A 144,179-nucleotide genomic window follows, 5' to 3' on the forward strand; every position below is an offset into this window, starting at 1 on the left:
AAGTGGTTTTTTGAATCTAGTGGCATCTCATTGAGAGACGAAAATATTTAAAACTGTATATATAGTCCTTCAACTTAAAGTTTGACCTTGGATTTGGACACATGCATGTTATGCTTCATATAGCAAGCACATCATATGGTAAGTTTCAATACTCGACAAAAATATCATGTATAATTGTCAAATGGATGACAAAGGCCACACATTTTTTTTTCATATGGTGGACACGTAAATCTTAAATATTCAAGCTAGTTTGTAGCAAAGGTGCAACACTGTCAGAATCTTTACAAGGTGATCATAAAGGATAATTCAAGGAATGGGTGGTTTTGTGATTATGTGAGTTGTAGGAAGTTCATAGATATAAATGCTTTGACTTGTAATGAATTGGTGTTGGCACGACCCATCTTAAGGGAAGCATTCCCAAAATTATGTCATATGTCTAGACTCATGCAAATGAGTGATTCTTGCACATTCATTTTGATCTTTATGATATGGTTCACCTTAGGAAAAATAATGTTTATCAAAGCTTAAACATTTCAATGCTTTTGAAGAAAAGAAAACTTGGTTCGATACTTAGAGAGAATATTATCAAAGGTTTTGTTGGGCTTGTATTCTCTCAATTCTTTTGTTGGGCTTTTATTATCCCAATTCTTTTGTTTTATTTTGTTACAAAGAGGGCCTACAACAAGAATTGACCCTTGCGACAAGAATTGTTCAATGCTTTTATGCAAATGTATGTAGGAGGAGGAGGATTGATCTTCACTATGAAATCATCAATTGTGCAAATAAAAAAATACTAGATTAACATCTAACTTCCTTCCTAGCTCTTTGACAAGAACTACAAAAATACAATTTCAAACCACTGGCTTTATATCCAAAATGAAGTTGCAATTCAAAACAAAGTGAAATTTTAGCATAACAAATTCAATACAAGAATAGCCTACTAGTGAAACTTAGGACCTAGTGGTATCCTCTTTAAGGTGTTGTGAAATTTGTGATATTTCTAGAAGGAAAATTCATAAAAAATTCCTTTTATATAGGCAATCAATGTTATTGGAAGCTAATGGGAGATTGTCTCCTAAGTGGAAAGATTGTCTCCATGGGCATTGATTTCAAGTCCAAAGCATAAGATAGTATAGTTTTGCAATTACGATCAAACAATTATTTCTTAAAGTATGTTTAAAAAATGACGCATTTAGAAAAAAATGCAATGAGAATTTGTTTTACATAAGATATCTACGATCTTGGATGCGGATGAAAATTATTTTCTATGTAAGGAAGACTCCTAAGATAATGGATTTCAAGCAACAATCACAAGAAAATTAATAGTTCCACATTTACTTTATGTACATTAGCATTTCACAACTTTGATCTCATCATTAAGAAGAAGTTCAAAGGTGATAAATCGATGCAAAAGCAAACGTGCCAAAAGACCTTAGTATTAATAGTTTGTAAACATTAGTATTACTAGTCTGTAAAGATCAATATTATACTAGTTTGTAAACATTACTAGTATACAATTTGGCACAGGGACATAAAAGTGTCCTGGTCTACTTTAACAAGTTGATTCCAACATGGTCCCAAGGTTATAACTAGTAATACCAATGTTTGCAACTACACCAGTAAGTTGCATACTTGTTTTTTCTACAAACAAATCAAAACTAAAACTACATGATTTTGATACTAAACTATATCCACCTCCAAAACGAGTAACACATATACTAAAACTACTCCACATGCAACTATGATGCAAGCACTATGGAAAAATGATTTTGCAAGCCCAAATATCATCCACATTTGAAAAATCTTTATGATAATTTCAGGTATTGAGACTATTGCAAGTCTCACTTGTTTTTGTGAAATCATTGTTTTTAATATTTTGATGCTGATTGCACAAAAAGTATGTGCTTCTATATAAGTATTATCGTGTTTCTTTATGTAATTTTTCATTTCAAAAGGACAGTGCTAACTGTTGGGGTAAAGGGTAGTGTGCCCACCCACTTGTACAGTGCCCATGTATACTCATATATATATGATAGAGGAATAAGCTGGAGTAGCTTTTACTCCACCACTTTTGGTGTCTCCTATCCCTTTGTGTGTATGCTCTCTCCTCTCCCACAACTGGTATCAGAGCCCATGGCGTTCGATCTACGAGGAGCTCGGTGAGAGGAGAACGCGCACTGCTTCGAGAGATCTACCGGGAGCTTTGGAGAGCTTGATTCTCTCATTCACGGAGAGATTTTGGGTAGACATCATCCAAATCTGTTTGCTCTACAATGCAGCTGCAAGAATCACTTTGGGTTATCTTCCAACGCTCCAGTGCTCTAGCAACCTAGCGTTGGAAGGAGACCGCTGTCCGTTGGTCTTGACGTTGTCTCATGGGAGCTTCATTGCCTCGTTGATGGAGCCATTGCTTCGTAGATACTTGTTGGAGATCGTTGACGGCCGTAGGCTTGGACTTGCTTGTGAAGTGTTTGGAGACTCGGAGATCCGATCGTAGGAGCGTCATTTAGGCTTGCTACTACTGCTACGGCTAGAGCTTTGAGCGATGCGTTGTTGTTAGACGTTGACTGGAGAGGTGTGATGCCCTGCGACTGGCGTTGTAGGAGTTGCTCAATGCAGAGGTTTCTACGTTGGGGTGTGCTGCAGGCTGGAGTTGAGGTTGAGCCTTCATTGGAGAGCGTTGTTTGGAGAGGGCTGTAGGGAAGCTCTTTGTAGCTGCAGCTGCTGCAGATGGCTCGTGAGCCACTGCGAGCTCTTAGATAGAGTAGATAGGAGTCTCTTTCTCTCCATACCCTTATCCCTCCTGTGAGCAAAGGAAGAGCAGCCCAGTGATAGCAACAACATCCACTTTGGAGAAAAAGAGTGAGTTCTTTGTTTTTAGTCTGGAAATCTGACAGTATTTCAGAGAGTAAAAGTGAGCAGAATGCCATTTTCGACAGCAAGTATTTGCAAATCCATAAGGATTTAGGCTCTATGCCCAACAGAGGAGTCGGAGAACTTTGGAAGGGCTACATTTTCTTTGTTGACAGCTCGGTCATCCGAGTTTACAGTACAGAGTTATTTACTATCCAAAATAGGGACAGTTCGTGATCAGTGTGCAGACAGCCATTTTGCAGACTGTATATTGGCAAATGCATACATGTTGATACACTTTGGCAAGTTGATGCATTTTGGCAAAATGATGCAGTAAATGTCACTTGGTATATGCCATTGGTGATGCATTTTGGATGCATAAGTGAGTGGCAAATGCATACAATTTGATGTTCACTTGAATGCCAATATAATGAGGCCATATACTGCAGTAAATGCATTTTGGGGACTCTTGAAAGGCATTTTTTATTCTCTGGTATGCAATTTCCAGAAAGCGGTTTATGCATTGGATGCCACAGTATATGCAAGTATTTTGCTCAGAAATTAGATGTTCAATATCTGGTTATGCTTTGAAGCCCACGAGAAAATGATTGACATTCTTGACTGACAGGTCATTGAATAGTTGCTGCTGTTTTTTTTTTAACGACAGAACAGTCATTTTCAGGACTGAATATCTCTTTCCTGGTGCGAAATCGCACTTTGTGCCGAACTGGAAAGTTGTAGTTCACTGAACATACTACAACTTTGCTTTCGGAAGCAAGTTGATCCGGTATAAGCTGCAGGAGTTACAGCCTTTGCAAAACCACAAAAAGTTGCAGTCTACTGTCTATTTGTGACCAATGTGCAGGAAGCTATTTTTCAGGTGAGAATATCTGAGAATCCACAAGGATTTGGCTCTTGAGGTCAACTGACAAGTTGTAGATCTTTCTACCAGCTACAACTTTGCTGTTTACAGCTTTGGCATCCGGTCTTTCAGTGAAAAGATATCGCTGTTCAAAAATAGGGACAGCGTGTTATTTTGCCCAAAGTGGCTGTGAGGTATTGTTGTAGGAATTTCTCTTGCACAACAGTGAATTGGGAACTCACAGTAAATTACAAAAAGTGATTGGGATCTCACTTCAGTCCAAGGGCATTATTGGCATTTTGGCAAGTCACTTTGGCACATTTGGCAAGTGGTGAATGCTTGATTTTGTTGCCAAAGGGTTGCACACTTGAGGTGATGCATTGGTGATGCAGTAAATGCCATTTCGATGCATTATGGATTTGCATTGGTGGATGCCGCACTGATGTTTATGGATAGTTGAGCTGGGCTCCTATTGCCATTGGTTGAGTAGGCATGGTTGAGTAGGCATTGCTCATTTGGTTCAGTGCATTTCTTACTTGGATTGCCAGGCATTAGCAGGTTACTGGGTTGCATATATTCTTGTTTATGCCTCTTTATGGCTGAGTGCTTATGAGCATTGGATCAGCCAATTTATTTGGAGACCTAATTGGTCTGGACAACACTATATTTTTTGGTCATTTGGGTTGCCTATTGCACTATACTGCTCTTTGATTGTGACCTATTGTGCCACAGATATGGCATCTATAGCTGGTAGTGCCCTCTTTGATATTGAGAGGTTGGATGGATCAAACTTTCAGTATTGGAAAGAGCAGATTTATGATGTGTTAGTGCAGAAGAGGCAGCATAAGCCCATTCAATGCAAAGGTGTCAAGCCTAATAGCATTAAACAGAGTGATTGGGATGACATGGATGAGCAAGCATGCTCTATCATTCAGTCATCACTCTTGAAGTCAGTCTACTTGCAGGTACAGGATGGTGTACAAGGTGTAGACTGCCATGCATATGAGTTCTATACTCATATATGCCGGATGTATGACCATGATAGTGTTATGTTACACATGATGGGCTGAAATGTCCTGATGGGCTGAAATACAGCCTTGATATGCACTCCAAAAGTCGATCAATTGGTAGAAACAGGTCATGTTCAAGGGGGAATTCCAGGAGCAAGTCTAGCTCTTGGACTTGTGTTAGATGTTTCTATTGTGGAAAGTATGGCCACATAAAAAAGTACTGCTGGAAATGGCTAAGAAAATGCAAGAAGAAGAGCAAGGTTAAGAATGACAGGAAGAAGGAGAAGAAGCATGTTGAGCTTCAAGGCGTGGATGCCAGGGTTTCCACTGACAGTAGCAGTGATGAAGGCATTCTTTTGTCTATGTCTGACACCTCCTTCTTGGCCACTGATGTACCCATTCTTGGTGATTGGATGTTAGATCCATGTGCTTCATGTCATATGACCCCTCATAGGTCATGGTTCAGTGCATATCAGGAATGCATTGTGGAGAGTGGTTTGATGGGCATTGATCATTCTATGGATGTCTATGGTTATGGGGATATCCACCTTGTTATGCCTAGTGGCTCTATTCTTGTTCTATAGAGGGTTAGACATATACCAGGACTTGCTACGAGCAAGATTAGTACTGGACAGTTGGTTGAGGCAGGTTATCATGTCTCTTTGGGTGATCATGCATGGAAGATTGCTAAAGGCAATCTGGTTATGGCTAGGGGATCACGGGTTGGATTCTCTTATGCATTGCATGTATCAGGTGTCCAGGATAAGATGCTTATGATTAGTAAGCAGCCATTAGTTAGTTTATGGTATGCCAGACTTGGACATATGTCTACTGCAGGTATGGAAGCCCTTATAAAATTGAGATACATTCCTGTTATGAATGTCTCTCAAATTTTATGTCATGATTATGATGATGGTCAGCAGTCAAGATCCTCCTTTGTGAGGAAGACAGTCAGTGAGAGGTATCTTGAGCCATTGCAGTTGGTTCATAGTGCAGTTTGTGGGCCTATGCCTACCGTTTCACTGGGTGGCGCCTCTTACTTTGTGACATTTATTGATGCTGCTATAAAGTACATATGGGTATATCCGATTCGGCAGAAGCATGATGTATATGAAACATTTCAGCGCTTCTTGGGTAATGCTGAAAATCAATCAGGAAAGAAGCTATTGAGCTTGATGACTGATGGTGATGCAGAGTTTACCTCTTCTAGATTTCAGCATCTATGTGATACACTTGGTATCAGGAGGGTGTTAACCACCCCTCATCTTTATGCTCACGATGCCTTGGCAGAAGGCATAAATCAGATTCTATTGGACAAGATTGGTAGCATGCTATGGTATGTAGGTCTTACCGAATGCTATTGGGCTAAGGCATGTAAGACAGCTGCATACTTGCTTAACAGGTCACCCAGGAAATCTCTGAATGGTAGAGTGCCATTTGACTTCTTGACAGGCAGGGCACCATGTTATGAGCATTTACGTGTGTTTGGCTGCGAGGCTTATGCTCATGGTTCCCGATCGAGGAGGTGTATCTTCCTTGGATACAGTGAGTCCAGTAGGGACTACAGGTTATGGGATTCTTCAACTAGAGAGTTGATACGCAGCCATAATGTCTATTTCAGAGAGGATGCTATGTTTGGACAGCCCAGGACTGTGGATAGCAGGAGAGTGGTGTTCCAAGAGGGTGTAAGTGCACTGATACCTCCGAATTCTATGCAGGGACAACCCATATCCCTTGGAGTGGGAGGTTTTTCCCACGGTGAGTAGGTTATAAAGTTGGGACAGCCACGATTACTTCCTGATTTTGGTCAGAGACGATCAGATGTCTCGAGTATTCCACAGGTTTATACTCCTATGGAGATTGTTGATGCATCTTCTATGGACAGTTACAGTTTACTCCCAGGATGCGGAGTGCCTCTTGCAGATGAGGACGAGGCTATGCATGGTGAGGAGGATACCTTGGCTAATGATGCCCGGTATGATCCATTGGCTGGTTATGCCCGGACAGATGTGGTTTCTGCAGTTATTGACTCGGGTCATATTGCACATGGGCAGGAATCATTGATATGTTTGCTTCGTAAGTGCCTCTATGGCCAGAAGCAATCCCCTCGAGCTTGGCTTCATAGGTTTGATACCGTTATGAGAGCTCAGGATTTGATGCGCAGTGAGACAGGTTATGGTCTCAGTATTCAGGAAGTCGCTATCCTTCTGAGGTTACTTGCCATATGGTTCCTTATGGACAGGGATGCTTTGCAGTGACAGCTACATGGTCTTGATGATGTTTCTCAGATACTTGGTTGTTTCAGTATGGAGAGAGGGAAGTTACTGAGTACTCCATTGCCTGTATTGGCTCCATACTTGAAACACAGTAGGTTTGACGATCACAGATCAGTTGAGCAGCAAGTTATGGTTGATATGGCAGCCATAGTACTTCATGCATCCATGACTGTGTTGAGACTTGGTTCTCACATGTTTGCCATTGGGGCTACACTTCCGGTTCTTGCTTCCGTTGCAGTGGGAGTTGGTAGCATGATTATGGCAGATTTTGGCAGTAGGGAAGCGGTTGTGGACATCAGGTCCTTATGCTTCCAGGAGCAGCATGCAGGTAATGCAGGTTGGGTAGACCAGCAGAGGTCTATTGTAGGTTATGTGCTTATGGTCACAGGTGGTACAGAGACATTTTCTCTGCACAGTGACAGTTCGAGTGCTATGGACTTAGCACAGGAGCACGTGGTGGTGAGAGTTCACTCTCCCAGTGAGATCTGGCATGAGATCTTGGTTGACAGGCATCTACAGCTTGTCATTTTCTATCCTGCAAGCCTGATGTCTGCTAGCAGCTTATCCTCTATGCACTTTGCACATTGTAAAGTGCTGATGGGCATAGGATGACGGTCTGGTCATCTTGTTTTTCAGCCTATGGCTGATTGTATTATATGTGTACTATACTCCCTTAAAGGCACACTGCCTTTAAGTGGGAGGTTGTTGGGGTAAAGGGTAGTGTGCCCACCCACTTGTACAGTGCCCATGTATACTCATATATATATGATAGAGGAATAAGCTGAAGTAGCTTTTGCTCCACCACTTTTGGTGTCTCCTATCCCTTTGTGTGTGTGCTCTCTCCTCTCCCACACCAACTTATATTAGAGGGGAGGTCATCCCTAAAAAAGACCCATATACAAAGTTTGACTATTTCTACTGGGCACACTGCCCATAGCCTACGTTGCTATAGTAGTAGATCACATCCTAGAAGAACTTATTTCCAACAAGTCAATCAACAAAGATTTCAAAAGACCCACTGTGATATTGAAACCTCTTATGGCTCTCTTAAGGGGAAGGGGAAATATTACTTTGCATAAGATTGTGGGATATTGATTTACTTCATAGATTTGCAAAAAAAACTAAAATGAACGATATTGCTTAAGAAAAGATGAACACATGAGTAAGGGGCCAAGACAGCACCACCCCCTCCCTTGTCCAAGCTCTTTATTACAATGAGATACAAGACCAAGGTGTTGAAGCAAATCTTGTCAACACCTTCCAAACTTGAAAAAGGACTAGACTATGCTGAAGCTATGTACAAAACATGAAAATGAAGTTCAAGGCTCAGTAGTAGATATGTGTTTGAGTAGTACAAGCTATCCATAAATTGTAGGTTGGGCATTTTGGAATTTGCGAGGAATTACACAACAGTGTCCCAATAGATAGCTTACCAAGAAATGAACCGTTATATTGTAGGCATTCATTGTCGAGACCTCCTGGGAGTATCTAATTAAGTTCATTGCTAATTATATGGATAATTTTTGTGTTTACCCTACAATTTTTGCACATGTCGCTTGCCTTGAGAAAGTATTTGCCAGGTGCAGGCAAGCAAGAATCTCCTTGAATCTGGCCATTTGTGTCTTTTGTGTTAGGATTGGTATATTACTCAATCGTGTCATTTCCAAGGAAGGTATTAGAACTGAGCCAAGTAAGATCCAAGCAATTGTGGCAAATGCCAGAGCTCAAAATTTCATAGAAATTAGATCATTTGCTAGATGTATCAGCTTTAATAGGAGGTTTGTGAAAGATTTTGCTAAGATTGCATTGATCTCTATGAGCTCACCAAGAAGGACACCAGATTCCAATGGAATGAGGAGTTGTTAGTAGCCTTCATGATCTAAAGCAATGAACAACCAAGACACAAATCTTTCATTAACATAGGTGGGATGTAATCTTTCATGTTATGAAGGTTTGCCATTGGCATTATATTGGTGCAACTTGGTGGTCAACTAGATTACTTAGTTTACTATGGCAACCATCTTATGATACCACCCTAGTGCAACTATAGCACTACCGAGCAAGAAGGTATTTGAATGGTTTAGAGTGTGCAAAAATTTAGATATTAATTGCTTGGGAATCCTTTTATTTTCTACATTGATCACCCTTGTTATTGTATCTGATTAACAAAATGAGGAAAAACAGTCATTTGATTTACCCCCAAAAAAACACACTAGTCATCCAAGAATGATTTGTGTGTTGGTTGTTGTACAAGAATTCAATTTCAAGTTCAATGAGCTAGGAAAGACATTGACAAGTGTAGACTATCTTTCACATCTACCTGCCGCCTTGGATCAAACTCAAGGAGCTACAATTGAGCTTCTTCCAAATGATCAATTATTTCTACGGATCTATCTTAAACTGAGTATGAGGAGATTCTCTAGAACACATTGTAGGCCATGTTCCCTAAGCACATGTATCGACACAAGAGCAAGCAATTAGCTTTGAAATTTTGAAAGCATAGCTTAATTAGCGATCAACTTTATTGCCAAGGAGTGGTTGGGGTGTTGCCTTGTTGCGTCATTCCTCTTGAGTGAGCAACGATATTGGATCATTGGGTCCTTTCTCGTGAACAAGCAACAATGCTAAATGAGGCACACACTGGCTCACAAAAGTCCCTTCAATAGAGAGCTCATAGATTTGAAAGTACTACAAGTAGGGTTGTCATGGAGCGCCCTATTTCAAAATGCTCATGTTCATTTCCTGGAATGTGATGTATGCAAATGAACGGGTCATTTTCAGCCATAGCATCATATGCCTCTCCAACCAACTCAACCTTGGGAAGCATTTCAAGATTGGGCTTGGACTATATTGGTCCATTCAAGAATGTGGCTCAATATACACAATACAAGTATGTTGTTTTTGTCACAGATTATGCTACTAAGTGGGAAGAAGATAAGGCACGAAGAGACAACTCAACTTAGAGTACATGCAAGTTCATCTATGAGCATGTCATTAGTAAGTATGGTTGCCCAAGCTCAAGTTGCGTACATGAAAGTTCTAAGAAAGCAACCAAATACTCATGGACAAAAAAGATGGCCAAGAGCACACACAATACATGAACAAGTATGGTTGCCCAATTGAGCTTGTTAGCACGACCAAGGAATGCATTTTTATTAATGAAGCCTTCACTTATTTGACAACCAAGTTCATGGTCATATACCAAGTGGGAACCACTTATTATCCTCAATGCAATGGAAAAGCCGAGTTGATCAACAAGGTACTCAAATCCATTCTCACAAAAACGGTTAGTACACATTGCCAAGATTGGGCTATCAAGTTGCATGCTATGTTATGGGCATATTACACACCTACAAGGTGACTACAAAATGGCTCCTCTACAATTCCTTGTTCCCATTCTCTAAGTAGCCATCGAGCATCAGATCAGAGCTCTAGGACTCACAGAGTTGGATCAACTACACATTCTAGTAGCTTGCTCACAACAAGTCACTCAATAAGTAGCCAACGAGCATCAGATCAGAGCTCCAATACTCACAAAATTGGATCAACTACACATCCTAGTAGCTTGCTCACAACAAGTCATTCAATGATGTTGAAACGCCTAGAATAACAGGCACATTTCTGAAAGAAATTGAAAAAGGGGATGCTTGTTCTATTGTATAAGACCAAGTAGGGTTCTCTCAAACTTGAATGAATGAACCTTACTAGCTCATTGAAGTATTGAACAATGGGATGGTTTAAATGGTTGATTTACATGGTTGAGTTATACCTGATCTTTTCAATGGAAGCCATACCTGCAATCACCTACCTTGTCTCAATATGCAGACTTGCTATGCATGAAATCTTCCCACCTTAATTGGACATGTCAAATCAGGAGATGACTAAGATATCATGATGATGACAACCAATTGCTTATTCCAAATCGTCACATGCACCATTAATTGCGAAAATGGATCATAACTAAGGAGCCATTTCACCATGAAACATGAAGAAGGAGTTCCATCTCTATTGCACCTTACTTTTTAGGGGTGTCTCAGCTCTCTTATAGCCTTGCAGTCCTTATTCCTACTCATGGACTTTCATCGTTGCTCCCATTTTTCTCTCAATCATTGGTTTTGTCTGCATCACAATGTATTCCGTCACTTCTAGCTTTAATCGACCCCCTATACATTGTAAAAAGGTTGCTTTCCCACATTGCAACCCCCACCCTATCGAGATGACCAGAGAAGCATAATCCATGCTTAAACAAAATAAGCTCCAATAGTTTGTGGAGCTACAATGGCAGGAATCTCGAGACTCCGAAGTGTGAAGATCTCTTGGCATCATATATGGTACTTGCCCCCAATGTTTTCTTTGAGGGATGGTATGTTCCTATAAGTAAACAACTATTGCAACACATCTTTTTGCTTTCTTTTAGCCCAACGTCCCTCTACTACTAACTAGTAATGAGCAATGTGATACGTATGCCTAAGAAGTCATCTATCCAAGTTCTCAAAGTTAGTCAACCAATAAGATCATGGATGAAGGAATCCAAACCTTTTTCTAGTTTTTGTCTGAGTATGCAGGCTTAAAGAAAAGTGCAGGTAATGTACCCTGAACTTTGGTGGCTAAGGCAATAGTGGGCTTCAAGAAAATCAAGCAGTCCACTAGTGACTCACAACTATAGGCGGTACACAAGTGCCAAGCACACTACAAGCTTAGGCCCACTTGTGTATGCTTAAGTACTAGTTAGTAGCCTAGCATGTTCCACCAAGAGCATGGATTTGTTAATCCGGTCCCCAAGGTGCCCTCATGCCTCATCCCACAGCACCTCGTCCAACACTCACTCCTTCCTCTCTCGATGCTAGTTCAGATAAGCATAATGATAATCAAGTGGGAACTGGACTAGATGTTACAAAGACTATAGGCACATTGCCACCCTCAAAAACCCACCATGATGAACATAGAGAGATGAGGAGAAGGGACATGAAAACAAAGATGCATCTAAGAAACATGGTGATGAGGAGAAGGATGCCTTTGAAGTGTGAGGAGGATTACCAAAGAGCGAGCAAGGAAAAGCGAGCGAGCCCAATTAAGCGAGCGTGATTAAACAACATGCAAGCGAGCAGCCCCTGAACCACTATATGATTAATCAAATTTCATTGGAGAGAGGAGTCATGCCCCAAAATGATATTGCTTCCCTCCTTCCTTCTCATGCTATCACATTAGACTCATTATGAAGAGAGATTCAATAGTATATAAAATATATGATTCACAAAAACAAAGACTACTTAGAGGGCACATTGTTCGAATTACACATCTCCTTCCTTCTCATATATTTACATTACAATAAATTTGGCAAACAAACACATAGTGGTACTGAATACGAGATTTGAAAAAGAACTAACATTGCACACAAGTTTTACATTACATATCATGCCTGCCATGCTTATATGATTACATATTCCATACATGCATCATGAAGACAAATATCAGGCTACACATATCCTTCCTCCCCATACTTGGTATCTTCCTCCATACACCCATCCAAAGAAAAGGAGTAGCCTACACATCATATTAAATACCTTTCTCTCCTTACTTTCACACTGAAATCCTTATGGAGAGACAACAACATAGGAGCAGGTAGAATATAGCCAAAACCTACTCATACTCTACATGTACATATCATGCCTTCCATGTTTGCAGAAGTACATCTTCCAAACATCTGATCCATAGAAGGCATGCAGAGCAAAAAAGCACATTACATCTATTGCATCTTCTACTATTCACATTAAAGGCTGACATATCTTGCCTCTAATGCTTGCAGAAGTATATCCTTACTTCAATTACAAAAACATAGAAGGATCCCTACCTCTATAATCCGCATGTTCGCAAAGAACAACATAATGTCTTTCACATCATCTAGTCTATGGAAGATGGATTTCTTTTTCCAACCAGTGCTTGAAACAACTCAATCTTAGTCAACGCTGCTTGATGCATAAACTGATTTACTGTATCACTCAATCCCAGCACTACAATGAACACAAAGTATATGTGCTTGCAAGGCATATAAGGAGTTTTACTTATCTCCCTTTGAGTGAAATCAAGACATGTACAACGTGGGAATTTTAAAATTGAGACACAGTATGTTAGCCCCTTGGAAATTGAACCTGATGTACGAATGTGGAAAAGATGCACCTCATTTGGAATAATAGTGCTCTCTCTTACAACCTCCCCATTCTCTACAACTGCCTTGCTTATCCTTTCTTTGAATTCTTTATTCAACCTAGTTCTCCATGACACAAGCTTTCCATCACGACGAGATGGGCGCACATGGCTTGGCGTACTGATTTTTTGCATACGAGATGGGAAGCTCATGACACCAATAGTATCATCAGTCTCAAATACAAATCCTGCCCTTACCAAGGTCTCCCTCTCATCCACAGTAATTGATGTCCCACATGCAACCTTCCACACACCTGAAGAGTTTCCAGGAACACCTTGAATGGAATTATCCACCTTCCATGTATGGGTCACAGTACTATTGCAAAACCAAACAAATTGTTCTATCAATCCATTGGAATGTTGCCTTCTTCCCTTAAAGCAAGGCGCTGGCACACCATTGCTTGCACTTCTACCAAGCGCATTGATCATTGCCCCACACCGTCTCCGACTTTCTGTCAAGTAACCAAAGCATGTGACAACACTATGTGCTTCAGTTCTCCTAATTGCCCAATTGGCATCATGAATGTTTGCCTCTCTACAAACTACCTGGTTTGTAGGATTTAAAAAATCAAGTTGTTGTCTTTTTCCAATCACTCTCTTTGTAGTGACAGTGATGTATTCAGGGCGATGACTATCAAGTGCATGGACCACAGTTGAACATGTAGAACTCCTCTTTCTTCTCATACTTATCGCTTCTGTCATCGGTCTATCCATCTCTGGAGAGTGTAACCTAGCCTCTTCAATCACAATGTGTGACAAATCAACAAGCCTATTTCTATCTCCTTTACTAGATCCACCACCATCAAGTATTCTTTGTCGTAGAACATCCAAATTCGGACCTGTACCCAAGCGTTTTCCATTCAAAAAGGCATTATAGTGAGCACTCTGAAGGACACTCATTGCAAGATCTGCAGCACAAGCTTCATACAATGTTATGTGTCTTCCATACCCATGTGTTGCTCTCATGCTAGAGTGTTTTGTCTCTAAAAGATTTACTGTAGGAACAAACCCAGAATTTTTCTCTTGCTACAAAAACATTCCCCCCCATTGGTTGACTCTAACATCCCACCAAGCCAACCATGTGTGGAGTGCTGGCAACTCACCCTCTTTCACATGTAATGGAGACCAATACAAGGTCAATGTTCTCTTGCATTGATCTACAGAAGCAGCTGTTGTTGCCTCCCTCCATTTCCTACATAGAACCTTATGCTCCTCCTGAAATTGTGGCTTAATGCATCTTTTGGTATGCTCAACCATGCTCATCTCCCAGTGAAAACCACAAGTCCTTTCTTTACCCTCCATTACATTTTCAGGCCCACCATTGTAAACTGTGCGGATGGCAAGCCAATTTGCTCCTGCTCCATCTGCCATGAACATGAAATGCTAGTCATGTAAGAATGATGTAGGTGAATTGCTCTGACGCTCTGAAGTGTTGAATTTGTTGTAAGAGATATGATTGTCTTCTGAAAGCTTAGTTGGATCAATGAGAAAGGAACTGAACGAGAGAATATGTTTAAGAATAGAATCAATATGAACCGTTACCTTCTATCACTATGAACAGAATCAAGTATAGCCAAGATTTAGTGAAGATTTAGTAATAAATCCTTCCTTGACTCAATAGCTAAATATGGAAGCGAGGCGACTGAAGGTTGGGCGCAGAAGGCGAAACAAGTCGTGGACATCAACGGAGAGTAAAATGACATCACTGCTTCTCTTCTCATGGAGCTTCTCTTCTCCCTCCTCACCTTCTCTTCTCTTCCCTCGACTTCGCCATCACCCTCGACTTCTCCCTCGACTTTGCCCTCGACTTCTCCCTCGACTTCGCCATCACCCTCGACTTCTCGTTTCCTCCCTCCCTCCTTGGCTTTCTCGTTTCCTCCCTCCTTGGTTTTCTGATCGTTTCCTCCCTCCTTGGCTTTCTCGTTTCCTCCCTCCTTGGCTCGCCTTCGTACGTTGAAGGTTGCAGAGATTTTCGTGCTCACATCAGTGGTCCCAAGGCAAGATAGCCTTCAGCTCCAGTTCGTGAGGCGGGTCGTGAACCTGAGGCAGCCTTTGCCATCGCTCTTAGCCATCACTTTCGCCATCGCCTTCTGTATTTTACGCTCTTAGCCATCGCCTTATTTTACGCTCTCCTTTATTTTACGCTCTTAGCCATCGCCTTCTGTATTTTACTCGCCTTCGCCATCGCCATCTGTATGCAGCTCGCCTTCGCCTTCTCTCATGCAGCTCGCCTTCGCTCTATATGCAGCTCACCTTCGCCTTCTCTCATGCAGCTCTCCTCTCCTCTCATGCAGCTCACCTCTCATGCAGCTCGCCTCTCATGCAGCTCTCCTCTCATGCAGCTCGCCTTCGCCTTCGGCATCGCTCTTAGCCTTCGCTCTGTATTTTACTCACCTTCGCCATCGTTCTTAGCTCTAAGCTCTAAGCCATCGCCATCGCTCTTCGCTCTTTGCTCTAAGCCATCGCTCTAAGCTCTAAGCCATCGCCTTCGCCATCGCTCTAAGCCTTCTCTCTTAGCCTTCGCCATCGCTCTAAGCCTTCGCTCTTCACTCTTAGCCTTCTGCCATCGCTCTAAGCCTTCGCTATAAGCCATCGCTCTTAGCCTTCGCTCTTCATTCTTAGCCTTCTGCCTTCGCTCTTCACCTTCGCCTTCTGCCTTCGCCATAGCTCCTTCTGCCTTCTGTCTTCTGCCTTTGCCTTCGCCATCTGCCTCCTCGCCACCACCCTCGCCTTCGCCACCACCCTTGCCTTCACCATCTGCCACCCTCGCCTTCGCCATTTGCCTCCTCGCCACCACCCTCGCCTTCACCTTCTCCCTCAGAGTCAAAAGCTTCTCCTCCCCTGACCCTTGCTTCTGCCACCGCTGCTCGAAGTTGTGTCATAGCAGAGATCGATGCCTCCCACAAAGCTCACAATGCCTCTCTGCTACGAGCCCGAATCATCCCGTCCACAATTACCATCTTCTGGTGATGCGTGAACATAGTACCAATCACGATTTCTCACAAACTCACCCTGTGAGTTTGTGAGTCTCCCTCCTCGCCATCGCTCCTTTTCTTCTCCCTCCTTGCCTTCGCCATCGCCATCGCTTACTCCTCTCTTCTCCTTCCATGCTCCACCTTCTCCTTCCACACTCCACCTTTCTCCCAACGTTGTAGTTAGAGTAGCTGCCTTCTGCTTCCATGCTCCACCTTCCTCCCAACGTCACCTCCACCTTCCACGCTCCACTCACCTCCCTCACGAAAGGTCTCGTGCACTCCCATCTTCTCCATCTCGTCCGCCAAGGTACACACTCCCTCGCCCATGCTTTTGTTTTTGGGAATTAGCCAAGCTACACACATCCTTTTTTTGATCTACTTTCCACGAGCAAGGACGCGCTGCCCTTTCTCATGGAAAGTAGATCAAAATCATTGGGTCCATTTTGATGTACTTTCCATGAGAAAGGACGCGCTGCCCTTTCTCATTGAAAGTAGATCAAAATCATGTCAGGGGAGTATACTAAAAAGCATTGGGGGTATACTAAAAACTTAAAAAACTTTCATCAATTTTTGTCTATGCACCTCAAATTGATTTCGAAATTGTGAATCTTTCTTCTCCTCACATCCTCATCCTCGAATTTTTCAATCTTCCAAGACTTCTCTAGTGAGTCCTTAAGCATTTGGAAGAGCCATGGCGTTAAGCATTTGTAGGAGCATTTTGGATACCCTTTCCATTGAAATGGACAGCGCGTCAACGCGCTGTCCATTTCAATGGAAAAAGGCATCTAAAGTCCTCTTGACGTGCTGTCCATTTCAATGGAAAAAGACATCTAAAATCCTCCATTGTATCTTTCATGTACCACCTTCATATTTGAGTAAAAAAGGAAATTTTGATGCTTGTGACACCAAAATGGACAGTGTGTCAATGCGCTGTCCATTTCAGTATCCCAAGCATCAAAATTGGCCTCTTTTAGGCTTCATAATAGAATTTCAGTGTGGTGGCATTTAGATGTCTTTTGCTTCAAAATGGACAGCGCGTCAACGCGCTGTCCATTTTGGTAAGAAGAGCTTCACAGTTTAGGACATTGACATGCTCCCACACTTGCAACAGTCTTACTACAATAAGATTGGTTGTTGGGATCAAGAATGCTACCACACTTGACCTGCATGGTGACTTGAAAATAAAGTTAGCTTCCAGATCCCAGAGTTACTGTGTCAAGTCTTGCTCAATAGTGGCCTTCTATTGGGGTAGCATTTTATATGCCCTTTTCACCGAAATGGACAGCGTGTTGACGCGCTGTCCATTTTGGTAGAAATAGCACTAAAATGCACACTACTAATGTGTGCTTTCACAGTTGCATTCAACCTATACATTTTAAGATTTTTATTAAATATGAATGCTCTTTGGATATAAGATCTCAAAGAGGAAGAGTGAAGTAGATATAAGGTCGACATAAATGTCATCTATGTAGCTTTCAATTCTGCAAGTTATTTTGACCACAAGGATGATTTTGCCAACACATTGTATGCTTTTGCTTTTTATCTACATTCTTGAATCATGCCTCAAGTTAAAGGAGGAACTCCTTGATTGAGGAAAGTCCTCTATGGAAGGGGGTGAGAGTTTGTGGAATATTGGGAGAAATCCCCCAAAAGATCGCCACATGTACATGTATTACACAATACATGTATATAAATAGACATGCTTAAGTATTCATAGACATGTATGTGTGTTATACATTTATTGTACATTTATTTGTGTCCATATGTCATGTATGAAAATGTCAAGATGTATATATGGAAGTCTGTTGTAAATGTAAACATATGCATGGAAGATGCAGTCTCTTCCATTAGCAAATGAGTGCTATATGGGGTTGAGAGTTTGAGAGGTTATGTATGTATATGCAGATATAAATTCATACATAGATAAGTTTATACATGCATACGTAAAACTATTTACATGTGTTTTTTTATTTGTACATAGAAAAGGATATGCATACATATGCATAAATATGTGAAAACAAATGTGTTTAAAGATAAATAAAGACATGTGTATAAAGATAAATAAATATGTTTAGATATTCCTTTATACACATCTATGTATAGGAGTTTGAATGTTAGCTCTATGTATCAATAATAGTATATTAGTTTGACTATTAGCTCTATGTATCTATAATAGTATAGGAGTTTGACTGTTGGCTCTAAGATAAACTAGACCCTAAATGCATGTGTTCAAAATGATAGTGTAAACATGTCTCTGGTTAGTGTTTAAAAAATTTAACAGTTGTGCTCACATTGAACTCTTGATCTTCATAGAATGTTTTGGAGAAGAATAGCATGTGCCGTGAACAATAGATTTTTTCTATAGTTTGCTATGCTATATTTGCTCTTGGATTAGATTTTCATTGTCTTGCAATCTCATTTCATATGTGATCAGTGTATGAAAAGGTGTTATTTTTGTATTTCATTTCAGGATGACTAGAAGGAAAGGTAAAAAGCCTCAAGAGGCTCTGCCTCCAAAGTCAACAAGAGGAAAGAAAATAGATCCCCCTGCCCAATCATCAGTAGGTGGGACAGAAGAACCAAGGAGTGCAATAGGTTCTGAGCCTGATACATCCTCTGCTCCAAGAGATGAAGGACCAAGATTGGAGGAGGTTGAATTGGATGACACTGAAGTGCAAGTGGAAGGAGGAGGTGATGTGATTGGAAAATGCAGGATGCTTGATTCACATCATTGTCCTCGCATTCCATTATGTAGGTTGATCCCCTATGCACGAGCACGAGGACTGCATGATGATGTGTCTTCACTAAAAAGCGCATTTCAAGTGGAGGGCTACCTTCCAGAGAAAGGATCTTTCATAGTATCCGTTTGCAAAAGTGATGGAGAGGAGGTAGTAGTGACAGATGATATGATGGAGAGGTGGTCTCCCACTTGGAGAGATGTTGATGAAGAGTTTGAGAATGACTTGCTATCAAGTCATGAATTTAAATTTATGTCAAGAAGGATGTTTTTTGTTTGGGAGGGAAATCATAGGACTACTGCTTGGATGAGTGTTATAAAGGATATCTTTCCTACAAACAAAAAACAACACATAAGAGTGGTTTGCACAATAATTGATCCTAGAAAAAGAAGTGAGATTGCTCTATTGGCTGGCCTACAGTGCATGAATTCGTAAGTACTTTGATACCTTTTTTTCTTTCATTATTTTGTGTTGTATAATTCTTTACCTTCATTATTTTTATTTTGTACAAACAAACTAATCTTTTGATGTATCTTGTAGTATGAATGAGCATGCCATCGTCAAACCTAGCCTCCGAGACACACTTATAAATGCACACAACATTTGTGAGTGTGATCCTATGATATTTATGAAATCATTGTCTCCTAATGAAGTGAAATCCATAGAGAACTGGAGGGCTCATGAGAGTAAAGGAAAAAGGCCCTAGTTTCCATTGACAAGAGGCTATCTTGCAAGATTGGTCTTTCAGGTTTAATGCTACACTTCTCTTGGTGCTTATTCTCTTTCATTCCTTTTCTTTCTATAAAAGGAAATCTTTTGTGTAGGTTGAGTACAATACAGAGCTTAAAAAAGCAATTGATAAGATATCCACAAAGATGCCTATAGACCAAAGAACAGAAGCTGAAGGAAAGCAACGCATCCTGATTCAAAAGAGAATTGCTGACAGGATGGGAAAGGTGGGTTTAATTCTTCTTGTTGTTACATTTTTTAATCATTTTATGCATCTAACATGCAATGCTTGGATAGGTTTTGAATTGCATAGATCCAGGCTTGGGTGAGGCCTGGTTGGAAAAGTTATTTGCCTTGCGATTTGATGGTCTGGACTCTTGTGTAACTTTGGAGAAGCTGCAACTCATAGCAAAGTCTGATTTGAGATTGGAGAAAAAAATCATTTTTCTTTCCTTGTTGGAGGCTACTAAACCAATGAGGGATATGTATTTCATGCCTGTGGGGGATGTGGAGTATAGAGGGTGAGTTGTTCCTTTCATAAATAAACTTATTTTGCAGTGTTTGTATGTATTATAGAAGTGCCATAAGTCTTAGTTGTGTGAATACTTTGTTTTTCACTTGTGTAGATGGATTAATAGAGAGATATTTCTTGAGAAAGTAGAGACCCATGCTTTGAAAGTTCTTGATAACTTGAGGATTGTAACAACCTTGGGCGTTCCTTTAGAGACACCAAAAGATTACACAATGCAACAGTACATGGAGGACATAAAATTAGAAGGAAGAAAGCATTTGTTCTTAGCTCTACGATCAAAGGATTCAAAGATTGAGAGTAAGGGAGGAAAGAAAGTAGACGGTCTCTCTGAGTTGGACATGGCTGCTCACAGGGTCCCTTTTAGTTTTAATGATGGTGCTTTTCTATTTGTTTTGTGAAGCTTATAACAACATTGAACTTGACAATCATTTTTATTTGTCTCAATTTTTTTGTGAACCTTTCTTTATATAGGAGGTCCAAATAATTAGTGATTGTTGATTTGTAGGTATCTTGCTCATTTGGCAAGAGAGAGAAAGATCTTAGAGATTCCAAATTTGTGCAAGAGTTGGGTGGAAATTGGTCATGCTACTTGTATGTATCCTCCTGGCATGCACAATCACTCTCAATGGGAACTTGCAAATTGTCCTTGGTGGATAGACTTCCCCAAGGGACAAGTCTTGGTGCGTGAGAGAGATTTTCACAAGAAATATGCCTCATCTAAGGACATTGAAGAAAGTAAGGATAAAATGGGGGGAAGCTCTAGAAAAACAAAAACACAAGAACAAAAACAAGAACAAGCTCAAAAGAAAGGTAAGAAATATACATACATGTTGAGTTTCTAATGTTGTTTATGATGAGGGTTTGGAATAGTATACTAATGTTATTCTTTCCTATCCATTTAGATGAGGAGCCATCTAGTCCACCAAGGCAAGATAAGGATCAAATGGAGCATGCAAGTAAGGTTCTAGTTTATTTTTGTTCTTGCTATCGGTGTTTCAAAATTTCCTTTGGTTGTGTTTGATAAAAATTTTCCATGTAGGTTCACAATCAATCACAAAGTTAGTACAACATTATGTATTTTATAAGGCACAGTCACCAAATAGTCTATCGACTCATGGTATGACTCCATTATATGCTTGTATGGTGGGTGATTACATAACCATGGGCATGGACTTTTCATAGTCCAAGAAAAATGAAAAGTATACTATTTTGCATGAGTTTTTCATGAATGTAGTTAGCCCTGATCGAGACTACATGCGGTTGGGTAAGAAGATTAAGTGGGCTACGGATTTTATATTGGTTGACTTTCCCACTGGATTGATGAGAGAGAACCCATCCCAGTTTGGAACCTCTTATTGGAGGACCATGTGCGTTATGGGCTTACCGTTGCAGCAGCTTCATTATCAGATAGTGGTTGGCTGGCAATTATATGTCCTATGGCAGGCAAGGTTCAATATCTAGCACTATTGTTGTTATATGTCCTCTATTCCCATTTTTCTTGTATGAGATAGTGTCATTTGATTGTAGGACACTGTATTTCGTGGATGGAGCGCTTTGCATTTGTTCAAGGCTTGGAAGTTGTCAGACGTTTAGTCATTCATGACAAGCTTCCACATGGATACTGTAAATACCATCGTATAACTCTTAAGATATGCTACAATTCCATGCATGGTGTGTTGTAATGCTACATTCATGAACTTTTTAATGTGTTTCTTTATGTGGGATTGATAGATGCCATGTTACATGTAGTATGCATGCTAGGTTTTGATGGTAAAATCATATATTTCATTTGTGTTCCATGTGTGTGGTCACATGTAGTCTTTCATGCTATGATACTTGTTGGCTAAGGTCATTCTTTGGTATGTGGTTCTCTATGCATGATTCACCGATGCAGTCATCTATGTTGGCTCTAGTATGTAGAGCTAAGAAGACTCCATCAATTTATTTAGAAGAGAGTGTTCCACTATTTCAAAACCTTTCCATTGATCCGCTATCTGATTTATGGACTCACTATGTGCCTCTCAGTGAGAGGACAATAGTGCCTATGTCTTCTCAGATGGCTCGAGGTGGACTTGAGCGATGTTGCTACTTTGTTGGGTGCCTTTTGTCTCTCTTATGTGTTCCAGGAGGATTGGTTTTAGAGATGGGTTGTGGCACAGCTCCTCTCATGCGTGCTTGTCAGGCTACTGGTAAGAGAAAGCAAATCAATAAAAGCTTTTGACATGCGTATATAGTGAGACTCATAGGCATGAATATACAACTTGCAGCCATATGAGGGACTATGAAATATCAATAAATTGTGCAAGTCATCGTCAATAGACTCACTAAAGGATATGAGAATTGAGTTGTTGGAAAGTGTTAGTTGCTTTAGTCTCTCCTATGCTACCAAGTCCAAGTTACATTATCAAGATAATTATAATATATTATCAACTTGCTTTACTCTCCCAAATATGGAAAGTAGGTTAAGTTTCATTTTGGAGATTCTTCCCAAATAGTGGATTTCACAGAGCTATGTTGGCTACCTCTATAAGGGATTGTAGAAAAGATCGCTCGCTTTTTCTCGCTCGCTCTATCGACTACCCCAAGTGTGAGAAGTGGGATGATCAAGAGAAGAGCATTTCTAAGAAGCAAGGTACCAAGGCACTTTTCAATGGCAAGATAACGAAGAGAAGAGGAAATCTGAGCAAGAACAAGACCAGGAGAACCCCAAGCCACAAAGAAGGTAACAATGGTCCTCTCATTCTAAAGGCAACCAGACAAACTTCAGCCATGGCCTAATCCTTCTACTAAGCAAGAGACATAGTATCCACCCCCGGATATTCAATATCCATGAGGGGATAAATGAATTATTCTTTTTTTATGAGAAAGGATGCTACTAGACTAGTTTGTAAGAATTGGAACATTCTCAAGGATGAACGTGGCATGGCCTTCTAAACATTACATCACATTGTCAAACATTGGGCGCCTCTGCAAATTCTACATTACAATCATAGAAAGACCCAAGATTGTGAGCAATAGATGATTGTGCACTACTCGACTTGTGACACTTCCAACTAGGCACATATCCATAGAATGCAAGGGGAGATTGATATGCTTATGGTGGCTTTCACGGCTCTCGCCGAGTCTCATGAGAGGCTATAGTTTGAATACACACTCACCCTATAGTTCCAGAAGAATCAGACTACTCTAGAGACTATAGAGATGGAGCTTATGGAGATGTGAAAGCGCAACAAATTGCAACAAAATGTGATATTCAATCTCAACTTGACACAATTAACGACATCTTCAAAACTCTTAGCCAATGAGCACACCAAATTGTGGGAAGAAAATGCTTCTCTCTAGGCAAAGGTTAGCACAATAGAGGAAATTCAATCTTTGATGTGAGCATTACTTGTGGTGGACAAGTCCCCAACCAAGCTTCTAGGACATTGCTTGTGACGGACAAGTGCCCAACCAAGCTTCTAGGCTGATGTGGCTCAAACAATCAAGATATCAAGTTGGACAAGGTAGCCCTCAATCTAGATCATAAACCCCTCAAAGTCCCATGCACGAACTACATCTACCAAGAGGACAGCCTCAAAAGGAACCAAGTAGGAAAGCACCCAAACCATGGTGTCTGAAATACTTAACTTTGATGAAAGGTCTAAAGGTTGAGCAATTTTACTGCTGAAGTTTGAGCCTTGCCACTCTAATTTTTCCTAGCCCTCCCTTATTTCCTCGGGCTCTTCCTCTTCAGGTGTGTTGTTTGATACGAACACATAGAGTTCTCTCCTACCTCACCATCCTATAGCCAAGCCACTGGCTCTTATTACAGAGATTTTTCCTTCAGCTCTCCATGTACAACTGGATATTTGAGAGCTATTCCTAGCAAGGAAGATTTCTATAGTCACATATCATACCATGGATTTGCCTCATGATGTGGCTTGTGGAGAAGCTTCCACCTCACACCCCTCATGTACTAGCCTTGCACAAGTCATTACCTTGGAGTACCTCCAAGAAAAAATCTCCCTTAATGACCATGCCAATCACCTAGAAATGAAGGGAGAAGCCAATAGACAATGGATGACATACAAGGCCGAGTAGTAAGCCATTATGATCAAAGTGGATGAGCTTCCCAAGTCCACCATTAGACCTTGCCCACCTATTATGCCTAGCTCCTCCACCTCATTGTAACTCCAAGCAATTTCTATCACTAAGGACACCTCCATGTGGCACAACTTGCTTGAGGTTTGCAAGAGCCCAATCATGAAGTGGACCGAGCCATAAGTGCAATATAAAAGGTACGAGTATAAATTTGTGCACCTGGGCACATGGATCTCGAAGTAATGCAAGTGATCAAGAAGTGGAACAAAGAATGCTACCTACACCTAAACAAAGCTCTTGTGGGAATTAAATCGCTTTATCCTCCTTTGCAATGGGAGGAGGTTTCAAGATGTTGCTTTGTCGATAGTTGCTTATTGTGGTCTTCACCTTTAACTAGTTTTTCAAACTCTTGTAAGGTAGTGCCCATCTTCCATCTTTATTAATAAAACACTTTTTCTAACAAGGAGAAAATTAAAGTTATATTTTCTACCTCAGAGCAAATATAGCCAATTGCATTTTCAATGGACACTTGGTAATTATTGACTTGCACTTAAATATAGCTATTAACTTGACCCACACCTCCTATAGCCAATTGCATTTTCAATGGACACTTGGTAATCATTGACTTGCACTTAAATATAGCTATTAACTTGACCCACACCTCCTTGTCCCTTTCCATCTGCATCATCAGATCTTTGGTAAGCTTCTAAATAGCTTATATGCCTTCTAGGCTGACAAAGTCAAGCACACACTAGTCCCCCAAGTTTCCTATTATAACATCTCGGAGATCATCTCCTTCAAGTGCATGCACAAGTACCATTCCACATTTGGAAGTTCACTTTTGTTTAAGGGCTTTACAAACTTATTCTCCATGATGGGCACAAAAGCAACAATGCAGACCAACGTTGGCACGAAATTATATGGGAGTTAAAACAATAGTATCAACTGGCACAACAATGCGGTTGGACTCTCGAAGACGCACGAACTCTTAGATCAACACTCTCTTTCCCATGTAGGAATTCCCATGTAGGAAGGAGAAATTACAATGGATGCTCTATCATAGTAAGGGAAAGACAATGCAATTGCTGAAATTGGGCCAAAAGCCTACACATTTAAGAGAACTTTGATTAGGGTCGTCCACTGTGGACACTATCCCTAAGCTCCAGCTGCATTTGACTGAGAGGGAGCACACAATGATCCGGGACAACAGCGTGAAGCTGCTAGACTTCTGCAATGCTCTGAAAGGTGTAACTGGTGACATGGACCATTACCTTAAGGAAGTTCAGCTTGCCGCCACAATAGGTGGGCAATTGAAGCACATGTTTACACATCAGCATTTCTTAGGATGACAATTGTAACTTCCGACGAAGTTGATCCTTGTGGATTTCAATCACTGCATGCTCTTCTTTTTGTTTGTTGTAGAGCATATATACGTTTCAATTACAAACCTGAACGGTTCATTGCAGATCTAGCTCTGAAACGGTATCTTCAGTCTTTAAACATAAAGATCTCGATATTGCTCTAAGATTTCAGTCCTTGCATCTCCATGTCCTTACACTAATACACTGTCCCATAGATACACGTATCTACTTTTACCTTCAGTGCATTTTCTGTGAGCAGCTCCAAGAATGTGCACAAACATCAAGCCCACACCTTTTTGAGAGGGAATCTTCTACAATGATGTGTCAGCAAGACAAGCTGCAAATAGCCAAGGTCACATTTCACAAAAGTAAATGGTGCTTAATGCCCCTACAAGCATCGCTCAGCCGCACACACTTTGAAGCAAGCCCAAGGCTTGACATGGTTTAAAAAGTTCTCAGGCAGCTAAAAAGTTTAACTACACTGCTGGAGCTTTTGGAAACTTTCACTTGGCTCTTGCCTGACCACGACAGCAGAAGTACAGCACTCACAAGAAGGTAACATATACATATATGTATATATGGCTCTTAGAAAGCTGATGACAAGACAAAAAACAGTAGAGAACCACCCTTCAAGAAGACAGAGCTCGCAAGTTGGAATAATACAAGTGTACAGACCTTAAATCAGTTACCATTGCAGACACACAAATTAATGCAAAAAAATCACTTGATTAAATACCTGCACATGACAGTACCCAATACACTGGATGCTACTCTCAGAAGGGCCATAGAAAAGTTTTAAAGAACTTCCCAAAACTTCCCAAGCTTGCACTATTGACCCATCTAAAAGCTCGCAATTGCTCATGCCATCAAAGTTGAATGGGACATAAAAGCAGTTTCAATTCCTAAGCCAAATTGTCTTAGAATGCTGGAGCAGAAGAGGTAGAATAATAAATTATATAGGTAATTTCCTCAATTAGATTGAATCCAGCTAGGAGGAAACAGGAATTACCGCAGTGGAGTTTGAAGTAACCTTAGACAAGACAATGCTATTGGACACTGTTGTTTGCAATAAAGTACCCAAACAAGCTAGAACCTTATCCACAGCTTCAAGCCACCAGTGCCAAGAAAGTCAATATGCACAAAACATGACTTTGAAGCCTTGCAATGCGTACAGCAGCGATTCATATATGTGTGCAATACATGTAGAGAAATGGCTAGCCTGCATATCATGCTTTCTTGTATTCTTTTGACCTGCATTGCATTTCAATTGTAAGGCAGCAAGAAAACTAAAGCTTCCAGGAGTGGTGCAGAGTTTGAGCCCACAAAGCAGAAACTTTTCAAATAAACCACACAAGGGTGTACCAAGTCGAGCTCTCCTAGATTAGCCTACTTATAAAACTCTGTTTGGCATTTCGACCAAGGCAAGGTCAAGACACTCATTGAGATTCAGGTGAACTACATGACCAGCTAGGAAAATGGCAGTGAATTTTTGCTCAGAAGAACAAGGATCAAGCTTGCAGCAACTCACATCCACCCCAATGTGTTACCAGGCCCCACGTACAGCTGAATGTTTTTAAATAACAGCCACAAAAGAGAGCGTACATTGTCAAGCTCCCTTTTAAACAAAAAAGCATCGCTGCTCAAAACGTCTGCCCAAATGTGATATTGACTAGCTACACCCAAGCAGAATCTTTCCAAAGAACACGGGTGACAGGGCAGTCCTCCATACTTAAGTTGTAAGATTGAACATTGATATTAATATTTTCATAACTCAGCCGTCCACTTTTGGAGTTTAAGAAGCAGAATAAAAGCCTGCTCCAGGAGGAGGAGAAAAACGAATCTGGAGTGTGCATGGCAAATCAAAGGCATTCAAATTTACCGCCGACAACCAAGAAGAGAGCGTCATAATTCCTTTTTATAAAAATACAGGTTGCAAATGACCAGCTGCGATCCCTGACCAGTCAAGGCTAATATCTGTGTAAAAGCCTGGCATCAGCAGCACATGGCCTCCAAATCAACTCAAACTTCAATCTTCTCCCTCCTCAATATCTTCATCTTCAGGCACACCCCGCAAGTAAAGAACATTGTTACATCTGCAAGAAGCAAGTATATTACTACAACAATCATCAAGGAGAGCTAAAGGCTTATACAAGAATGCAGGTATGAAGGTTTCAAATCAAACCTTATTAACACCTCTCCAAGATTCCCAGTAAATTGTCCCTCGATATATTCTTCCGTACTCGCAAGCTGTGTAGGAACAAGGAACCACGTTAGTCCCTTATAATTTTTTTACAAAGAAGACATTTTGTTTAGAAAAGGATACAAATCTATGAACAAAGCTGAACAATACCTGTAGATTCATGTATGAGAACGAGGAACCACGTTAGTCCCTTATAATTTTTTTACAAAGGAGACATTTTGTTTAGAAAAGGATACAAATTTATAAACAAAGCTGAACAATACCTGTAGATTCATGTATGAGTCAACGGAAACAAGATAGCCTGCCATCAACACAAAACAGCCTCAATATTTAAACTAGTTGGAGAGGAAAAAGAAATCTCTCTCTCTCACACACACACACACACATACACACACATCTCCTTGTCACATTTATTTTGAACGTGTAAACTGTTACCATGCTTTTGTCGCAATATTTGCATTCGATAGCATACGAGAGAGAGAGAGAGAGAGAGAGAGAGAGAGAGAGAGAACAGAGATATACCCTTGTACTCCATTCCCCATTTCAACTTGACGATCACAGGCTTGCCGGTTAAGTTATTGAGGAAAGGCTTCGGATTCACTGGTATAGTCTACAAAAAAAAAGGGAAGCGGGAAAATAATTCAGCAAGCAAATTACCAAAATCTTTAGAAGAAACGAGGAGGATATAAAAAACAGAAGCAGGAAGGCAGGCGGATGAACTTACGGCCATCTTGACGTTGAATCACCGAAGCTCTAAGACCCTTAGAGCTTTTATGTCTATTAGGGTTGTCCACTTTCTTTGGGGAAAAAAAATACTAACCCATAACTTAATCAAGGTGGTCGCACCACAATTGGATGATTTTTTGCCTGCCCCCTTCTTGGTAGCCTTACCAAAGGTTCTACTTTTGCAAAGCTAAAAATCCGGATTATTGGAAATTTGGAAATTCTTTTTTTTTGCAATTGGTCCATTAGTTATTGCAAGTGTTTTGTTGTTGCAGGTTTATTTATTGTTGCAAGCTTCATTGTTAAAGTGCTTTAATTTTTTACAACTCTTTCAAGTCTTTCTTCCCTTCCAGCTACCCTCACGTATTGTTTTCAAAAAATTTGACCTTAGTTGTGGATTTTATATGGTTTGGGTTGCCTTTGATTAAATGCATGCCACTTGTAAAAACTAGATTGCGATAGGCAGCGTTTCAGTCATGGCTCTAACTCCAAATTGGACTTGAATCCTCACTATTATCTAATTGGGGTTTCAATAGCAAGGTAGTGAGCTTTGTCCAACAATTACTCAATCAAGTGATGGCAAGAAAGAAAACATGAAATTATCTCCCTCCTTATATAATAGATTTGCAGAAAGAATGAATAAAAAAGTATGCTTTTGGGTCAAATTTGGAAGGAGTGTTTTAGTCCCTTAGATCAATCTAAAATCAAGGGCTTAAAATTGTACACGTGGCTTAAGGAGAGCTCACAAAAGTTTGCTTTTCTAGAAAGCACGTTTCAAACCCTTGGATCTTCATAAAGATCAACACCTATAATCATGACACATGGCTTAACGAGGGCTTAGAAAAGGAAAACTTCCTTCTAGACTGCCTACCGTAACAAGATTGCTCCAAGATTGTTTCCTCTAGAAATCCTCCATATTTGTAGCGTCTCTCTCTCTCTCTCTCTCTCTCTCTCATCACTTTCAATTCATCATCGCCGCCCTCTTTCGCTATTTGATCTCGGGCAGGCCTTATGAATGATTTATTATCATTCACCTTGTTTTTGTTTCAATGATTTTGAGGTTGAACTATTAAGATGTAATTGTGGGTTGCCGATTTTTTATTTAAAGATGTAGTTTTTGGCATTGTAGTAGTTGTTGTCATTATAATTTGGCAAATAGTATGTGGTTCCATTTAGGTTTGTTTCTTTGGGTGGTATTGGTTGGAGAGGGATTTTGTTGTACAATGTTTGGTTCTAACGAATGGTTTATAGTATGTTGTTAACATCATCCAAAGCCTGTGTTGGCTTTTTTTTTTTTTTGAATGTTGCTATCTTCTTTTTTTTTTTAATGTTGCTATCTTCTTTTTTTTTAATAAGATTTAGTAAAGGTGGTGACAATGGAATGTTTGTTGGTATGACTTATCAGGTAGGGATTGGGATTTCTTAATTTTCCATGTTTTTCAATTTTTGAATAATGCAAAAATTTTTATAAAATGCATGAATTTGTTATGCGCGTATGTATGTTAAAGAATGATCTATCTAATATGTGTATGTTGTTCAGTAGGAAGTGATCATCTTTGGTATGTTGCTCTGAATGTGATCTAATTGTGTTCCATATATTGTCATGATTTGATTCCATTGTAGAGTGTTATTGAAGGCAGACATAATTTCTTTTAATGGATTTAATTGTTTTGTTTTTCGTAACATGTCAATGTTGAAATCTCCTAGTAGTATGACATTGTGTGTTTCAGTAATGGATGCCAATGTATCATGTATCATTTACATGGTTTGGATGGTGATCTATATATATTTACAATCGTGTATCGAGCGTACAATTTTTTTGGTGTGCTCAATGGTAATGTGATTTCGGAGTAGGGTGCAAGTGGAGTGGTTGTTTATGCATTGGAAATTGCAAGGAAGATGTGTTTCACATTTTTTAGTTTCGGTCTTTTGCAAGCAAATAATGTCTGTATGCATAAGTGTTTCAGTGATTAGAATGTCTTCCTTATATTTTTGTAAGGATCTTAATTTTAGTTCAACAATTTATGAGGCCCTAATGTCATATGTGTAGGCAACCAAGGAAAACTCTTCATAGGGCCTCTTAGCAATAATCATCATCCGGCTTTTGATGGTGGTCCAAAGTTCTTGTGTGGTCTCCAACAGTTGGAACTTCATATCATTCAACTCAGTTGTTGACATAAACACACCATCAATCTCAGCATTGTCATTAGTCGCATCATTGCTTTCAACTGTTGTTTGATAGCTTCAAAGGCCTTGACCCTTTCCTTCAGCATTGTATTTTCCACTTGTATGTGCATGTAAGCATCTGTGAGTCTCTCAAATTGAAGGAAATTTTTTATTTCATTTCTATAAGACATTCTATGGCTATTGGCAAGCAATGTTTCTAAACTACCACTTGATTCTTGAGTTGTTGCAATTGGGTATGCTGGGCTTCCATTTCCTCTTCATGTGCTTTTTCTGTATAGCTATCTATTCTTGTATCTTGGCCAATTGAGTACCTCGCTTCTCCAATTCTGGAATGCACTCCTTCCTGTCAGCAGTCTATAGCTACGTGAGGAATCTATCTTGCATATTGTTCTGTTGTGTATGGAATGTGTGAACAACTCCCATTACATAGTCAAACCCCTATCCAGACAAGGTGCCTAGTAGGCCAATAGTGACATTAGGCGTCGAGGTTGAAGGCCTAGCTAGGGTTGTTGGGTTTGAAACAGGCGTCTGGGCTTGGGAGAATTTTGCTTTTAGGCTAGTTGTTGTGGATTTCTTCACGTTGACTTTATTCCATTTATCCTTCTTGGTAGTTGGTGTCTTTGTCAATAGTTCTCTACTTCCAAGGGGTAGGGTAGCTCCCATAGTGAGTCTACCAAGGGTCCATTAAAGACCATCTAATGTGCTTATTCAGTGCTATACATGGCAACCTTGAGATCTTTGTCTATAGTTCTCTACCTCCAAGGGGTAGGTCTCACAGTAGTGAGTTTGCCAAGGGTCTATTAAAGACCATCTGATGTGCTTATTTGGTGCTATACGTGGTGGTAGCCTTTAGATCTTTCACTATCTCCCATTTCTTAGCGCCTCTAGATCTGCATCTTGTTTGCCTTTGGTGCGCACCTCCTTGTTTGGAATTTCCTTGATTATGACCAAGGACTGTCGATTGAAGTCAAACACAAATGCAATGAATGGACCTATCTTGGAGTGTTAAATGCTACGACACTAGAGAATAACACAATGGCAACTATTTTATGCTTGAAGCTTCAAGCATGTCTTGGTTCATCAAAAAGAACCTACAGTTCCTATTTCTAGATATGAAGCCGAGTACAGGGTAGCTTTTACAACATGTATCTGAATATGAACACGAACTTGTTGATCTTGATGTTGGTTAGACATCTTCCACCACTATCTAGTGTGACCATAAAAGTGCTTTAGCCATTGCATGAAATTTAGTGTTTCATGTGTGTACTAAGCACATTGACATTCATTATCACTATGCTAAAGAGAGACTATCAACAAGGGATATCCACTTGTCTTATGTTACACACAAGATAATGTGGCAAATATATTCACCAAGGTGCTTCCATGACCCACGTTTAAAGCTTTTTGGCATGTCATGTGATTCTATAGGTTCCTATATCATTTTGGATGAACATGTAAAATCATGGCATTAGTTCGAAGAACCTTTGAGATGTTTCCAAAGCACTTCACCTATATCATGGAAGGTCTAAGCTCCTAATATGGTTTTGTAGGCTAGTTAGTGTGCTAGTTGTGCTATTAGTTCATTTGGATAAAGTCAACCCATGTCTTAATTTCTCCCCATGCATTGACCAAGCTAGGGTTTTGGGATAACAACACCTAGAAGGTGAAAGAGTAGTGAAAGAGCAAGCATTTGCAATAGCACAAGAGTGCAAGAGATCACGTAGGCCTATGCTGGCACCTAGCTATTGGAGACTAGGAGGGCCTCAACTACCCCCTCATTATCTTGGGAGGTTGGTCAGCAGCCCCCCTTGGCTTGCGAGGTCCATAGGCAGTGGGTGTCAAAGGCCAGGCCTCCCCTAAAGGTGGCATGTTAGTCCAATGCTCCAAGCTACCCCCCCTCATGTGATTTTTTTGGGCAGATCCCTTCAACTCTTCAACTCTCCTTTTGAACCTCTCCTGGTAATTTGGGAGGTGGTTGTTTTCTCAGTTTTCCAGAGTTCTTTTCTTGGAGGGGCTTTGTAGTTCCTCAGGGCATTTTCTTTATTGGTGCTATCTCTCTTGAAGAAGCCCACAACAAGCCTTTGGCTAGTTGTGTTGTTTGTTTTTTTAAAGCTCCTTGGTAGTGGTTTTTAGAGGGCTGGCAACTTTGTACCCCCTTCTTGGAAGTTGATCCTTTTAAGCCAACTTTTGGGGGTCCTTTGAGAGGGCCTTTCCTCTCCTAGGCTTCCCCTTTTTCCTTTCCTTCCTCTTGCAGTGCAGTGTTGTGTTTTCTTTTTCTAAAGACCAAATCTTGGTGCTGACCATTGGTCTAGCCAAAGGGGCTCACATTGTAGCACCCTTGACTCCCCAAGCAATTAAGATTATACTCTCTCTAAAAGATAAACCAAGTGAAGGAATCCATAAAGTCACTTTAGGACACAACATTCGTAGGAAGGATAGTTGGCCTTATGCTAATCAGGAGCCACATTCATGATTAGATATAGGCAAGCTTAGAATTGGATGGTGACCACATTAAGGAGGTTACCGTCTTTGGTAGAGGGGTCTTCCTTCTACATCTGAGCTCCCCCGACACTACCATGTCTCTTGTAGAACAAAGCCTCAATCTACAAGGCCTACATCTAGTTTACCTCATCCCTTGGTACCATGGATTCATGGTTTGGTGATATGGATTTGATACATCGTGTGCCTTTCTTCATGGTCATGCTCTAATTTCTAGGGCTCCCCAAGGAGTATAGACCCATCCTCCACTCCATTGGTGGGTTGGCATGGTGGTGGAGCCACACTCTCAAATGGCAGTGTGTAATACTGGTAGCAGATGATGGAGTCCCCAAACTAAGGTTGATTGTGGAGTGTCTAGAGTCCCTTCTGGAGGAGAACTTCTTAGAGACCTTAGATGGTGGTGAGCCCAGACAGCACATAAAGATCTTAGGTCTACCAAGGTAGTGCTTATGGTGTAGGTAGATGTGTCCAAAGATGAGGCTAGGATGGGGATCCCCTTCAACTGTGCTTGACACACATGGGGCTGCTTTCCTAGAGGATGTGTAGCATGGGATAGGTCAGAGGATGGAGTCTCAAACACCTAGGGTAGATCCTTCAGGAGGGGCTTGGACCCAAGTGAAGCAAAAGAAGCCCAATAAAAACGACTTAAAGCAATGACGATGACATGCTAGGTAGCATGAGTGGAGAATAGAGGAGAGGCAACTCCCTGGACTCACGGGTAGCAAGCACCTCCCCAGTCACAGGGGAAGCAGGAAGAGGATGCCCCAACAAACCTTCCCCATCCTCGAGGATGGAACTTCCTCTGATGCTCAGCCAGTTCCACTAGTGGAACCATAGACTAGGGGGTTCAACAACCTCTATAGCTGCCACTCTAGGGGGGGTCTAGGGGCTACTTTCCCTGCTTCCCAAATGACTTTGATAGCTACCTCTCTAGTTCTTCTGACCTCTCCATAGCGCCCCCTTCTCCCCCTTCAAGTGCTGTCAGTAGAAGATAGCTCCGGTCTTGAAAAGCATGCGGTGCAAGCTTCTCTATTAGAGATAATTCAAACTCTCTCTAGCAAAAGTAGGGCCTTAAGCCAAGATGCCTAGTACTTAACTTCTTATGGGTAGGTTTGGATGGCACTCAAAATACCCAAGCTAGGTTGGCATGGCAGATTGTGATCTTGCCACAAGCCAAGGGGGGGCCTCGACATCATTGATCCTAAGATTGAGAGTAGAGCCCTCCTAGGCAAGCTCATAGTGCAAGGTCTTGCTCCAAGCTCTGAGCCCTACAAGCTCTTAATGCAGTGGTAGGCTTCTTAGGAACATCCCCCATATAGGTGGTCAGTGGTGGTCATCATTTTGATAGATTTTCTTGCCTACACCTCTTACAAGGAAAGTCTCCTCCCTAATGAGAAGCCCCTTTTAGAGTCTAGAAGAAATTGTCACTCAGTCTTATCTGAGTTGGTCCCACTTGCACGGAGGAGTTTGATAGGTAGCTACTGTTGTGGCACCCAAAGGTTCGGGATCTAGAGGGTTGCATGCTTAGTCAACAAACACATATTAGTTGGGCACTATTGGATAGTGGCCCTGTGGATTCCTTTGGGACTTGGAGGTAGCTTCCTATGGAGGATGAGGATAGAGATCACATAGTCTCACATATTAGATGAGTGGGTGCCAAGGTGGCAAAGATAGATGTAGCCATCCCAGACTCTTGGTGGGAGGGGTTGAGTACCACCTCGACTCCGCATTGTTGGTCTGGGGGCAGTACTCTTGGATGCGAGTGCTCCTCAGGGTGTAGTTTCTCAATTATATTTTGTGTCATTTCCAATGCAGATTCTACAGAGTAGGGGAGGGAGGCCTTCTAATGGTAGAGATAAAGAGTGTCGGTGAGATGAGGGGTTCCTTGGCAGAGGATCAGGATTGTGGGCTAGTTGGGCAATAGCTAGACTATTGAGCTGGATTCAATTCTCTTGAACAGGGAGGGAGCACACTAGACGTTTTGGTTATGGGAGGGGCATTCTCTTAGGGAAGTTTAGTGTGATCCAAGAGAGTGGTTTTGGTCAACTCGAGTAGGGCACTCTGACTAGGTGGAGGAGATGCCCTTCTTTTCTTAGATGACTCGTATCAAATACCGCTTGCAGCTAGAGGTAGTAGCATGGACTCCCCCAAAGGAGTGACCATGGGTTGAGCAAGTGGTACCAACTTCAAGAACCCCCACTTGCTCCACACACCATTACATATTAGCATCATTTTCCAAGCATTTATATCAGCTTTGTGATTAAGTGTTTGTTCTCTCAAGATGCTAGAACGAGATGCTAGAGAAAGTGAGAGGGAGAGAGAGAGGAGTGCACATGATTTAGCTACTTGTACACTATGTTGTATTGACCATGAACATGAATATATACATGAGGACCCCTTAGAGTTAGGCCTAGGGTTTGCCCCTATGCCCTATAGGTATGATGCAATTTACACCATCCTTAACACCCCCTCTTAAATTGTAGTGGGTAAGTAGAGGGTGCATGTACAAGACCATTTTGTGTTTCATTTGGTGCATATGATAGCATCCAAAACTGGAAAATAAGACTAAAAAGAGATCAGAGTAGTATGTGCGTATGTGAGCATAGTGACTATGTAGTGGAAGCATGTACAATGAGTACAACTTACGTGGTCCAGTACAAGGTGTGTATACAACTTATGTGGTCCAATACAAGGTGTGTATTTCACCCTTTTAAGTTGTGGGTCATCCTTTGCCTTTGGGAATAAAATGCATAAGATAGGCCGAAGGGAAGAGAGAGGAAATGTGTAGAAAGTAAAGTCCACCTAGATCAAAGACTGGTCGATCGAAAGATGACTACGTGGAGAACTTTCTGTATGGCTACGTGCTAAACATGCCAAAGATGAGCATGTCATAAGTCATCATGAACTATACAGCAACTCTGTGAAAGAGGCATCCAGATGTGAAGCTAGTCAATGTAGCTATGAAGATGTGATCTGGTAGGTTGTGACATACGAGGGTGTCACCAACCCAAAGAAACTGAAAGCAGTGTGTGGGGTATGCTATACTAGAACTAAAATCTATGTCGAATGATGTGGGATTGAAGAAGACCACATAGTCAATATGGACCGAGTGATCCAGGGGCTGCATTAAAGCTAGTGCCAAAGGAAGGTTCTCTTTCCACTCACAGATCTCATCCAGAGTCATGACTAGTGTATCATCACTATGTGATGTGGATAACTCCATGCTGGAGGCGGCGGTCTGGTGCTCTATGCAAGGGGCTTACCTATGTACCGGCAAGAGTGTCTACCCATGAGAACAATGTAAAAGAGGTGCCACCACTGGCATGCTTACGCTAAACGCTCAAAACCAAGTCATGTGGGAAGAACTACGTGTGTGCCAGGGATTAAGCCTATAAAATGAAGATGAAAATTGAGTGTCGGGCGTAGCCAAGAGGCTGTACAAGGCTGATGTATATGTGCACCCCATGCTCGTTGGTGGTTGCATGCCTCCTATGGTCCTTGTTTCACGCTGCTCCAGACGGGGGTGAATGCAATTGTAAGTCAACCCTATTAATGGAAATGAGAGAGGGAGAGAGAGGAGTGCACAAGATATTGACTAACTGTATACTAACTGTATTCCAAGGAAAATAGGGATATATACATGGACCCCTTAGGATTAGGGTTTGTCCCATAACCCTTATGGTGCAAAACACACACCATTCTCAACACCCCTCCTTAAATTGCACGGCATAAGAAGAGGGTGTTTTACAAAACACAAAATTTGGATTTTTTGAATGTTGCATAGCGGCAACATAAATAAACATCAGAAAAGATGCACAAGAGTGCAAAAAGAGCACAATGGAAAAAGTATGTACAAAGGTGTACAACATAACCTTCACTTCCCCCTCTTAAGTTGCAATTGGCGAAGACCAAGCTGATGTTGAAAGTGTGCAAACTTATCATTGGAAAGTGGCTTCCTTGGGTGCCAACTCAATATATAATATGTTACTACCCTCGACCAAAATCCAGGGTATGGAGGGACAAGGTCCAAATATAATATGCATCGATTTCCTTAAAAATTTTCAAATATGCAAGGGAAAAATATGAAATTTTCATGTCCCCCTCCCACAAAATATAAGGTATACACCTTGAAAAATATGCAAGATTTTAAGATTTGTACATATTTTTCATAATATGTGAGGCCCAAGGGGGGGGGGTCTTTTGGATGAGGGGGGGTAAAACAAAAAATACACTAAAATATGAAAACCCATCTCCTTTCAAGTTAATGTAGCTTTTTCATGTGTTACCCAAATTTCAAGATGTAAAGACATATTTGAAGCTCTTTTAGTGTAAAACACAACCGTATTAATTTGAATGATTTCCACTCATGGCATATTGTTAAATTCATCTCATACTCAAGATTTTGATAGGTTTTCTTACTAAAGGGAGTTGGTGCCCCAGGAGTGGCTTGGTGAAGATATCTACGACTTGTTCTTGTGTCGGACAATGTATCAAGTCGATCTCTCTACTAAGAACTTTCTCATGAAGGAAGTGATAATGCAGTTCAATGTGTTTTGTTCTAGCATGAAATACTTGGTTCTTTGCCAGTTGAATGCTATTCATATTATCTAAATAGAGCACAGTAGGGTCTCTAGAAAGTATCTCAATCTCTAAAATAAGCCTTCTAAACCAAATTGCTTCACATGTTGCATTGGTGGATCCTCTATACTCTGCTTCGGTGTGGAAGACAATGCCACTGTTGGTTGCTTCTTGCTTTGCCATGACAAAGCTGTGGAGCCAAGATTAAAGTAGTAGCCAGATCTTCTATCATTTACACTTCCTGCCCAATCAGCATTTGTGTATCCATGGAAATGTATATCGTATGACCTGGCATAATGTAGGCCATGATCCCATGTACCATGAAGGTATTTGAGTACTCTCTTCGCTGCAAGGAGATGAGTCTTTTTGAGATTCTACATGAATTGGCTGAGCACACCAACTGCATATGATATGTCTGGCCTAGTGATAGTCAAATAGATCAAGCCGCAAATGAGCTATTCATACTATAGAGGATCCAAAGCTGGAGAAGTGTGAAGTGGTGAAAACTTGATATTGCATTCCATAGGAGTAGGGAGTGGCTTGGAATCATGTAGATGAAATTGTTTAACTACCTTTTAAGTGTACTTTCCCTAAGAAATTGTGATCCCTGTGTCATCTCTCCATATTTCTATACCAAGAAAATCATGGAGTTCTCCCATATCCCTGATATCAACCTCTGAGGTGAGCTGACTCTTTGTTTCTGAGAAGAGATGTCCATTGGAGCCGGTGATGATAAAGTCATCAACATAAAGCACTACAACAAGGATGTCTTCTGTAGTTTTCTAATGTAAAGAGATGGATCTGAATTTGATTGACTGAAAACCAGATGTCAAAAAGTGACGATGAATCCTTGCATTCCATGCATGAGGAGCCTGTTTCAAACCATGCTGACCTTTTGCTCCATCCCTGTAATAGCATATCCTGGAGGTTGTATCATGTAGATATCCTCATCTAGAAAACCATTGAGGAAGGCATTCTTCACATCCATTTGGTGGATGGGCCAATCAAAGTGAGTTGCAAGACCTATGGCTATCTTGACAATAGTCATCTTTGCAACTAGTGCAAAGGTCTTCTCATAATCTGTGCCATACACTTGGGCATATCCCTTGGCTACCAAGCTGGCCTTGTATCTGTCAACCTCTCCATTTGAGTTGAGTTTGACTTTGTAAACCCATTTGCATCCTATGGGTTTCTTTTGTACAGGAAGATCTATCAAGGTCCAAGTTTGGCACTTGAGAAGAGCATTGTACTCTTCATCCATTGCATGTTTCCACTCAGGAACTTGGACTACATCTTTGAAGGAGGTTGGCTCATCAAACTCCATCACTTTGGCCATGAATGCATAGTTGCTCTTGTAGGTCCACCTCTCAGGTGTCTTTCGATTACAAGCAAATATTCTGCTCCATTTGAATTGAGTTTGACTTTGTAAACCCGTTTGCATCCCTTTTGTATAAGAAGATCTGTCAAGGTCCAAGTTTGGTCCTTGAGAAGAGCATTGTACTCTTCATCCATTGCATGTTTCCACTCAGGGACTTGGACTACATCTTTGAAGGAGGTTGGCTCATCAAATTCCATCACTTTGGCCATGAATGCATAGTTGCTCTTGTAGGTCCACTTCTCAGGTGTCTTTCGATCACAAGCAAATCTTCTGAGATTAGAAGTGAAACTTTCAAGAATCTCGGTGATGACCATGGTAGTTGTTGTATCCACTATGTCAAGAACCTTTTCTTTGCCTTTACTCTAAGTGGTCACTATAGACTGCATACTTTTTGACTCCACAGGCAAAGAAATATCATGTATCACTAGCACGGGTGGCTGAGGTGGAGTAGAAACTGTAGTTGGACTATCAAAGTATGATGAAGCCTTGTCAATGATAGCATCCTTGGATATAATCAGTTTCTTCTTGACTGGATTATAGAGTCGGTATCCTTTCAACTTTGCAACACATCTAAGAAGACCACACTTGATTGATTTGACATCAAGTTTAGTCCTAAGTGCATCAGGAACATGAGCGCGTAAGAAAGAGTTCCAAATACTCTCAAGTGACCAATAGAGGGCTTAGTTCCTGTGAATGCCTCTTCTGGTGTTATGTCTTGCAATGAGGTAGTGGGACTCTCCTGTTCATCATGTACACAGTTGTGTCACATGCTTCAGCCCAATATTGTCTTGAAACATTCTTCTCATTAAGCATGCATCTAGATGACTCTGCAATCACCCTGTTCTTATGTTCACCAACCACATTTTGCTGAGGGGTATACCTGCATGTGAACTCATGTGTGATGCCATGATGTTTGCAAAAGGCATTGAACTCTGTGGACTTGTATTCACCTCCATTGTCACAAATAAGTATCTTTAGGTACTTGTCGGTCTACTTTTCTACCAATGCTTTGAAGTTTTTGAAAGTGTTAAATGCTCAGACTTCTATTTCAAGAAGTAGATCCAAGTCTTCCATGAGTAATCATCAATGAAGGTCATGAAGTACAAAGCCTTGCAAAAAGATGGTATAGTAGTCGGACCCCATAGGTCTAAATGAATGATCTGAAGAACATTGGTACTTCGAGTCAAAGATCTTGGAAAGGGCTATCTATGTTGCTAACCCATGTAGCAAGCCTTACATACATCCTTTTGAATGGAAGCCCTTATACCATGTTTGTCTTTTTTAGGGCTACAAGGCTTCTGAAATTGAGGTGACCATACCTCTTGTGCCACAATTTACTCAAATAGGCATCCTGATTTTGATGATGAGCTACTAGGGCTCTTTGGATCAGAATGGTAGAAGCACGCCTGAACATTCTTCCAATCTTGACACCTTGAGCAATGATGGATTTGAGACTCTTGATCTCTCTCACGGTACATCAATACTTGTTGAAGATGACTTCCATATCACTCTAGTCATTTGTCCAATACAGAGAAGGTTCTGTGCCATTGTGGGGACATAGAACGCATCTCCAATGCTCCTTGTGGTGCTTGCATTACTGTGCAAGGGTATGCTACTGATCCCTTCGACTTTGTGGGGTGTCTCTTCTTCCATCATGACGTTCTCTCTTGGGTTCTGATTGGGATGGAGATCAAAGAACCATTCTTTCTCAAGTGTCATGTGGTTGCTTGCACTAGAGTCAAACCACCTTGTATCCTCATCCTTGTGTGTTTGATATGTAGACTATGATATGAGAACTTTGTGCTGATAGTCCTAAGGGTTGTCTTCATCATAGGCATAGTGAGTAGATTAATGTTGATGATGATTGCCTCGATGAGGGTTATGAGACCTATTTGACTGGCCCCACATATTGCCTAAATCCCTTTGTTTCTTTCTGCATTTTGGTTCCCAATGGCTTGGAATGCCGCAATAGTTGCAATTTCCCTCACGTCTAGGAGTACTTCCCTTGATTTCCTCCTCTTCCAAAGTTACCTCTACCTCTGGGATTCCATGTCACTCTTAAGTGGGAGGACCATGACTCTGAGTCGAAGAAGATGGAGACCTGTCTGCCATGGTACTGACCTCTGCCTTGGTTGCTAGACCATCTGAAGTTCTTGCCTTTTCCTCTATACGACCCTCTTGCACCTCCTCTTGTTGTGAAGGCAGTGTCACGATTCTTCGAATATGTTTTGAGACCATGTCTCAATTGCATGAACATGTCTGACACGAGTTGAAAGGTTGGAAGTGCATCTCGAGTGGCTAATGCAATCACAAACTGCCCATAATCAGGTCCAAGGCGATTGATGGCAAGTTGGACTAGTATCTCTTCTTTGAGCTTGCACCCAACTCATGTGACCTGATCGCCAAGATCCTTCAATCTGAGTAAGAAGTCAGTACCAGATTCATTTGGAAGCGTTGGATTTTTGTTCAGATGATTCTCCAACAAGAGAATACATGACATGTTGTTGGCATTGTACCTCCTTTCTCTGCCCATGAAGAAGAGGGATCATCGTATCCTTAACATTGAAGTTGATGATATTCAAGACAAGTCGAGCCTTGGTATCCCACTCTTTCTATTGCTTTGTGAGATCTAGTTGCTAATCTGCAGCGCGGTAAGAGGAGTTCACAAGACATTTTGGACATTTTAACTTGTGGGAAAGAGGCCCTTTTTACTATAGTATTCAACATCATGAGCTTCTACAGAGGAGGCACCACGTACCTAACTAGGTGCGACTGGGGACAGGGGACTGTCGGCCCCCACCCCAGGCCGACGGTCTTCTGCCCCCAGCCGCACCTGGCTAGGTACGTGGGCCTCCCCTGCAAAAACTCATGATGTTGTGGTAATGTGGGAATTTGTCTAGTTGCTGAAATTGGCTCAGGTCTCTTTTCATCTTCCGTGATTATGTCCCACAAGCTCTTCAGCTGAAAAATGTTCAGCACTTTGAATTTCCAATTGCCATAGTTGTTATCATCAAGCTTGCTACTCTGATTAAGAAATATGACATCGTCATGTGTTTTCGCCATGCTGCACCAAGAATCAAAACCTGTATACAAATAGCAACCAAGTGCCAGTGATAGACGGAGGCTTTACAGGGCTTGTAGAAGTGTTGCACAATCAAATGCCATAATAGTCAACTAGTGACTTTACAAGGTGGCATGTGCATGTAAAGGTGCAACTATCTCGAATCAAGAACCCAAAGTGCCACGTGGCTTGACAAGAATGGAATAGGTGTCAATATGTAAGATGAATGTCGATGATAGGTTCCGAAGGGACCGGCGTCGTTTGGAAACTAATGGGGAATTTTGGGGCAGGGCTTCAGATTGGTTTTTGTGGATTATCTCCTCTAAGGTAGCTAGTCCCATAACTAGTCTACACGTCAATCGATATGAAAAAACAACAAAATAGATTTTATCTTGATTTAGTTTGTGCTGGGTTCGGAGAGGATTTGATCTGATCAGGAGTGGTGCGGATGAAGAGGTTTTTGCAAATATTGCAAAGTGAAAATACCAAATGTCAGGTCTGGTGTGAGAGCTGCGTAGAGCGCGAGCTGGTGAGCAATTTTAGTTTCAGGAGCGTCTCCAAATTCCACCTGGATAGAAAGATATGGCTCGCAGAAGAATATGACCTCAAGGGTGCACAAAAATGCACTGATGATGTGGCTTGTGGGTGCATATGGTGAAGAACAGTGTGCCTCCAAAACACAGATGTTGATGTGGTAGTGTGAGGTGACACTACCATGTATCAAGTGAGGTGGCAGCTAAGTGGCTAACTAGACCTGAGACGTGACTTGAGATGAGGCAAGGTTTAGTCAAAACATGGTTAGGACCGTGGACAACTTGACCTAGCCTTGGTGTGACCACAACCTTAACCAAGGGTATTACCAGGAACCTGGTTACTTGTAATTTGCCACGTGGCTAAAACTGGACCAAGCTTTAATCCTGAATCTAACCGTGGTTAAGGCTTATCTGGACACGTGGCTCTTGCTAAGGTTTGAGAACTCCGTATGGCGAGATCGAGGAGTGCCAGGTGATCTTCGACAAGAACTCCGAAGGGCTACGGATTCGTCACCTTCAAGTACAGAGTGTTGACATAGCCGTTGGAGTACTATTGGTGATGGAGTCCTGTGAGTGCGGGCTTTTGTTGAGGGTTGGCTGGTGCACGCAATACTTGGCGCTGCTTGATGGTTGGGCCTTTGCATGGGCGTCCTTCAAAGATTTGTTGGGACGTCGGAGAGCCGTGGATCCTGTTCTGTCATGAGGCCATTGACGGCGGCACCCTAGACTTCTTTGACTCGCTTGCAAAATCAGCCGCCTCCAAAGTACATACGACAGCTATGTGAAGGCCCGTTTGTGGTAGAAGGCCGCTTTAGAGCACTGTAGAGAGGAGCTGATGATGCTGCTGCCTGAGTGCATGGAGTCGGTGCAGACTATTGAGCCAGTCATTGTAGAGGCTGTCCTTGGCTGGTAGCTTGAAACTGCTAGTCATGTCGATGTGCAAGGGTGCTCACGTAGCTGGTTGGAGGCCATTGCAGATGGTTTAACCGAGGCTGTGCTGTTGAAGCCTGTGGAGATGTCCTTGAATTCGGTCGTGGGTAGTCGAGGAGCTTCTTATCGTAGAGCTTGGAGCTTTGCTTTGGAGTCTTTTGCACGGACCTTCTCCTTCTCTCTATCTACCTCTCCCTATCAATACTGAGTCTCTCTACAAAATCTCTCAATAAGACACAAGAATGAACGCTCTCAAGAGACAACTCTCTCATGAAGAGCTCTCAAAACTCTCAAAATCACTAGACCACGAAGATGGAAGAAACTCTCTCATCTCAGAAATAGATCTCTATAAACGGAAATTTCTCTTTAAAAAAATGGACGATTAACTCTCTCTCCTGGAAGAAAATCTCTCACAATTTCTCAAGAACACCAAGATGGGGAATGCCTCATGGGAGGGCTTATCCCTCGACAACATGTAAGGGCTTATGAGCACCATTGGCTCTGATACTATGTTAACGGAAACGAGAGAGGGAGAGAGAGGAGTGCACAAGAGATTGACTAATTGTATTCCAAGGAAAATAGGAATATATACATGGACCCCTTAGGGTTAGGGTTTGTACCATAACCCTTATGATGCAATTTACACACCATTCTCAACAAACCCAGTGTTTCACTCGTACATAGTGCTTATGTGAAGAATGCCGCATTGGCGCTTTACATTTAGTGCGAATGTTCTCAATTGTGCTGTAGAGATTCGCCCAGGCCAGACTTGAGAACGACTTTGTACTAGAAGAGGAGACTCCTATTGTTGAATTCTTGGTAGCACGGGTGATGCGCTCACAGTACTCAGTGGAGAGCTTATGTTGGTCGAGGGGATTGAAACTGGCTTAGTCAACGAGGAAGCAAGAAGGCGAGCGAAGCTTGAGGAAGGCAACGAAGGCAGAGGCCAGGAGAGCCAAGCATGCTAATAGGAGGGCGAGGGAAAGGTGAGGAAAGCCGAGGAGGGAGGAGGAAGAAGAGGAGGAAGGGAGAGTAAGACCATGGCGAAGGAGCGAGCGAGGTCAAGGAACTTTGGAGAGGAGGCTGCTCTGGATTCGTTTCCTTCATCCATCTGGCCATATCCAAATCTTTACGATGCTTGAACTTAGCTCGTAAGGTCCATGCCAAAAAGCAAACGATATCGTTTTTTGAGCCAATTCTTGTCAAATTTAGAAGGCCCGTTTTAGATCTTTAAAATCAAGGGTCCAAAATTATACATGTGGCTCAATGAGGGCTCGAGAATTCCAAACTTCTCCCTAGGCTGCTTGTCGTAAAAAGCTACAAATTCTCATGAGAGACCTTCAAAAGTTTGTAACCCCAAGTTTTGTGGTTTTTTTGAGAAAAATGTTTTTTTTGTGAACACTAAGCTCCTCTCATTAAGGATGGGGGGGAGTCCAAGTAAGGCTCCATTCCGGAGTTCTAAGTGTCTCTTGATAAAGTTTTTCTTTTGCCTGTCGAAAGGAAGGACTAAGTGAAGGCAATTCACAACAAAGTGAAAATCGTCATTTTCAATTTTTCAAAAATCTCCACGGATTCTACGATCCTTCCCTCTCCACATTCTATTTTTCCCTCTAGAAATCCTCCACACTTATAGGCCCTCCTCTCTCTCTCTCTCTCTCTCTCATGAGCTTTCAATTCATCATCTCGGCCCTCTTTTCTGCCTTGCAACTATTTTGAATCTAGGGCAGGCCTTATGAATGATTTAAAATCATTCACCTTGTTTTTTTGTTGAACTCGCCCACTTGCCATTCGACGACGGGGACACCTGCCTTGGGTCGACGCGGCACGCAGCGAGGCATGAATGCCTGCCTTGGGTCTACGCGGCATGCAGCGAGGCTTGAATGCAGGCCGCGGCCCGCGGTCTACAAGTCAGTCCACGTGGGCCAAAACGACAAACGGGTATATAAGTTCATGGTTGCTCGAAATTCCATGAGTTTTGTTAGCTTATACACGACAACGTGAAGTCGTCACTCAAAAACACAAATGCCCAACTTGGCAACAACGTAAAAGCTCCTTCACCATCATCATGCTTCGCAACTCTTCCTTCTTCCTGCCCACTACTCTCCATGTCGCTTATCCATCCTTTCAGCCACCTCGCCTGCTTCCCAATGCATCATCCCACCTCCCCATCAGCTCCCCCAGACTTTCTCGGCCTTTCCAGGGCCTCCCCGACCTTGCGCCTTACGTGGACCACGTCAAGAGCTGCAATCGCCGGAGTGTAAGCTCTACACTTTAGTGCTTTTCCAAACAATTCAATTTGCTTTTGTTAACTCAAAGCTTTCTAGATGTTTTACTTTGGACTGTTCTTGCTGACGGCTGCATGGATTTGTTTGTCTGTGCAATGTGCAGAGGACGAAGTTAATCGGTTGATTTTTGTTTCCTCTGCAGGAGGAACGATCACAGTTTATTCCTTTTGTCGTTGACAATGTCACAGTGGGATTCGTGCACCCACGGTAAGACTCAATGGCAGGACTTATCATTAATGATATATATAGGCATTGAGAAGAGAGAAAAGGTAACTAAAAGTCTTCATAAGACGGCTCTACTTTTATACCATATCAAAAGCATTTATTACAGAATTGGAGTCTAATCCGACAAACACGTAGAAAGAGAAATAGCTACAAACATAGAAGTTCTCTATTGCGTGTGTCCATTCACACTCCTCTACAGCTTATTTCACCTGGCAGGTATTGTGTGTCCATTCACAATTCTGTAACCATTTGGCGCATCTTACAGCCTTTGTTTTAGGTTTGGATCTGTCTTTCTCATGCAATGATTCAATAGACAAAGCTTTTTTTGTGTAATAAGCAGAGGATGGCTGCTAGATGGGCAGCACGTAGATCTGCGAAGTGGCAGTACATGGAGCATCCATGTGGGCTGGATCAGCAGCCACGTGTGCTGCAGCAAAAGAATGCAGATGTGTGGCATAGATCTGGTCCTAGAGGTAGGCAGACCTGATACATATCAGTGTGGCATGTGCAAAGGCCCAGCGATATGCCTGGAAATAGGACTGGCAGAGGCCATTTCTAGCCTGTTCTGGTTCAGGTTACAGACTGGTCGGCTAGAATGTGAGGCTATATTGGGCCAGACAGAGTAGGCCTTGCGCTGCTGATCGAGCACCTAGAGACTGGGTCAGCCAATCAGCCATCCAGAAGGGGGTACTAAAATTTCTGCTTTTGATTCTGGCAGACTGGCCTCTCCCTATAAAAGGGGTATTTGGGCCTTTGGATGAGCATTCATTTGGAGCTTAGCATGCATTCACTGGAGCTCAGCAAGAAACCGGAAACTGGCTGTTGCAGAAGCAGCTCTTGAGTGAAGGATATTTCAATGGAATGACCTCTAGGTTCCATGTCAGCCAGGGTTTGACTGCCGTGTCACTGGTTTTGGGGCTTAGTATGTAAGCCAACTATTGTGCTTTCATTTGAGTGTGGAGTTCAATTGAGTTGCTGACTGTGGAGTACAACCTTTCAAAGCATTCTTGCTTCTAACCTGTGTTCATTTCCCTTTCAATTGGTAATAGGTTCCCCCAACTGAAAATAATTCAAAAATGTATTAATTATGAAAAGGGAGAAGGGGAGTGGTAAAGAGAGAGTGATTTATAAGGTTGTCCCTATTCATGAGGAGAAGGGCCATGAGAATAAGGTGGATTGTCTTCATCCTTGTGATTGGTGCAAATGTCTCCTTGTAGTCAATGCCCTCTTGTTGAGCATATCCTTTTGCCACCAACCTTGCACTCTTGTCAGTTTTTTTCTCGACTTTGTAGACCCATTTGCAGCCAATGACATTCTTTCCTTTTGGTGGTTCTGCCAACTCCCAAACTTCATTTTTCAGGATGCCATAATACTATTCTTTCACGGCATCAACCCATTCCTTGGATTTTACAGCCTCTCGAAAGTTGACAGGTTCTTTGACCTATGCGAGGCAACACCTATAGGTTGCTTGCACTCTTCTAGGCTTCAGGTGCTTGACAATGTCTTCTGGCTCATCCACTCGCTTCTTTGCCCACTGACCATGAGATGCATTCTCTGATTGAGAATTTGCTGAATTTCTAGGAGATACTCTCCCATTCCGTGGACTTTCAATGAAACCGGCCTCTAATCACTTAGAGGATAGTGGAACTAAACCTTTAATCACTTCAGCACTTATTTACAGCTCACATAACCATTGCATGATCACCATTTGGCATTTACCCATTTGTTCACAAACAAAACCACTGAAAAAGGGATGGAGGCATAGTTGCATCCGTACGCGTACAGTCCTTTTTTCTGTACGGACGGTCGTATGATTTCCGTACGCGACTTTTTTGGGGGGGGGGGGGGAGGGAAATCGGGATGTGTACCTTATAGTACTACTTGGCTCCTATCTTCTAATCCGTACGACATCCTTGTGAAGGCTCCCGAATCCCAACAAAGGCCGTGCGTACTATTGTCTACGCCCATGAATCGACTCTCTGCTTGCACACCGACCTTGCTGCCTCAAGAGCCTATTTAGGCAGCCGTTTGCCCTTTTCTTCAGCACCTTGCTGCCCTCTATTTAGGCAGCCCTTTGCCCTCTTCTTCAGTCCCGACTCCCGAGTCCCCTCAGCCTTCACTCTTCTTCAGTTTGCCCTCTTCTTCAGCACCTTGCTGCCCTCTATTTAGGCAACCCTTTGCCCTCCTTTGCTTGCTTTGGAGGTAAGTGGTCACCGTACAATAGCAGCCCGTAGCTTGCCTCTACGCTCTACTGCTCCAAGCGTCAAGGTAATTGCAATGGCTGCTCTTTTTTCCCGTTTTGCAGCAAGTGCTCTCTCTTTAGTTGATGCCGTCTAACAGGGCAGCTTGCAAGGGCTTCAAGCCCTCCTTGGAAATTGTTCCTTTGCCCAATGCCTTATTTGCCCTCTTTTGCAAATTTGCAGCTTGTAGATCTACAAATGGGAAGACAAAAAGGACGAGAATGGGAATTTGTAGAGGCCTTAAAGCCTTTGGGGAAGGGCCAATACACTTGTAAATGTAAATATTGCCCTCATTCATGGGATGGAGGATTGACCCGTATAAGGGCACATTTTCTTGGGCTCATAGGCTTGGGGGTTGACAAGTGTATCGCTCCTCCTGAAAATGTGAAAGATACTTGTCGAAGATTGCAGGCAAAGGCGGCCCTGAAAACTGCTGCAAAACAGCTTGTTGAAGATGTGGCTGATTTGGGAGATGCCTCAGTGAGTGGTACTGCAAGTGGAAATGCATTTGGTAGTGCATATGAGCCAAAGCAAAAGAAGTTGAAGATGTCAAAGGGAACCTTGGCTAAGGCATAGGAGTCACATGCACGGAAGGATGGATACATTGCGCTCCGTCGTTTTTTCTTTGTAGAGGATATTCCTCATTGGAAGGTGAGGAGCCCTTATTTTTTGGAGATGGTTCGTGCCATTGGCCAAGTTGGGCCTACCTTCAAGCCTCCATCCCACAATGTTTTGCATACAACGGAGCTAACTAATGAAGCAGTATGCATAGATCAAGAGATGCTACAGTTCCGGGATAAGTGGAAAAAATATGGCTGCACCATAACTTGTGATGGCTGGTCTGACACTCGGCGCCAGCCTATAATCAATATTAGGGTCTCATGCATATTTGGTTCAGCCTTCTGGAAGTCCGTGGACACAAGTGGGCAGTATAAGTCAGGGGAGTACATCTTTGGGATACTGAAAGATGCCACTCTTGATGTTGGGGCTGAAAATGTGGTGTAGGTGTGTATGGACAATGCATCTAACTGTGTGCGGGCAGGAGAATTGGTGGAGGAAGAGTGGCCTCACATTTTCTATACTAGATGCACATGCCATTGCCTTGACCTCTTGTTTGAGGACATTGGAAAGCTTGCATGGGTGAAGCCAGTGTTGGTACGTGCTAACATGATTCTGACATTTGTTACTCGGAAACACACTGTGTTAGCAATGTATAGAAAATTCAGCAAGAAGGAATTGGTGAAGCCAGCACAAACACAGTTTGCTTACATGTTTATCATGTTAGTAAACTTGTTGGATGAGAGGGTATACAATGAATTGCGCCGCATGGTTGTCAGTGATGAGTATTGCAAGAAGAAGGTATCACGCACTGTGAAAGCACAACATGTGTCTTCTATTATATTGGGTGCTTCATTTTGGCAAGATGCAAGACTCATTGTGAAGCTTTGTGCACCTATTTTGAAGATCCTTTGCTTGGCTGATAGGAAAGGGGCTACCATGGGACTTGTATATGAACTCATTGATTGGATGGTCGAGAAGATGGAAACTATTGATGGGATTGAATCCTCAAAGTTGGCTGATGTTAGAGCCTTGTGTGTTGACAGGTGGGATATGATGCATTCTCCATTGCATGCGGCAACTTTTGTTCTCCATCCTATTTGAAGAGAGAAAAATCCAGATAGTGACAAGGAGGTGCACGATGGGTGGATGGATACCATAGAGCAGTACACCAAGTATGATGTTGACAGCCAAGGCACCTTATGTGATGAGTTGGATATTTACAGATCCATGTCAGGCACATTTGCTCGTGCGATTGCAAAGGATGAAAAGAGAATGCACCAAGGGGTGAAATGGTGGGAGACATTTGGGGCTCACAGACCAAATTTGCAGCGGTTAGCTCTTCGAGTGCTCTCTCAAGGCACATGTGCTTCTCCTTGTGAGAGGAATTGGAGCACATTCTCTCTTATCCATACTAAAAGAAGGAATAGGCTCCTTCCAAAGAATACCGAGAAATTAGTATACATCCATACTAATTTGCGTCTCATTTCCAAAATCAAGGAAAGGGGATTTGAGAAGTTAGAAGTGACCCTAGAAATGATCAACAAGGAGAAGGATGATGATAGGCTGCTAGCGAGGCAAGCAGATACAGAGGGAGAAGACATTGCAGCCCCTATTGTTACACTTACAGGAATGATGGACGAGGTTAGCAGACTTACAGAGTGTCGAGGACTCAGAGCAGCACGACAGGCCGGATTCCGGTGTGATCATGGAACCATGGACCACATTCTGACGCTCAGATGTATCATCGAGGAGGCGAGGTCACGGAAGCAGAGGGTTTATTATTGCTTTGTGGATTTTTGCAAGGCGTTTGACACAGTCCCGAGAGCCCGCCTCATACAGCGCCTACAGGACTTGGGTTATGACCAGGAGATCATTTGGGCTGTCATGGCATTTTACGAGAGAGTTTCTGGCAGAGTTCGGGTAGGATCTGGGTGGACAGACGAGATCATGAGTACTATCGGGGTCAAACAAGGGTGTCCTTTGTCGCCTACCTTGTTTGGCCTCTACATTGACGAGCTTGAGACAGTGATGCAGACACAGGGGGGTGTAGGTTGCTCTCTTGCGGGCACGCTGATCCAGATTTTGCTCTATGCAGATGACATGGCTCTCTTGTCTTCCTCAGCAGAGGGGCTTCAGAGACACCTAGACGCACTACAGTCCTTTTGTGAGTCTCATGATTTGAAGGTCAACCTGGGTAAAACCAAGGTCATGATCTTCAATTCATCTCGAGCCATCATGCGTCAGGAGCAGTTCACATTTGCGGGGTCATCTGTTGAGATAGTTTCATCATACACTTATCTTGGGGTTATCTTCTCCGGGCCAAGCTTCACTATGAGACCCACGATGCAGGTACGCTTGAGTAGAGGGTATGCCTTATTGGCCAGGCTAAAGAGGCAGTGCTTCCGCTCACACTTTCAAGATCCTCGCACCAAGGGGTTGCTTTTTGACTCCTTGGCTCGCCCAGTGGGGATGTACGGCAGTCCTTGTTGGGGGCCAGACTTATCGGATATAAAGTGGGTCCGTGTGGAGCGGCTACAGGTTCTCATGCTATCACGGATGATTCGTGGTAAGTCATCCGTTCCTCACCAGATCATTCAGGCTGAGTTTGGGTCACCCCCTTTACAGCTAGATGCTGCATTTCAGGTCATCACATATTTGTACCGAGTTAGGGAATATGGGGATTATACCTCAGGGCATAGTAGGCTACCATGGATAGCTCTATCCTCTTCTATGGCACTTGCAACAGGAGGAGATCAGAGGTGCTGGTATGCACGTACAGAGAGATGGTTTGAGCGACTGGGGCTCCACATGGATAGACTACCTCCCTTCCAGTATAGCATGGATGCTCCGTTCTCTCCCCTCTTATCACACGAGGTCAACTAGGTTATCCGTGAGGATCTACTACAGCTACACACTTTTTGGACCTGGTTGGAACCGAGTGAACTCCCAGTGAAGCTTAGCTTCTACAGAGATTACTTCTTACATATCACAGCGGAGGGTTTCATTGACTCACCAGGATACACACAGATTCACCTACCCCTCTCGATGAGGATCTCTCTTGGGTAGTTTTGGGTCTCTTCACACAGACTTCGCATCGAGAGCGGCAGAGCAGAGCGACTACCCAGGGAGCGGCGCATATGCACACTATGTGACATACAGGAGGTTGAGACAGAGGAGCATTTCATCTTCAGGTGTCCTGTGTACTATGAGATCCGAGGACGTTTCCACTGCCTCTTCATAGATAGTTATGGGATTTTAGCCCATTTCCTCTCCTACCCAGACCAGCGGTGTTTGGCAGGTTTCATTCATGAGGCACTTAGACACCGCGAGAGGATACTCCGAGCACGGAGACAGGAGCAGACTTCTTCCTCGATCCCTCTCATAGCTCTATCACGGAGTTCTTTTAGCTAGATCACATGGACCCCGACGAGACGAGGCCTCGACATGACCGTGACCTGGAGCCCGTGACCCGACAGCTCAGACAGAGGGTCGAGACACAGATCACACTTTGAGACATCCCCTCCTTGTTTAGAGTTGGAGCTCGACCGACGGGGGTCACAGTAGCCCTGGTTAGACGTAGAGCTACGACCCGGAGACGTGCCAGGACTGCACCTCTGAGTGGCCGATAGCACTCCATTGCCGACTTCATGCCCCCACTGCCTCATCCATCCTGATATCTTGCTGTTGCTGGGGATGATGATGATATTGATGATGATGCTGAGATTGATATATAGTCGACCATCGACATGACTATGTTGTACTTAGGACTTGTACTTAGGACTTAGTACTGCCATTCTGCATTTTTTGCATTTTGCATTGGTATGGACGCTCGTTTAGTAGCTCCACTACCACAGCTCGTTGTATCAGGATTTTCACTGTCTCATAGACCCATCGGTCTTCCGAAGACTTTAATAAACTTTCTTTCTTTCTTTCTTTCTAGTCTTTTGGAGTTCCATGGCGAGGCAGATGAGGATGATAGTGATAGGAAGGAGGAGGAGGATGAGGAGGAGAGTGCGGGCATTGATGTAGATGATGATGACGATGAGCATGAGCAAGAGGATGAGGATGAAGATGCAGCTTGAGGCTTGAGCCTCATTGGTTGTGAATTGTCATGCATGCTTTATTTCCGGGCTGTGGCACACTGGCAGCCTTTTCTTTATGATGTTTTGCCTTTCATGTTTTGGTGTAGTTGCTAGTACCTACTTCCTTTGATCATGATGTTTTGGAGTAGTATTGATTATTGATCTATGATCTATGATTCCATCATTTGACAGTGGACACACTATTCACGACTCATGAGTGATGACTTAAAAATTAATACAAGTTTCAAGTTTTAGTTTAATACCTCTATGTCAATTTAAGGTGTACAATGATCAATGATCAATCTATATTTTTTTGAAAAATTTTGGGTAAAATTAGGGTCACGTATGTTTCAGCCCCAGGGGCTGAACCATACTCGTATGACGTCCGTACTCGTATGACGTATGCGTATGGTAACGTATGGAAAAAACTATGGATGGAGGCTAGAATGCCCCTGCTCAACAAACATAGACAAGTGCACCCGATTGGCCCCAAACACCATGGCACCCCTTTCGGTATTTCTTTATATTTCACAGTGAAATGATTACAAGTTGAAACTGGGAGACCTTCCCTGCAATTGAGCACGCAGCCCTAATTCACTGAGCATTCGCAAGGCTTTCACTCTTTTCCGAGTGCAATTCCATTGGCTGTCCAGATGCAATAACACTGCACCCCAGCTGCATTCTCTTTGAGTGGTTTCCAGATGGCATTCACAAAGCTTAAGCCATCACATAAGTGCACTTAACCCATAGGCTCAATGCAAAGGCATTCTCTTTTTTGAGTGCAATTCCATTGGCTGTCCAGATGCAATCACACTGCCCCCCAGCTGCACTCTCTTTGAGTGGTTTCCAGATGGCGTTTACAAAGCTTTTCAAAGCTCCAAAATAAAATCAGCAAAGTAATCAACCAAAGAATGACTCATGTAGCACTGCTTGGGCACCTGTGAACCAAGAAAGAGAGAGCACACAAGGCCAACCAATAGCTTATGGCAAAAAGAAATTGCAGTAGCAAAATCACAACTCACCAAGCCCTGAAAACTTGAACCAAGTCCTCAATTGTCAAGAGGACATAGTAGCCAATGCCCAATTGTATTCTCAGCCAAAGAGGAGTGCAAAGGCATGAAGAAAGAGCATTTACAAGAGCCGACCAGCAAGAACTTCACTGAAAAATGCAAAAGAAGTGGGAGTTCTTGGGCTCAAAAGAAGGGTGCTTCAGAGAGGAATGCATTGAGAAGGTTTTGGAGAAGTTTCATCGCCGGAAAGTCCTCCAAAACTGAGAAAAAACAGTCAACCAGCACGTGGGACCACTCGAAATTCAACAGAAAGCTGTAGCTTTGCAAGAGGAGAGGCCCAGGAGGTTGTAGAAGCAAAAAGGTCCAGAAAAAGCCACTTTTGCAAATTCGACCAGCAAAAGAAGTGCTCAGCTCTGCCCGTTCTACCAAATGCACGGAGGGAAAAGCATATCACTGCTGTTGCGAAGGGGAGGCAGAGGGGAAGCCATCAGGCCAAACGGAAGTCGAGGAATCCAAACGGGTGAGGAGTTATGAAGAAAAACGGAATTCAGCTGAAGGAGGCTGAAAAATCAGTCCAAAATCTCAACAAAGGGAGAAGATCAGAGAGAAAACCACACATGTGAAGTTTAGAAGGCCTAGGAAGGTCCAGGAATGGCAAAGGAGCATGTAGAAGGCACTAGAGCCACCTGGAACTCTAGGGGGGCCACTGAAGGTACATGGCTCTCTAGGGGGCCCATTAAAAATGCCACGTCATCATTTCCCAACAACCACTCTTTTAATTCCTTGGAATGCCTTTGGGCCTAGGGATTAATTACGCTTATGGGCTAGGCACCATGCCACGTTTAATTACACATTATTAGGCCCACGCTTGGACTTTTAAAACCAAAGTTGTCACGGTCTTGTAGTACATTAAAGTACTTAGAATTTCACGCCCCTGTGACATTCAACATCTTCACTCAGCCCCCATCACCTGCTCTAGCTCCTACTCACACTAGATATCAAGTCATCAAATATTTCACATTCAGTGGACACGTGTAATCTGCATCTATAGCATTGTTAATGGTCACTTGGATCTCTACTCTTTCATATGATTCTGCATAACCATAATGGCAACTAGCTTGCTTTACCTTCTCATCAAACACCACATCACGGGAAGCAAACATTTTATTGCAGGGTTGTACATCTTATAAGCTTTATGTTCCTCTGCATACCCAACCAAAATGCATTTCTCGCTCTTGGAATCATGCATTTGATTCGACAACCAATGAACTCTTTGAACTTGCCTAGGCCATTCTTTGCCCCAGTTCCAGGCCTATTGCAGGCCAAACACCTGCTAAACCTAGGCGCAATCTAGCTCCAGCATATCGGCCTCTTTTCTTATTGTCTCCAGCCCCTGGGCCCTCTCCAACAGCTCCGTACAGCCTCTGCAAATAGTCTGTATAGATTATCGATGCTCCTGGTCTTCTCTAGCCCTTGGATCTACTGCTACATGTTCGTATTGTTGGAATAGGGTTTGGTCACCTCCCCACCTATGAGCCCCCATACAAGGAGTGCATCGGGGGGGGGGGGTGTGGACCATAGAATAGGAGAAGGCATGGGGCTGCCACATGGGCAGCAAATGGGCTGCCATGTGGGCAGTAAAGAGAGTAAGTACTTGGCAGAGGAGATCCACCAGGGAGGCCAGATCTGGCAAAGGAAGATCTAGATGCTGTCCATAGGTAGAGAGGACAGAAATGCACAGATGCTGTCCATAGGTAGAGAGGACAGAAATGCACAGGGAAACCAGCAAGCAAGGCTGCGTGGATAGAAGCAGATGATGTTAGTGTGGGGACGGGGCTGTACGGGATTGGTAGGAGCCAGAACAGAGGGGAATCTGCTGGAAAGAAAGCACACCATGTCAGCAAGCTTTGGAAGACCCTATGGGCAGGTTTGAGGCTGATGATCAAGGCTAGAACTGCCCTTGAACTGCCTGGGCTAGTGGCTGGATGCCATGTGGACAGGTAGGGCATGGGAGGAAAGGCCCAGTGGAGCATTTATAGCCCCCACCCTTCAGTTGACTGTATGCAGGGGCTGAGTCAGCTGGTACGGACCATTTGGGTCGGCTATTTTGGCAGGGCTGGGAGCCCTATATAAGGGGCCATTCGGGGCCCCTATGGACATCACTTGGAGCAGCCAGTTCAGGAGCAGGAAGGAGCAACAGGAGGGCTTCCTTGGGCCTACATCCAGGAGGTGAAGAAGATCTATAAGTTATGTAGACTTAGCTCAAGAGTGGCACCACCTAGGCTGGTATCCAGACAGCAACGTGGAAGGGATCTTTGGACGGAGAGTCTACATAAGCTCAGTGGAGCACACGGCTCAGAGTAGCTGTGTAGTCTTGAATTCAGATAGAACATTCGTCGACCTTACGATCCCAAAACTGCTTCCCAGCTAGAAGCTGCACCTCGTAGGTGTGATCGCTAGGTGTCGTGGACAGCCCCATCCTCTTCACAAGTTTGTAGTTCACAAAATTGCGAGAGCTGCCTGGGTCAAAGAGAATGTGAACTCTTTGGTCCCTTACTTCTCCAGAAGCACGGAAAAGGTCATGGGGGCCAAATAACTAATTATTAAAAGTGTAATTACAAGAAAGTGGGTAGGTAATGACATTTACAGAAATACCCGTCATCAATACTTGTTTAGATCCCTTAGCTTTGGTTCCTTGGCCTCCATGGAGCTTTGGTCCTGGCGCTTGCACATGGTTCTTGCGCTTAGGACAATCATTCCGTGTGTGGCCCCGCTCCTTGCAAGTAAAACAACATCCTTCTTTCTTGAGCTTAAGAGTGCGTAGTAGGAAATAGGCTCTACCATTCTTCGTCTGAGTCGAATTCTTCTTGGAGGTGTTGTCAATTGACTATGACTCCTTTGTACCAGTTGGTGACTGGAAGAACTTCCTCTTGTTCTTCCCACTCGTGTCGGCAAGAGTGATTCCCTTTGCGCTGGCCATAGTATCATCATAGATGTGCACATAGTTCATGGCCTCTTGCAAAGTGGTACACTTGTTGTTCCTGATCTGAAGCTTATACGAGTCAGGAAAACCATCCACAAAGAAGCCCAATAAGGTGACAAGGTCCATCTTTGTAGCTCTGGTCTGCAAATCATGAAATTTCTGAAGATAATCTTAATGTCAATTTAGTTTGGTCATATCGAGGGCCTTGAGCTTGCCTACGATATCATAATCCTCCTCTTTCTTCAGAAATTCTTTCCCGAAGACCTCTTCAAATTCGATCCAAATGGAGGGCATCAGTAGTAGTTCCTTCCACCAAAGTAATGCCTTCCTTGATAAATACCCTGCTGCAAGTTGCATCTTCTTCTCATCAGGATAAGGGTGAAACTGGAAGTGTACTTACTACTTGTGCAACCAAGTGTCGACCACTTTCTTGGTCCTGGATTTCTGATCTCCGGGATAGGGATCTAGTGTAATATTCGGGCTCAACATTGAAGCTAAAACATCAAGATGTGTGAGCGCTTGAACAGTGCCAGTCAAGAGCGGGATAGAAGCCTGAATCCCTTGAGTTGCTGTGTCAACCCCGTTTGATTCGAATTAACGAGTTCATACTTTGCATCGAGAGCTGAGGTGAATTCATTGAAGGCAGTCTTTGTAATCAAATCATCGTAGAGACCCTGGTCGTCCATATCTTGATCACCCTCTGAAAGCTTGGGTTCTTCTGAATCAGCCATGACTAGATCGTGGCAGAGGAAGAGAGCTTTGGAACTGAATTCGGTGAAGAGAGTAGTCTAGGGAAGAGGAGCAATAGGCGGGTTCGAAGCTAGGAGTATGCAGCAAAGTAGAGGCTTCCACGGGGATAGGAGAAGGCAAAAAAACAGCAAGGCTAGATGAAGGAAAGAGGCGGCTGATCCGAACTGGTGAACAGCAACCCCCCAAGCTTGGCTGATGGATTTCGGTGGAGAAGGTGGCTGAGGTGAGAGTAGGGGCACGCGATTTTTCGGGCTGGAGACTGGAAAGGAGTCACTAGGTTTATAGGTTGGGCAAGCCCTAGCTTTTAGAAAGCGAAGCTTTTTGGAAATCCTGCCTAACTTGGAAGCCTGGCGTTTTTTAAAGCTTCCCAAGCACCGAGTGCTGCTCAACACCAATCGCGAACTGCCCGGTCCTATTGCACACCTCTCCTTGCTCTCGTCTATCAACGCCAGCCCTAATACTTACAGCCAGATTCCGCCAAAGCCTTATGCTCCTATCACAGCTCTTCTCGCGTCTATCCTCCCGCCACGAGATCTTCTCCTCTCCTCCCTAGCTGCACCATCTTACTTTCCTGAGACCCTCAGTGACTCCTCTTAACAACAAATTCACCTGGGCTCTCTTTTACCTCTCTTCTATCCCAATCGAGACAATCAACAACCCTAAGTGACGAATCAATAAATATTTGTAGGGTATCAACAATTTCGAATTTGAATCATACTTGGAGGAAATGACGTCCACTCTTTCTTGCAACGGAGATTCATACCTTAGGAGTTGGCTCTGATACCAACTGACACGACCCTAGCACTCGTGAAACCTCTAACCTGCAAGCAAACACAAGAACACACCAAACGTGAGGAATCGGAGCGGGTTGCTCACCACCCAATCATGACACCTATCGGATACGATTCGAATCAGGAGATGTCCCCTCCAAGCCACGAGCTGAGCTATTGGCATGAACTCCCAACCAGATCGTGACCAGCTTGGTATCCCATACCACCAGGTGGCGCCTAGAGGCCTTGGATCTGCTGCTGGACCTTGGGCTACGCTAAGATGCAGGCACGTGTCTGCGACTTAATCTAGGATCAAACCTAGCACAAGGAACTAGACTTTCTCCCATCGGCTCATTGAAGTTTGAACCTCCCCTTTTATAGACTTGGGCCCAATGCACCAAAAATAGCAAAGATCCCTATCTGGTTTGTACCCTTGCCACTCAACCCGAGAATCAAGCCTACCTAGCCCTAAGCCTCCTCAGGCTGCTTGAGCTAGTCTTGTGTACCCCAGTACACGTCAGATACCAATCCGTGCACATGACACGATGGCAATCCAATTCTCACGTGCTGTCTTTGATAGATCGAGATGATGATGAAACTTCATTCCTAACGTTCGACCTAGTATACCACTCTGTGACTATATTAGGAGCATCCTGATTGGTCTTTCCAGTTGGCTTTTTATCAGTGCCTGAAACCACAGCCCACAGGCCCTTTTCTATGAAGTATAGTCGCAACCTGAGCTACCACGCATGGAAATTTGCACCAGTGTAGACCATGATCTTCACTACAGTTTCAGCTTTCATTTCCATGACTTCTCCTCCTGCTCTAATACCAAATGAAAGAAAAAAATGACCTAAGTCTACATGCAAGGTGTTGTAATAAGGGTGAAAGCATTTCGAACATAAAATAAACTACTTACTACAAGCACAGAAATGAAAAGTTCATAGATGATCGTCCTCATCTCTACCGAGCTTGTTGGAGAACATGTTTTGGCCAAGTGGCTAACTTTCTGTATTCCAATTTCTTCTTTATCTTGGTGAGCACCCAATCCATTTGTTGGTGGCGATTGACCGTGCACCCCAAAGGATAACCAAGATGATGGACAAGTTGCATAGGTGAAACAATTCCCCAGGCCATAGAAAATTATGCTTCTTTTGCATGCAATGGTAGAAGCATAGCTTTTTGAAAGTTACCTGCAGGCTAGTGGCCAAACCATAAAATGATAAAGCACACATGAGTTGTGAAAGATCCTTCTCAATATTCTTAGGAATGAAGGAGTCGTCAATAGCATATGCTTGTGCAATCATTGGCTTTCTTCCATGTATCAATAGTCCATGAAGCTGTAGCCACGAGGTGATCCCTATATAACAACGCACTGGGAGGGCATCCTGAAAGTACCAAATCATGGAGAGTCCATTAATCAAAATGATCTCTACACAGAATGCAATGAGCTTTACTGTCATGGTATAGCTAGATGTGCTGCATTTTTTCCTCAAACCTCAATAATTGCATAGTTTGCAAGATGAAATTCCATTGTACAGTGTCAAATGCTTTCCGCTAATAACAAGAGTACATCTTGTTGAGTGTACTTTGCATATTCTATCCCAACATAAGCATTAGCAATATTATCCGTAATATGCTATGGGGAATGAACCCAGGATGTAGACCATCATGCAAGAAACCTTTGATACTGTTAACCGCCATTATAGCAACCAGCTTATTGATGACATGCATGAGTGTAATGGCACTCCAATCAGCAAATGATTCACATGTTTTTCTTGGGGATTAGTTTGACCAACCCTCTTTTCCAAGCAAGTGGCATTTGTTGAGTTTGCCAAGCGTAATTAATCATATGTAATGATGCAGGTGAAAGGGCATCTGATCATGCAAGAAAGAAGTCTACAATCAGACCGTTCCAACCCGGAGGCCTTCATTTGCCACATGACTTTATTGCATTTGTCAATTCCTTTTCTTTGAAAGGTGCCTCGAATTGTATGGCCTGTGTGGAGGACACAATTGGATAGGCATGCTAGAGAAGCCACACACTCATAGGCGTGCACGCATTCGCGCGCGCACGCACACACACACACACACACAAGCATGCACGCGCTCAAGCACGCTCTCATGCGCTCACACATGATTCATGGTACTGTTTTTCTATTTTTGTGGAAGTTTAAAGTGGGTATGTTAATAGTCTTGCGAAAAGTAGACACAGACAACAGATTCATGATGGGAGTGTTTGTCTATTTTTGTGGAAGTTAAAGTGGGTATGTCGATAGTCTTGTGGAAAAAAAAAACACACACACAAATGCACACACACATTTTTAGTGAAATCCATTTGTCAAACATGCTTTTTTTCAGTGAAAACCAAAATTTTTTATATATTACAAGTTCTCAAAGAGAGAACTTGCCATTACAAAGCATCAGAAAATTTCAATATACAAGTAGATAGAGGAATCTATTAGACAAGCAATGAGACAATCATAAAAAGATTGCCTTACTGACATCCGGAAATAGGAAAAGGAGTCTCCAAAGACACTATGATTTCTGTCCTTCCATAGAGTCCAGAGGCCCCAATATTGAAAACACACACACACACACACACACACACATTACATATATGCATGCATATGCAGTTGGTTTTGCAACTAGGTTGTCTATAAAGATGAGGGAATTATCACTGCCATGATTATCATTAACAATTCTGAGTTTATGTTTTGGGGTGAGATGAAATGAATGGAGACCCACTTTTTTTTTGAGAGGGACCAATACACAGTGTTTCTTTGATGTAGGAAATGCAAGGACACTAATTATACGTCTACAGTTTTGTGCAGCATTTGATGTGCTTCCCTAAGGTATTTGCTGTGATAGGAGCAGTGACAGCACATGACGATGCCAGGAGTGATAGTATGGGGCTGTCTATGCACAGTTTTATCACTTTACATCATGATCTTAAGTCAAGAGAGGAGCGTACAGAGTCAGTTAACAGGGCTCTCAATCTTTTAAGTGAAAGCGGTGTTATACCTGGCTGGCGAAATGAGGTTTGATTTATTTTTTTCGGTCCGATAGTTGAACAGAGTTTAATGGAGTCACAAAGCTTAGCACGAACCATATAGTAGCTGATTGCGTTGAAAAGTTCTTATTGGATTTGTAGGTGTAAGGGCATATATATGTTATTTTGTTGCTTTTGCGGAAGAAAGTCTGAAAGTTTGATGGTCCCATGATAAAGGTAATGGATAGCACTTCTGGGTGCATTTGTGGAGCATCCATCATCGCTGCTGCTTGCAATCAGCCTAAAATACCTTACTTGCTCATTGATAGTTGATGCCAGCATGCATCTATGTCAAACAGCAGTGCTGGATGCATTAATGTTGCCAGCCGGACTGTAATAAACAGTTTATAACACCTATTTTCTAAAAACCTCTAGTTTTAAAGATCGGAGGGCCAGATGTATGGAGGTGATGGAGAGTTCCCAGGTTCACCCTTTTGAGACTATGGCCAGTATATGGACTGATACTATACATACTTTGATGGCCATATGGGCGAGTATGCAGGGATCTTCGGGAGCAACTACTGCTAGGAGGGATATTTTTTTTAGAGTTTGGAGAGGATCTACTTCTCTGATTCTCCTTCAGGGTTGAGGTGGCACTTTCAGCCTCCACCATGTATTTTTGTTAGCTCTTTCTGAGCTGGTTTATTCTTTCAAGCTTGTTATGATGGACTTTCGCACCTGAGCTTGCTCTTGCAGTTTTCGTTCATACTTAATGAAGTAATCTTTTTGCAAAAAAAAGAATAAAGATAGGATATATTCTACTTTTTTTTTGTTTTGAGTGCCGGTGTGTGAAGATTTTTGAAAATCCTGAAGTCGTCTTGTACATATGTACATGTGTGATGTTCAACTTGTGTGTGTGCTTGTTGGCATTCAATCAGATTTTGTGTAAGCAGCTTTTGAGTATAGCATGGTATCAAGTGTGACGGTGTTGAATGGTGTGCCTAAGGTTGGAATATAGGCATTAATGGCCTTGGTCTAAGTTTTGGAAGGAACTTTGAGAGTGGTAAAAATGTAAGCATGAGGTGGCTAGTGAAGGGTGACGTGGCTGGAATCAAGAAAGGCATGCAAACGGGCTACGTGATGAAGGAAGGAACTTCTAGATTGATGAGGAAGCACGTACGTGGAGTGGGGGCTTGTAGGAGAATTCAGGAAGGTTTCGTGGACACACAGAGAATGGGCACGCGAGCTCAGGGACTTGAAGCTTCTTGTGCAGGAGGCGGGTATTCTTTGTAGGGAGGGGGATCTCTGAGAGGAGCTTTGGGGGGGTGGAGAGGAGAACCGAGAGCTGCAGGGTTGTCATGTTTGGGGAGGGAGCACTTGTGAAGGAGGGAGCGTTCTTGAATTTGGAGGGCATCGCTATGAAGAAGGCCTGGAGAACTTGGGGTGACATGAGTCCATGAGTCCGTGAGAAGGCGAGATAAGTGACAGAGATGCTTTTATTCAGCAACTAAGCAATTCCCACTTTACGGGGCAATCCAAATAGCTCACAGGCCAGCCAAAAGGCCAGCTCTCTCAACCAAACAAATGGCCAGAAAGTCCAGCTGGTCTGGCCGACCAGATCTGGCCGACCAGTTGGCTGACCAGCTGGCAGGCCCACCGACCAGCTGGCAGGCCCAACCGACCAGCTGGCCGACCAGCTGGCAGGCCCACCGACCAGCTGGCCGACCAGCTAGGTCTGGCCTATAAGAGGCCTCTGCCCTCACACTTCCTACACAGGACAGGACCTGCAGCTGCTCCTCATCTCCTCCATCTTTTGCTGCAGGCCCGCCTGCTCCATCTACCTCTCCTCTCCACTTCTGCCTCCTCTGCTGCCTCCTCTTCTGCCTTTCCTTCATGCCTCCTGGCTGCTCCATCCTCTACTCCAAGATCTGCCCTCAACTTCTGCTCCTCTTCTCCAGATCAGATCCTTCTACTCCAGATCTGTCCCATCCTGCTCCAGATCTGTCCTCTTCTGCTCCTCTTCTCCAGATCAGCTCCTTCTACTCCAGATCTGTCCCATCCTACTCCAGATCTGTCCCCTTCTGCTCCTCTGCTACAGAACAGCTCCTTCTGCCCCAGATCAGCTCCTTTTCTTCATCATATTGCTATTCCAGATAGCCTGACATCATTGAGCTACATGGAGGACTGCGTTACGCTCCCTCTGCTGCTATCTTTTCTACTGTCTCTCTACATGGAATCATCTTTCTGATTCACCTCAGCCACGGTCCTTTAGACACGACGGCTTGAGGTTCTTGTATTGAGTTTTTCATATTACCGACAGGCACTATGTTTTCTGAGTTCCGTTCTTCAGTTGTATCTGAGTATTGTCTATTTTCTGATCGCTCCACTGCAAACCCTATGGTTTCTTTATCGTTTCTCTATATGGTATCAGAGCCATGGTGATCTAAAGACCCCAGATCTCAGGTGATCTAAAGATCCTGCTTCTTCATGGAGGCCATAGGTACAGGGAGCATCACTCCTATGAACATATCAGTTTCCTCTTCATCCCGCTGCGCACTAAGGGAGAGAACTCCATCTTCTACTGCCATCCCTCCCTCCCTTTCTTACCTCCATCTTCTACTACCATCCCTCCCTCCTTTTCTAGGTTTCTGGCTTGACACTTCCCATTCCTTCGAAAGAGGGGGTCATGACACTTCACCTCTACCTCCATCAGCATCGACTTCCAGGATCTACAAGTTCTCCCTAGGCGGGACCCTTTCTGTTCACATGTGTCTAGATGTCTGTTGTTTCGAATCTTCTACCTGCATGGAGGCGGGGATAGACTCCTCTCTCCCAAGGTCCAAGATTGGACACACATTGGCTCACTGTTCAGCTCCGATCTCTTTGGATTATCAGTATTGCTACGACAAATTTGTTCTTATTAGCTGCTGCAAAATAGGAGCATTTGTGCCAAAAGCATACTCATACAAATACAGATTTTTCCACATCGTGTACATTTATTATGCTCCAATTACATGAAAACACCAGGAATTTTGATCTGCATGTTCAAACACTTCTTTTGTGGTACTTAGAACTGTGTTGAACCCCTTACAAATAGACCCAAAGTTCACAGTATACAATATGTACCCCGGTTCCTCCATTTCGTTTGGTTTCCAACTTCTTCACTTTTCGACAGCTCTGTTATCGTAAAACAGTCTCTCAGACCCATGAGCAAATTTTATCAAAATCGACTCTTGCTTAATTTCTAAATCGTGCAATAATTTTTACATTCTAGATCATCGATAGATGACTTAACGAGTTGTCCACGTTTTAAACTTGTGGTCTTGGAGACTTTAGTCTCAAACTTATATAGAAAATAATTTCTCCTTGCAGATGACCAGTTGTGGATTTATAATCCTCCTGTCTGCATAGCACTAATTAGGAGTTTCTGTAGAATCTACCAGACAAGTTTTCAGAGCTTTGCTCTCGTCAAGCTGCAAGATTTCTACTGATAGCTGACTTTACATGACTATCCTTTGCACTTTCCTCCACCTTTTCGGCGGTGAGAGGGGGTGGCTTATTCTCTCAAGCTTCACAGTGCTCTTATTTCTATCTGGTATCATACGTGTAACTACGACACTTGAGGAAGTGAACAATTCCCTTGCAAGGGCACTCCTCTTGTGATCTTGTATTGGGCATTTCACAGGAATAGCTAGCACCACCATCGACATCCCTACACGAAGCTCCAAGCACACAATGTTTGCCCCTCAAAATTGGCAATTGAGAGGGGGTATTCAGCAACTAAGCAATTCCCACTTTACGGGGCAATCCAAATAGCTCACAGGCCAGCCAAAAGGCCAGCTCTCTCAACCAAACAAATGGCCAGAAAGTCCAGCTGGTCTGGCCGACCAGATCTGGCCGACCAGTTGGCTGACCATCTGGCAGGCCCACCGACCAGCTGGCAGGCCCAACCGACCAGCTGGCCGACCAGCTGGCAGGCCCACCGACCAGCTGGCCGACCAGCTAGGTCTGGCCTATAAGAGGCCCCTCTGCCCTCACACTTCCTACACAGGACAGGACCTGCAGCTGCTCCTCATCTCCTCCATCTTTTGCTGCAGGCCCGCCTGCTCCATCTACCTCTCCTCTCCACTTCTGCCTCCTCTGCTGCCTCCTCTTCTGCCTTTCCTTCATGCCTCCTGGCTGCTCCATCCTCTACTCCAAGATCTGCCCTCAACTTCTGCTCCTCTTCTCCAGATCAGATCCTTCTACTCCAGATCTGTCCCATCCTGCTCCAGATCTGTCCTCTTCTGCTCCTCTTCTCCAGATCAGCTCCTTCTACTCCAGATCTGTCCCATCCTACTCCAGATCTGTCCCCTTCTGCTCCTCTGCTACAGAACAGCTCCTTCTGCCCCAGATCAGCTCCTTTTCTTCATCATATTGCTATTCCAGATAGCCTGAAGGTTCCTTCCTCAGAGCATGCTGGTTTCAGCCATTTCCTAGGGCAGCTCCAGCTCCCATCATCCTCGTCATCATTGAGCTACATGGAGGACTGCGTTACGCTCCCTCTGCTGCTATCTTTTCTACTGTCTCTCTACATGGAATCATCTTTCTGATTCACCTCAGCCACGGTCCTTTAGACACGACGGCTTGAGGTTCTTGTATTGAGTTTTTCATATTACCGACAGGCACTATGTTTTCTGAGTTCCGTTCTTCAGTTGTATCTGAGTATTGTCTATTTTCTGATCGCTCCACTGCAAACCCTATGGTTTCTTTATCGTTTCTCTATATGGTATCAGAGCCATGGTGATCTAAAGACCCCAGATCTCAGGTGATCTAAAGATCCTGCTTCTTCATGGAGGCCATAGGTACAGGGAGCATCACTCCTATGAACATATCAGTTTCCTCTTCATTCCGCTGCGCACTAAGGGAGAGAACTCCATCTTCTACTGCCATCCCTCCCTCCCTTTCTTACCTCCATCTTCTACTACCATCCCTCCCTCCTTTTCTAGGTTTCTGGCTTGACACTTCCCATTCCTTCGAAAGAGGGGGTCATGACACTTCACCTCTACCTCCATCAGCATCGACTTCCAGGATCTACAAGTTCTCCCTAGGCGGGACCCTTTCTGTTCACATGTGTCTAGATGTCTGTTGTTTCGAATCTTCTACCTGCATGGAGGCGGGGATAGACTCCTCTCTCCCAAGGTCCAAGATTGGACACACATTGGCTCACTGTTCAGCTCCGATCTCTTTAGATTATCAGTACTGCTACGACAAATTTGTTCTTTTCCTTTGCACTTTCCTCCACCTTTTCGGCGGTGAGAGGGGGTGGCTTATTCTCTCAAGCTTCACAGTGTTCTTATTTCTATCTGGTATCATACGTGTAACTACGACACTTGAGGAAGTGAACAATTCCCTTGCAAGGGCACTCCTCTTGTGATCTTCTATTGGGCATTTCACAGGAATAGCTAGCACCACCATCGACATCCCTACACGAAGCTCCAAGCACACAATGTTTGCCCCTCAAAATTGGCAATTGAGAGGGGGTATTCAGCAACTAAGCAATTCCCACTTTACGGGGCAATCCAAATAGCTCACAGGCCAGCCAAAAGGCCAGCTCTCTCAACCAAACAAATGGCCAGAAAGTCCAGCTGGTCTGGCCGACCAGATCTGGCCGACCAGTTGGCTGACCAGCTGGCAAGCCCACCGACCAGCTGGCCGACCAGCTGGCAGGCCCACCGACCAGCTGGCCGACCAGCTAGGTCTGGCCTATAAGAGGCCTCTGTCCTCACACTTCCTACACAGGACAGGACCTGCAGCTGCTCCTCATCTCCTCCATCTTTTGTTGCAGGCCCCGCCTGCTCCATCTACCTCTCCTCTCCACTTCTGCCTCCTCTGCTGCCTCCTCTTCTGCCTTTCCTTCATGCCTCCTGGCTGCTCCATCCTCTACTCCAAGATCTGCCCTCAACTTCTGCTCCTCTTCTCCAGATCAGATCCTTCTACTCCAGATCTGTCCCATCCTGCTCCAGATCTGTCCCCTTCTGCTCCTCTTCTCCAGATCAGCTCCTTCTACTCCAGATTTGTCCCATCCTACTCCAGATCTGTCCCCTTCTGCTCCTCTGCTACAGAACAGCTCCTTCTGCCCCAGATCAGCTCCTTTTCTTCATCATATTGCTATTCCAGATAGCCTGAAGGTTCCTTCCTCAGAGCATGCTGGTTTCAGCCATTTCCTAGGGCAGCTCCAGCTCCCATCATCCTTGTCATCATTGAGCTACATGGAGGACTGCGTTACGCTCCTATCTTTTCTACTGTCTCTCTACATGGAATCATCTTTCTGATTCACCTCAGCCACGGTCCTTTAGACACGACGGCTTGAGGTTCTTGTATTCAGTTTTTCATATTACCGACAGGCACTATGTTTTCTGAGTTCCGTTCTTCAGTTGTATCTGAGTATTGTCTATTTTCTGATCGCTCCACTGCAAACCCTATGGTTTCTTTATCGTTTCTCTATAGCTTTTTGAAGGATGCGTTGCAGGATGAAACATTGGTTGTGAGTCTGCTGGACAGAGGTAGCATCTCTACTGTGTAGGAAGAACCTTGGGACTTGGTGTGGCGTCACTATTACACAAGCTGAGCGAGCTTGGCTGGGAGAGGTCGTTTGTTCCATGGAGATCCAGAGCTTCTTAGTTTGGTGGGCTATGGCGTGGTTATTGTGCAATGGGAGAGCCTTGCAAGAGCTAGGTGCTCCGTGAGCAAGAGAAGCTGAACTGCTCTGATCACATGAAGCTGACAGCCGACAAGAGTGGTGCCGCAGAGAGGCAAGTTGATCAGCACGTGGGTGTGGCTAGACTTGGCATGGTGTCTCTATTTTGCTTCACTGGGAACTCCTGAGACAAAGGAAGCGTGTGCTGATCTATGTGCAGAGGAGAAGCCGGAAGGCAATATTTTCTAATGAGAAGAATCACGGGGGTCTTGCTTGAAGAGTCGACGGTGGCTCGTTCTTGAATTTGGATGGGCGTCGCTACTATGCATGTTCATGAGCTCCGTGAGCAGGAGAGAAGCTGCGAGGCAGCTATTATCACTTAGATAGACAAGCGCCATCAGTCTGAGTGCATGGAATAGTTTATGCTTGAATAGTTGGGTGCAAGATGCCGCAACAGTAGTGTGGGGTGGTGATCAAAGAACTACATGAAGGTCTTGGGAACATGTGCAAAACAGCTGCAGCCCTTATGCTTGTGGTCAGGATTTAGCTAGTAGCTTGCAAACGGGAGAAAAGCCAGGAAGAAGCCGTCTAGTAGTTCATGGGTGATCTTAGGAGAAGCTGCGATCAGCTAGAAGAGGTGAGGAGCTAATCGAGCGGGAGAAAACCAGATAAAGGTGTTACTACAGAGGACTACGCAGATGGAGAGGTCCTGGAACATAGAGAGTAGATTGTGTAAGCTTGCAATAGGGAGTCACAAGGCTTGGAAGCTTTTGCAGCTGTGTAGAGAGCTATGGAAGATGGATAGGGGCGACTCCTGGGAAGAAGCCGTGAGCTCTAAGATGCTGAAGGAGCAGCTATGAGAAGAGACTAAGCAGTAGGTGGACTTGGCCATTGATGCGCTGTATTGCAGAAGGTGATAAGAGAGGATTTTATGAAGTGTGCACAGTGATGACTTGTGCTTGCAAGGGCTTGTGCATGGCTGCAGAGAAGTAGGCACTAAGTGTTGCAGCTGATCGTGAGGGGTCTCCTACCCATTCCTTTCATGGCCAAGCCAAGGACGATGAGCTATGACACTAGTGCTTTCTCAACTTCAGCTTTCAAGGATTGATAGGAGCTCGAGGGTGGCTGGTTGTAGCGAGTAAGGTGCTCGTTGTTGAACAAGGGAAGAGGCCTTGGTTGAGGTAATAGGACTATGGACTGCAGAGTGGATAAGGAATTTTGATGCTTTGATAGAGGAGGCCTTAATGCATCAGAGAAAGGCGGATGGTGTCTTGCCTTTACATTGAGTTTATGGTAATTCTCTAAGGCAGTGGGATGTTGACAGAAGGTATTTGAGTCCTTATGGGCAGTGATGTGTGAGTAGAAGGGAGACTGCAGTGCTTGGATGATCACGTGAAGGAGATGGGCTGCATCACTTCTAGTGCTTGATAGATAATCTTGGGAAAGATATAATAAGATTTCTGACCATGGTCACTTTGTGGGTGGTTGTCATGTGAGTTGTGAGATTGGATGCATTATGAATCTGAATGTTTTCTAAGTTGTTGAGGGAAGTCCAATACTGAAAACCACTTGTTCTGAGCTGTGTAGTCTTTGAGTTCTTTCTGAGGTTGCTAGGCTTCCAGAGAAAATGTAGCTAGAGTATGAGTTTGTATATAGAGGTGTATAAAGACAAGGATTTTCAATGAAAGCCTTTTACCTTCTGATGGTGTTGTTCACTTGCTTTAAATGTGGATGAGGGTGGCTGTGAAGGCGGATTAGGCTCTACTGCTTTTGTCCATCCACGTTTTGGTGCCTCCACGGAGGACTGTGCACTTCAGTTTACAAGTGTGAAGCTGTGCAGTCAGTTGTAGTGTTGAAGAGCTGAGAGAGATGGCACAGGACTTTCCAGAGTTTTGGGGGCTGCCATATGAAAATGCAACCAGATTCCTAGAAAAGATGGAATTTACAGCAATTATGAAAGATAGGGCAACCCCTGAGATTTTGTTTCAGATCATGAATTATTGCTTGCAAGGAGATGCAAAAGCATGTGTGTTGTCGCAACTTTGATTGAAAAGGAAGGGATGAAGATGGAGATCTATGGCCTTCGTGAAGTTATTTTAAAATTTCTAGGAGTCATTGGTTTAGACTGACGCAAGAGGTAGGATCCCATAATCAGACAGCTTTTGGCCACAGGACCAATGGCAAAGATCCTCGGTATCAAATCCTACCTAGCGTGTTCTCAATGCTTGGAGAAGTTTAGGGTAATGGGCAGTGCCTTTGTACACATTTTGGGCCCATTTGGGATCCCATGGGATCTTCTTTCGTCATCTTTCCCTCTTGAAATTCGCTAGTAAGAAGGCTTGGAATGGACTCCCGTATTTTGCTTGTGTGCACTGTATCTCTTCTCTGGATGAGGGCCACAAAACACAATGTCATCTATAATTGTGTCGTCATGTCTTTGATTTGATATGGCAATCCTTCAGATCCTTGTGGATTGTTTGAGAGCATGTGTCATCTCCCAAGCATACAATTCTTAGAGTGATGAAGGAGATCTTTGGCCACATATAGGGTGTCTGAAAATCCATTGATCGTTAGGGGATTGTCTTGTAGTCTATGAGGGAGGCTAGATCTTGCTTGAGTGTTCTCTCCATTTGGTAAAGGGCATAGTATTTTTGATACGTGTACCATATGGAAATTTTCATACAGCACAATATGGTACGTTCATATCGTACGGTACGGTACATGTACCACGCTATACAACAGTCTCCTACGTGCATTTCTATATGCGCTATCTCACAGCGGAGGGTTTCATTGACCCACCAAGATACACGCATATTTACTTACCCCACTCACTGAGGATCTCTCTTGGGCAGTTCCGGGTCTCTTCACATAGACTTCGTATTGAGTGCGGCAGAGCAGAGCGACTACCTAGGGAGAGGCGCATATGCACTTTGTGTGACATGTAGGAGGTTGAGACAAAGGAGCACTTCATCTTCAGGTGTCCTGTTTACTATGAGACCCGAGGGCGCTTCTACTGCCTCTTCAGAGACAACTATGGGAGTTTGGCCCGATTTATCTCCTACCTAGGCTAGCGATGTTTGGCAGGTTTCGTTCATGAGGTACTCAGACACCGTGAGAGGATACTTTGCACACAGAGACATGAGTAGACGTTTTCCTTGGCTGATCCCTCTCAGAGCTCTATCACGGAGTTTTTTCAGCCAGATCATATGGACCCCCACGAGACGAGGCCTTGACATGATCGTGACCCAGAGCCTGTGACCCGACAGCTCAGACAGAGGGTTGACACACAGATCACACTTGGGGACATCCCCTCCGTGTTTAGAGTTGGGTCCTGCCCAACGGGGGTCACAGTGGCCCTGGTTAGACGCAGAGCTATGACCAAGAGACATGCCAGGGCTGCACCTTTGAGTAGCCGACAACACTCTATCTCCGATTTCATGTCCCCATTGTCTCATCCACCCTGATGTCCTGATGATGATGATGATGATGATGATGAAGATGAGATAGTCGACTACCGACATGACTATGTTGTACTTAGGACTTAGTACTGACATTCTGCATTTTTTGCATTTGCATTGGTGTGGATGCTGGTTTAGTAGCTTAACCACCACAGCTTGTTTGTACCAGGTTTTTCACAGTCTCATAGACCCATTGGTCTTCTAAAGACTTCAATAAACTCTCTCTCTCTCTTTCTCTCTCCCCCCTTCTCTCCCTTTTTTTTTGTGAAAGAAAAGAATAATTTACAAAGCCATCATACCTGATGTACCTAAATTTTTTTCTTGTATGGTGCAAGGTATCGATACTCGTGCCGTACGTACCGTACATAACGTACGGTACCATCTTGATAAGGTTGATGACTTTAGGTCTTGTCTTTAGGACAATGTCTTGATTCTTGAGAGTGCTGAGACTAATCCCTTTGCTCTCTTGTTCGTGTTAACCAGTATCATAGTTGCCAGATGTTTGGAAACGTTGTGTTTGTAAATGCATTTGTAAATATGATTTCATGCACTAATGGCACCCAGATATTCAGGAACATAGAAGAAAACATTTCAATAATCAATTGTGATGGCTCATGTTTCAATAGTAAGGAGTGAGCCCAAGAAAGTAACAATTATAAACTGGAAAGCAAGCTGCAACAATGCGTTATGTTAATATTATCCTACGGCATACATGATAAATGTAACAAGGTACTATCTTGATTCTTAGGTACATTTACACACGGGAATTTAGAAAGGTCCTAGGTGTACGAAAGTATAATAGGGCAAAAAATTGAACTTAGCCTCTTGTGCACCAAAGACACCCTCCAAAAAAGCGTGTTTCAAAAATCCCAAACGTTTGTTAATGTTTGGAAAATTAAAAAATGTGTTTCATTGCAACTATGACCAGTATGCGTTTTTTGTCTCAATGTGGCAAGACATGTCAAGGTCTTCGTGTCAATAACCTATATAAGCATTTGGTGTATTGATAAATGAAAAGCTCTCATGGCTTTCATTTGTTAGAGAATAGAAGTCTTTGTCTGAAAAGCAAGTGGGGAAAAACATATAATTTTTAAAGGCATGATGGTGTTTGAGAGCTTTCTTTCCATGCATGTTCATGCTTTTGGAAAATAAGTGTTGTTAAGAGACATGTAATAGCCTGTTGTAGACCTTAGTATAATGTGTATCCAAAAGGAAGAATTAAAGCTCAATTGAAGGCACCTAGTATCCTGAACGGACAAGGTTTATTTTGGTCAGGTAAAATTGCGGTAAGGCATTAGATTTTGTGAGACATCAAAGGAGGCTTCTAGTAGGAAGGAGCCTAAACTGCTGGGCCGAATAATTGTGGCGTTCAAACATGAAGTTGAAAAAGAATCTGACTTGATGAAAAATAAGGATAGGGCTGCAAAGGTAAATTTCAAAAAAATGCAAAATCCTCCAATGCTAGCGAAAGGAGCTGATAAATTCATAAATTAATGTGCCCATAGTATCCTAAGCTTTGTTTAATAGGAAAAAGGTATGTTTAATAGAAAAAGGTAAACTCATAAACGATCTGTGATGCATCGTACTGAAGCAACCACCATCCTTGTTCTTTGCTTTAGTCTTAGAACTAGATGAATCATTTCTTTTACTGTCTTTACACTAAACATGTCTAACGCTTGTCACCTTGTCCTTTTGAGAAAAGGCCTAGACCTTGAGTATGGTTGTCCACTCTGACTCTCTTTGCCCTTGCATGTGTCCCACTCATACATTATGTCCTCTTTTAAGTTTGGTGGTAGAAATTGATCCTATAACATAATGTTAAGTTCAGATTATAAAGACTGACCTTTTGTGCTTCCATTGCCTTACTAACATAGTGCAACCGAACCATCAAGGAAAAAGAGTATCAAAAGTAAAATTATCTTTCTCCATTTGGTTTCTTCGTGTTGAAAATAGGTGTCAAGTTGCCACATTCAAACCAATAGCACTTCCTTTTGTGGTGTCACCGCAGTCAGCCAAGAGTGAGCATTGGCACGAACTGAATGAAGGTTTGGCCCAGTAACAAAGTCAGCCTGCTCAGCAAGAACAGCAGCAGCAAAAGACCTCGAAAAAGTTTGAATTTCCAAAATGGCATTTGAAAGCCATTCAGGATGCCTAAGTCTAGGAACTGTCTTGGAGTAGTACTAGAAGGAGCCTAGAGGTCATCTGTGCTTGCCAATGATGCTTGTCCTACTTCCAAGTCTACGTCTAAATGCTTTTTAGTAGAGTTACCACATATGAGACGGGTGCTGATGGCTGTTTACAAAATGACAGACGTTGATGAACAAATTCGGCACACACAATGCTCTTGGATACTGTACCTTTATTCACTCTATTCTCCTATCAGTTTTAGCTTTATTGGGCATGCTGCTGCCTCAGATGCCCAATGGTGGGGCTCTCTACTTACCTTGATTAGTTGGCTACAACACTACTACTAAGGGTATGCTTACCCTAGGGGTGTTCCTTTTGGCCTTACCGACTATGTTTAGACTAGGGCCTTGTAAAATTAATTCTAGATGGCCCTGTTCTATGTGGCTACTTTCTTACTAAGTGGGCTATATCACTGCTCTAGAGGTAAGACGTGAGGGAATCAATAAGGCTGTTGTTTTGGACCAGCTCGTTGTATGCCTAGAACAAAGACAGCTAGAGGCTTGATGGATAGACTAACCCATAGGGTCTTAAGTTGATGGCAGCCCTAGGAAAGGGCAAGCAGATGGCATTCATAATTCAAGCAGGTTCAAGACCTTTATCAAAGCATGAAATTTTGGCTTTGGATTGTTTTGTTACAAGAAAACATGAAGAGACCTTTGTTTCTTATCTTTCAGTATTGTCCTCTGCTGATTTGAGGGAAACTTATAATTTTGAATTACACTTCCTTTGTACCTTATGCATCATCTTGAGTTTCGAAGCTTTCTTAATAAGAAAATTTATTGTCTTGACAGTGTTATCCAGTAGTTAAGAAATTTGGAACCCAACCCTTTTTTGCCTTGGAAAGAGCCGCAGTACCATACTTTGGCACCAAGGTGAGACTCTTTTCTTTTGGTTGACCATTATTACTCTGCTGTATATTTTCATTATTGTGCTGAATAATTTAGGGGAAGAGGCGTAGAGATGTGATTCTTGTAAGAAGATAGTATTCAGAAGCTCAATAGATTTATATAATTGTTTATGCAAAATTTCCAAGCAGCTATTTGATATTCTTTGCAAGAATGTTCTGTTATTTTTCTCTTCTTAGTGCTCTTGCTGTATACCTCATGCTCTTTTCCCATGCCCTGTAAAACTTAACCTCAGTGCTAACTCAATCTATGTTCTTGAAATAATGGACAAGAATTCTTTTGATCTCTTCTGAATACCATCCTTACTGCCATGATTGCTGCTTATGTTGTGTTCATCTCTTGGAGATCCTTTGCCTTATTGTTGAACTTTCAGGTCACCATACAGGTTCCACATGAGATCTCCCGTTTGTAAGTAGTCCTTATTTATTTTAAAATAAAATGCTATGAGGCCACTAGACTGTAGTGTTCTCCTACACACAGGAAGAATCAGATGCACAGACTCAATTCAATTTCTGCAATGGAAATGCCAATCACTAGTTACAATGCTCACTACAATGTTGAGATTGATACACAAATAAATGCAGCAACCAGGCTATCAATATTGAGTAAGTCCGCTTGAAATTAATAATTCAGGCACTCGTGTGTCAGCACAATTTAATTCATCAAATTTGAAGTAGCTGAACATGAATGCAAATGAGAGACCAAGAGACATGGACACCAGCTTGGGTAAAAATGAGGTCCTGAGTTCCCACTAGGATTGTTGTTCCAATCCCATAGGCAACTCCCTAATACATTCGTTTTGGTTAAGTCAGGGTTTTTATTCCAATAAAGACCAAGATACAAGGACCCTTGGATAGAATATGCTAAGGCCCTTCCTCCAAAAGCGAGAGATTGAATATAATACAACTGTGATAATATGAAATCTGGCAATGTAGTTTTGATACAAAATGTCTTTAGCCATGACCCAAAGGTTAAATCCAAGAAGAATGTCCTGGACACCAAAGCCCAAAAAGTTTTCAATTGGCCAAAGGAAAGCCAGATAGCATTGATGTGAAGTGAATCTTCTTTTAGTTGTGACATATTTGCAGAAAATAGATTCCACAAGATTAGAATGGGTTAGAACAACTGAAAAGCAAATTGCAATACTATTCTACATGCATGTGGACCTAGATTACATCACTGATGCACCTGCACAAACGCAATGGTCAGGATGCCCTCATTCCCATTGTTGACTTGGAAGGTGAAGGTGAATTGATGACTTTAGACCAAATTGCAATTTAGGAAGCACGTCTTGGCACATGCTGCTGCGAAAACCCTTACCCTTGAGGGATAAACTTGCAGCTATTTCAGTTTTAGATGTCCTCAAGGTGTCCTCACTCCGATTGTTGACCAGGAAGGTGAATTGATGGCTGTAGACCAAAAATTGCAATTTAGGAAGCACGTCTTGGCACACGCTGCAGCAAAAACCCTAGACGTTGCACTCTTGTGGCTTAAACTTACAGCTATTTTACTTTGTAGGTGTAGGTCGGAACGAGGGAGTACACACTGCAGTTAACGGATTTAGCTTTTGATGAGTAGGAAGGAAGGTTAAAATAAATAATGGAATTAAATATTATTCTTGGAAAATTAAAGTGAAAAATCAATGGGGTTTTACGTTCCCTTTGATATTGAAGATCAGGTTCCCTCAATTGCTACCATGAGACAACTAATCAAATGCAATCAACCGAAGGGCTTCCTCATACAAGTGAATTGAGGATACAAAAATGCTTTATTCACTGACTTTGCATCCTTGGAATGAAATCAGACAGCATTTGCTAAAATTTCAGAACTATCATACCCATGCCTAGAGAAGATGTCTATATGTGATAACATTGTCTCTGGAAGGAAAATCTAGATCCCGTGCATGCAGCAATCAAATGATTGCCGTCGGGAAGCACGGAAGAAATGATAGTTGGACGAGATGTTAAAATTATAGATATAATTCAGCAGTGACCAATGTAATTTAATAAGCTAGTTAGGGGCACTTTTCCCTCTTTAAGAGGTTTTTCCCCCTAACCGCAGTTAGTCCACTAACTATGGTTAGTGACTACTAAGGTTTTGTCACTAGGACAAAACCTTATCTCACTCCTTCAGTTGTATCACTCTCTTACTCTCATTCTATTGCAACTAAGCCTTCAGCTCACTCTCTCTCCCGTTTCTTGCTCTCACTGTTGCTCTCTCTCTTTCTCACATTTGGTATCAAAGCAGACTAAGCTCTTGGACCAGCTCCTCTTGCCCCCGGACTAGCTCCCATCTTCAGCTCCCAAGCTCTCGACGTCACGCAGCTCCAGCTCAAGCTTCGAGCTCCTATGCTCGTCGTCCGTACATGCGTATGAATTCCGTACGAACAGCCCCGTACAGATCTGTACTATCAGCCTGCATTAGCCGTACTATCTCGTACATCTATGCAGTATCCGTACCATCTTGCGTCAGTTTCGTACAGCCAGTCTAAGCTACTTCGCACGACCGTACATTTGTAGCACCGTACAGATGTAGCGCCTGTTCTGTATAACTGCAACGCCGTACAGCAGGTCGTCCGTACCTGCTTCCATACAGCTCCTGCGTACAAGTTATCCGTACATTTTCGTACATCTGCGTATAGATCTTCCGTACAGCACGTGTGGTGCCGTACACCTGCAGTTAATTTCAAGCATCTTCCGTACACTTCCGTACAAACTGCCGTACAGTTTGAAGGTGGGCTTGGAAATTCGCATTTATGCATGACTTTTGAGCAGGGTTCTACTTGCAAGGTTCATTGGCAGGCGCATTCTTTACATATAGCCATTGTTTGGCTTAGCTTTGTGGGAGCACAGTTGGGCTTTTTGGGCAAACATTGCAGTAAATCTGCAAGTGTTGAAGAAATTGGGGCTTTTGCAGGAGAATAGCTATTTGGGTGAAATTTGGCTCAATTTCAACTCGGAATTTGGGGCTTTTGCAGATCTAATCTGAAATTTGGGGCTTTTAGTAAATTTGCCCCTTTCTGGTTGCAATTTCAAGCCACAAATTGGGGCTTTTGTGTTGGGAGATCAATTTTGGAGATTTGAGTTCACACTGCCTTTCTTGAAGTGTTTTGCAGCACTTTTGGTAGATTCTGGAGAGTTTTTGATGCTTGGACAGATTTTTGACAAGTGCAGAAATCTGAGTTGCATTTACAGCCAGTGCTTGTCTCTATTTTTTGGGAGTTGTGCATTTCATTCCCAATAAGGGAATTCAGTTTTGTATCTGCTAAAATCTCTTTCTCAGATATGGCCCAACAAAATCAGAATGATTTCCAATTCGGTGGTCTTTCACAGGAAGACAAGTTGGATGGTACCAACTACTCCCTCTGGAGTTTTATGGTACGCAATATTCTGATTTCTCACAATTTATGGGATTATGTGAATGGGGGTGAGATCCAACCAGCAGGTATAGCACCTAATACCCCTCCCCAACAAGGAGGTGGAAGAGGTCGTGCACAAGGTGCAGTTGCAGGACAGGTTGTTGGTGCAGCCATAGCCACCACTCCAGAACAAAAGAGATGGGATTCACGGGATGCCTTAGCTCTGTCATGCATCTCTCTTTCAGTGCAAAGATTTATCATTCTGCATATCCGGTCGTGTAAGACCTCGAAGGCAGCATGGGATATCTTAGAAAGCATGTATGCAGCCCGGAATGATGCAAGGGTATCTTTCTTGAAAAGAGAGTTAAGTAATACACATATGGAAGAGGGTGACTCCATGTCAGTCCACCTCACAAAGCTATAGGATCTCAGAGAGCAATTATTGAACATTGATGAGATTATTCCTGATTCAGAGATGATTACCACCACTCTGAATTCTCTTCCTGAGACTTATCTCAGCTTTCATACCTCGCTGAACTTATCATTGAGGGGGGGTGCAAATCCTCTCACTTTTCATGAGTTAATAGGACTTCTGCTCAAGGAAGAGCAGACCAGGAAAAACTTGGCTTCACGTGCAGGTGAACAGGCTATGCTCTCAAAGTTCAAGTCAAAAGGAAAGGGACAGGCAAAGACATCAGTAAATCAGCCTTCTAGTGGGTTAGGACAGCCTTCACAAAAGGCTAAGAATGATGCAAGCCCAAGAAGAAGGGTTTTTGTCATCATTGCAAAAAGCCAGGTCATCACATTGCAGAATGCAGGAAAAGGCTTGCAAAAGAGAAGAAAAACAGCTTCGGTATGGCTGTTTCAGATTCGGCTCCTCATGCATCTGACAGTGGGGATGCTGTAGCCAACTTTGTTGGGCAGGATTATGCCTTTTTATCTTGCATTTCAGATTCTAGGCTGGCTGCTCCAGATGCTCGGGATAGTACAGCCACTTGTAATGATGATACATATGCCTTTTTAACTTGCAGTTATGATCCTTCCACGGATGCATCAGCTTTCAGTGTCAATGAAACACTGAATACATGGTATTTTGACAGCGGTGCCTGCAAGCATATCACTTCTAGGAAGTGTCTCTTCACTTCCTTGCATCCACCTCCCGTTGGTAAGAAAGTCACTTGTGCCAACAACTCGTCATATTCAGTATGTGGTACAGGAGAAGTTGAGCTTACCGCCATTGATGGCTCAGTTTTCAGACTTTCAGATGTCTTGTATGTGCCTGGTATCACCAAGAATCTCCTTTTAGTGTCCACTCTTAACAGGGCTGGATTTCAGGTCATCTTTGAGGATGACAAATGTGCTGTCCGAGACAGAGAAAATGATTATGCCTTGAGATTATCTGGTACTCTGCTGCGTGGGCTTTTTTAGCTTGATCTTTTTGAGAAAAGAGCAGCCCATGCTCTTGCAGTTTCTACTCCTACTGCTGCCATGCAGAATGCAGAATTATGGCATGCCAGATATGGCCACATGCATTACAATAGCTTGATGACACTTCAGAAGCACTCTATGGTTAATGCATTGCCACCTCTTGAGATACCTCCTCTACATGCTTGTGAAGGGTGCATTTTAGGCAAGATGCACAGATTCCCCTTCAAAAAGGATGGTTCAGTAAAGCTGTCCGAAAAATACAGCTTATACAAAGTGATGTCTGTGGTCCCATGAGGACTCCATCATTGGGTGGTCATCTCTACTTTGTTACTTTTATTGATGATTACTCCAATTTCACTTGGGTCTTCGGGCTCAAGCGCAAATCAGAAGTGTTCATGGTGTTTAAACACTTTTCAGCCATGGTTGAAAATGAATCTGGACTCAAGATACAGACATTGCGCACAGATAGAGGTGGGGAATACTTGTTTGGAGATTTTGATGCTTTTCTGAAAGGCAAGGGTATTGTGCATCAGCTCACAGTGAGGCTGACCCCTCAGCAAAATGGCAAAGCTGAGAGGAAAACTAGAACTCTTATGGAGATGGACAGATGTATGCTGAAAAGCAAACACATGCCTCACAAATTCTGGCTTGAAGGTCTAATGTGTGCCAACTACATCTTAAATCGGTCTCCCACTAAGGCTTTAAAAACAAAAACTCCCTATGAAGTCTGGAATGGGAGAAATCCTTCAGTGGATCATTTCCGTGTCTTTGGATGCCTTGCATATGCTCATGTGCCAGTTGAATTTCGGCATAAGTTGTCGGATAAGGCAATTAGGTGCATATTTGTTGGGTACAGTGCAGAAAGCAAGGGGTACCGTCTCTACAAATCTTGCTACACACAAGATCATTGTCAGTAGAGATGTGATATTTGCAGAAAATTCAGCTCACACTCAGGCTGAATTTCATATGCCTTCTTCTTCAGAGGATGTTTTTGAGGGGTTACTACCCATTGCCTTGGGTTCCCCTGTTGATATTTCTGATGCAAATCAGAATTTACAGCCACCTCCCAATGCTCCAGTTCAGCCACAGGATGTCTTGCCACCTCCACAGGCAGTGGAACAGGTGGTTCAACAAGAAATTGTAGACATACATGCAGCAAAAACAGTCCCAAATTGGCTGTTACAGACTCTCAGGGAGAGTAAGATTGATGCTCCATTACCTGGCAGGACTCGCAGTGCAGTAAGGCACATGGAAGGTGCTAATTCAGTGGAATCAGCATATGCAGGTACTCTTCTCGATGAGGAGCCTACAACATTCGAAGAAGCAAAGGACAATGTGCATTGGATGAATGCCATGCACGATGAATTGGAGTCCATTCAGAAAAATCAGATTTGGGATGTCATAGACTTGCCACCAGGTAAACATGCCATTGGTACACGATGGGTTTTCAAGGTAAAATGGAAGCCAGATGGCTTCATTGACAGATACAAGGCAAGGCTGGTTGCCAAAGGCTATGCTCAGAAAAAGGGCATAGATTATGAGGAGACTTTTGCTCCTACATCCCGGATGACCACCATCCGATCTATTATTGCAATGGCTGCACATTTTGAGTGGAATGTTCATCAGTTGGACATTAAAACAGCCTTCCTAAATGGAGACTTGTTGGAAGAGGTTTATGTCAGACAACCTCTAGGCTTTGAAATTTCAGAAAATGCACTTCAAGTATGCAAGCTAAATAAAGCTTTGTATGGGCTGAAACAGGCCCCTCGTGCATGGTATGCCAAGATTCATGCCTTTTTGACCAGCAAGGGGCTGCACAATAGTCCTACTGAGAGCACCCTCTACATCAATAAGGATGGGGGGGAAATTTTAGTCATCATTCTTTATGTCGATGACTTACTGCTCACAGGGTCCAATGAAGATAATATTGCAGATTTCAAAGCTGATTTGTAGACCAACTTCGACATGTCAGATTTGGGGCTGCTTCACTTTTATTTGGGGATCCAGTTCTCTCAAGAGAGACGTGGCATTGTTATGTCTCAGTCCAAGTATGTGCAGAAACTCTTGGACAGATTTAACATGCATGATTGTAAGCCCATAGCCACTCCCATGGAGCCGAGGCTGAAACTCACAATGCATGATGTAGGAGAATCAGTTGATGCCACATTTTACAGTTAGGCTGTTGGATGCCTCATTTATCTCTGCAACACTAGACCTGATATCCAGTTTGCAGTATCTCAGGTGAGCAGGTATATGCACAGCCCAAAAACTATGCATTGGTAGGCAGTTAAGCGCATCTTCCGTTATTTGCAGGGCACGAAGTCTTTTGGCTTGTTATTTCCCAGGGGGGGTGACTTGCAGATGCATGCCTACAGTGATTCAGATTGGGCTGGTGATTATGACACTAGGCAGTCCACTAGTGGCAATTGTTTCTTTTTGGGTAAATATAATTCAGTAGTGACCAATGTAATTTAATAAGCTAGTTAGGGGCACTTTTTCCTCTTTAAGAGGTTTTTTCCCCTAACCGCAGTTAGTCCACTAACTATGGTTAGTGACTACTAAGGTTTTGTCACTAGGACAAAACCTTATCTCACTCCTTCAGTTGTATGACTCTCTTACTCTTATTCTATTGCAACTAAGCCTTCAGCTCACTCTCTCTCCCGTTTCTTGCTCTCACTGTTGCTCTCTCTCTTTCTCACAGCACAGTCTTCTGAGAGCTCAAACATCTGTGGCAACGAGCAGGAGCAATGTGTCTATGAGCCAACATCTGTCCAGATGGAAAAATGCCCAGAAGCACTCACCAGAAGAAAACCTATTGCCGAAGAGGAGCTTTGTAGACCCAAAGCTGTTGTAATCTCTTTCTCCACCACTTGGCTGGGCGATGCATTCGCCAAATAGAATTGCCTTTCTCTAAAACCCAAGGTTGAGGCAAAAGGATTTTATACAATGCAGGCACCGTAATCTAAGATAGCCTCAAAGGGTGAGAAGAGGACCCTAGGGAAGTTAAAGTCCAATCCTCCAACCTTTACTTATAAGAAGCCGACCACCCCTCAGTGGAAGACCTTCCTGGAACCACTTATGAGGTGGAAGGCTTACCTTACTGGGGCATCAGACAGGCACCGAGGCGTCGAAAGCACACAACACCTACCGGCTCTACATTTCAGCCCGTGCACGTGCCAGAGAACCCTCCAGTTACTTATCCCCCATCTTGGTTGAGAGAAGTGGAGGGGGAAATTCCCTTGAGGATACTCAAGCACATACAGAACTGAGCATGGGTGAACCAAGTACCTCCACATCCCAATGCATTGTCCGCGTTGATGAGGCACGGAACTGGTGGTTCCTCAACATTGGGACTGAGGACCAACCTCGGCATTTGAAGGTAGCCACTTGGGTTTGGGAACATGATTATCTCCTAGCAGCAGTAATAATTATTTTTTAAAGAATTTGTGGATGTCTTTGCTTGGTCCTACAAGGATCTGAAGGGGGTGCCGGCTGATTTCATGGAGCATCGTATTGACTTATACCCAGATGTAGACCTTGTGATTAAAGGTCCATACTGCATGAATCCCAACTATGGCAAGGCAGTCCAAATAGATATACAAAAAATGGAGCAAGCAGGAGTAATCTACCCAGTGGATTACTCGGATTGGGTCAGCGGAATTGTCATCGTACCCAAAAGAGAGATTGGCAAACTCAGAATATGTGTTGACTATCGGAGTTTGAATGATGCAACACGACGTGATAGGTTTCCCCTTCCCTTCACCGATAGAGTGTTAGAGACAGTGGCAGGACATGCTTTATACTCATTCATGGATGGATATAGCGGGTACAATCAAGTTTGTGTGAAAGAACAGGATCAGCCCAAGACGACCTTTGTCACTCAATGGGGAATGTACGCCTACCGAATGATGCCCTTTGGATTATGTAATGCCCCCACAATAATTCAACAACTTGTCACCAAACTCTTTCAGCAATTTCTTGAGGTATTTCTAGATGACTTCTCTGTTTTTAATGGTAAAGCTGCCTCCCATCTTGATCCGGCCATACAAAATGATCATCTACACAAGTTTAGATGGGCCTTTGATAAGTGCAAAGAAGTGCGCTTGTGCTTGTACTCTGACAAATGCTTCTTTCTCGCACTCCGAGGTGTTCTCCTTGGTCATATTGTTTCTGCTGAGGGGATGACTACGGACCCCGCCAAGGTAGAGGTGATCATCTCATTGCCTATTCCTCGTACACCCAAAGAGGTGAAGCCTTTCTTAGGGCATGTGGGATATTATCGGAGGTTCATACGTTTCTATGCCGACATTGTTGTTGCACTGACATAACTCCTACATCAAGACCGATCTTTTGTTTGGGCCACCCCACAACAACTAGCCTTTGACGATCTGAAGCATCGCCTCGTAAAGGCCCAATCCTCAGGCAGCCAGATTGGGATGTCTTATTCATGTCCATGTGGATGCTAGTGGATGGGTAGTAGGTGCTATACTGGCTCAACCTAACCAGGATAACAAGATTGATTTGCCCATCCACTTCGCCAATTGACAACTCAATGGAACAGAACGCAATTACAATACGATAGAAAGGGAGGATCTGGGTTTATGCCATGACCAAGTATCGTCACTACCTCTTGGGAAACAAGTTTGTGATCATCACTGATCATCAAGCTCTTAAATATTTATTGAATAAGCGTACTCTTGGTGGCCGGCTAAGCAAATGAATTCTTCTTTTTCAAGAATTTGAATTTGACATTCTGGTGAGGGCTGGCAGACTGTGTCAACCTGTAGACCACTTGTCCAGGTTAAGTTCCGGGGTACCAGCCAGTGGTATCATAGATGAATTATCTGATGCGGGTCTTTTTGGGGTGACAGCACTACCTAATGAATGCCTGCTTGTGGTGGACTGCTTTCCACCATGGTATGCCAACATAGTACAACTGTTGTCTATAGGTGGATTTCCTCCAGGTCTACTCCGACAGAGAAACGGAAGAGGATCCTTCAAGCCGCTTGTTTTAAGTTGATTGCAGGTCAATTGTACAACCTCGGGAAGGACCATATCTTGAGACGGTGTGTGCTTCCTTGAAGAGGCACACGTTGGCATAGGTGGAGGGCATATGGCCCCAGATGCTACTACCCAGAAGATCATGCGTGCTGGGTTCTAGTGGCCCGAGCTCTTCTGTGAGACTGCCATGCTCATATGACCCGATGTGATTCATGTCAACGAACAGGCCCCAAGCCTACAAGGCTTGAGTACCTCCCTCTAAAACCATTTACTCCAGTGCCCCCCTTCTATCGTTGGGGGTTGGATTTCATAGGGCCCATCTCTCCTGCCACACGACAAGGGAACAAGTATGCTCTGCTTGCCACCGACTATGGAACCAAATGGGTCGACGAAGCCAAGACAGTCAAAAACTGTACAGCCTAGGTGGTAGCCACATTTCTATATGACCAGATCATCTCTCGGTTTGGCTGTCCTGTTGAGTTGATGAGTGATAGAGATCTCACTTCTAAATGGGACCTCCCCTTTCTACCCGATTGCCACTTTCTCCCTCTAAATGCCACCTCCTCTTGACACTGAGTGTTACTTTCTCTCTCTAAATGGGACTCCCCCTTTCCACTCGTGTCACTTTCTCTCTCTAAATGGGACCCCCCTTTCCACTCCGGTGTCACTTTCTCTCTCTAATTGAGGACTCCCCTTTTCACCCCGTGTCACCTTCTCTCTCTCACTGAGGACCCCCTTTTCTACTCCAGTGTCACCACCTGCACATATATTTTGTATCTCCCCCCCCTGCCCCATTTTTGGTGCCCCCCTCTTCTTTTTTGTATCATCTGGAGGTTGACACATATTTTTTGTATCAGGACTAGACACACCGTCCTTTATAATCTCTTTTTTGTAGAAACGGTTGGCTGGCCCGTTTTGAGACTGCCATCGTTATGCTCATTGTATCAGTTATCTTTAGTCTCATAGACCTTCACGGTCTCCCGAAGACTTTAATAAACTTTCTTTCTTTCTTTCTTTCTTTCTCTCTCTAAGTGAGGCCTCCCCTTTTCACCCCGTGTCACCTTCTCTCTCTCTTTGAGGATCCCCCTAGAGAGGCAGTGCTTCTGCTCGCACTTTCAGGATCCACGCACCAAGGGGTTGTTTTTTGACTCCTTGGTTCGCCCAGCAGGGATGTACAATAGCCCATGGTGGGGGCCAGACTTGTCGGATACAGAGTGGGCCCGTGTGTAGTGGCTACAGGTTCTGATGTTATCACGGATGATTCGTGGTAAGCAATCTGGTCCTCACCAGATCATTCAGGCTGAGTTTGGGACACCCCCTTTACAACTAGATGTTGCATTTCAAGTCATCACGTATCCGTACGAAGTCAGGGAATATGGGGATTACACTTCTAGGCGTAGCAGGCTACCATGGATAGCTCTATCCTCTTCTATGGCACTTGCAGCAGGAGGGGACTAGAGGTGCTGATATGCACCTACAGAGAGATGGTTTGAGCGACTGGGGCTCCATATGGATAGACTACCTCCCTTCCAGTACAGCATGGATGCTCCATTTTCTCCCCTCCTATCACACGTGGTCAACCAGTCCGTGAGGATCTATTACAGCTACACACATTTCGGACCTGGTTGGGACTGACTGAACTCCCAGTGAAGCTTAGCTTCAACAGAGATCACTTCTTACATATCACAGTGGAGGGTTTCATTGACCCACTAGGATACACGCAGATTCACCTACCTCACTCACTGAGGATCTCTCTTGGGCAGTTTCGGGTTTCTTCACACAGACTTTGCATCGAGAGCGGCAGAGCAGAGCGACTACCCAGGGAGAGGCTCATATGCACACTGTGTGACATGGAGGAGGTTGAGACAGAAGAGCATTTCATCTTCAAATGTCATGTTTACTATGAGATCCGAGGGCGCTTCTACTGCCTCTTCAGAGATAGCTATGGGATTTTGGCCTGTTTCCTCTCCTACCTAGACCAACAGTGTTTGGCAGGTTTCATTCATGAGGTACTTAGACACCATGAGAGGATACTCCAAGCACGGAGACAGAAGCAAACTTCTTTCTCGGTTTATCCCTCTCAAAGCTCTATCACGGAGTTATTTCAGCCAGATCACATGGACCCCCACGAGACGAGGCCTTGACATGACGGTGACCTGGAGCATGTGACCGGACATCTCTATCACGGAGTTATTTCAGCTAGATCACATGGACCCCCACGAGACGAGGCCTCGACATGACCGTGACCCGGAGCTTGTGACTCGACAGACAAAGGGTTGACACACAGATCACACTTGGGTATCCCCTCCTTGTTTAGAGTCGGAGCCCGACCGACGGGGGTCACAGTAGCCCTGGTTAGACGCAGAGCTACGACCAGAAGACATGCCAGGACCGCACCTTTGAGTGACCGACAACACACTATTGCTGACTTCATGCCTCCACTACCGCATCCATCTTGATGTCCTGCTGCTGCTGCTGATGATGATGTTGACGATGATGCTGAGATTGATATATAGTCGACCATCGACATGACTATGTTGTACTTAGGACTTAGTACTGTCATTCTGCATTTTTTGCATTTTGCATTGGTATGGATGCTCGTTTAGTAGCTCCACTACCACACCTCGTTGTATCAGGATTTTCACAGTCTCATAGACCCATCAGTCTTCCGAAGACTTTAATAAACTTTCTTTCTTTCTTTCTCTCTAAGTGAGGACTCCCCTTTTCAACCCCCCTGGTCACCTTCTCTCTTTAACTTCGAACTCCCCTTTCCACCCCGGTGTCACTTTCCCTCTTTCTTTCTTTCTTTTCTCCACCCTCTGTTCAACCCCCATGTCTCTCTTACAAACTCCTTCTCTTTCGACCCTCTGTCCAACCCCCACCTCTTTCTTACAAACACCTTCTCTCTCCACCCTTTGTCACACTCCATCTCTCTCTTACCAAAACCTTCTCTTTCCACCTTCCATCACCATTGACTAGCCCTTTCCTCTTCACTCAACACCTCCCCTCTCTCCCTGCGCCATCCTTGACGGCCAGCCCTCCCTCTCCCCTCACCACCTCCCCTCCCTCCCTCGTTAGCCCCCTCCTTGGCAACCTGCACTCCCCCTCCCTCGCCAATAGCCTTCCTCCCTCATCGCAACAACAGCCCCCTCCTCCCTCCTCGCACCTCCCTCTCCCCCTCCAACTACCCGCCTCCCTCTACCCCTACTTCCCCTCCCGCCTCCCTCCTTGCAGCTGCCTACACCCCCCACTCCCCACTCCTTCTACGCCTACGCCGCTGCCTACACCCCCCTCCCCCCTCCCTACACCCTCTCTGCAGCTGCTGCACCCCCCGTTCCCTGCTTCTTCTACCTGCCTCCTTCCCTACAGCCCTCCCACTCCATCTCCGGTACCCCCGGCTACCCTCTACGCTATCCCCCCGCTCCCACTATTCAACCCCCCCTCCCCAGCTACCATCTACGCTATCCCCTCCTGCTCCCTCTATCTACATCCCCTACTACCCTGTGCACCCCCCCTCCTCCTAACTTCCATGCTCTTCCCTCTACCCCCTCCCATTTTCTACGTGCACACTCCCTCCCACTACCGCCAGTCCCTACCCTCTCAACATCCCAGGTCACTCCCTCTACCTCCACGCGGCCCCCTCCCGGCTCTCCACCTCTTTCGGTTTTTCCCATCACACCGTGCCCTTCCGGCAATTGGGCTTGCATTGGTGGCTCTTGTAGCGGATTCTCTCCTATGGGCTCCTCCCTTGTTAACCTCGCCACCATTAGTTCCCCTCCTCGCTCTTTGCCTCTTCATCTCCTTGTTCAATGCCATCGTTCATGCCTGCCGGTGCCCATCGCCACAAGTACAAGCCTAAATTACCTCGAAACACTCTCCTCGTGGACTTTCATTCGGCTTGGGCAGCCCGAGAACGAGGATCAGGACCACTCGCAATGGCCTCACTTGGCAAACACACAACAGATGACCAGGGTGCTAGGTCTACACCAAAGGGCACTTCCAAACGTCCTCGAGCAGCTACAGATTCACTGCCCTCCAACAGTATTACAGTCGTTTCTAATGAGAAGCTATCCCCTTTTTCTAGTTCCTCTGAATCTTCGAATTATGGAGGCTTTGATTATCTGCCCCCCACAGGTACTCTGAAGGCCACCTCCAAGGAATCTACTGGGCACAGGACTGGTGGTGGGGTGATCTGGCCCAACAGAGTTTAGCTGGGGACCTTCCCACTCCTAATTCATCCTCCTCGATGCTTCGGGTCGTCTTCAAACCTTTCTTGGATCCTAAGCTCAAGATGTCTAGCATTTTATCTCCTGATGAGATAGCCCGCATGTCCCTCACAGAGTTTGATGGAGTGACACTTCCCCTTGTGGACATCCAAATGTGTACTACTTTTATTCAGTCCTATGACTTTGCAACAGACACCTTTGACTTCTTTCACTCCCAGTCTTGTGTCCACTTACCTCCGTCTTCCCACCCTCCCTTTTTTGCCACCTCACATAGAGTCACGCACAGTCATATCCTTATTGAATTGCAAATCTCATCGCTGCGGACATGAGTGCAAGAAGGTTCTCGAAGGCAACAACAGAGAGCCTATATTAGCACGGTATTTGTTTACTCACTTCTACTGTGCCCTGGGACACTTCTTCATCACTAAGGCAATCCATTTTGCACTCGACTCCATTCTCTCCATCACTCCATACGACTTCGCCTCTCTGTTCTACTCCGCCTTCCGCAACATAGTTCTCAAGCGTCGGGGGACATATTCATGTACTTGTGGGCCACACCTCACTTTCTTGCTATACCAATGGAAAGCCAACCCTCCTTCCATTGTAACAGGTCGACTTCTTTCGTCATCCCTCTCCCCTCTTGTCACCACCATTGCCACCTCTTCCGTTTTCACTTCCACGGTTCTTACCTCCTCTCCTCTTTCGACAAGGAGGGTGTTTAAAAAAGTGCAACCTGGTCTAGCTTGTCTCGGAGCTGTCCAACATATCTCACCAGTTTTCGATATCTCATCAGTGCTGACACTTATCTCAGGTTCTCCAACAGCATCAATGCATTTTGTTTCAGGTTCCCCATCAACAGTAGTGTCCTCTGGTTCATGACCTTCCTCCTCAGTGACATTTGTGGCATCTCCATTAGTGACTGTTGTGCATGCTTCACCAGTGACCTCCGGACTTGCATCTCCATTAGTTACAATTGTGCAGGCTTTGCTAGTGACCTTTGGACTTGCATCTCCATCAGTTACAGTTGTGCAGGCTTCGCCAGTGACCTCTGGACTTTCAGTGGGTATGGTCGCATCTGGTATACCCCATGTTGTACTAGTGACGACGGGTGTTGTACCAGTGCCTCCTTCGGATAGTGCATTTTTGCGACCATCGAGACAGACTGCGGCTATACCATCTTGCCTCGCCACCACTTTCATCGATGTAGTCATCACCACCGTTCAGGGGCCATCTCATCTCGTGGCCTCCCATTGTGGGTTGGATCTGAATCTTACTCTAGGACCTGACTCCCACAAGCTTTCTTAGGCTTCTTAGGGAGTACTTCACATTTCTCACAGACCGGCCCCCCCACGACCCTCGCAGGGCAGAGACAGAGGGAGATTCTCCGGCAACTTCACCAACAGGACAGATATTTGAGGGAGGAAAGTTGCCCAAGTACGTGGATTGCTCACCCCTCCATCAGAATGATATGTCGACAGCTTATATAGCTACTTCCTCAGGCCCATCCCTCTCAAATGTTTCTCTTGTGGAGCAACAGAATGGAGATTACAGAAAATTACTATCTGTACTACACAGGAAACGCTCCCCGGTATGCGTGGAAGAGGAGGATGTGGATCAGATTTTCACCATTCCTTTGCAGGAATGCCTCGCAGAGAACCGGAAGACCTCCAGGGCCCTGACATGTTTTGTGGGCTTAGATCATTTGGCATCTACAGAAAGCTTGTCTTTGGTGGAAGAGCGCGCTGTGCCTGCCATGTTCGAGGAGTTGGGGAACATGATGAATATGGCTGACAGGCTGACTTACAACAATAGATACGCCTGGATGAAGAGATCCCTACATCTCGCACATCGTAACATGGATGATACCTTCACGCATCGGTCTTTAATTCAACAAGTTATACTCATAAACTGCTCTCCCAGCAACAACATTTGAAGTCAGAGTTTGAGAGAGCCTAGCAGCGTGCCTCAGAGGTGACACTTCGGCAGCATGAGGAGAGCTGGAAAAAACAGAAGGAATCAGATATCCATGAGCGCGATATCCCTTGGAACATTTAGCGGGCTGCCCTTGAAGATCCCACCTCATCCACAAGTAGGAATGGGAAGCAGATATGGCAACTATGCACAGCCAGCATGCAACAGATCTGGCAACTTTGAGCAGCCAGCATGCAACAGAGGTAACCAAATTTCAGCAGGAGCTCACTCAGTTGTAGGACTCATTGTCTTCATCACTGACTGCCAAAGAAAAATCAGATTCTCGGGTCGCTGAATTGGAAGCGAAGCTTTCAGCCATGGACGAGGGGTTTACAGAGCTTTGGACACAGCTGACCACCCTTCAGACTTCCCATTCCACTTTGGAATCGCAACATGATCATTACTACTGGTGATGCCACAGGTATAAGACAAAGTACCAGGATTTGAGAAATGTGATGGATACAATTGAGGCCGAGGAGGAAAACAACAAGCCTGAGATAGATACAACTGCGGCAGAGGAGAAGGCTACTGATGACCTCCCTCAGTAATCTATGGATACATATTTTTTTTTGGGTTTTCTAGCATTGTTAGATTTTTGACAAGCAGATTGGCTATCATTGTAAATACCATGGTGTCATCTTCTCATGATGTACTCTGTTTTGTTCAGCTTTCCATGCTATACCTCAAGCAAGCGGCATTTTATTTTCACAGTTTCATTTTTATACAAGTGTTGGTATTACATGCACGGCAGACACATGGTTTGTAAAATTTTCCTCTTTTTCTACTATATCACCCTAAGTTCTTGGTGATATTCGGGACATGAAATACATCAGATAGGTATTTCTTTTTCCCATCCTGCATAGATAAAGGAATTCACGACGGAATCCGACATAGAGTGTACTTACTCAGGCACTTACTCAGGCGACGGGGCTTGGTCACATCGTTAGACACATCTCAGAGCAGGATCACAGAGTTCTTCCCATTGAGTGACATTGATCGTCTAGTCTCTAGCCGCCGACATGACAGAGACCCTGACCCGACGATCGCAACACGACACATGAGACATCGAGGGGATACACAGATCACTCTGGGGGACCTCCCGTCATTGTTTAGACCCGGGATACGTCCCATGGGAGTCACGGTGGCTCTGGTCTTGCGTTGAGCCTCGTCCAGGAGACCGAGACGCACGGCACCCCTTGACGGGCACCAGCGTCCCATCACCAGCTATGCACCAGCCAGGGGGACATGACATACGGAGGATTCCGCTCCGCTCCAGTCCTTTTCTTTTCATTGTTACATCCAAATGTATTTGATTATGTATGATCAGACTTAGGATTCAACACGGGTGATGATGTTCGTTTCAGTAGCTCCACCCTTACTGTGATTTGTATCAGGTTTTCTTTCAGTCTCATAGACTCATCGGTCTTCCAAAGACTCTAACAAAATTTCTTTCTTTCTTTCTTTCTACAGACCGTAGTCCTATTACCTCAACCAAGGCCTCTTCCCTTGTTCAACAACAAGCAATTTACTCACTACAATGAGCTGCCTTGGAACCCCTATCGGCTTCACGTAGTCTGTGATGAGCTATGCTCCCATGATGTAGTCCACCAACTCTGCAGTTCCCAACAGCCGAGGTTTGCAGCTACAACCGAGCACCCACCTCCTGCCTGGCCAAAGCCTATCCACCTACGGCCTTTAAGCTAATGTGTGTTTTCACAATACTAGCCCATCATTCTTTGTAGCACCCATATCATTCAAGGATCTCCCTGACTAGCATAGTAATGACGCCCCAAATCCCAAAGCTTCTTGCAGCCAAGGTCTTTTCAGCTCGTGTAGTAACGATGCCTCCTGCCATCCCAGAATTCCTTCACAAGCTTTCTTCTCCAGTAGCGACGTGCGGTCCAGTTTCCAAGCTCCTCTCAGGGATGCAGTCGTGATTCCCCTCCCTCTGTGATGTTTTTGCGCTTGTTTCAATATCAATCCGTTGCTCATTTAGTGTTTCACATACGTTGGCAAGGTCCTTGAAGCTCTTCACATTGGCCACTGTCGACCTCTCCAGCAGCCCTTCCCGCCTTTGAACTCCCTCTACTTCAGAGATCCTCCTAGCCCCTATCTTTTGCTCCCCATACACGCCCTTTGCGAGAAGCTCTCTACTCTCTCTTTGCATCCTTCTTCCAACCCAGCTCACGCACTTGTCCTCCCTCCCTCTCAGCGTATCGCGATCCTCATCTACTCCTTCTCCCACACAAACCTCTCCCACCGAGCTTCCATTCCATCCCCTTCTTCCCCTCTCCCCAGTCCTTTAGCTTCCTAGAACCGAGTGACATTGATCGTCCAGTCTCTAGGTGCAGATGTGACAGAGACCCCGACCCGACAACCGCAGCACAACACACGAGACATCAAGGGGATACACAGATCACTCTGGGGGACCTCCCATCATTGTTTAGACCTGGGATACGTCCCACGGGAGTCACGGTGGCTCTGGTCTTGCGTCGAGTCTCGTCCAGGAGACCGAGACGCACAACACCCATTGACGGGCACCAACATCCCATCACCAGCTATGCACCAGCGAGGGCAACATGACATATGGAGGATTCCGCTCCGCTCCAGTCTCTTTCTTTTCATTGTTACACTCAGATGTATTTGATTATGTATGATCAGACTTAGGATTTAGCACGGGTGATGATGCTCGTTTTAGTAGCTCCACCCTTATTGTGATTTGTATTAGGTTTGCTTCCAGTCTCATATACCCATCGGTCTTCCGAAGACTCGAATAAAATTTCTTTCTTTCTCCTGCTGTCCCTTTTGTGGATTGTCGCTGCTCTGATACCAAATGTGAAGAACTAGCCCGGAAATGCCTGAAATTAGAAATGCTCATTCACAATCTTCAAGATGAATGCAAATGTGTGCAATGCATGCAGAATTTGAATGCCAATTGGCCCACCAATGGGAAAGAGCGCCTTCGTGAGAGTACTTGTTTCTATTTTGACCTACATGCAAGGTGTGTGAGAGATGGCGGATGAATGCAATGTGAATGAAGAATGCTACGTGAGATTCACAAGAAAGGGTGATACCCTTTCATTAATGTCCCTTGAGATCACTCAAGTTCCATCTTCCCATTTACACCTACCCTTAGCTTAGGACCCATGCATCTACCATTCAATGCACCTTAATGCACCCTTCCCTTCCTATTGCCCCTAGGACCTAGACACATGTGTGCACATTTTTATTAATAGAATAAGTATCGCATGTCCAAATTCGATGTTGTCTGAAGCAGTGGCTCCAGCTCCGACTAGTCCTATCTATTGAGATGATCCACCGCCATAACAAATTGGTCGGTGTCCATCATAAATACAAATACACGTTACACCATTGGCGTATAATATATAATAATGTTTTAATGTCTACGAATCATGGATTAGTGATTTCTCTCGTCATGACAGTACACAGGTATAATTCTGGCAGTAGCATAGATCCATGATACCACCATCTTTAGTCACGAAACCACCAATGATCTTGAGCAATCCTGGTACAACCATCATCCAGGTAGAGCTGTTCACCCTAACTCACTACTAACATCTTACAAATTCATGGTGGAAGAGGTTAGAGAGTAGAGAGAGCAAAGTGTGAAGCCAAACATTGTCCTGATGTTGCAAAGAGACTGAAATGTGGAACACATACTTGGAGTTATGTACCCTCACACACTTAATAACCTTAATTAGCCCAAAGGGAAAATACCTCTAACTGGGGATAAAAGTGCTCCTTGGGTGAGAGGTGATAGATCAGTCACAAAAGGAAGTAGCCTAGAGCTTTGTAGACAGCTTCAAACTTTTCTCTAGGTGGAGCCTTGGTCAAAAGATCTACAACATTTTGATGTGTAGGGTAGTAGATCAAACTGATCTCTTGTGCATGCAATCTCTCTCTGACATAGTAGATGGCTGCAAACTAATACTCTTTCTATGTAGTGGTGAAGGCTGTCTTATACTTGATGAAGTAGCCAAAATGGATTGTTTCTTGTGCAACTGAGAAATGCATGAACTGCCAATAGAGGAAGAATGGCAACTGGTGGAGTGTCTGTCGTCATAATCACCACCCCAATCTGAAATCACCAAAAGCATGTAACTCAAAGTTGGCCCCCTGGCATAGAACAAACCAAGAGACTGAGTACCTTGCAAACAAAATTTACAGCAATGAGGTGTCTTTGGGCTGTGCATAAACCTGCTTAACTGGGATAAACTAAATTGAATATTTGGATGGTATTGCAAAGGTATATGACATTCAACAGGGTGACTGTATGTGACAACATCAAATGGTTCACCTGCATCATGCATGGTTAGCCTCAGCCAGGCTCCATTGGAGTAGGCATGGCTTGCAGTCCTCAAACTTGAACCTTTGTAACAGTCATACATATACTTAGGTTGTTTGGGAACAATGCCCTCATCTGATTGCGTAAACTTGATCTGTTTGAGAACAATGCCATCATGTTGCATAAACTTAAATGTAGTGTAACAGCCCATATAGTAGTGTAATGCCATTGTAAACAAAGCTTCAAGATCATTCTTGAAATCTGCAATTTTCACTTCGCTTGTGGCTATAAGCAGCATATCATCCACATAAAGGATGACAATAAGCAAATCTCTTTGTCCTTTTTGACATATAGGGTAGTTTCTTTTGGACTATTCTATAGACCTTGATTGGTTAAAAATGTATGAATCTTCTCATACAGATACCATGTATCATTTTGCGTGATGGAATCATATTCACTTGCATAGCGGCCATCCAAATTTGATCCTCCTCTGCATCTTCAAAGAACAGTGGCTCCTTCTCACTGCATGTGCTCGCAAAAGCATAATCCGTAAGTAATCCAGATCCATGACGAGATGCTAAGCGTGCCCTATAAGGTAATGGATTAATCATCCTACTATCACGTATTGTATCTAACAGGTATTTGGACATCCATTTGGATGCTTGAATTGCTGTCATTTTCTCATTCACTGCATCCTCCACAATGGCCTCATCCATGGGCTGATCTGTGGGAATATTGATTTTCTGCTAAAACGGGCTGCTTTCATGCTGTTATGGGATGTATTTCAGCACCCTGATGTGTATCTGAAAGCTGTACACTGGCTGACTCATTTTGCACAGGGGCATTAAGGAAGTAAACACATCCTGTGGACAGATTTCATGCTGTTTTGTGCATAACAGCAAAGGCTGAACTGAGTTCTCCATAGAGACAACATATCTACTTACTATAATCCGCCTGGAGGCAGGATGTTAGAGTCTGTTCCCTTTGCTTTCAGAACTATAACCCACAAAAAGGCATTTTACAGCTTTGTCATCAAGCTTGGTTCTTTTTCTTTGCAGTTCTGGGAGTAATGCGTATGCCAAACATTCAAACATTCGGAAGTGTGCGATAAAGGCTTCTTGCCATACCAAGCTTCAAATGGAGTTTATTTTTGTAAGGATTTTGCGAAGCATCTATTGAGCACATATGCTACACACATGATGGCCTCCAACCAAAACCTATTGGGCAAACCTTGACCCTTCAACATGCATCTTGCCATCCCGATGAGAGATCTAATTTTTCCTCTTAGCCACACCATTATGTTGAGGTGTGTATGGCACAGTCCACTGATGTATAATGCCTCTGCCTGCCATATAAGTATGAAACTCCTGTGACATGTACTCAATCATGTTGAAGTCACCTCCAATCTACCCTCCCCCCCGATGTGTATGAAGAGTACAAACTTTGCGGCTTGATATCCTTCCATCCTCTATAGCTGAATCCTACAGAAACAAGATTGGGACACAAGTATGCCCCAATGAAGGAAAATAAGTTTGACCTTAATGAAAAGTGTCCAAGGATCTGAACAGATAGTGTGTTAAGGTGATACACATGATATTTGGGTTGATAGTTGTTTAAAGACAGTAATGGCTGTATTATTTGCGGCCATTGACAATCTCTAATTAAAGCAATCAATCTCTTACAACAATTTTGGATGGTCACAAAATTATAGGAGTGAGAAGATGTGCTTGAATGCTACTGCTCCAACATCCATGCTAGATCTGCTTTAGAAAGATGTTTGGACATTTTCTCTCCCCCCTTCCCCAACAAATAAAACAACCTTTACTCCCCACTATGAGTTCATTCACTTTTGCTATTTATTTGGCAGGCATATGGGGTACACATCAATGGATATATGACTAATTCCAATGGAGAAAAGTACCTTTGGGTTGCAAGGCGAAGTATGACCAAACAAACATATCCAGGCATGCTTGACCATTTGGTTGCTGGTGGACAGGTTGATGCAACACTTGCTTTCTTGCTGGATTTATGCATTTCGTGAATGCAAACCTTTTAGTAAGTGTTTAGGTCAATGGCCGGTTATTCACGGTTCTCAGTTTCATGTAATTAAGTGGTCATGTGCATCATTGCTTGCACAGAGGGTAACTTGTCAAGGGAATTTTTCACCATTTTTGAGTTTGTCCAGATGTAATTATTGTCCTAGATGTTTAGAGATCTTGACTCCTAAGCTTCTTTGCATGATTATGAAATCTAGGGAAACTAGGCATAATTCTTCTGTTGAACTTTGGCATGATTAGAAAAGAGCCATGATTTTTTTTCCCCATGAGGACATTTGAGGCTTGATTTGTAGTATATGAGAGTCTCATTACAAGGAGAAATCTAGTTGGTGGTGTTCCTACATAATTGAGAGCAGTGTCGGTCTATTATTTGTTAGGAAAGAGTGGTGGAGGCTCCTTGCTAAGGGCCACGGACGCTCCCCACATCGAAAGCTAACCAATGAGATAGTGCCCTGGATTCACATGTGGTCAATTCAAATCCAACTTCTTTCCTTATGTGTACTACTGTAGATGTGCAAAGAGTAAATGCTCAATAGAGAGAGAAGAAACATCAAGATCTGTTTGTCGAAGCTGGACCAAATCATATACAGAATGTGTGCACAGCGTGCCAGCAGGGTGCCGACTAGATATGGAGCCCTCGGACACTCAGAATGTTCTCCTACCTCCTCATGGCACCTTCAAAACAATCAGCCTGTGTTGCTCTCCAAGAGCTTGTGTGGGACTCACAATGGTACCCAACAAACACATCTGCCTGCTCTCTTGGATAGACTATCGTAAGGCAGTGCTTGCTCCTGTGATTAAAGCTTGACCTCCTTGCTGCTGTGAAGGCAGCTCCAATAGTGAGGCACAAGTCTCCCTTGATTCTGTCTTCCTTTGCTGCTATGTAGGCAGTCCCTTGACGAAGACTCTTTCTGCTGTTTTAGACCTTCCTTGCTGCAGTGGTCACAGCCCAAAACTGAGGCACTAGAACTCTGGCACAATGGAATCGGACGCCCCAAGGATGAGGGCCTTTTATAGGCCAGAACCCCAGCAGACCTGCCCTGATTCTCTCACAGACTGGGCCGACCCAGTCTGTGGCTTCTTCCAGACTGTCTGATGTGGCAACGTGGCAGCCTACCACTGGCCCACCTCCAACTGTGCTTGTTTCTGGTCCCTTCTGCATCCATTACCTGGTCTATTCCAGGCTCAATACTGTGTGGCAGATCTCCTCCAGCCCCTTTGGTTCTGCACTTCTCTAACCTGCTGGTGTACTCCGATCTGCTTCTAAAACCCCAAACAATTACTTCCAGGTGGACCTGACTGCCGCGTGGCTTCCCAGCTCTAGGCGACCTTGTTTTGCACTGCACTGCGCTGCCCTGCTACAATGCCCCGACATGCTCCAGACTGCTGCACAACCTTCTGATGCTGGTTGCAGTCCCTCTTGCAGGTCCAAACCTGCCCATGTCGGAGCAGCCCATGCTGCTAGTCCTGGTACAAACTTTTGCCCTGGATGAGGGCCATCTTGCTCATTGTTCACTGCTTCTCCAGCCCACCATTGGCAGGCTCGTTCTTCTCTCCATGCTGCCCACATGGCAGCCTCCATGCTGCTCATGTGGCAGCCCTGCCTTTCTGACCTATATGGTGCAACCCCCATCCTCTTCTCATTTGGGTTCACAGATGGGGAGGTGACCTTCTAAACTCCATCACGCCCATCCCCACACATCGATGTAGATGCTCCATTGGCTCCCATGGAGAAACCCTCTGGACAAGTCCGAGTCATCCTTGTCCATTGGTCTTTCAATCAATAGCTCTTGCTCCTCTAGGTCTGGCCCTGTGCAAGCGAACGACCTTGGTACACAGGTACAATTTTGGCAGTACCACAGGTCCATGGCACCACCAACTTCAATTACCATCCTGCCATTGATCCTGAACACTCCTAGTGCAACCATGATCCCGTTGTACCTCCCACAATCAATGAACAGCCTAAGCACTGCGCTTCCAAGGTCTGTTTCAACCTGTCTCCACTCTGGCAAAGTCCGCAGCCAAGTAACCAACCTGAGCAATGAGGCCGTAATGGAATATCCCCACAAATCGCCTAGCCCAATTGTGTCTCCAGAAAACTTGGACCATGAACTCTCAAGCAAGTACTCTTCTAGCTTCAGCACATTCTTTTCACTTGTAGATGTTCCTGTGTCCAACAGGCCTACCAAATCCTCCTTCCAGAAAGCTGCATCCGTGCTTCGAAGAAATACCGAGTCTTCCCTCTCTACCTTTCAGGAAGGCTTTCACTCTCCAATCTCACAACTTTGAGAAACATGAATCACAGAATCTGCCCATAAAGCTATTGGGGTTTGAATGAACATACAATGAGTGCAAATACCAGTAGATCCACCCGCTTGTTTGCTTCCTTTGAAAACAAGCCATGTACCTCATGGAGGCACTCACAGCTTCTATGTGTAATCCTACTGTGCTCTCTTTGGTGTCCCAACTTCCACTAATCCTCAATCCTGAGGTACTTTCAAAGAGCCTTCCCTCATGTCAATGATACCAGCTTTGCACTCATAGCAACCTGAGTACTTCTTGCTGTCCTTCACCTTCACAAAGGTTGTTGACTCCTCTTTAGACCACCTTTCAATATCAGACATGCATACTAGTACACTAAGGTCTGCATACTGTACCTCAGCAACACTGGGAGTGTCTACCAAGACAAGCTCTTTAGTGGTTACCACATTTGCTGCCGTCTTTGTATTTTCTGAATCTTTATTGGAATCCTTCTTTTGATCAGCCTTCTTCCTACAGACCTTCGAAAAGTGTCTTGGCTGGTTGCAGTAGAACTTTTTTCTCTCTTTTTCTTGTTGTAACCATGAGAAGAGTCTCCATCATCCTCAGCCTTGGCAATCTTCTGGGCTTGCTGTCACCAAGCTCACGCGTTTACTCGTCTTTAGCATTAAAGGCCTTGTCATTGGATCCGTCATATTTCTTCTCCCGGGCTTCCTCCAGCGAAAGCAGAGGCACTAATACTCAAAAGTCATCGGTGCTGATCGCTCTTGCTATCATAGTCACGATGTTTCTCGGGTGCATGCCAAGCGAGAGCCTAACCATTCTTGCAGAATCTGTCTTTTGACCAACCGCTGAGCGTTGATCCCCCACCACCTTCGCCTTGGTGATGTGTTCCTTAATCGAGTCCGCCTCATCCATGTGCATGTTGTACAACTCCGTCTCGAGGTCAAGAATCCTCACATCATGATTCACCTCTACGTGTCCTTGAGGATGGTCCATGCACTCACTACTCCCAACACTCGTGAGTCTTCCATCTGCCTCAGGGCCCTGATATCATGTTAGAAAAAAGTGGTGGAGGGTGCTTGCTAAGGCCAACACTCCCCCCAGCAGAAGCTAACCGATGAGATAGTGCCAGGAAAATCCCACAATGGTAAATTCAAATCCAACATCTTTCCTTAGTGTGTACTATTGTAGATATGCAGACAGTCAATGAACAATGCTCAAGAGAGAGTTTCGGTGGACAATGGAAGCATAATGTCCCTCTCATATTCGCCCTCGCATTCTCTTCTAGCTTACTCTCCCTACCTTCACACTTGAATATTCAGACTTTCTTTTTTATTTCCGTTACTTGCGATCTTGTGTGATTTTTACTACTTAAATGTAGACGTTAGTTATGTAGAGCCAGCAGCTCCGCAATGGAGTTTCTGTTGAATGTCGGTTTTTTTCCAGCTCACTACAACAGGTTGCTGTTCTGTAAGAGTGGAGTGCATCAAGTTTATAAGCATGTCTCCTGTTGATGCAGCCTGAGGGGCTCAGTTGTATGGAAAATGTTATTAAGGAATGTGATGAAGAGGCTAGCATTTCGAGGGCCATTGCAGAGAGGTAGGTGTGCATTGGAAATTCAGTGGTAGAACTTGGGCTTGTTTCTACACAAACTTGATGCTTTTGTGTGTTGACTCCAGTATGTTGTATTGCCATCTAGTTCTGGCCATCTATTGATTTCTTGATTATATTATAGGGCTTTGGCAGTAGGTGCTGTTAGCTATGAAGATATTGATGGAGACAGAATCAAAAGGGATGTGTTATTTTGTTACGACCTGGAACTTCCACCTGACTTTCAGCCCTGCAATAGAGGTTAAGTGTTGCTGTCCTTCCTTAATTTCAGTTAACGGCATCTTCCAGTATGATTAATAAACTGAGCAGTTTTATAACCTAACATACAATATACTGGCAAATATGACGTTCTGACCCATCAAAGCTGTTACAGATGGTGAAGTTGACAGTTTTTCTTTATTACCTGTTGGTGAAGTTGAGAAGATCCTTCAGACTAGCACAGCTTACAAGCCTAATTGTGCCCTCGTCGTCATCGATTTCCTTTTCCGCCATGGGTCAGCAGCGTAACCTTTGTGTCAGTCAGTCATTGCATGCGTCAATGTTTATGCTTTCTTGTTTTGGGGGTCTTATTGTTTTCTACATATCTATGATTTGTTTTACAGATATATAACTGCTGATCAGATAGGATACCTTGATCTGTTACAAAGTCTGAGGAGGGGTGAATGTTCTTAGTGAACTGCATATTTGCCATAGAAGCAAATTACCTGCATGTGTTCCTGATACGATAAAACTGCTGATGAAGGATGGTCACTCTCCACTGTTAAGAGTATAGTATATAGAAGGATGAATGTTTCATGACATTGGTGATAAAGTAAATGTGTCATGGAGACACGAGTAGGCTTGATGGAAAAGCAGTTCTTTCAGATTACAAGCAAAATTATGCAAAAGACCGGTGATAAATTATTTACAAAAGCAATATTATTGATGCTTTTGAAACATCATATATAATAGGGCTAAATAGCCTTCTTCATCTGCAGATTGATAATCTGCGTCCCTCTAAATCATGTCTTGCTGAGTACAGCACCCCTTCTGCATTGCACAATCCATGCTTTGTTTGAGATTAGATACATAGCGTGGAGTTGAATCTCTCACATGGACCTAATCTGCTTCGAGATAGAGAATCTATCAGCCTTGAATTTCGCGGCTTTTATTTATGACATTCTTCACTTATACATTTGCAATCCCCAACTAAGGCAACTAAAAGATATCGAGAATTGCATGGTGATGCAGAGCAACATGTTTACATCAACTATATCATTTAACTGAAGTGTCTAGACATGTAAATTCCTATGTAAATTGTAAAGGCTATTTTTTCCAAAAACCCTTCAATTATTATGCGTTCAAATAGATGCATTTGGAAAGCTTCACAAAGTACAAACTGCTTTAAAACATCTCCACAATTTCATTCACTCGTGTATAGGAAGTTGCATTCCACCAAGAGCAATTTGCTTGGTATTGGGTACCCACACTTTGGGCACCCTTTGGCACTGTGTAAACAGCCTTAGTGACCCGTCTTAAAATAATGCCATAGCTAGAATGGGCTGTGCAAAAATGGTGTGGCCGTGGGTGAGGGCTTGGAGGGCATTGAGGGGAAGAGGTTGTGTGATGTCAAAGTGGTAGGGCATGGATTTTGTGACGATTGTGGCGAAGTGCAAGCAAAGGGTCGAAGAGATGAATAGCAAGTAAAAGTTCAAATTTGAACTCATGAAGGGAGAGGACGTAATAGCAACTCCTTGGGTTTATTATCAATGTTGATAACTTCAAGTAATTGTATAACTCTTGATTCATGATTTGAACATTAGCTCATGTACCACAATAAAGAAATTCATAGTTTGTCACCAAGGACGACTTTGACATGGGCAAAGGCACAAACTTGAAGCATTGTTATAAGACACTAGGGCAAGCACGATAGGGCCTTGTAGAGAAAAGGGGAGGAGAAGTATCCTTGGTTGACAATGGATGACGAGTTGTTTCCTCCAAAAGTGTTGGCTTGTATCTCACAAGTGGTTAGACAAAAAAAAACCTTTAACACAGTTATCTTGTATCAAATTTCAATGCAATCTTCACCGACACCTTAGAATATCTAATGACATACTTGTAAATACATTTCTAGCATTGTTTGCAAAGCCATAACTCTTGTATCAGTTTTCAACATTATTTATAACAAATTTATGCTTTATTATGACTTCCTTTAATTAGTTTTTAGGTATGTCCTCGCTAGCCTCTCTTTTTAGTGAAAACATTAGTCTTTATCATGACTTCCTTTAATTAGGTTTTAGTTATGTCCTCGCTAGCCTCTCTTTTTAGTGAAAACATTAGTCTTAGACAGTCATACATCTGCAAACCCTCAATTTGGCATCAATTCGGTCAAACATGGCAAAATACATTCTGGACATTTCTAGCATAGTTTGCAAAGACATAACTCTTGTATTAATTTTTGACACTATTTTATAATGATTTGTGCCATATCATGAGTTACTTTTATTAGTTTTTAGTAAGAATCAGTTTCTGACTGTCATACATCTATAATCATCAATTTGACATGAATTTTCTCAAACATGGAAAAATCACATGATGCCATAATATTATTGGATCAAAATAGCAAATTCAATAACAACTATGAAAATTGAAAGTCTAAACTTGTGAAAATTGAAGAAATGGTGAAACATTGTCATAGAGAGACATAGAAAAGGCAAGAACCTCTTGCAAGATTCTTGTACACCCTTGATAGTATTGATGAAGCTAAAGAGCTCAATGAAAAACTAGAACACTAGGAGGAAAGAGAGTATCAAACAAGCACATTGGGATGGAATATCTTAATTAACACTTAACCTCATCAATTTCAATGTCAAGGGACACATCAACAAGAGTGAATCCTTAAAAGTATTAGAGGATAGAGAAAAAACATTAGCCACCATGAATGCTTTAAAAGACATCAACAATGAATTCTAAAAGCATTAGGGAATAAATTCAATGCAAAGAACATGCCTAGAATTATAATGCTTGAACATCAACTAACAATACCAAGAAATTATCACCAAGATAGATCTAGATCACCTTGTTTGACATAAAGATCTTGCAGATCAGTTAGCATCAATTGGATGGGAAACACATAATAAAAGACTTGTTCAAATTGCATTGAATGGTCTACAAAATGACTATGAGCAATTTGTGATAGCCATGTCATTGGAGATGCTCCACCAAATTTTTGAAGTCATGTTTGAAGAATGAAATACTTGTTCAAATTACATTGAATGGTATAGGGAAGGATGATGAGCAACTTTTTGATAGCCATAGTCATTGCAGGAAATTTTCACATCATGTTCAACATTATTTTGCAAGAGCAAATGAGAAGTTTCGTACAGATTCAAAGAATCAGGACTAGGTGTCCTTTGCTATAGGTAGAAAATTCCAAAAATCCAGAGGAAGAAATCAGAAGATCTTAGGAAAAAAAATCATAAAACCACAGGTAGCTATTCATATAGTCATGGTAGACATTTACCATGTACAACACCATCTCTCTCACATTGAAGAATGAAAGACCTGTTCAAATTACATTGAATGGAATAGGGAAGGACGATGAGCAACTTTTTGATAGCCATACTCATTGCAGGAAATTTTCACATCATGTTCAACATTATTTTGCAAGAGCAAATGAGAAGTTCCTGTACAAATTCAAAGAATCAAGACTAGGCATCCTTTGCTATAGGTAGAAAATTCCAAAAATCCAGAGGAAGAAATCAGAACATCTTAGGAAATAAAATCATAAAACCATAGGTAGCAGCTATTCATATAGTCATGGTAGACATTCTCAGAATTACCATGCACAACACCATCTCTCTCACATCAGCATCATGTTTCCATCAATCAGAGGGGGACGTGGAATCCAAGAGGTCGAGGTAGCTCCAATAGCGACATTTATCAATCCTATGCTTTAAGAGAGAAAGAAATTGCAATTACTATGGTATGCCAAGTCGAGAAAGAAATTGCAATTACTATGGTATGCCGAGTCATTAGAAAGCTCAATGCATAAAAAGTAGAGAGGCATTGCAAATAGGAAGTTCAATACAGTTAAGAGTTAGAGTAGAAAACACAAATTCCAATTTCACAAATAGAGAAAATCTGAATAACATAAGGATAATTTTGGAATCAAAACGGTCCTCATAAGGAATGGATTAAGGGCTAACCATGCCTTGTGGAGGTCCCATCAACTCCACTATAAGGTTGCACCCCTCCTAGACTTAGGAAGTCCCCATATCATCCAAAAAGCATAGCCCCCTAGGCCAGGAAGGTCCCCAAACTCTTCCAAAAAGTGCAACCCATCTCTTTTGGGTAGTTTCCTGCACTCCCAAAACTATCACATGCATAGCATTCCTCAAAGAAAAGAAAGTTTCCAAATTTACCCAAATGAGACGACCCATTTTGAACCACCCTCCAAATGATTCCTATGTACCTAAGTCATTTCCTAGCTCCAAAAAATACATATTGCATCCCAAACTCTTTTCCAAACCCTTCTAGTAGTATATGCTTTCCAAACCCTTCTAGTAGTGTATGCATACCCATCTTGAAGTCCTACATCTTGCATTCCAAGCTCTTTTCTGATTCCAAGCCCTTCTTGTAGTGTATTTATCTTGAAGTCCTAGATCATGCCCTCAATTGACAATATCGAGCAAAAACATGTATGCAAATTCTTAGTGAAACATGACACCTCACAAATAAGGAGATATAGAGAATCTCTATATTCCTTATTTTGTGAGGTGCTATGTGGCACTTAGGAAGCAATGCCATGTGGTGGGTGATCCCTTTGAGTGTCATCACGATTGGCTGTAACCCTTTCAATCACATCCTCTAAGATAGGTGATGACATCTTTTAGCTCAACCTCGGCTAAAAGTTTTGAAGGCTTAGCCCACATTCTCTAAGATAGGTGATGACCCCTTTCAGATCAACCTCAATTAAGTCCAATCGGCTAAAAGTTTTGAAGGCTTAGCTCAAAACCTTAAGCCCAAGCTTGCTCCTTTGTGCGACTTTGCTTAGCTCAACACACACCACAACTTCTACATTGCTATAAAAAATTGATTCCATTTTAGTATTATTAATTTAGGAGCTCAACATAAGGGCCACATGGTAGTGCCATGTGGCAGCCCCTCCTCATATTAAAAGGAGGCACCTATATGTACATGTTAGCAAGTGGGAATGGTTGACACATGAGAAGTTAAGGAGTCTAGTTCCTCTTGCTTTCTCTCAAGCATTTCAATGCCATAGTTGATGCATCTCTAGCATAATGTAAGGAGTCAAGCGACACTTAACTACTCACATTGACAAATAGAGTCACCTAATACAATGGTAGAACACAATTCACCTCGTTGAAGAATAGCGGCCAACACATTTTACAGGTTTAGTAGATAATTTTCATGGAGGCAATAGCTATTGAGCTATGCATCCAAGAGCAATAAACTTTCAAAGTCAAGAAAGAAATCATTATACCCTTCATTAGGATTTTACTTTTATTCACTTGTATTATCACATCCACTATTATGCATGAAAGAATTTGCAAACTAGAAAAAGGTAAAAACGAAAGAATTATCGACATACATTATGGAGAGATACAAGAATAGTTACACTTCATGATAATCATGGATAGAAACATGTAAAATACCCCAAAACATGTATCAAAGACGTGGTCCTCTAGGGACACCAATGTTGTTGTTATGGATCACTAATTTGTGTAAGTACTTGAATTATGGAGCTAAAGCCAATGCAACTTGAATTAGTGACTTTAGACGTACGTGTTTGTTTGTGTAGACCTGACGTAGCTCCCGCCACTGTACAAACAGATTGAGATTTTGAGAGTTGAGATGAGGACTCTGCAGGACGTTGCCCCCCCCCCTCACTTGGTCATGAGTGTGGATGCAGTCATTGATGGTCTATGTTGACTAGGTGGTTACGAGGACCTTCAGTAGACATTTCAGACGCAGGCAGAGGACAAGGTAGGAGGTCAGGGCATGGATTGGAGAGCCGTACATGCCCTACTTGAGTGTGATTTGCCTCATAGGGTGGAACTAGATTTACTTTTTTGGGATGGTTAGATAGCGGCCCAACTGTGGGGGTTAAAGGTCACTGTGCCTTTACCCCGGTTATGTACAATACTCAAACACATATATAAATGAATGAAAAAGAAGATTAGGGTGGTTCTGCACCCACCAAAACTTGTGGCTCTCTGTCTTTCTCTCTCCTTCTTCCGTTCTTGCTTCCGTTGAGAGCACTCTCAACTGGTATCAGAGCTCGGGTGATCTAGCTGAGCGTGTGTGAATGCTTGAAGCTCAGCAGCTCAATGAGAGGAAGGAGAAGCTCTGTGGGAAGCTTTGTGGGCGACTTTACTTGCCTCCGAGTGTGCAGAGACCTTGGAGGAACATTTGGAAAAGTCACTTTGGCTTTGCGAAGTGGTTTTGAGAGCCTGTTAAGAGCTTTCAAAGAAAAAGTCGTTTTTTGAGCTTTTCCCTGTTCCGTTCGATGACAGAGACTCCATATTGACTTGTAGAGGCAACTATTGCTTGCTTTTGGTGTCCACATTACTTCAGGAGCTTGGAAACACCTTCATTCTTGAATCTGGGATCATTTCATTGGATTTTTGACTCACTGTGTTAGTTCCTGCGTTTTTTGCCCGGGTGTTGGAACTCAAGTTTGGAGCAACCATTTGCAGATCTGTCAGTTCCGGTGGACTCAGGAGGTCCTAAAACTTCTATGTTGCTCATCATTTGCACTCCAGTGGAGTTTACAGATAGCTCTGTTTCCAAAAACGTTTTTCAGTCCGTGTGTTGGACCCAATGATTGAGACCATGGTTTCCAAAACCGTCTGTCCCATTGCGTTCCGGATGCCCAAAAACCTACCTATCAGTTCTTGCGCGATTTGGTGGAGGATTTTCAGAGTTATAGATCTCTGTGTATTGGATTTCGTCTCTCTGTTATGCATTTTTTCATTCTAAGGTTTTGAAACCTTAGATTTATGCCACATGGCAGTGGATAAGTGTTGACTCCCATTTCTCACTCATCGGTTGGGATTTTGGAGTTCTGGCAGAAGAGAGATATTTGCAGATTTTCTTGCTGATTCCGATTATGCAATGGCGCCCATGTTTTGAGGCATCTTAGGTTCTATTTTCAGTAGCGCTCATTACCGTGGGACTATGATTTCTTGAGCATACCTTATGCAGATCACTCTGGTTGCAGTTTGAGCAGTGTGCGCTCATTCGTGGTGTGCATTGGGTTGCAGTGGATGATTTATAGGCCATTTGGATGCATTGCGGTCCTTATTGGATGCGTTGATAGGCCCAAATTGCCTTGTGGGATGCTATTTTTATGGACGCTTTGCACATGGATGCTATTTTAAGCTGAGGGACAGCTTTGACACATTGCAGGTGATGCACTGATAGTGCTATGCTCTCTTGGATGAGATATTATTGATGCATATGCCAGTGGACGGTGTTTATGCTTGAGTCATTTGGCACTTATTGGCATTTTCTTTTGGGCCAGATTTGCTCATATGGATGCATAGATTTGCTCATATGGATGCATAGTATATGCACATGAGTCAGATGCATCTTTTGATGCTTTGAGCTTTGAGCTTTTGGTGATATTTCAGTCTATTGTGGCATACACATTTGGATGCACCTGGTATTTGTTGTGATTCTCTCTTGCAGGCACTAGCATTTGGGATTTTGCTTTATTTGCATTATGGCATCCTCTTCCATGTCTGAAAAGGAGTTTTTCAGCATTAAAAAGTTTGATGGGACAAACTTTTCTTTGTGGAAAGAACAGATAAGGGATGTGCTTATTCAAAAGAAGCAGATTAAACCCTTGGCAGGGATTGAAGCTAAGCCTGCAAATATGTCTGAGGATGATTGGAATGAGTTGGATGCATTAGCAAAGTCTACTATTAGACTTCATCTTGCAGAGTCAGTTTATTTCACAGTAGTAAATGAGCAGACTACGGAGGATTTGTGGAAAAAACTGTGTGCCACTTATGAGAAGGAAACTGCCTCTAATAAAGTTTACCTCATGAAGAGGTTGTTTGAGCTGCAGATGAAGGAAGGGGTCTCCATTGCTTCTCACTTGAATAAATTCAATATTATTTTCAGCCAACTTCAGGCTCAGAAAATGAATTTTAATGCAGAGACTAAGGCAATATTTCCCTTATGTTCATTGCCATCCTCATGGGATACCTTCCGTACAGCTGTCAGTAACTCTGCACCTGGTGGAGTACTGAAATCTGATGATGTTGTGGGTAGCTTGTTGGCCGAGGAGATTAGACGGAAGTCTATGGATGGCAACAAGCAGGATGCAGCCTTAAATGTGCAAAGGGGCAGATCACAGTTCAAGGGGAAGTCCCAAGAAAGAGGGAAGTCACGTAGCAAATCCAGGGCATGGAACATTGAGTGTTACCACTGTGGCAAGAAGGGCCATATGAAAAAGGATTGCTACAAGCTAAAAAGAGAGCAAAGGGATAAGAAAAAGAATTGGGGTGCAAATCAAAAGGAAGAGAGTCTAAGGGAGGACAAAGGAAAAGTGAAGATCGAGGAGATCAATGCAGTCACACATGATAGTGACAATGACGTTCTCTTCATGTCTAGTTTATCTGCAGAGTTGCTTACCACTTCAGATGATGCATATTCCCAGGATTGGATTTTGGATTCTGGTGCTTCATTCCATGTTACTCCCCATAGGGAATGGTTCTCCACTTATGACAGTGGAAAGACAGGTTGTGTGCATCTTGGAAATGACTATGCATGTGACATAGTGGGAGCAGGTGACATAAAGTTTTCTTTTGCAAATGGGTCTGCATTTGTTTTGAAACATGTGAGACAAGTGCCTAAGCTGACCAAGAGTCTTATTTCAGTGGGTCAAGTAGATGATGCTGGTTTTCACACCACTTTTGGCTTTCACAGTTGGAAAATTCAAAAAGGCTCTATGCTTTTGGCCAGGGGTGCCAAGTGTGGGACTTTGTATCCCTTACATGTATCAGGGGTATTTGATCATGCTGTTGCAATAACTGAGCAGCCAAGCACTTCTTTGTGGCATTGCAGGTTGGGGCACATGAGCCAGAATGGAATGAAACTCTTATGCCGTTTGGGTTATGTACCGCATTTGAGTTTCTCTCATTTTGAATTTTGTGAGCATTGTCTCTATGGGAAGCAGACTAAATCAGCCCATAAAAGAAGGGAAAAGAAAGAGTTTGAAATGCTTGATTTGGTGCATTCAGACGTATGTGGTCCCATGCCTACACACTCATTAGGCGGGGCTGAATACTATGTGACATTCATTGATGATGTAACTAGGAAAGTGTGGGCTTATGCTATAGCTCGGAAGAGTGATGTGTTCCAGGTATTTCAGAAATGGCTGGCCTTGGTTGAGAATCAGTCAGGTAGAATGCTTAAATGCTTACGGACTGACAATGGTGGAGAGTATCTCTCTCATGACTTTCAGCATTTCTGTGATACACGTGGGATTAAGAGGGAGCTCACATCCCCTCGTACTCCAGAGCAAAATCCAGTTGCAGAAAAGATGAACCGTACCATTCAAGAAAGGTTGCAATGCATGCTTTCCAATGCAAGTCTTTCTGGTGGTTTTTGGGCTGAGGCAATGAAGACTGCAGTGCATGTGATCAATAGATCACCTAGTAAGAGTTTGGATGGTGGTATTCCTGAAGAGGCATGGAGTGGCAAGAAGCCTTCTTACTCTCATTTGCGTATATTTGGGTGTGAGGCATATGCACATGTGCCAAAAGAGCTTCGAAAGAAGTTAGATCCTAAGTCTAGGAAATGCATCTTTCTGGGTTATGGTGAAAGTGGAGAGATGGGCTATCGTCTCTGGGATCCAGAAGCAAAGAAGATCATACGCAGCCATGATGTGGTCTTCAATGAGAAGAAGATGCATAAGGCACCCATGAGGGATGTGGAAATGAGGAGAATCACTTTCCAGGATGTGAATCCACCTGCATATGTTGATAGACAGCAAGCTGTCCATGCACCAAATGTGCAAGAAATGGTACAACCAAGTACTCCCATAGGTATACAATCAAGGGTAGATGATGGATCATCTATTGGTGGAAATGATGGGCCAAATGTGGCTGATATGCAAGTGGGACAGCAAGCTGAAATGCCCTTGAGAAGATCATCTAGAGTGTCTAGACCACCTGATAGGTTTGTTCCAGGGGTAGACTATGTGATGCTTACTGATTGCGGGGAGCCTTCTTGCTACAAAGAGGCTATGATGTGTGAGGATCAACGCAAGTGGGAGTATGCTATGCAATCAGAGATGAGTTCACTTATGAAGAATAAGACTTGGGACTTGGTTTCTTTGCCACATGGAAAGAAAGCATTGCCATGTAAATGGGTCTACAAAATGAAGGTCACAGGTGATGATGTGCCTAGGTACAAGGCCCGTTTGGTTGCTAAAGGGTTCAAGCAAGAGAAGGATGTGGACTTTAATGAGATATTCTCTGTAGTTGTGAAGATGACCACACTTAGATGCATGCTTGGACTAGTGGCAGCAGAGGATATGGAGCTTATGCAGATGGATGTCAAGACAGCTTTCTTGCATGGGGATTTGCATAAGGAAATTTACATGGTGCAGCCGGAAGGCTTTGAAGAAAAGGGCAAAGAGCATTTAGTTTGCAAGCTAAAGAAGAGTCTCTATGGTCTTAAGCAAGCACCTAGAGAATGGTATCAGAAGTTTGATGCTTTCATTCGGTCCCAGGGTTTTAGAAGGAGTGAAATTGATCACTGCCTCTACACTAAAAGGGCTAAGGATAGTAGCCTGATAATCCTGACACTATATGTGGATGACATGCTATTGGCTAGCAAGAATACTTATGAGCTAGATGCATTAAAGGCCAAGTTGCATGAGGCCTTTGATATGAAGGATTTGGGATTTGCAGGTCATATTCTTGGTATGCGCATCATGCGTGATCGGAGTAGGAAACTCCTTTGGCTTTCACAAAAAGAGTATGTTACAAAAGTATTGCAACGTTTCAATATGGAGAGGGGGAAGGCAGTGAGTACTCCATTGCCTCCATTTGTGAAACTGAGTCATACAGATAGTCCCAAATCAGATGAGGAGAGGGCCATGATGGCCAAGGCTCCTTATGCATCAGCAGTTGGGAGTCTTGTGTATGCTATGATAGCTACTAGACCAGACATTGCATTTGCAGTGGGAGTTGTTAGCCGGTATATGGCTAATCCAGGAAAGAGGCATTGGGAGGCAGTTAAGTGCATCATGAGGTACATGAAGGGTACCAAGGAGATGTGCATTTGCTTTGGTAAAGGAGACATGCGTGTACTTGGGTACACAGATTCAGACTATGCAGGGCATGTGGATAGTAGGAGATCCACTTCTGGTTATGTGTTCACCTTTGCAGGTGGTGCAGTGTCGTGGATGTCTCGCGCACAGAAGTGCATTGCTTTGTCTACCACAGAGGCTGAGTATGTTGCAGCCAAAGAGGGTTGCAAGGAGGCTATATGGCTTGATCGGCTAGTGGGAGATTTGGGGATTCATACAGGTGTACCGACATTGCATAGTGATTCCATGAGTGCTATTCAGCTAGCACGGAATCCGGTCTTTCATGCAAAGACCAAACACATTGAGGTCAGGTACCATTTCATCAGGGAGGTACTTGAGGACAAGCGCATAGAGCTTGTCAAGGTTCATACAGATGATAACCCTGCAGATATGCTGACGAAGAGTCTACCTAGTCAACGGTTTGAGTATTGTCGTGTATTGATGGGCATTGGATAGTATGTTCACTGGTCGTTCTCCCTTAAAGGCACATTGTCCTTTAAGTGGGAGGTTGTGGGGGTTAAAGGTCACTGTGCCTTTACCCCGGTTATGTACAATACTCAAAAACATATATAAATGAATGAAAAAGAAGATTAGGGTGGTTCTGCACCCACCAAAACTTGTGGCTCTCTGTCTTTCTCTCTCCTTCTTCTGTTCTTGCTTCCGTTGAGAGCACTCTCACCAATGACCTCGTTCAGGACAACCTTTTCACATATTACAGTGTACGGACCCCATGATGGTAGCGCATATCTATCCCGAGATATCTCAGTGCCAATGGTGGTCGGTTGCCTCACAACTGCCAGATTCCTCGTTCATTTGCGATGCAGCTATATGTTGAGTTCATCCTTGGGCATAGGGTGGATTATCTCAGTGCGCGTGCTGGATCAGGAGTTGGACATGGCAGGATGGGATGCTAGCACAATAGATAGCAGGGTGCGATGTCAGCACCAGGCAACAGAGCTTCATACTATCCCTACAATAGCATTACGATCCATTAGAGGATGACTACATTTAGACATTCATTTTGTAGCAACATCATTGCACGACATGGTCTCCCCTGTCGAGATTTGTACATGTAGAGATCATTGTTCTTGATCTAGAAAATTTGCCATGTTTTTTTTCTTTCCAAAGTTCATTTAGAAGGATTTTTGCATGTGCACACTACAGATTCCACCTCCCACAAATGAGCGTGACTCATGTATTGCTGATTTGGAGGCGCGGTTGGTAGAGTCTACCAGCGAGGTTAGTTGTTCATCGTCTTTTACTATATTCTTGTGCTACATGCGTTACTCATGTGCTATGCCCCTTTCTCACCTCACGATGTGTGTTTGTTTGGAAGATGGGGACTCGAGTATGATAGTTAGAGCCAGAGTTGTAGGAGCAGAGGGTCTCGACACACATTGCATACCATCGAGCTGAGCACTATTTGTATCAGCTGAGACATATCTCACATGACAAGAGTCGCCATAGGATACACCCTGATGTTCCCACCAGATGTCCCATAGACCCAGCAGTACTCTCTAGGATCCCATGTCTACTTGCATCCTTTGCCAGGAGGATTTTGATAGCATAGGATTTTTTGGCCTAGGATGCCGCCATCTCGCTCATCTCCATTTCCTGACCCACCATATGGTTTCACGGGCATGCTGCTCAGTTTGTTTTACTTATATCGGAGTGCCTACCTATCGCAGACTAAGCATGGAGACTAAGCATGGATGACCTATACCCTGGACGTGGCCAGATTATTGATCGCATTGCCCGCACGATCTTGACATAGCATTATAGGGCAGAGGCACAGAGGGATTTTCTTGAGCAGGAGGGATTTGATGCCGTAGTGATTGTCGCATGTATACCTTGATAGTTCTTGTATGCAGACTTCATGCTCGACGATGAGGCATGAGCAAAGGAGGCACGATGCATCAAGCGAGAGGCACACCCAACGATATCCTTGCAAGATTGGGTGCAGCAGAATATTGGGGAGGATCTGGACCAGCGGCTCATACATGAGGAGGATCTTACTCATGCTGGATTTGAGGCACAAATCCATGCAGATTAGCAACTCTGGGAGCTCAGCATGCATATGTGGAGGACACGAGGATTATGGAGATACAAGAAGTGGCTCAGCGTGCTGTCGCATCCCATGGAGACGAGGCTAGACCTTCTACATAGCAGACGATCAGGCAGCATGTCCTGCAGGAGCCACGTTAGAGGGTGATTAGAGGCACCTATATTAAGTTGTCCAATTCCTCCGATGATAGCTGATGTAGGTGGCAGATACTTTGATGATCATGTACGTGTATTTTGATGACCATGCATGTACTATGAGTTATCTACTTTGATGATCATGTATGTACATTGATGATGATTGATGACTATAGATGACATGCGTGTCGTGCGATATGTGATGATTATGGTGGTTTTGTTCTTTTCACCATGTGATTCTATTGTATCTTTGTTTATCATGATATTCTCTCTCTCTCTCTCTCTGTGCAATCTTCTCTTGCATAAAATGTAAAGAATGCAATGGATTCAATTCAAACACCTTAATGGGAGAATTTGTTATCAATGATTGAGAAAAGAAGTGGGATTTGGGGCTAGGCCTTGAATGCATTATATGCCGTCAATTTGCATTGTACAATAGAAGGGATAGAAGAAATATGAACCTTCAAAGCACTCATTGTACTGCAAGTAGCTTAAGGGTGTATATATGCTAAAGGGGATTAAACACCCATCAAGCATCATAGGTAGATAAGAATATTGCTTTAACGTCAATACATGCTTTAACAAAAGTAATTTATATATATGTTTGGTCTCAAGTGCCATAAGATATTTTAATAGTGTGATGTTAATCTCACATCATTCCATTGCTAAAATTCATTTAAGAAAACATGTCACTCAAAAATTTTCAATAAATGAATAAGTGTGCCTTCAAACTATCATATGCTAGGGTCCTAACATGGTGGCAATTGTATCTATACCATCAGCACTTATGGCACAAGGACCACCATGACTACAACTCTCTTTAAAATCAATTTTTGGACAACAAGCTAGATGATTGGCTTTTGATACTATTCCAATAGATTGATATGTTTATCTTGTGAGACAACTCTTAATAAACACCATATAAACTTGAGTTTGACTTTTATGAATAAAAAGTGAAGTGCTGCTTTTTGTTTATAGTTAGAACAAGTTTGAATCTTGATTGCTATGCTTGAAGTTGTTCTAGAATATTCTCAAAACTACTTCAATGAGAGTTTGAAGTAGCAAAGAGGAGACTCTGTGGTCTTTGAGGGACCAAGCTTTGTAATGTCTAAGTTCAAGACTCTATAGTCTTAATGGTCCACACTAATAATATTAAAAATATTCAAAAGGAGATCGAAGTTAGGTTCCTAAATATAAAATATATGTGTCCACTAGTCTTTTTCAAATTTTCGACTAAGCGAATGACCTAAGAAATTTTGAAAGACAAGACATGAAGCTTCATCATTATGCTAAACATTATTCTGAAAAATCTCAAAACTACATTGATGAGAGTGTAAGGCTAAAAGCAAAGAGAAAACTCTCCAACTTCCAAGATCAAGCTACATAATATCAAATCAAGCTTTGTAAAATGGGCCCTTTGACCTCCCTATGCCCACCTTCGGTGTCAGATGGGACTCAAACTTTGCAAGAGAATGGAGACCATAGGGTTTTGGACCTTTGCAAAATTTGAGCCCAATCTGACACATGGACATGCAAATCCTAATGACCCATTCCATATTTTGCACCTTCACTGATGTAACGAGGTGCATAGAGTGAAAATGAGCCCTTTGACCTCCATGTGCCCACATTCGGTGTCAGATGGGACTCAAACTTTGCAAGAGCATGGAGACCATAGGGTTTAGGACCTACAAAAGTTTGAGTCCAATCCAACACATAGACATGAAAATCCTATTGACCCATTCCATATTTTGCACCTTCACGTATGTAACGAGGTGCATAGGGTGAAAATGGGCCCTTTGACCTCCCTGTGCCCACATTCAGTGTCAGATGGGACTCAAACTTTGCAAGGACATGGAGACCATAGGGTTTAGGACCTATGCAAAATTTGAGTCCAATTTGACACATGGACTTGCAAATCCTAATGACCCATTCCATATTTTGCACCTTCATTGATGTAATGAGGTGCACAGGGTGAAAATGGGCCCTTTGACCTTCCTGTGCCCACATTCGGTGTCAGATGGGACTCAAACTTTGCAAGAGCATGGAGACCATATGGTTCAGGTCATGTGCACATTTTGAGCCCAATCGGACACATGGACATGCAAATCCTATTGACCCATTCCATATTTTGCACTTTCACGTATGTAATGAGGTGCATAGGGTGAAAATGGGCCCTTTGACCTCCCCATGCCCACATTCAGTGTCAGATGGGACTCAAACTTTGCAAGAGCATGGAGACCATAGGGTTTAAGACGTGCAAAATTTGAGTCCAATACAACACATGGACATGCAAATCCTATTGACCCATTCCATATTTTGCACTCCCACGTATGTAACGAGGTGCATAGGGTGAAAATTGGACATTTGACCTCCACGTGCCCACATTTGGTGTCAAATGGAACTCAAATTTTGCAAGAGCATGGAGACCATAGGGTTTAGGGCCTGTGCAAATTTTGAGCCCAATCCGACACATGGACATGCAAATCCTAATGACCCATTCCATATTTTGTAGCACCTTCACTGATGTAACGAGGTGCATAGGGTGAAAACAAATTCTATTGACCCATTCTATAGTTTGCACCTTCACATATGTAACAAGGTGCATGGGGTGAAAATGGGCCCTTTGACCTCCCTGTGCCCACATTTGGTGTCAGATGGGAATCAAACTTTGCAAGAGCATGGAGACCATAGGGTTTAGGACCTATGCAAAATTTGAGTTTAATTCAACACATGGACATGCAAATCCTATAAACAATTTATTAATCCTTTATTGCATAGTACTTGTACAACAACCATTTAAATCACCAAAATACGATATGCCATTGGAACATAACTATTAATAAACCCTTGTACATGATAAAACAAGGAATGGAATGAAGGAGGCAATGCGGATGATGAATAAAAAAGAGTCAAATACAAGATGTGCATGACACTATATAAAACCAATCATGTCGTATACAGTGAAATGCATAAAAAAGTCCATGCAAAATACAATGGTGTGCTCACAATGTGAGACTATAGATATCCAATATAATGACATGTAATAAACTAGAAATCCCCAATACAATGATATACCCTAAACTATTCCTCAGGATATGCTCTCATCCCAATAGTCACAAGTATGCTCTCGTGATCCTCAAAAGCAAGGCGCCATCGTGGAGGGATGTCATCTTATGACTGTGAACACGAGTCAGGTGAACCTTGATCACAACAACACGATGGGAATACATGTACGTCGCCTCACAATCTACCATGTACTCCTGATACTTGAAGAAGCGACCATGCTTATGTACTTGCTCAAAGTAGTACCTAGCTACGATCATGTTATGAGCATCAAAATGGATCCCATGCCCATCCACTACGCACGCTCTTCACCATAGAGCATCTCAACAAATAGTAATCCACATGCTCAGGACTGCCCTCTAGAGCAATGACTGCGAAGATGTCATCAATACGTAAGAGATCTGTCAACTGGTCGTAGTCTCTGCTAGAATTGAACCCTACATCCTGATCATCACATGTAACACCTCCCAGGGCTGGATGGGGGAAAGTATGCATCGCATCCATGGATCAGCCCATGGCACCATGGAACAACCTCCCCAATCATCATGATGCATGTCGAGCAAAAACATGCAAAGCGTCGAGAAAAGATTGTGGGGTTTGAGTTGCCTGTGCTCCTGATAGAATGTAAATCAAGAGTGCCAGGCACGGTATGACAATCAAAAGGCCTGTACCGATCAATGCTCCCTACGTCTGCACACTAGAAAAACCATATGACAACCCTATCATCACGTGACTGAAATGAGGAGAACGCACTAGTGCCTAAGTGCTGGGTACACCACTGCACCACATCTCGTGCATCCACAAAGTGAGCGGCACTGTGATGCAAGTGGTGTCACCGTAGAGAATGCTTCACACAAACACCTACCCCATCATGCTCTCCTTTACCATGCCCTGTCTCAAAGTAGCTCCACATCACCGGAATGCCTGTATTGCGGTGCCATCTGTAGAACCAATTAAACTTCCTAGCAGACTTGAACTGACCACCACAAGTGTCAGATCAACTCAATGCCATTGCCATGTCACACCCTGATCCCTTAAGAAATTGTCATGGAGGCTGAAACAATGCTACACAAAATGGGCATCGTTCATCACTAATGTAGAAGTGATACTCTCGCACAATGACGTGCGAGTCCATGGTGCTATCAATGCCATCCACCTGAGCCTGTGCATGATTATAGATAATATGCACAAATATAGCAACCTATAAGATGGCACAGAAAAAACAATGCAGAAAATGGAAAGAAATAAATGAAATACACAAGAAAACACAAGTAAGAACAATACTCGTTCACACGTCACCTGTTCAAAAAAATAATAATTTGATTGGATCTCGTGCTGTGGTATAAAGGTATAGTTCTCCATAAAGTCCACCATCGAGACAACCACCCCTATGGGAAATGTGCTCAAGAAAGCATGAAATTGTCGATCCTCCCACTTCTCAGTGTGGGAGTGGCGTATGTAGTGGTACAACTTCCCTTGGAAAGCATCAATGAAAGCAACACGTGGAGTATGTTGCTCCACAAGCTACAACCTCTTGGACTGTGCACCACCATCTAATGTTAACATGATGTACTCGTACTGCTACCAGTGCACAATCTCCACATCATTGACATCTAGCGGAACTTGTGGCACTCTAGCAAAGTGACCACACACTGTACACCTACCCTCTACACAATGAAGGGAGTGGTACAAAGTATCGCCATCTCGTGCACACAATATGGAGTGAATGAAGTCACGAGCGCTAGTAGGCACCACTCCCGTGTGACCATCAAGGGAATGAAATACATTATACATCAATCCAAAATCAACATGACAGCGACAACAACACATGTCATGCTTTCTGGAGCACCACACAAACCATGGCCTGCATCACTCAAATGACCTCTACCCAATCCTGAACTTCGTGTGTGCCTCTACAAACTGAGTGTACAACTTAGTCTGGGTACACTCCAAAAAACACACACCATGCTCAATGTACACACCATGTGACACCTTCTTTTGCACTGCCTTCTTGAACACTGGAGATGCCCTACAATGCTCCTCCTAAAATTGTTGTATGATGGACCTAGTGCGATCATCCAATAGTTGATCGCTATGGGGTGCACGGCCACTCAAAGCCCAAAGAGCATCAATATCATGGTCCTCTAGACTCTACCTCTTAATCATATACTCATCATATATGCTCGCAATGTGCGTGGTGCAATGTCAAGGAGACGCGATGTGGTGCGTACATGGCCAACCATCTGGGGTCTACTAATGGCAGCCACAATGGCACGACGTGCTGCTAAGGCATCTGCGGTGTTCCTACACTTGATGGATGCATAGGACCAATGAACACTAGAAAGGACCTCGCTACATACTGCCCTATCTCTGGATGCAACAAGACGAGCAAGCCTCCTACACTCCACGAATGTAGGGTGATCTATCAAGCACGATAGTAGAGCTGACTGTGAAGCTGGTGTAATGTCGCTGAAAAATGACTCCACTATCCTACTAGCACGATGAAGAATGGTAGTCCTGGGCAAGTCATGTCATGATCCATCACAAGGGGGAGGTGAGGGGGAGGGGGCGAGGGAGGGGTGGGAGGTAGAGTGGATGGGGTAGAGCTAGAGGGGGGGGAGGAGGGGGGGGAGGTAGAGTGGAGGGGGTAGAGCTAGAGGGGGAAGGGGGGGGAGGTAGAGTGGAGGGGGTAGAGCTAGAGGGGAGAGGAGGGGGACGTATAGTAGAGGGGGAAGAGCTAGAGGGAATAAAGGAGGGGGGAACAAGAAGGGGGGGAGAGATGCAAGGAAAACGGAGACGAGGTGGAGTGAAGGAGGGAAGTGGATGGGGGAGGGGGGTGAGGAAGGGTGGAGGGAGAAGAGGTGAAGGGGAGTAAGGAGGTGGAGAGGGTATGGGGGGGAGGGGGAGGGGAGAGGGTATGCATGGGAGGGGGTGATGAGGTGGAGGTGGTGGGGGGGGCTGGAGGGGGAGGAGGGAGGGTGGTGGGGGGAGGGAGGGAGGGAGGTGGGGGTGGAGGTGGGAGATGGAGGTGGGGGTAAGGGTGCATCAGCAGTAGCACGAGCTCTCGCTCTCGCTCTCGAGGCTCTCTTTTGCTCATGCGCCTTCCTCTTTCACTCCTCGTCCACCACGAGAGTATGAGTAGGGGGCTTCTTGCTTCTATCACGTCTATCGGATCTATGGCTTTGAGAACCCATCTCAATGAAGGTAGGAGAAAGTGACAAGTCATGGGAAGGCAAGAATGGAGAGGCTCCAAACAAAGGATGCATGAAATGAGTTCTAAAAAAGTAGTCTCTTATAGAGAGGTTGGACAATCCTCCCCTAGATCTTGATTGGATTTGATTGGCTTTTATTGGATGTAGTTTGGCTAAATCTATTGGTTGTGGTGATTTGGTGGCTCTTCGAATTTGAATCTTGATTGGATTTAGTTTGGCTAAATCTAGTGGTTGTGGTGATTTGCCAAAATAAGTGGCTCTTCTAATTTGACATAATTTTATAGTTTTACACTAATTCTAAAGGAATGCTAATCGGATTTCATGTTTGCATAATATAATGATATATTATTATGTTAAATTTTAATTTATTTCCAAATTAACCTAATGGTATGTCCTAACATTTTGATTATGTCATGCAAATATTATGTTTTCACCTAATTTTATTTCCATATTAACCTAGTGCTATGTCCTAACATTTTGATTATGTAGCAAATATTATACGTTAACCTATGCTAAACAAATGGTGTATTGCTATAGTTATGTCGTAATACAATTCACCTATGCTAATTATTGAATCAAATTCCACGCATAATTTTTTGCGGGGGAAATTCCACGTATATTTTTTTGCGGGGGAAATTCCATGCATATTGGCATAACCAGGCGATTTGAAGATTAGCATGAGCATGCATGCTCATGCATCCATGCATCAACATGATTGATGGGTGATGTGGCTCCATGCTTACTGCTAAGATGGGCATGGTAAAGGTATTTGCAAAGTTTCATGACCATGCCTGATATAACCCACAAAAGGGGTTGGAAAGGAAGATCGACTTTGTCCGCACAAGGATTTTTTAATTTTCTTATTTTGGAAAAATCAAATCTCACATGGTTGCGTTACCCCCTCCCCCTCAGCCCTTCATCCACCCCTTCCCTCTCCTCCTATCTTTTTTATTTTTTTTCCAAAACATCATTTCTCCCCTCCCCTTTCCCTCTCCCATGCCCCTTCCTCCTTTTTTGTGTGAAAATTCTTGCCGCCACGCGGCAGCGCAAGAGACCTCTCCTCCCCTCTCCTCCCCTTTCCTCTCCCCCTTTTCCTTCTCTCTCCTATCTCCTCTCTCTTCCCCTTCCCCTCCGCTCTTTTTCTTTCCCTTCCCTCTCCTCTCTCTCTCTTCCCCTTCCCATCCTGTCCCCCCCCCCCCTTCTCTCTCTCTCTCTCGCAAGAGCTACCCTACCCTCCCATATATATATATATATATATACTAGGATTTTTGCAATATAGAGTAATGTAAGAATTATGTTTCTTAGTTTTTGCATTATTAGTACAAAATGATAGTGTAAGTAAATAAACTTTTTATTCCAAAAGGGTAGTGCCACCTTTTGGTTTGGGAAGGATATTTTCATAGAATGGAATTTTGAATAGAAATTTAAGTACAAAAGTGAATTGGGACCGTGCACCAGTCTATATAAGATGTTACGTTAAATTTCATAATTTAAATTTTATTTGCTTCAAAAAGCTCTCAAGTTTGACTTACTTTTTGGCTTTAATTTGTTTTTTAATAGTGGTTTTTAAATAAAATTTTATCCAAAAGTACTTATGAGAACGGATTTAGACATTGAAAAGTTCAAAATTAATAAAATGTATGTTATTTAATGCCTTAGATGCCTAAAAACATCTATATATATATGAAGCATGGAAGACAATGGAAGGTGTGATTTGGACGATTTGAAGAAGTGGAGTGTTCATTTGTTAGTGTTGCCTTGCAAGGCATCGCTTTATTCAAACAAGGTGAATGATATTCAATCATTCATAAGACTTGCCCAAGATAAAAAAAGTAACACTACAAGGCATAGGCCATTTTCCGACGGAAATACCGACGCTTTTTACATTAAAATTTTTTTTTTTCACGGGCGCAAAGGTCGCTATAAAAGTCGTTAAAATCGTCGGAAAAGGAGCGTCGCTATAAACCGTCGCTATATAGCGACGCTGTTAATCGTCGCTATATAGCGACGATGTAAACGTCGCTATATAGCGACGATATAAACGTCGCTATATAGCGACGATGTAAACGTCGCTATATAGCGACTCTGTTAATCGTCGCTATATAGCGACACTGGTAAACGTCGCTATATAGCGACGATTAACAGAAGGTAAAAAAAATGGTTAGTGGGGCTAAACAGGGCCAAAAGGAAGCCCTGTTTAGCCCCACTAACCTTTTTTTTTTTTTTGTAATTACAAAAGAAAGTTTTTTATAACAAAATTTCCCTTGCTTGCAGGGTGATACAAAATTGTTCTTGTGAACGATGAGGAAGAAATGCATATACATATACAACTGTGTTTGAAACAAAATTACCCTGTGAAAGGGCGATACAAAATGGCTCTAACGAGTGGATATGAAAAATGCTACTACCACTACTAATCCGAATCCGAATCCGAATCGTCTTGTTGGGCTGTTCCCTGGTCCTCGGCACCTGCATCTTCTCCCTCGTCCCCGACACCTCCGTCTTCTCCTTCGTCATCGGCACCTGCGTCCGATCCTTGCCCCTGTTGATCGCTCGTCTCTGATGATGGGACGCTTGAGCTTTGACCCTGAGAGTGAACCATATAAATCGAAAATTAGATTGGAACTTAAATTAAAAAGTGAGATTACAAGCAGGAGTAAACTTATACCGTGCGAGCAGCCACCTCAGCCCAATCGACTGTCGCTCCCATTGCCTCTTGCTCAATGAACCACGGCTTGGTTCCTATCCGAAATGCGCGCCGCGTCTCTGCATCCGTAGGAAGACGACCCATCGCAGCTTGCTATGGATCCAATTTACGAGAGTTAGAGTTAGCTAAAGTGCATGTAATATGTAAGTAAAACAAATAGAACAATACATTAAATGGAAAGAAGTAAACTTACCACGGTTGCCTCGAACGCATACCGTCCACCTGCACCAAAGTGCGAAGTACCTACGACATCCAGCCGTCTCTTCGCAGCCCTCCTCTGACCCTCGAACATTTCAGGATGGTCCCTATGTTGCTTCTTGAAGTACTTCCAATCAGTTTTGTCTGCCCAGCTGGGTTTAGACAACCCCTTTGTAATGGAAGTACGCATGGTTGATCTGCGATGCTTTAGGACCAAACCCATGCGCTCGAGCATATAACTGTTATTAAACTCCACATTTGGCGGATTAGGAAATCTGAGTTTTAACTCATCGATCACCGCCTGCTTCTTTTGGCCATCTTGATACCGCCAATCGATATTTATGCCGCTCTTGAAGTGATGACTCATCAACCGCCTCATGGCGGCCATCACTGCTTTGCCCTTTTTGTCTTCTATTATCTCTCCGGCAGATGTGATTTGATAGGAGAGATCCCCTGATGAGTAAGGGGGACTGACGGTAGCAGAGTCTGAAGGAGTGGAAGCTGCGCGACCGCTTCCGGATCGAGGAGTAGCTGTGGGAGTAGGAGAGGGAAAGGGACCTGACTGATACTGTGTCTCCGGACCAAGTGGAGACCTAAAGGAGCGTGAGTGTGCTGACTCGTCTACATCTCCTGAGTCAGCACAACATGAGCCGCCCATCCTACTCTTCCTTCCCTTGCAGGAGGCATGCGCAGGTGATGATCCCGCGGTCGAAGGGGCGCGAGGGGATGGCTGGGCTGTACGTCCACCCGTCGGTGTAGGGGAAGGAATTGCGGAGGTCCTCTGAGAGAGCAGAGAGAAGAATCTCGCTGCCTCCTCATCGCTCATCTGCGCTACAAACTCGTCGGGAGTCCCAACAAAGCCATGCGCGGCTAGCAAAGGAGTCCCCTGAGGGGTAGTCGCAGTGCTACGTGGAAGAGGGGTCGGACCAGGGGTAGTCACAGTGCTAGGACCGAGAGGAGTCGGACCAGGGGTAGTCCTCGGGGTAGTCGCCTGAGAGGAATCAAAGTCCTCTGGAGCATATAAATCGTGAGCTCTCCTCCTGCGAGGCTGTTCGTACTCGTCCGATGAGCGACGTGATCCCATGTCTAACATAGACACAAACACGAAAACAGAAAACAAATAAACAAACATGAGCATTCTCATAGGCATAGGCATAGGCAAGAAGAAAGAAGAGGGAAAGGAAAGAAGAGGGAAAGGAAAGAGGGAAAGAAGAGGGAAAGATAAGAGGGAAAGAAGATGTAAAGGAAAGAAAAGAATGAGAACGAGGAAATAGAGAATGAGAGAAAGGGAAAGAGATGAGGGAAAATAGAGAATGAGAGAAGGGGGAAATGAGAGAAGGGGGAAATAGAGTGGGAAATAGAGAATGAGCTTATGCAGAAATAGAGAATGAGCTTATGCTTCTCTCATTCTCTATTTCCGCATAAGCTCACGCATGTGCATGAGCTTATGCGGAAACTTAAGCATAAGCTCATGCACATGCATGAGCATAAGCATGAGAAGGATGAGTTTCCGCATGCTTATGCTCATGCGGAAAAAGAGAAGGAGCTTATGCAGAAAAAGAGAAGGAGAGAAGCATCTCTCATTCTCTATTTCCGCATAAGCTCCTTCTCTTTTTCCGCATGAGCTTATGCTTATGCTCATGGGTGAGCATGAGCTTATGCTCATGTTTCCGCATATGCGAAAATAGAGGAGGAGAGAAGCATAAGCTTCTCTCATTCTCTATTTCCGCATATGCTCACGCAAAAGAGAAAGAGAAAGAGCTTATGCGGAAAAAGAGAAAGAGCTTATGCGGAAAAAGAGAATGAGATCCGCATATGCTTCTCTCATTCTCTATTTCCGCATAAGCTCCTGCGGAAACTTCCGCATAAGCTCATGCTCATGAATAAGCATAAGCTCATGCTTATGCTCATGCGGAAATAGAGAAGGAGCTTATGCGGAAAAAGAGAAGGAGCTTATGCGGAATAAGAGAAGGAGCTCATGCGGAAACTTGCGGACACTTGCATGCGGAATAAGAGAAGGAGCTTATGCGGAAAAAGAGAATGAGAGAAGCATATGCTTCTCTCATTCTCTATTTCCGCATAAGCTCTTGCGGAAACTTACGCATAAGCTCATGGACATGAATGAGCATAAGCATGAGCTTATGCTTATGCTCATGCATAAGCATAAGCATAAGCTCATGCTTATGCTCATGCGGAAAAAGAGAAGGAGCTTATGCGGAAAGAGAGAAGGAGCACTTGCGGAAACTTGCGGATAAGCTCTTGCGGAAACTTGCGGATAGCTTATGCTTATGCTTATGCTTATGCTTGCGGAAACTTGCGGAAACTCATGCTTATGCTCATGCGGAAATAGAGAAGGAGCATAAGCATGAGCATAAGCATAAGCATAAGCATAAGCATGAATGAGCATAAGCATGAGCTTATGCTTATGCTTATGCATAAGCATAAGCATAAGCTCATGCATAAGCTCATGCTTATGCTCATGCGGAAACTTGCGAAGGAGCTTATGCGGAATGAGAGAAGGAGTTTATGCGCAAAAAGAGAAGGAGCTTATGCGGAAAAAGAGAAGGAGCACTTGCGGAAACTTGCGCATAAGCTCTTGCGGAAACTTGCGCATAAGCTCATGACAAGCTCCTTCTCTCATTCCGCATAAGCTCCTTCTCTATTTCCGCATGAGCATAAGCATGAGCTTATGCTTATGCTTATGCATAAGCATAAGCATAAGCATAAGCATAAGCTCATGCTTATGCTCATGCGGAAATAGAGAAGGAGCTTATGCGGAATGAGAGAAGGAGCTTATGCGGAAAAAGAGAATGAGAGAAGCATATGCTTCTCTCATTCTCTATTTCCGCATAAGCTCTTGCGGAAACTTACGCATAAGCTCATGCGGAAGAATGAGCATAAGCATGAGCTTATGCTTATGCTTATGCATAAGCATAAGCATAAGCTCATGCTTATGCTCATGCGGAAAAAGAGAGGGAGCTTATGCGGAAAAAGAGAAGGAGCACTTGCGGAAACTTGCGGATAAGCTCTTGCGGAAACTTACGCATAAGCTCTTGCGGAAGCATGAGCATAAGCATGAGCTTATGCTTATGCTTATGCATAAGCATAAGCATAAGCATAAGCTCATGCTTATGCTCATGCGGAAATAGAGAAGGAGCTTATGCGGAATGAGAGAAGGAGCTTATGCGGAAAAAGAGAATGAGAGAAGCGTATGCTTCTCTCATTCTCTATTTCCGCATAAGCTCTTGCGGAAACTTACGCATAAGCTCATGCGGAAGAATGAGCATAAGCATGAGCTTATGCTTATGCTTATGCATAAGCATAAGCATAAGCTCATGCTTATGCTCATGCGGAAAAAGAGAGGGAGCTTATGCGGAAAAAGAGAAGGAGCACTTGCGGAAACTTGCGGATAAGCTCTTGCGGAAACTTACGCATAAGCTCTTGCGGATGAATGAGCATAAGCATGAGCTTATGCTTATGCTTATGCATAAGCATAAGCATAAGCATAAGCTCATGCTTATGCTCATGCGGAAAAAGAGAAGGAGCTTATGCGGAAAAAGAGAAGGAGCACTTGCGGAAACTTGCGGATAAGCTCTTGCGGAAACTTGCGGATAAGCTCTTGCGGAAACTTACGCATAAGCTCTTGCGGAAACTTACGCATAAGCTCTTGCGGATGAATGAGCATAAGCATGAGCTTATGCTTATGCTTATGCATAAGCATAAGCATAAGCTCATGCTTATGCTCATGCGGAAAAAGAGAAGGAGCACTTGCGGAAACTTGCGGATAAGCTCTTGCGGAAACTTACGCATAAGCTCTTGCGGAAACTTACGCATAAGCTCTTGCGGATGAATGAGCATAAGCATGAGCTTATGCTTATGCTTATGCATAAGCGTAAGCATAAGCATAAGCATAAGCATAAGCTCATGCTTATGCTCATGCGGAAATAGAGAAGGAGCTTATGCGGAATGAGAGAAGGAGCTTATGCGGAAAAAGAGAATGAGAGAAGCATATGCTTCTCTCATTCTCTATTTCCGCATAAGCTCTTGCGGAAACTTACGCATAAGCTCATGCTCATGAATGAGCATAAGCATGAGCTTATGCTTATGCTTATGCATAAGCATAAGCATAAGCTCATGCTTATGCTCATGCGGAAATAGAGGAGGAGCTTATGCGGAATGAGAGAAGCATAAGCATAAGAGAATAAGAGGGATGCGGAAATAGAGAATAAGGGGGAAAGGAAAGAGAGAAGGGAAAAGAGAGAGGGGGAAAGAGAGAATAAGAGAAGAGGGAAAAAAGAGAAGGGGGAAAATGAGAAAAAGAGAAGGGGGAAGAGAGGGTTCTTACGCCCATCACTGCAGCTAGCACTTAAGGCGCTAGCTGCAGGCAAATGCAAATAACAAAAAGCTTAAATGGAAAGAAGAGGAAGCACTTACCTGTAAAAGTATGTCCCGCTCGGTGTAGTGGACTGGGCCCACAAAAGAGAGACTATGTCCCGCTCGGTGTAGTGGACTGGCCCTACAAAAGAGAGAAAACAACCCATTTTTTCAAATAAGATGTTAGTGGAAAGAGGAGATCACAAAAGCAACTTCTTGAAAGGAGACAAGGAAAGAGAAGATTGAGGAGACAAGGAAAGGAGGAGATTGAGGAGAAGAGAAGGAAGAGAAATACATAAAGAAGAGGTGAGTTTCTTTCTTTCTTTCTTGAAATTTCGTTTTTTGTTTGAATCCTTTCTAATCAAGCATGAAAACTAGTTTAAAACTTTAGCAATACAAGTAGAAACACTCACAAAACCAAAGCTAACAAACAAACAACCTACATTGTTGAAAAAAACTCACCTTTTGAAGAACTTTCTTTCTGGAAACCAAAGAGGGAAAAAGGAGAGAGAGGGTGCACAAGAGGTAGGAGGAGGGTGAGGAGTGGGAAATAGGGTAGGAGGTTGCTTGGAATAGATGGGAGGTCAGTGAAAATAGGTGGGAGGAGATTTTGGAGAGCTTAGTTTAGAGATTAGGAAAGCTTTGAGCAAAACGCCGCGGGTTTCGGCATTTCGGGTTTTAACCCACAGCGTCGCTATATAGCGACGCTTATTCGTCGCTATATAGCGACGTTTTTAATTGAAAACGTCGCTATATAGCGACGCTTTCAATTAAAATCGTCGCTATATAGCGACGGAACAGAGCGTCGCTATATAGCGACGCTTACTGTTTGTTTTTTAATGAGGCCTCTTGTGACTCAAACATGCTATGCCTATAATTGTCAATATCTCCTCTTACTACACAGCCTTACTATATAGGATTTTTTGTTTCAATCCTTACTATATAGCGATGTCATTCTTTTTATATAGCCTCAAGAGAAGCTCAAATTAAACATGCTATGCTCATAATTGTGTACATCTCCTCTTCATGCTTATGTTTTGGTTTTATAAGTGTAGATGGAAGGGACGAGTGGAAGCTCATCCGATGATGCGCCAATGCCCGGGAGCACGAAGTGGCTTACGGAGAGGTTATATTGTCATTGCACTCATTGCAAGCGAGAAGTACGACATCAACGTCGTATTATCATGCGCCACTTGCGAATGTATGGGGAGGAGCCGGAACCAGTACCCCCCGTTGGTGTTGCACATGTTGATGGATCATCGGTAAGTCAAAGCTATTTAAGTTCGCAATCTTATTGTATACCCGGAATTAGAAGATCTTCTATTTACACGAATGAGCTTATGACAGGATGACGAGGGTGACGAGGGTACACATATACCTTCTCACTTTCAACAAGACTATAGTCTCCCAGATGATGACGAGGGTATGGTCGACATGATGGATTCCATTTTTAGGGGCACTACATCCCACGTACACGTGATGTCAGAGTCTGAGGTGAAAATGCGAGAGTTGCAATCAACACAATTGTACGAGGGTGCCAGGATGTCTAAACTACGTGCTTGTCTCTCAATCTTGAATCTACAAGTACAGTATGGGTGGTCGGATACAAGTGTCTCGGCCTTAATGAGGTTAGCCCTTGCATTAATTTGATTGACTCATTATTTGGATATTGTTTGTTTTGAGAATCATCATTTGGATAGTGTCTTTGTCATAGGTTGCTCCAAAAGATGTTGCCTGCACCAAATACCATGCCCGCATCAAGAGATGAAGCGAAAAAGATGCTAACAATGGTGGGTATGGATTATGATACCATCCATGCTTGCCGTAATGATTGTATTCTCTTTCGTCGTGAGCATGGAGATTTGGCTAGTTGTCCAAAGTGTGGGGAACAACGATATAGAGATGACTTGCAGGGTGAGAGGATACCGGTAAAGGTCTTAAGACACTTTCCCATCATTGCAAGAATACAACACATGTTTCGATGCAAATCCATAGCGGAGTTGATGACATGGCATGCATCTCATCGGTCCACTGATCACACATTGAGGATTCCCGCAGATTGTGCGGCTTGGAAGCACATAGATAATCAGTGGCCGGACTTTGCGAGAGAGCCACGCAACTTACATCTTGGGCTAGCCATGGACGGCGTGAATCCTTTCGGGTTACGCTCGACATCTTGGTCGACATGGCCCATAGTCGTGGTGAATTACAATATCCCACCATGGCTAACAATAAAAAAGGGACACCTCATGCTTGCACTACTTGTGCCAGGAAAGTACAAGGCAAGAAACATGGACGTGTACATGGCACCTTTGATAGAGGAGTTACAGATATTATGGAGAGGAGTGCAGGTCTTTGATATTTCCAGAGCTCCTAGGCATACCAATGATATTTCCGTCAGGGGTATCTTGATGTGGACCATGCATGACTACCCAGGATATGGAGAGTGCGCAGGTACGTGGTTATGTCTTTACATGTACAATGAGGGATTATGCTTTTTTTACTCTCTTTTGCACGCATGTCTTGTACTAACATATTCATGCACGCGTGCAGGGCTTGCTACAAGTGGGTACCATGCTTGTCCTGTTTGTGGACCCGCTCTGAAATCGCTTGCACGCTACTCCAAACACATGAGGAAAAATGTTTATGAAGGTCATGCTCGATACCTTCCGCTCGACCATCTCGCACGTGGAGGTCAGCTTGATCCACCACCATCATATTTAAAAGCAAGTGATTGGATTCAAGCTTGGAGGGAGAATGGAGAGGAACCTCCTCCTGGTATGAAGAGGCTATCGATCTTTCACGAGCTTCCTTATTGGGGTCAGTTACAAATCAATCATCTCTTGGATCCCATGCATATCTTTAAGAATGTGGGGGCTACCATTTGGGCACACTTGGTTGGTTCCAAGGACTCGAGAGGAGTGCGAGAAGACTTGCGTGCTATGAATAGGATGTCTCGTTTGTGGCCCCAAGTGCATGCTTCAGGAAAAGTTGTCCTCCCGAAAGCAACGTGGATCCTCTCTACGAGGGAGGAGGCAGCGATCAAGGCAGACATTGCCTCTTTTCAAACACCGATAGGGGACATGCGTTGCTTGAAAGGAGCATTTTCAAAGGACAATAAGCTTAGTGGCCTCAAGTCCCATGATTGGCACAAGGTCTTACAGGTATTCTAAGTAGAATTAGTGTACCGATAATAGTGATGCATTAGCGTAATTATTATTATGTTATATTGTTGACATGATTTCATTGTTGCTTTGATAGTTCATCCTTCCAATTACAATAAAAGGGTGCTTACAAGAAGATGTTAGAAATGCTATATTCAAGATCTGTGGTATTGTGAGGTATGCTTACTATCAATTCGCATTATCTATTTTCTTCATGGACATGTGAAATAGGTGGATATCTCAAATATCTTACATATGCATGGACATGTGAAATAGGTGGATATCTCAAAAAGAGATCTCTATATCGAGCATCGAGAAGGCTAGGGTGGAATCCATCGAAGCCGTATGCTTGCTTGAGAAGCACTTTCCCTCAAGCATTATGACAACTCAAGTCCACTTGCTTGTGCACATAGTTGATGAGGTGGCTATAGCAGGTACCGTTCATAATCGATGGATGTTTTTTCTCGAGCGGTTTATGAAAACTTTAAAGGGGTTTGTAAGACAAAGAGCAAGACCAGAAGCAAGCATGGCAGAGGGATGGCTTGTGCAAGAGTCATTAGTATATATCACAGAGTTTCTTGCATCCACGGATCCTGATATGCCGCAAGCTTGGCACAACAAGGATGATGATCGCATCATTGGCGAGGTCCCCCAAGGAAAAGGGATTGAAAGAAAGATGAGCGAAGAGCAAATGGAGAAATTCAATAAGTTTTGTATCCTCAATAGCCCTGAGATGCAGAAGTGGATTGAGAGATATGAAGTGGCCAAAGCAGAAAGAATAAATGCAAGGACGAGATTCAGAGTAATGTACAGGCGATCACAACCATATCCACGAGATCTGGCTCTTCTCCCTACTCACATGTCACTTGATTGGCTACAACTAGCTATACGTAAAGCCGAACGTGATGGAGAGACAATAAACGAGCGCGAGCGGGAGTTATCATCTGGATGTATGGTGCATGTAAGTTTCTTATCTCTTGATGTAATTAAGTAATTATTTGTGGCAATATATGCTATAAAATAGGTGCATCTTCATTGTTTTAATGATGCTCTTTTACAGTACAAAAAGTACAGTGCATTATGGTCATATGGACGACATTTTCGCATAGAACGCATCGATTCAAAGAGAGTCACGTATGATTGTGGAGTCATGGCTAACTTCACACAAGATAGCCAAGCAAGTGCTTCAGATACCAATCTTCTCTCCTCACAGTTGGATTATTGTGGAACCATACGCGACATCTATGAAATTGATTTCAGACGATTTACTATTTTCATTCTTGATGTAAAATGGTTTAGAACTACTTACAACGGTCCCCATGCAACTGTGAGAAAAGATGGTAGCGGTCTCTTTGCAATAGACTCCACCAAACATTGGACCGATGAAAGTGATACTTTTGTTCTTCCCGAGCACTGTGAGCAGGTGCATACTAATGATTTAATTAGTCGAAGCTTTCGTTTTTTAAGTCCATTGATATATATATAATTGACGACATTTGGCACGTGATTTTTCATCTTCAATATAGGTGGTTTTTCATCCGGATCGTTCTGATCCAAGATGGTGGTACGTGATCCAAGTTGCACCACGAAGTAAGCAGATTTTTGAAGATCGAGATGTGGATATGGAGATGCCACTACCAAATCCGGATCCAATTGATGAATCTAGCGAAGAAGATATAGATCACCATATGAGGCAAGAGGAAGATGCGCATAATGACATCGCACGGGAGGAGGATGGAGATCACGATATTGACGAGGAAGACAACAATCGTCAAGATCAATCACCACACTTAAGCTTAATTGAAGAAGATGATCAAATACTTTTAGGTGAACGTACGATGCTAGAGTACGATGATGATATAGGAGATCAACTCGGTATAGAGTTAGAGATAGACTTGCTTGGCGCCTTAGACTTGGCTCAAGATGAAACAGTTGATGTAAATGCTCTTATTTAATTTGATTTTTCTCATCTCCAACTTGGACATGAATATATGAGCTTCAAAGGCTTGATGTACATGCTCTCATTTTTTATTTCTCTATGAGCTGAAACATGTATGAAAATTTAAAAAATTTTGTCATTGGAAGAAAATAAATTTTAAGGCTAAAAAGAAAAAAAAAACCTCTCTGTAAAACGTCGCTATAATATAGTCTCAGTGTCGCTATATAGCGACCTTTAAAAGTCGCTATATAGCGACTTTTACTAAGATTGCTATATAGCGACCTTTAAAAGTCGCTATATAGCGACTTGTACTAACGTCGCTATATAGCGACGCTTATTAAAAGTCGCTATATAGCGACGATTTACGACACCCGATTTTTATACCGACGATTAACGCTAAGCGGGCGCTAATCGTCGGTACGTAAACGTCGCAATAGGATGCGTGTGTAGTAGTGTAAACAAAAAGGAATCCACTGGAAATGGTGTGGAGGAAGACTGGAGGAGAGAAAGGAGAGAGAGAGTGAGAGAGAGAGAGAGAGAGAGAGGAGGGTGTGGGAGAAGAGGTGGAGATCGAGTGTAAGAAGACTTGAGGAGATAAAGAAGGGAAGAGAGAGAGAGAGAGAGAGAGAGAGAGAGGGGTGAGAGAGAGAAAGAGAGAAAATCAACCACTTTAAAGTTTGGATTATGAAGAAGAGCCAATAGAAAAAATGCACTTCCAAAAAATTTAAGAAATGCCTAATTTTTGCTTGCTTACCGAGAGGAGAGAGCACAGGACAGGCCAAAAATGTGTCCTTAACCCTGTTGCTCCTCCTCCATACCCTTCTATTTTGGTTTCTGGCCTTGCTCTCCCTCTTACCCATATTTTTTGTGAAATCTCTAACTCTCTCACAACACACACACACACACACTCTCTCTCTCTCTCTCACACACACACACTCACTCTCTGTCACACACACACACTCTCTTCCATTTTAGTGCCCATTGTATCACTGAAACTTTTCAATGGTTCTACCCAAGGCTTCCATAGTAGGTGATGCAAAGTAATCATCCATTATCTCCACGATGGTTCGCATTTAGCAGAACCTTCGGAAAGAACCTAAGGAACTCCTCACTAGTACTTGTCCTGGCTTGTTTCTTTTATTTCTGTGTAAGGAGCTACTTTGGATGAGCAGTTGCATAGAAGAGGCCAGCGCCTTGGACATTAAGTTCCACAGAGTAAATGGCTGTGCCGTTCATCACCAACATGCGATCCAGCTTCCTGCCTGCAAACCCCATGTTCACTGCTCCCGGCACTCTTATCAGCCCAAGCAGCTTTCCCTTCGAGCTAAACACTGCACCACACACCATGCAAATGCATCATCTTACACACTTCACCGCAATCCGTCGATGCAAACTTTCATTGGGTTTTTGTACGTGTTCAGACGGTGGTTTAATATTAGTTTCACAAGACAAATTCTTCCCAAATCCTCTAAATCACGACAAAGAATTAGCACGTAGACCGTGAACAGAATTCCGTCTTTGCTGCCCAGAGCTCCGTGAGCAAGAGCAGAATAATTCCTGCAATTGTGCCGTTACGGACTCAGCGAATTCGGTTTATAGTGAACGGGGAAATTATGCGGTCAAGGTGAATGCAATTTCTTTATCCTGAACTTCCATTTGATCGTCGACCAAAGACTACATAAATTGTGATCACAGATCCATTACGCATGAACCTATACTGGAACCCCGGGTAACGAGCTTGTGATGTAAATTGGATACCCACCTTGCACTCCGTCAGGGTTGGCTGTGTACACCCTTCCGGCCAGGTCGACCTTGATGCCGTCCGGTGCCCCTATGCCTGGGTAGCTGCCGACCAAGTTCGCAACGGATGCGAACAACCGCCTATTCGTGACGCCCCCGCCGTCTTCTCGCACGTCAAACACAGTAATGGAGTGCGGCTTCGTAAGATCCACCGATCCGTTCCTGCGAAAACCCGCAAAAATCTGTACATAAGCGAACTCTTCGATTTCAGCAGAAAATTACCCAAGAGCAAGGAGTTCAGAAGACAATAACGATTAGACGATGGACACAAGAAGCACTTGCCCGATGGAGGAACCGGTATCTGTCACATAGAGGAGCTTCTCATCCGGAGAGAAGGCTACGCCGTTGGGCTTTGTAAATCCGTCGGCCACTGCTTCTACCTCTCCGGCAGGACTGACACGGTAGACTTGGTTTTTGATGCGTGGGGGTCCTTTGAAAGATTCAGTCCTACAAGCAAGCAGGCAGATGATTTTTTAAACTCAAAATTTAGAGCGGAGAGAAAAGCACATCTTGTTCGAAAGCGAGAGAGATCGGCGCTGGCAAGCATCTGATGGTCTAGCTCAGCATTGAAGCAGCGCGAGAAACACAAGCGTCTTTTCAGCTCATAGCCATCTTCTTTCGTTTATTGTTCGAATGCGCGAGACAGCAACAAGGAAAGCATCCTGCTCAGCTCAGCTTTTGACAGTTGGAGACTTAGAATTGGAAGCTCGGAAGCATGGTAACCCGCAGGACATCGTCTGAAATAAAAAAGAAACTGCGACCGGAGAAGAAACCTGGACGGGAACGAGAAGATAACAATTGTGTAGAAGGGTTATCAGGATATAGAGGAGCACGCACCAGCCGTAATCTGGATCAGTAAACCAAGTGGAGCCGTCGCTCTTCACAACAACGTCGTTGGGGCTGTTAAAAGGAAGCCCCAACCAGTTATCGGCGACGACGCTGGTGTTGAAGGTAGAGAGATCAATGCGTTGGATGAATCCTCCTTCAGAACCCAGCCCTTGCTCGCACACGATGAGCGCTCCAGTCTTGTCCAGGGTCATGCCATTCGCCATATGCGTTGGAAAGACGGTCGACACCGTTCGCGAATCTAAAGATAATTTCATGAGCTGCAGATAGAATCACCATTAGAAATGGAATGCAATACCTACGATATACAATTGCATTAATCCCTCTAGATAATCACCGTTAGAAATCGGATGCACTATCTACGATACACGATTCATGATCAGGCACGATTCATCGATCACATGGTATAATCCCATCATCAGAACATAAGTGTGTCAGTCCAGTTCCACTCTGATACATTCTGAATACAGCTTGCAAGGAGATGGCGACAGTGCTTTTTTCACCTTTGCAGGAAGGTCAGCTTTAGTCCAAGTGCTGGAGAAGTAAAACTCTTCCTTGTCTGGATAGTACACTCCTCCTTCATGAGCAGGAGCGTAGGCGATGATCTCTGACTTTGGGTTCGCTCCCATGACCTCAAGAAACTCAGAATCCAACAGCTGAGGAAGTATTAACAGGAAACAGTCAAGAATTTCGAGGAGCAGCTAATTATCATGTAGCAGATCAAGAGAGTCGATGTACATTGTCAAGTTTTGGACCCTATACTCGCAAAATGAGCACCAGAAGCGAATCTTAAGACGCCAATGCAGGTACAACTTTCGCTGGGTAGAAGTGTCAAAAACAAAAAAACAGCCTGCGGTAGCTGAAGTGTCGGACAAAAACAAACCTCAAAGTTGCAATCTGCCCTCCCGGGCAGAGTACTGGAGCGAAACTCTGCCTGTTGCCAGAGGCATACACCTCGAGGCAATGCGCGTTCTCCACACATCGGCAGGCCGTCGGCAGCTGCAATAACAAAGACGACACTGAGAGGTTAATAAAATAACGAAGACGGAGGACGAAGCAAGGAAACGGAATCGGGCTAATATTGGGCTCCGAACTTAGAGCCATAAGCTGCACGTATACAATGTAAGGCGAGTCGAACGCAATAAGTATGGCACAGAGGAGCTCATGAAGAAGCAAACCACATGAAAGAGCAGCTGAAAAGACCTGTGTGACAGATGAGGTGGTGGTGAGAGCTGGGGGCGACGGCGGGGACAATGAAGAGGGAGATGTGGAGGAGGAGAAGGGCTCTCATGTTGAACAAGAAGAAGAAGAACAAGATGGTGTGGGGTGATCTTCAATCCACGGCACACTCCTCAACACACACAATTTACAATACAAGAGACACACACACACACAAAAGAGAGAGACCTTTTGTGTACCACCTTTTCCTTTTCCTTAGAGTGCTCGTACCTTTTCCTTCTCCTTAGAGCGCATTCCCACACATTGCAACCTACTAATTACTTAGGGGCTTAGCACATGGGAAGAAATAGGATGGGAATGGGAACACCTACCTTCCCAAGTGGTCCCGTGCATATTTCTGTATCGTTCCAATTTTATCATATGTCTCCCAAGTGGTCCCATGCATATTTCTATCCTATTCCCATATTGCTAACAAAATAAGGTGAATGATATTCAATCATTCATAAGGCCTGCCCACATCAAAAAAGTAAACAAAAAGGAATCCAAAAATGGTCAAGGAAGAGGAGATAAAGGGGAGAGAGAGAGAGAGAGAGAGAGAGAGAGAAGAAAGGTGGAGATCTTCTCTAAGAAGACTTGAGGAGATAAAAAGGGAAGAGAGAGAGAGAGAGAGAGAGAGAGAGAGAGAGAGAGAGAGAGAGAGTCAACCACTTTAAAGTCTCCATTCAAGTCCAATGAAGAAGAGCCAATAGGAAAAATGCACTTCCAAAAATTCAAGAAATGCCTAATTTCTGCTTTGCCAAAATCGTATCAGAGCCCGGGTGATCTAGCTGAGCATGTGTGAATGCTTGGAAGCTCAGCAGCTCTATGGGAGGAAGGAGAAGCTCTGTGGGAAGCTTTGTGGGTGACTTTACTTGCATCCGAGTGTATAGAGACCTTGGAGGAACCTTTGGAAAAGTCACTTTGGCTTTGCGAAGTGGTTTTGAGAGCCTATTAAGTGTTTTCAAAGAAAAAGTCATTTTTTGAGTTTTTCCCTGTTCCATTCGATAACAGACTCCATATTGACTTGTAGAGGCAACTATTGCTTGCTTTTGGTGTCCACTTCACTTCAGGATCTTGGAAACACCTTCATTCTTGAATCTGGAATCATTTCATTGGATTTCTGACTCACTGTGTCAGTTTCTGCGTTTTTCTGCTCGGGTGATGGAACTCAAGTTTGGAGCAACCATTTGCAGATCTGTCAGTTCCGGTGGACTTAGGAGGTCCCAAAACTTCTACGTTGCTCATCATTCACACTCTAGTGGAGTTTACAAATAGCTCTATTTCCAAAAACGTTTTTCAGTCCATGTGTTGGACCCAATGATTGAGACCACGGTTTCCAAAACCGTCTGTCCCATTGCGTTTCGGACACCCAAAAACCCCTACCTATCAGTTCTTGTGCGATTCAGTGGAGGATTTTCAGAGTTATAGATCTCTGTGTATTCGATTTCGTCTCTCTGTTATGCATTTTTTATTCTAAGGTTTTGAAACCTTAGATTTATGCCACATGGTAGTGGATAAGTGTTGACTCCTATTTCTCACTCATCAGTTGGGATTTTGGAGTTTCGGTAGAGGAGAGATATTTGCAAATTTTCTTGCTGAGTCCGATTATGCAATGGCGCCCATGTTTTGAGGCATCTCAGGTTCTATTTTCAGTAGCGGTCATTACCATGAGACTATGATTTCTTGAGCATACCTTATGTAGATCACTCTGGTTGCAGTTTGAGTAGTGTGCGCTCATTCGTGGTGTGCATTGGGTTGGAATGGATGATTTATAGGCTCCATGTCTGAAAAGGAGTTTTTCAGCATTAAAAAGTTTGATGGGACAAACTTTTCCCTGTGGAAAGAACAAATAAGAGATGTGCTTATTCAAAAGAAGCAGATTAAACCCTTGGCAAGGATTGAGGCTAAGCTTGCAAATATGTCTAAGGATGATTGGAATGAGTTGGATGCATTAGCAAAATCTACTATTAGACTTTATCTTGCAGAGTCAGTTTATTTCACAGTAGTAAATGAGCAGACTATGGAAGATTTGTGGAAGAAACTGTGTGCCACTTATGAAAAGGAAACCGCCTCTAATAAAGTTTACCTCATGAAGAGGTTGTTTGAGTTGCAGATGAAGGAAGGGGTCTCCATTGCTTCTCACTTGAATGAATTCAATATTATTATCAGCCAGCTTCAGGCTCAGAAGATGAATTTTGATGCGAAGACTAAGGCAATATTTCTCTTATGTTTATTGCCATCCTCATGGGATACCTTCCGTACAGCTGTCAGTAACTCTGCACCTGGTGGAGTACTAAAATTTGATGATGTTGTGGGTAGCTTGTTGGCTAAGGAGATTACACAAAAGTCTATGGACGGCAACAAGCAGGATGCAGCCTTAAATGTGCAAAGGGCTAGATCATAGTTCAGGGGGAAGTCCCAAGAAAGAGGGAAGTCTCGTAGCGAATCCAGGGCACGGAACATTGAGTGTTACCACTGTGGTAAGAAGGGCCATATGAAAAAGGATTGCTACAAGCTGAAAAGAGAGCAAAAGGATAAGAAAAAGAATGCAAATTGGGGTGCAAATCAAAAGGAAGAGAGTCCAAGGGAGGACAAAGGAAAAGTGAAGATCGAGGAGATCAATGCAGTCACACATAATAGTGACAATGACGTTCTCTTCATGTTTAGTTTATCTGCAGAGTTGCTTACCACTTCAAATGATGCATATTCCCAGGATTGGATTTTGGATTCTGGTGCTTCATTCCATGTTACTCCCCATAGGGAATGGTTCTCCACTTATGACAGTGGAAAGACAGGTTGTGTGCATCTTGGAAATGACTATGCATGTGACATAGTGGGAGTAGGTGACATAAAGTTTTCTTTTGCAAATGGGTCTGCATTTATTTTAAAACATGTGAGACATGTGCCTAAGTTGACCAAGAGTCTTATTTTAGTGGGTCAGCTAGATGATGCTGGTTTTCACACCACTTTTGGCTTTCAGAGTTGGAAAATTCAAAAGGGCTCTATGCTTTTGGCTAGGGGTGCCAAGTGTGGGACTTTGTATCCCTTACATGTATCAGGGGTATTTGATCATGTTGTCACAATAACCGAGCAGCCAAGCACTTCTTTGTGGCATCGCAGGTTGGGGCACATGAGCCAGAATGGAATGAAACTCTTATGCCATTTGGGTTATGTACCACATTTGAGTTTCTCTGATTTTGAATTTTGTGAGCACTGTCTCTATGGGAAGCTGTCTAAATCATTCCTGGTGCATTCAGACGTATGTGGTCCCATGCCTACACGGTCATTAGACGGGGCTGAATACTATGTGACATTCATTGATGATGCAACTAGGAAAGTGTGGGCTTATGCTATAGCTCGGAAGAGTGATGTGTTCCAGGTATTTCAGAAATGGCTGGCCTTGGTTGAGAATCAGTCAGGTAGAACGCTTAAATGCCTACGGACTGATAATGGTGGAGAGTATCTCTCTCATGACTTTCAGCATTTCTGTGATACACATGGGATTAAGAGGGAGCTCACATCCCCTCGTGCTCCAGAGCAAAATCGAGTTGCAGAAAAGATGAACCGTACCATTCAAGAAAGGTTGCAATGCATGCTTTCCAATGTAAGTCTTTCTGGTGGTTTTTGGGCTGAGGCAATGAAGACTGCAGTGCATGTGATCAATAGATCACCTAGTAAGAGTTTGGATGGTGGTATTCCTGAAGAGGCATGGAGTGGCAAGAAGCCCTCTTACTCTCACCTGCATATATTTGGGTGTGAGGCATATGCACATGTGCCAAAAGAGCTTCAAAAGAAGCTAGATCCTAAGTCTAGAAAATGCATCTTTCTGGGTTATGGTGAAAGTGGAGAGATGGGCTATCGTCTCTGGGATCCAGAAACAAAGAAGATCATACGCAGCCATGATGTAGTCTTCAATGAGAAGAAGATGCATAAGGCACCCATGAGGGATGTGGAAATGAGGAGAATCACTTTCTAGGATGTGAATCCACCTGCATATGTTGATAGATAGCAAGCTGTCCATGCACCAAATGTGCAAGAAATGGTACCACCAAGTACTCCCACAGGTATACAATCAAGGGTAGATGATGGATCATCTATTGGTAGAAATGATGAGCCCAATGTGGCTGATATGTAGGTGGGACAGCAAGCTGAAATGCCCTTGAGAAGATCATCTAGAGTGTCTAGATCGCCTGATAGGTTTGCTCTAGGGGTAGACTATGTGATGCTTACTGATTGCGGGGAACCTTCTTGCTACAAAGAGGCTATGATGCGCGAGGATCAATGCAAGTGGGAGTACGCTATGCAATCAGAGATGAGTTCACTTATGAAGAATAAGACTTGGGACTTGGTTTCTTTGCCACATGGAAAGAAAGCATTGCCATGTAAATGGGTCTATAAAATGAAGGTCACAAGTGATGATGTGCCTAGGTATAAGGCCCGTTTGGTCGCTAAAGGGTTCAAGCAAGAGAAGGGTGTGGAATTTGATGAGATATTCTCTCTAGTTGTAGCGTCCTTCCTTGACACCTTTCCCTACTAGCTAACATCTTTTGGATTCATCTCTGATAGTCAATTCATCACCGTCGAAGATGACTTTGTAATTGTGTTCCATCATTTGACCTACTAACAAAGAGTGCCCTCAAATTCTTCCTGGATCAAGAGATATGACTTGATCTAGGTGGAGGGGCAAAAGGAGTGCAAATGTGTTCAATGATGATGTCACTGTGAGTCACATGCAGTGATGATGTGGCACTGTGCCTAGCAAGAGGTGTGCCAGTGAAGCCCTATGATGAGGTGGCAGGAGTGGCCACATGCAGTGACTGTGAAGCACTGTGTGTGCCTATAGAGGTCAGTGTTGATTGGACAACTGAGGTGGCACTGCTGAGGTGGCACACATGATGATTTCAGCAAGGTGACATGGTAATGAGCTGTTGTGGGAGCTTGAAGACAATAAAGCTATAGATAGACATTGGAGTAGATTTGTTGAGGAAGACCGGCCAGAACCTCTCTCTCTCTCAATCATCAAGGATAAGAACCTCTCTATCACATAATTACTCTTTCATAGAAACAATGAATCTTTCAAGAAGAATTCTTCCTATCTTTCTCTCTCACTTGGAGTAGAACTATGTACACAATGAATAACTCTCAAAGAACTCTCAAAGGAGATGATGAACATCTTCTTTCAATGGACGGAATTTTCTCTCAACAGAAGAGAATAGAACACTCATTCTCTCTCGATCTCTCAATCTCTCAATCACTCTCACAAGAAGGATGGCACCTCAGCGAAAGGCAAAACCATGCTCTGATACCATGACAAAATATGAAGAGGGGAGAGAAGAAGAGTGGAGATGAAGAGAGAGGGCACAGCTAGAGAGCACACCACAAATGACTAAGTGTACACCAGATTTAGTTGAAAAAATAGAATATATATAAACCCTTTTAGGGTTAGGGTTAGGGGATCTACCCCTTTCCTTTATAGCACTCTATAAGGTGTGCTATGCACATATGATCACGTGATGGTGCTATGCACACATGATCACATGATGTTGAGCGTGAACTCTCAACATTTACATCTTGAGGTGCAACCTTGGGTCCTATGTATAAAATTTTGGCCATTTACATCTTGAAGGAGCTCGAACACATCAATCAAGGACTTAGCATTATTTTGGAAGAGTTTTCTTGTTTTGCCTCTTATGCTAATCAACATCCCTATTCTATTTATGTCTAGCCTACATCAAAGGCTTGGATGTTAGGGTAGTACTTATTCCCTTCAAAGTGAACCTGCACTGGTGGCCTTGCTTATGTCTGACCTCCTTCAAAGGCTCCAAAGGCAACGTAGTAGAGATTCTGGATGCAGACATCAAGGTTGAAGAATATAACAGAGCCCAAGAGATTTACAAAAAAGCTAGATTCAAGTTATGATATGGTGATTACATATCATGAGCATACTTACCAAAGCTTCAAGAAAGCTTGATTGCAAGGAGATCCTGACAAGATTGTGATAGCCCCTTCAATGTAGTCTGAAAGTAGGCAGGAGGAAGCTTGCAACTTCTGTGTGTGAGAGTGTGTATGAGAGAGAGGCCTAGGCACTGCAATGTCGCCTGTAGGAGTAGAAGAGTGAGTGAGAGGGATGACAATAGTTTTCGGCAATGGAACAAGTAGGAGGAAGATTGCACCTTTTTTAGAGAGAGAGCTCATGATGGAGAAGGAAGGATGAAGACTACACCTCTATGCATGAGAGAGTGAGAACACACGCATGCATGTGCATGCACACGAGAGAGAGAGAGAGAGAGAGAGAGAGAGAGAGAGAGAGAGAGAGAGAGAGAGAGAGAGAGAGAGAACCTGTAATTCAAATTCAAATTCAAAAGTTAGATACACTCCGTGTATGGGCCAAGTGTAACTACTAGTTAACATTATGCTCACTTACAAACAAAGCCAAAACATGTTATTCAATTATTCTTTTTAGCATTGTCCATGGATATGCCTTTTTGAGCAGGTTAACGTGCTTCCACCCTTATGTAGTAAGTTCACTTGCACAGTTTATTGCAAATCCAAAAGTGTTTCACTGGAATGTAGCCAAAAGAGTCTTGAGATACATAAGAGGTACAAGATAGTTTGGAATAGAATACAAAGGAAGTCATCCAAGGTTGCATGGATACTATGATAGGGACTATGCCGGAGATCATATCCATGCAGGGAGATGCATTTTTCCTTGGTCAAGGTGCTATATCATGGTTGTCAAACAAACATGCAGCTGTTTCTTTTTCTTTGATTGAAGCATAATAGAGGGCACTTACTCTCCACTTACTACAGGTGCATGTGAGGCTATATGGCTCAAAGGACTATTGTCAAAAACATATTACTTTGATGAAGAAAATCCAACAACAATATACTATGATAGTCAATCGAGTCAAGCATATCTAGTATATCACTCTAGGATTAAGCACATTGATGTCAAAGAGCACTTCATCAAAGAAATCTAGTGCTACTTGGTGACATCACACTGTAGCATTGTGATAGCAAAGAGAATGTTGCAGACATCTTTACCAAACCACTTGGTAAAGAGCTTTT

At 43.5% G+C, this 144,179-nt stretch overlaps 3 protein-coding genes and 1 pseudogene across 3 annotated transcripts; 2 read left to right on the forward strand and 2 right to left on the reverse strand.

The window, feature by feature from the left end:
• Positions 1 to 27,352: 27,352 nt before the first annotated feature.
• Positions 27,353 to 28,704, reverse strand: RUXF (small nuclear ribonucleoprotein F). Its single transcript, XM_087380527.1, has 5 exons — positions 28,548 to 28,704; positions 28,346 to 28,433; positions 28,087 to 28,124; positions 27,806 to 27,870; positions 27,353 to 27,716 (listed from the first exon to the last, which is right to left on the reverse strand). The coding sequence occupies exons 1-5, from the start codon at positions 28,551 to 28,553 to the stop codon at positions 27,650 to 27,652; spliced, it is 264 nt and encodes an 87-aa protein (XP_087236653.1). The 5' UTR covers positions 28,554 to 28,704; the 3' UTR covers positions 27,353 to 27,649.
• Positions 28,705 to 45,386: 16,682 nt separating this feature from the next.
• LOC147897955 (nudix hydrolase 20, chloroplastic-like) lies at positions 45,387 to 102,252 on the forward strand. Its single transcript, XM_087380509.1, has 9 exons — positions 45,387 to 45,969; positions 46,140 to 46,204; positions 61,443 to 61,659; positions 74,726 to 74,806; positions 96,997 to 97,125; positions 100,968 to 101,047; positions 101,184 to 101,299; positions 101,433 to 101,553; positions 101,662 to 102,252. Exons 1-9 carry the CDS (start codon positions 45,778 to 45,780, stop codon positions 101,729 to 101,731), a joined length of 1,071 nt encoding a protein of 356 aa, XP_087236635.1. The 5' UTR covers positions 45,387 to 45,777; the 3' UTR covers positions 101,732 to 102,252.
• LOC147897956 (uncharacterized) lies at positions 50,074 to 57,398 on the forward strand (annotated as a pseudogene).
• A 31,781-nt stretch (positions 102,253 to 134,033) lies between the features above and the next one.
• On the reverse strand, positions 134,034 to 137,286 carry LOC147897957 (uncharacterized). Its single transcript, XM_087380734.1, has 7 exons — positions 137,097 to 137,286; positions 136,777 to 136,892; positions 136,397 to 136,549; positions 135,885 to 136,153; positions 135,330 to 135,494; positions 135,010 to 135,209; positions 134,034 to 134,578 (listed from the first exon to the last, which is right to left on the reverse strand). Exons 1-7 carry the CDS (start codon positions 137,182 to 137,184, stop codon positions 134,403 to 134,405), a joined length of 1,167 nt encoding a protein of 388 aa, XP_087236860.1. The 5' UTR covers positions 137,185 to 137,286; the 3' UTR covers positions 134,034 to 134,402.
• Positions 137,287 to 144,179: the final 6,893 nt, after the last annotated feature.

Source organism: Dipteris shenzhenensis, chromosome 10 (genome assembly GCF_047967505.1).
Source record: "Dipteris shenzhenensis isolate YYH24624 ecotype China chromosome 10, Dip_SZ_1.0, whole genome shotgun sequence".
Taxonomy (NCBI): Eukaryota; Viridiplantae; Streptophyta; class Polypodiopsida; order Gleicheniales; family Dipteridaceae; genus Dipteris; species Dipteris shenzhenensis.

Bases quoted from the DNA above. Each gene is read 5' to 3' on its own strand.
- LOC147897955 (XM_087380509.1), top strand. From the start codon at position 45,778: ATGCTTCGCAACTCTTCCTTCTTCCTGCCCACTACTCTCCATGTCGCT. The intron at 97,126-100,967 runs GTTGATGCAACA...CTGTTGATGCAG, and splicing joins ATTTGGTTGCTGGTGGACAG to CCTGAGGGGCTCAGTTGTAT. The intron at 101,300-101,432 runs GTTAAGTGTTGC...AAGCTGTTACAG, and splicing joins CTTTCAGCCCTGCAATAGAG to ATGGTGAAGTTGACAGTTTT.
- LOC147897957 (XM_087380734.1), bottom strand. From the start codon at position 137,184: ATGAGAGCCCTTCTCCTCCTCCACATCTCCCTCTTCATTGTCCCCGCC. The intron at 136,154-136,396 runs GTGAAAAAAGCA...TTCTATCTGCAG, and splicing joins AAGCTGACCTTCCTGCAAAG to CTCATGAAATTATCTTTAGA. The intron at 135,495-135,884 runs GTGCGTGCTCCT...GCTTGCTTGTAG, and splicing joins ACTGATCCAGATTACGGCTG to GACTGAATCTTTCAAAGGAC.
- RUXF (XM_087380527.1), bottom strand. The intron at 27,871-28,086 runs GTATTGTTCAGC...GTTCCTACACAG, and splicing joins ACTCATACATGAATCTACAG to CTTGCGAGTACGGAAGAATA. The intron at 27,717-27,805 runs GTTTGATTTGAA...TGCTTCTTGCAG, and splicing joins CTTGGAGAGGTGTTAATAAG to ATGTAACAATGTTCTTTACT.